Raw genomic sequence first — 122,500 nt, 5'->3', positions numbered from 1 at the left:
ATTATCCCTTTCTGTGTGTCCAGTCACCAGTGTGCTATTGACCCGGAGGGCCACCCAGCGAGTGTCCAGCGAGCCGTGAGATGGTCTGATATACATGCTGAGCACCACATTCCCCTACAATGTTCGGAGAGGGGGTCTGCGGGGGCGGGGGTTTGGACCCTGTGAGTTTGACGTAACTCTGGAGGCCATCTTTGACAAAAATGGACCCAGTGGACCTTAAGGGATTCTTCACTTGGAAAAGATAGTCAGCACATAATTGCCATCATTGCACATCTGTCTCTCTGACACTGCTGGGTTTACAAACATATCCGTGAAAATATCGAATTCACTAGCATCAAGTTGACACAGGCATGCGTGTAGTTTCATACTCCCAATCGCGTAACATGACAATGTAGATGCACTTTGTTTCTGTACTTAAGTGCCTTTTTAAAGCAGCTGTACTTGCTTGAGTCAGTTTCTGAGATGTTGAGATGCTGCTCCTGTACATTTCAAATGAAATATCTACTTTTGACCACATCTCTCAAACGTACATATGTTAACCTACAAGCTGAGAGACCTTTCAAAGAATGTGTTTGGTTTTGTTCTACGACAAAGTAAAAAAATAAAAGATCCAGCCCTGCCACTGCAGTGGGGTGCCAAGTGTGGATTCCAAGACCATTCATATCTAATTAACTTTGTCGTAGAACAAAACCAAACATATTTTTGAAAAGGTTATCTGGTAGGTAAATATACACCGATCAACCACCACTAATAACCACTAATATTGTAAAGCTCCCCCTCGTGCCGGACTTCATAAGACCTCTGAAGGTGTCCTGTGGTATCTGGCACTATCTGACCATAACCGCGGCCATCCACATGATGTAGAAGAAAATGTGATTCATCAGACAAGGTCACCTTCTTCCATTGCTCCATCGCCCAGTTCTGACACTTATGCTTTGTAGGCGCTTTCAGTGGTGGACAGGGGTCAGCATGGGCACTCTGACTGGTCTGCGGCTACACCGCCCCATACACAACAAGCTGCGATGCACTGTGTTCCGACACTTTTCTTTCATAGCAGCATTAACTTTTTCAGCAATTTTAACTTCAGTAGCTCTTCTGTGGGATCAGACCAGATAGGCTAGACCTCGCTCCCCATGTGCATCAATGAGCCTTGGGCACCTATGACCCTGTCAGTTGCATTTCCTTGGACCACTTTTGGTAGGTACAAACGACCTCATACCAGGAACACCCCACAAGACCTGTTGTTTTGGAGATGCTCTGACCCAGTCCTCTAGCCATCACAATTCGGACCTTTTCAAAGTCTCTCAGATCCTTATGCTTACACTCCATTTTTCCTGATTCCAACACATCATCTTCAAGAACTGACTGTTCACTTGTTGCCTATTATATCCCACCCCTTGAAAGGTGCCATTGGAACGAGATGAGCAATGTTTTTCACTTCACCTGTCAGTGGTTTTAATGTTGTGGCTGATCTGTGTATGTAAGTTTAAAGCATTTCAGTGTACCCTAAACTGAGATACTGACCTTTGAATCCTGACCAGAGGTCACCTTTGAAGCCCTACATGTATATCTCAGTAATTGAAAGAGCTACCAAAATAAGGTCAACTGTTTTGGACAGCTCTGGACATTAACTTTTAGAGGGATGGTAGTGTCAATAGGGGGCGCCACTTACAATAACTTGAGTAACATACTGTATAATTCAGGGTTTTGCAAATTGCATATGAAAATTCTGGCAACGCAAGTATATTCCCCAAACAAATGAACCTCTAGTAACACATGTATATCGTTTTCCCCCCATACCTTCTTTTCTCTTTTAGGTTTATAACAATATAACCACCTTACCAATGAGGCCATTGCATTAAGATGTATAACAAAATGGCATAGAATTTAGGTTTTGTTTTTTCTTATGGTTAGGGTTGAGCATTAGGGTTTCAAATGTTCATAAATAATTGCGTAAATATAACGCAATGTATATAATAACCTGTAGAAGCTACAAGTCCATATGATATCCACCTTGTTTTCAGAAAAATATGTTTTAGTCGCGATTTCATGGCGAAGTGCTACACTACCCATAATCCTATAAGTGTAACAGCGATATTTCTGATCAATGCTGTTACCATGGAAATGTTCACTGCACTGGCTGATCTGTACACAGGCGTGCAAACACTGATATTTATATCCAGTTAAATTGTATCTATGAAAGAAATTCATACTGAGGGTATGACTCTATATCCATATTCTCGCCCAACCTTGAATTTAATAGACCTTTTCATTAGAGAAAAAGCAAAACCAGTATCACACTTTTATTTTGTGATAGTCAGAACGAAATATAAACCCATAAACCCCCACCATATGAACCCATAAACTCCTCCCACACACACACACACACACACACCTCCTTGCGGTGGTGTACTTTCGTCAGGTTAGTTTTAGTTTTAGTGTAGGTATCTGCGCCCCCATCCTTCCCCATGCACCAACCCCTTCTAAAGTTGAAGGGGTTTCAAATGAATTGGTTTAAATTTTGTCATGTGTAGCACAAAAAAAGTTGGGACACGATCCAACAGATACATTTTCGTGACTATGAGCACAAAAAAGCAGTAGACCAGGTTGCAACTACTATGAAACCACCTTTACCATTCTTTTTGTAAAGTATAATCAGGTCCAGTCACACTTTGTGTCATAATATAGACAAATATGCACGACATATCAGGGCACAAGTACTTTTACTTCAAGTATTTTAAGTACATTTAAGAGCAAGTGCTTATATATTTTTACTGAGTACTACTACTACGTACTACTTTATTAAGTAGAAATGGCAATGTCATACTTTCACTTTTACTGGAGTCATTTTGTGTCTGGAAGTTTGTGCTTTTTGCTTCAGTAAGTACATCCACAACTGAATACTCCAAATCATGCAAACTTCCAACACTGCATCTTCAACCCAAACCTGTGACCCCAGCCGTGTCGAGCTCTTGTTGCTGTGTAATTCAACGTATTTCAGTTCAGTAATTCAGTTTCATTGTAAGGTATTTTGGCTTATTGGGGACTTTGAGGAAAAGTACAAACTGCTGCACGTCTGTCCAGGTTGAGGAGCGAAGAACCAATCTCAGTGCTCACTCAGTAGTGACGCTGACACACACACACACACACACACACACACACACACACACACACACACATACAGACATACAATGAGACACACACACACACACACACACAGAAACACACACGGAAACACAGAAGCACAATAACACACGCACAATGAAACACCAAATCATATATACAGATAGAGATGCACACACACACACACACACACACACACACACACACACACACACACACACACACACACACACACACACACACACACACACACACACACACACACACACACCTCTATTATTTTTGCGCTCTGGACAATTTGGGCTGGACAATGGACATTGGCTGGATAATCCTGTTTGGACTGTAAAACCATATTATGCATTATATTTATGCAATGTCAGCTATGATTACTATTACTACCTGTATCATTATTATTTTATTACTATTGCTATTATTACTTTTTATGGATCTTTGTCTATTTAATGCACATTTTTCCACAGAAGTTTCCTCTCTGGAGAAAAAAAAGTTGTATCTTATTTTATATTAATCATGAGGCATTAAACCACTAGGTGTTGCAGCATGATTACAAATATACAATGGAGTTTTGTAAAATATATATTAAAAAAAGCTACAAATAAAAACAATTAAAATGCTAATGGTGACTTGCAAAATGATGACATCACTCAAAAAAAGAAGAAGAACTAAATATCAGTGCAGAGAACAGACAACAGATCCCCCCGTTCACACTGAGAAATACAGCAGTTGGTCCCTAAAAACAATGCAGAGTATTAGATACACACATGTACAGTTTAAAGAGGGAGCAACCCAACTTAGATTGGCAAGGTCTGAGGTACATACACATGCACTCACATGGTACTTCCAATTCAATTCAATTCAATTCAATTCAATTCAATTCAATTCAATTCAATTCAATTCAATTCAATTAAAGATTAAAAAAAAGAAATCAATGTAAAAAAGAAATCCAGAAGGTCCAAATGATAAGAATAGGATTTAAATCAGAGAAGTCCAGACATTAAAGCAAGAACCAATCAATTTCCCAAAAACATGAACTGTAGAGCTTTTTCCAACCTCTCTCTCTCTCTCTCCCTCTCTCTCTCCCTCTCTCTCTCTCTCTCTCAATGCACAGATCTATCCATGCTCAGCCGACATTAGCATGCTCACACAGAGATGTGTACAAACGTGGTTGAACCCCCGTGGCTAGATGCCTCTGAATGAAACACACACAAAAACACCATAAGACACGCGCACACACACACACACACACACAATGAAAAATAAAAGCTTGCATGCACAGGTAGACACACACACATTACCACACACACACACACACACACACACACACACACACACACATACACACACATACATACAGTATAAGACGCATACACACAGAAACCCCATAACTTAAACACACAATAAAACACACAAAATCACATATGCACACAGATAGCCTCCCACACACACACACACACACACACACACACACACACACATACAATGAGGCAGACAAAAACACAGAAGCACAATAATACATGGACAATGAAACACCAAATCACATAGACAGATAGAGATGCACACAGACACAACACACACACACACACACACACACACACACACACATACAATGAGACACACACACACGGAAACACAGAAGCACAATTACACACGCACAATGAAACACCAAATCACATACACAAATAGAGATGCACACATAGAGATGCACACAGACACAACACACACACACACACACACACACACACAGACACACACAGACACACACAGACACACACAGACACACACACACACACACACACATAGACACACACATACGCTGTGCACCCTCCGTACAGTAGGAAAACACTCCCATCAGGGTGATTGTCTGTGTTCTGTGGCGCGCGGCGGGGGTCACTGGACTCGGACCAGACGTCCTTGGAGTGATCTGCTCAGATGGGGAGAAAAAAAGCTCTTTAATGGAGGGAACGACAGCATAACACCTATAGATGGAGTTACGGATCATGTCACACACCAAGCCATCCTCCCTTTATGGTATGATTAAAAAGTAGACATGTGGAAGAAATGTAACTTGTGTTGAAAGACGGGACAAGATTGCCATTTGCGCTCTGTCCATGTAGGATTTTATCTTTCTTTCTTTTTTTTTCAAAGAATTGCATTTTTTGTTCACCCTTTCCTCGTGGTTTCTTCTCAGGATGTATGTGTTCTGCTTAGATACACTGTTAAACTAGTGCCAAGACATGATTAGACATGATTAGGCTGCTTTCCCCCTGAAACCTCCATTACCCCTGCACCTTGAGGCTGAGTTGCCCCTCGCCCTGTCCCCTGGTTTGTTTGGTGGTGGGACAACACTGTGTTAACGCGGCTCCTTTGTTGCTCCACACAAAGCCCTGGGGTTAGGGTCAGGGCTAATTGTCCTTTAATTGGTGGCCATGTTGGTCAGTTGTTTATTTGTTCAAGCAGAGTCTCTAACATCCTGATGTGCTCCTGACAAAAAAAAAAAAAAAAAAAAACCTTTTAGCAAAACAAAGCTTCTAAAGCTGGGTGGAGGTTTCCCAGGGGACAATGTACTGAAGTGGAAATACATTACAAATACATACATCAATAATGTTATTTGGGTTTGGTTTAAATAAATCATGATTTGCTGTTGTTGTTGTAATGAACCATTTAATGAAAGCCTGAATGTAAACATCACATTTTACAAAAATAAAGAATCAATTTGAATACATTATTGTGAACTATTTAAATGTTTTGCGAGATTTGTTTTTTTACCTAATAATATAATGTATATTATGATTATGTATAAGATATATTTTTCTATTTGGACTACACATTGTGAAATGAAGGAAAAATATTGTTATATGATAGTATATAAACCCTTTCTTAGTATTGTATCTTGTACATAATTCATTAGTTTCACAGACATTTCTGTCTCTTGTTTCTTAAAATGGATCAATCACAATACTCAAACTCACAAACTCACTTTAAAAATCCATCGGGGGGAAATTAGTTCATTTACTACAATCAAGGCTTTAATCATGGGCCAATTATTTGCATTGTTTTACACCCTCTTCTCTGATTCGATGAAAAGGGATGGATTGTAATAGATTTCTTGTCAGTGCAGACACAGTATGAATAAATAACTACTAAAATACAAATGTAAAGAATCATATTATAAAATCATCAAAATAATATTAATGACAGCTTCTCTTGGATAGGATACGTTTGAAAAGCAATTCAGGAAAAAAAGTAAGCTGGCATTGTAAATACATATTTTCTTAATTTTAAGAACCATTCAATGTTATCCTATCTCATGGAATTTCGATATTTTATATTCTTTGGCCATGTTGTTTATAAAAAAACTTTTTCTTGTTCTCTATTTTCAATCTAGCCCCCATTTGTGAAATATATACTGTATTTTATACACATCACTTTAGTCATCTCAAAATATACTTATTTTCACCTAACCATTTCACCATTTTAACAATTTCCCTTAATTTGAGAAGTGAAATTGAGACCTGTCTTTGTTTCATTAAATGGAATCCTTTAGTTTTAGGAGGCAGGACAATGCCCGATGTACAGTAAATACTGGCATCTCTTTTGCCACCCCCAAATAAATATAGGAGGAAAAAAATTGGTACTCTAATGCTAATTGAAGACATATTTTCACTAACTTATTGAAATTAGACGATTGAGAAGCCCTTTTGGCTTTAGTATTATTTAGAATCCAGTGTCCTACACCAAAACGTGCTGTGTATAAACTAGAGAGTTCATAAAACCACAAAAAGCTCCAAGCTTTGGCTTTGTGCTCTCAGATTTCCTGCTATATTTCGATGGATAAAGATCAGGCTTTGGATTCTGCTGAATGTAACATGTGCATCAATGAAGATAAATTTCCTAAATCAAGAAGTTCAAATCCCCCATGGTGGCGATTTTGGTGATGCTGGAATTTCTAATTTCATGCGTGTGTGTCTTCCATTTACAGTGCGTGTGTGTGTGTGCGTGCGTGTGTGCGCGTGTGTGGGTGTGTGTGTTGTGTGTGTGCTAAAGAACTTCCGAGAACTTGGAGTTCAGTTTGTCATGCTAACGGAGGCGACCTATTGAGTGTGGACACAGGGAGCAGAAGGTTCACAGGACCTCGGCCTTTCTCATGCAAAGTCTGTCAGAGCTCTCTCTCCTCCATCCTCCTCCTCTCTTCCTCTCCTCCTTCACCCCCCCACCCCAGCACCACCGCCAGCCTCACTGTTCTGACTAAAATACATGCATCTAAATAAATGGGCACAGACTGAAGCCATGTGAGAGGCATGAGGCTTTCCACACGGCAGGTCTGCAAATAGAAATAACAGATTTGTTTCCTGTATATCTATATATTACGGTTGTAGATACAGTGTAGATAATGCACTGGGAACATTGACAATAAAATGTCAATTTTAAACAATGATTTGAGGTGCGGCCAAACACATCACACAATTGTAAAACGTGTCAAATGAATTATTGTAAAACACTACGTCTTTACAAAAATATGTAAACAAAAACATTTGTTAATATTTCCTTTTTTTAATCCAAAATAGTTAACATTGAAATCCGGTAAGCATGTCTTGGTAAGCTTCCTGAAATAAAGCCTATTTATAACAGCAGCCTTCCACATGTGGACCAGCAATTGTGACATCATGACAGATCATTTGCAAGTTCTAATAGATGCCCCCCAGCTCTAGCTCTATTGGATTAAGACCCTAAGAAAAACTCAGTGACATTGACTCTACCTTGACAAAATGATGCATAAAATATACCTCATATCCAAAATGATTGCAAAATGCATTTCAAGAAAATATTTCTCTGCATTCTAGATGGCATGTTCCACCAAACTCTAATTCTATTTAAAATGATATTTCGGGACTGGTGGGGGTTTGGCGGGGCGTGGGGGGGGGGGGGGGGTCTATTAAATTCCTCTCACTTCCTGATGCTTATTTATACCTGTGCTGGTCTCCTCCACTCACCTCTAATCTGTTTCACCTGATGTGAAGATTGGAAAAGCCGCAATTAATTTAGTGTGGAATCTGTTAAAATGTGGTGAAAGTGGTGAAAATGTCATCCGTGGCACAAGCAGATGCACACATGCATTTACTGCGGTTTAATGCATTCACTTTATGTAGATGAAGTGGCTGAAAACACTGAAAGTAAGGCTAACAAGTGAGGACTGTGTGTATGTGTGTGCGCGCGTGCACGTGTGTGTGTATGTGTATGTGCACACGCATGGCTATGTGCAGACAGTGTATACATCCAGATTTATGTGCTCAAATTTATGAGCACTATAGTTTCACAACCAGGGAGTGATGGCTACCATTTGTGTGTGTGTGTGTGTGTGTGTGTGTGTCCCCTCATCTGCAGTAGGAGCAGCCACTTGGATCTGGTATTTGATTGAGTGAAGCCCAGCGCAGCCTGAACACTCCCTCTAATGGAAGAGTCGGGCCCAGCAGCTCTGTAATGCACTGACCCCAGAGCTTTTACTGCGCTGCCAGCCGATAAGTGGCAATATGCTGGATCTTATAAAATTAACAAGACTGAGCTATGAGAGAGGCAGCTCAGAGGGGTGTGAATAGGAGAGAGGATGACGTCCCTGGCACTTGTAAATATCAGAATCCATGCATATGGGGGATTAGTGCTATTCTTGACTGACAATTCTATCATGGAGGGTGTGTGTGTGTGTGTGTGTGTGTGTGTGTGGGTGTGCGTGTGTGTGTGCGTGCGTGTGTGTGTGTGCGATTTGATATTTCTTTTGCCCGTTTCTGTCTTTTTTAAGGGGAAGTTTACAGGGTAGCATTTACGGGGCTATTTATGTTGGCCATAATGTCTCTCCAGGCATTTTAATGCTGCTGAATTTATGAAAGCTGCTGCGGAAGCGGGTGCTTGTGAAGGCTAAGGCTCAGGCTGGGGCTGGGGCTGGGTGGTGGTCCAAGGGTCTTGCAGCAGGTATATGCCTTTGCTGCTGCCAAGAGGTCTTTTAAATGCGCAGTGCCTTGCCGTATATTCCTTCCTAAGCAGTCAAGGTTATGCGGGAGATTCATTCTTTTTAAAGTCAAACAAGACCAACGGACCAAAACCCTACGCCTTGCCATGGAGGATGATTGGGGAAAAAACAGACTTTCATCCCATCTGAACACAGGAGAAAATCCAGATGCAAATAAATATCACACACGCCATGTATTGTTTGTGGGTAACGTAAGATTAATTCCTGAGACGACCGTTATTCCAGTGCCTGCCCAGTGTAACCTCCCCACCTTTCCCACACAGCCTCCAACTAAGATAGTGCATGTGCATGTGTGCCTGCACATAATGCCATCCATACACATCTGTGTGTGTGTGTGTGTGTGTGTGTGTGTGTGTGTGTGTGTAGCAGTATTGTCTGCCAGTGTTCCAGTGGGGGCTCCAGAGTGAATTATTCATGCAAAATTTGAATACATGCAAATGTATCCCTCTTCTCTCTTGGCATGCATCCAGGTTACCTATGGCAACCATGCCTTCAAGTAGCATCTTTTAAAACCAACACCCCCTCCGCCCCCCCGTACCCGCCTCTCTACCCTCCTCCCTCCTCACCGCTGGGGCCCCACCACCTCTCTGTCCACGCCGGCGCCTGCCTGTGGTATTGCTTTGGATGCCGCAGCACCAGGCCTGCTGGACGGCTGCATGGCGTAGGGTGGCCCGGTATCCCACAATTCATAGCCAAGGTCAAGGGCAGAGAAGGAGAGGAGAGGGAGAGACGGGCGAGCAGTGAAGGAGGGAGGAGAGCGGGGACAGAGGGGAACGGAAGGATAGAATCTGTGCTGCGTGGGGCGTCGGAGAACCAGCACCCAGGCCTCAGCGCTCAACGGCCGCTGGATGGGAGAGTGAAATGAAAAGGAGGAGAGCGGGGGGGGGGGGGGTGGAGGTGGAGGGATGGAGCGGTGGAGGGATAGAGGGGTAAGGTGGTTCTGTCTCCACCGCTTCAGATCGAAACACTGCCGCCTGCCCTTCTGTCACACAGCTCATGCGCAGAGGACGACACCGACGCAGAAACCAAAATACACAGCTCTTGGCATCTGGAAGATTTTAACGTTAGCAGAAGAGAATATGTTTATAATATTACGTATCGCAAACCAACGTACCCAGAGATTTTGACGTGTTAAATTAAAAATGTAGTATTCTTTTGGATTTTAGCTATTTTGTTCTTATGCCACATTGACATGAAGAAACAACGTGATAATAAAAACAAAAACTGGTTCAAATCAGTATGTGACATTTTTTCTTGTCTGTTTAATTTTGACAGCAGACATGGACATACACAGCATTTACGCGTAAAGACCAATAAAGTCCTACACGATGCTATCTGTTTTTTTCCCCAGAAGAGACTATTTCAAAGTAATTTGGAATCAAAGGAACAAAGAATCTTGAAACACAGTATTCAAATTGTAAGAAACAAACACTCCAGCTTGATCCAGATTGGTGTGTGAAGAGATAAAGGTCAAGTCCAGGTCAGTAACCTTACACACGGATCCAGAGCGACGTTCTGTTGATCGCTGCCACCTACTGAACCTCAGGGAGGAAGGACCTCCCATCGACAACGACCCAGATAAATGTCATTGCTCCATGCTCCAAGCATTAAGATCTGAACCCATCAATATTAGTTCCTAAGTCTTATATATACACAATCTGAGTTTGCTATTTATGTAGACCCATGGTATTATTTCTGCTTTGTTTTCAGTTGAACATAATACGATGGAACATCTACAACCGCGTCCAAAACAATTTGAACTTTTTCCACTAATTGTGCCGTCTTATCGCAAAGGAATCTTCAGTGATCCATGAGTGGGCTGTATGTGTAGCAAATAAGTATTTTTTATTGTTATTATCAAAATAAATTGTTATAAATGTATTTTATAATGGGCCTTCAGTCATATTTATAGTATCAGATTTATTTACAATATTTTTGTAAATTAAAACATTTAATATATTGAGGCTTCCCAAAAGGTTGACAGAAGCCAAACGCAATTCGTTTTTGTTTGTGTGACGTTGCCATAATACAGACAACAAGAACAAGGTAAAAGGTAGTCACTGTTTAGTAAGAGATTGTTTAGCTTTTAATCCTAAAAAGCCCTCACGTCTCAGTAACGCTCTTGTCGAGGCCATTTCAAACTTACTTATCACGTGGCGCCATCTAGTGGACAAATGGGCTCACTGTTGGAAAGAGTGATAAAACATCTTTATTAGTGCAAAGTGTCGTTTTTGCTCGAAACCACAGCGAGCCTGCAGATCTTCTGAAATTCTGCATTTCGACATTTCATTAGGATTACTGATTATCCAAAATACAGAATCACAGAGATGAAGGCTTTGGCAAATAAAACAGTTCTAAACCCAACAATGCCTTACAATACACAAAAAAGATTTTAGGGAAAATAACAGTTTTTAAGAACACTCAGGGCACAGTAAAAATTTTAAATATTGCAGATATTTCACACATTTTATAATATATAGTATATCTTAGTTCATATTTGCTCATTTTCATGTTGATTTCCCTTTACCTGTAAAACATCAATTATTGCGACACCAGATTAGTTCTTTAAAATGGACAGTGAAAGCCTACAGTCCTGCTGTCATGATCACTGACCCACAAGTTCAACATGGATCGTGGCAACTCCATTAAATGGGTGACAATGTTCAAATCCTGCTACAAGCTCTGGAAGTATTCAAAGAGAAATCAAACAAGTGCATGATCAATACAGCACGAAAGGCGCATCAGGTGACTCATTAAACGTGAATGCATAAAAATTATCTTGAAGATGAAGGAGTTTGTTACACCAACAGACTCCTAAATTCTTCAAATACCCAAACTCAATCAAAGCAGCAAATACAATTTGATCTAATATTATAATCTAATATGATCAAGCGATTTAAATAAAGTCATGGTTTGTCTTTAATTTTAAAAACTTCTCTTAAACTTCTCTGATAAAATTTTTTAAAACAAATATAAATTTTTCCATGTACGCTTGCATTATTAAAGCATAAATATGTTTCTATATGGATCATATAGCCACATCATTTCCTCTGTTGTTGTTGTTGTTCGCTACTGTAACGGTATATAGTGACTTCAAACTAGGCTGTAAAACAGCCTAGGAAGAGATAACAGTGATTGTCACGAGTTCTTTGTTTCCGCAAACAACTGGCACCGCCTCCGATGGCCAACAAGTGAGCTGGACTCTAACTGTCTGGCTGTAGCTGGACTGTGTAATAGTGTAATTACACACAAGTTGCGGAGGTTGAGTGTGTGTGCACATATCTTACTCCACTGATAGCCCCGTATCTATTCTTCTTAGTCCCTGTTTGAAATGAGAGTGTGCAGCACAACCCCGCCCCCCTCCCGTGGCAGGTTCAAAAGAGCCTTTCCAGGTCTCTGGTGCCCCCTGCTGGCTCAGTGGGTGTAGTGTCCGGTCTGGTGCAGTTTGTGCAGGAGGCTGTGAGTGAGGTCGAACGTGGTGAAGCTGACCCCAACAGCGATGGGTCCTTTCACCCAGTTCATACTCAGGCCTTTGTAGAGTCCCCGTACAACTCCTTCGTGCGTCACGATCTCACGCATGGTTCCCAGGATGGTGTTGTAGGATGAGCCGGTGACGCCGGCCGCTTGCATGCGCCGGCGAACCACGTCCAGCGGGTACGAAGCAGACTGTCCGAGCATGCCTGCGCACGCTCCGAAAGCCAGGCGTTCATAGGGGTACGGCTGGGGTCTCTTTGTCCTTTCTAGAGAAAAAGGTGGAGGTTGGGGGAAAAAAAAGGAGAAATTACAAAACTTTAAAGAAATAATTAAAAGACATTACAACTTCTGTACTTGCAGTGCATCATTTAACACACACTTCAGTTCAAAGCACCTTACAGTACGTACATTTTGATACAAAACCAACCACTGTACATCACAACCACAGCTAAACCTTATAAGAAGGATCAATAGAGTTACAAAATTAAGAAAATATATATTTTTCCTTTTTAAACTTGAATCCCCATTGAGCCAGATTATATTTCTGTTGCCAGTGGAAAAAGTATTTTAAAATCTTCACAGTAGATAATGTGTACATATGTGTTGATTTCAGACCAATTTTCCTGCACTTTGAACTAAATACAACTAAGTAAACATGCTTAGTAAACATGCTCAGTACCCATGTGCAGTTTCTTGAGTGTCTCGTAGGTGAAGAAGGTGATCCCCGCGTATGGAATGACCCCCAGGATGGTCGGCGTGAAGCCTCTGTACAGGGTCCTCACACCCTCGTCCTGTGAGATCCGTGCAAACACGTGCATGATATTGCTGTACCTGTGGAGCACAAGGGCCTCCAGTCATATTTATAGTATCAGAAGCTGCTGGCGTGTTGTGCATACTGAGCTCAGCATACTGGTCATTCCTGTCATTTGATGGAACGACATGAGTGGGAAAACAGCTTCAAGTATATTACTAATTCTAAAAAAATACTAAGAAGAAGAATAAGAGTAAAGATTGCAATGCAGCAAATGCTACATTAAACGTTAAAACTTAAAAGAGCACTCAATCGATAAATGAAAACAATAATCAAAGCAGAGAATGAAACATGGATAAACGTAATTTCACTTAATCAAACTTAATTTAACAATTTTTTAGTTAATGTTCGTATAAGCACACACACACACACACACACACATACACACATACACACATACATATTTATAGCCTCACAGCAAAAAGGTCCTGGGTTCGATTCCCGCCTGGGGCGCTGTGCTCTAGCGGGTTATCTCCCAAATAGGAGCCTTTATGTGTGGAGTTTGCATGTTCTCCCCATGCTCACATGGGGTTTCCTCCACCTAGCGTCAGTAAGGACCCCCACCAAAAACATGCACACATAACCACCGTCCGACCAACGATGGACACTTGGTACCAGGTCCCTGGGTGCGTCGAGGAATGCTGCCCACTGCTCCCCCGGAGGAAGGACAAGCCAGAATGGGAAAAATGCAGAGGCCACATTTCACCGGCCACCATCCAAAAAAGCGTGTGCATGTGTGTGGTGTGACCAATAAAGATTACACACGCACGCGCACACGCACACACACACACACACACACACACACACACACACACACACACACACGCGCACACGCGCACACGCGCACACGCGCACACACGCACACACGCACACACGCACGGCAGCAACTCATTGCATGAAGGCATGTAGACATGATGAGGATGACTTGCTGAAGTTCAAACCGAGCATCAGAATGGAGAAGAAAGGGGATTTAAGTGACTTTGAACGTGGCATAGTTGTTGGTGCCAGACGGGCTGGTCTGAGTATATCAGAAACTGCTGACCTACTGGGATTTTCATGCACACCTATCTCTAGGGTTTACAGAGAATGGTCCAAAAAAGAGAAAATATCCACTGTGCGGCAGTTGTCTGGACGAAAATGACTTGTTGATGTCAGAGGTCAGAGGAGAATGGGCAGACTGATTTGAGACAATAGAAAGGCAACAGTAACTCAAATAACCACTCGTTACAACCAAGGTATGCAGAATACCATCTCTGAACGCACAGCACGTCAAACCTTGAAGCAGATGGGCTACAGCAGCAGAAGACCACACCGGATGCCACTCCTGTCAGCTAAGAACAGGAAACTGAGGCTACAATTTGCACAGGCTCACCAAAAATGGACAATAGAAGATTGGAAAAACGTTGCCTGGTCTGATGAGTCTCGATTTCAGCTGCGACATTCAGATGGTAGGGTCAGAATTTGGTGTAAACAACGTGAAAGCATGGATCCATCCTGCCTTGTATCAAGGGTTCAGGCTGGTGGTGGTGGTGTAATGGTGTGGGGGGGATATTGTCTTGGCAGACTTTGGGCCCCTTAGTACCAATTGAGCATGGTTTAAACACCACAGCATACCTGAGTATTGTTGCTGACCATGTCCATCCCTTTATGAGCACAGTGTACCCATCTTCTGATGGCTACTTCCAGCAGGATAATGCACCACGTCACAAAGCTTAAATTATCTCAAACTGGTATCTTGAACATGACAATGAGGTCACTGTACTCCAATGGCCTAAACAGTCACCAGATCTCAATCCAATAGAGCACCTTTGGGATGTGGTGGAACGGGAGATTGCATCATGGATGTGCAGCCGAAAAATCTGCAGCAACTGTGTGATGCTATTATGTCAATATGGACCAAAATCTCTGAGGAATTTTTCCAAAACCTTGTTGAATCTATGCCACGAAGAATTAAGGCAGTTCAGAAGGCAAAAGGGGGTCCAACCGGGTACTAGAAAGGTGTACCTAATAAAGTGGCCGGTGAGTGTGTGAGGTGTTTTTGTTTTTTTCACACACACACACACACACACACACACACACACACACACACACACACACACACACACACACACACACACACACACACACACACACACACACACACACACACACACACACACACACACACACACACACACACACCCTTTTCCCCTGTAAGAAATCCTCCCTGCCTTGAAACGAAAGTAAAAATAAAAAAGCAAAAGAAAAAAAAAAATCATTAAAAGCCAACCCCAATAAACCCTCAACCACATGTAAAGGAAATAAACTTGAATAAAGTGCAAAAGTTCTTAGAAGTGATTTAAAAGATAATAGATAGATGATAGGTGGACAGTTAACTGATGAAATGCACAAACTTTCCATTCTATTCTTTGCAACATTTCTCACATTGTGGCTTGAAATTGCACTCAAATATGGATGGGGACATGAATCTAATTGATGAAAACTCACGTTTCTCTGGCGGTGACGGCCATCCTGGCTCGAACCAAGTCCAGGGGATAGGTGAGCATAGCGGCTGTGGTGCCAGCGAGCGAGCCGGCAAGAAGGCGGGGAAGAGGAGGCAGAGATCTGGGGGGGGAGCATTGTATCATAAAAGAAAGTCGTAAATCAAGCATAATGTAGACTAAATAAAAGTGCTTTAATGCTGAAATACTGAAAACTTAAAAAGGGACAAAACCAAAAAGTCAAACTTTTTGCTGGAAAGAATAAAGCTGAAAAAGATAACATAACTGACATAACTGTACAAGCCGCAAAGCTCCATCAATGCAACTATAAGCAAGTCTCACACAGTTAAGCCTTTCTAGTTATAATCTTATCTCCACAAACGCCCCATTCTGGACAGAAATGTTAGGTAAATATTACAACGGCTGCACACGCTTAAGTATTGAGCTTCTACTTACTTTCCCTGGAAGCCGTAATAGCCGCCCAGTAACCTCTTGTACTGTTCGTGGGAGCAGAACTGGATGGCGGCGTAGGGGATGACACGCACCATGGTGGCCGAGTTCCCCCTCCACAGGCTGAGGACCCCGTCCTTTACATAGGAGCAGTACAGTAGACGGAGCGCCTCCTGCAGGGGGAGGGGGTAAATGAATTGTCTTGGGTTGATCTCATTAGAGATATAATCACCCGTCTCCCACAAAGCACAAAGCAACGTGTACAGAAGAGAAGACGGACAAGGGTGAATGAGTGACTAAGCAAGTGAATTAACGATTGACTTAGATCTTGCAATTGCTCGAAAGGAATATTGGTTGCCTGCATTTCTCATAGAAAAACAGAAGTAATCGACATTCTAGCTGCAAAAGCATCTGTGTTTTCATCTTATCTTAACAGCACCACATCTGAAAGATCTGTATATGAGATGATTTAACTGAGCTCACCTTAGCAGAGAAGCGGTTTGAGGACACTGCGAGAGGCCGAGAGAGAAGGAAAATCTGAGAGTTAGATAACATACATCCTCATGTAGGCTAAACATCTACTAAGAGGATTAACATTTAGGAACCGGTGCCTCGGTCTATGGAATCTCACACTGTCACAAACAGGCCGAGTCTTATTACACACACACAAACAACCACAAAACAATTTATATTGGGACAAAAGAGTTTGGTTGTTTCTTTATATTTCCATCTTTAAAGGTTTTTATAGCTGCTTGCCTTGGAAGATGATCTTGGTTCGATCCAAGGGAGCGATGACCGTTTTGGCTACAGCGCCCGCGAATGCACCGCACAGCAGGGAGTCAAGCATGGTCCAACTCTGCCTCAGCTCCTGTGCATAGGCACATAACACCACAAACACATATGTAGAGGTTTCATAATACAACATCCTTAACGCTGACCACTAAGAGCCCAATCCTAAAATTTTTGCTAACGCTAACCTAATTCTCACCCTAAGTATGCCCAAACGAGGGCATTAAATTAACCGTGTGGGAGTCTCTTCCCAAAGGTATGGGTTCAAGGAGAGACTGAGTCTTTCCGGCAGGGGGGGGGGCACCGACATGGCGGGAGATTTATTAATAATTATAAACAAAAAGGCTTGCTGGCCAAACACGGAAAATAAAATAAAAGGAATAATCGGTGTCAGTGTTTCTCCTCGGTTGCGGTCTGGTCAGCAGGCATTGCAGAGACTTGCACTACGCGATCCCCAGTGCAAGACAAAACAACCCGTGAGAAAACTCTCCCAGCCAGGTTCGACCAATCAAGCACTAATAAGGCGGACCCAGTACAGCTGCACTGTGGCAAAAAGCCAGCACAGTTAGCCGCATATTGTGGGTTAACCACGCACCCTCGTCTGCCACATACGGCCGACAGCTATAACCATCGGCTACCACCATCTGCGCCCCCAGCTAATGGATCACCTTGAACTTAAAGGGCTTGAAGGGCAAGGTACCAATGGAGGATCCGCGCTTTGTTACCCTTCATGCAGTGGAGCCACTGCAGCGGTGCGTGGTCCAAACAGAGGGTGAAGGGACGCCCAGGAGGTAGTAGCCCAAGGCGCCACCTTCCCACTGGGTGTCGAGGCACTCCATCTCGATGGTGCTGTACCTGGACTCCCGCTCGGGGAGCTTCCGGCCCCGATGAGCCCGGTGGAGCCCTGGCCATTCTCCTCCAGGCCATCAGAAGGGGCCCAGGTCCCGGCGCTTACACAGCAAGCGGATCGGCTCCCGGGATTCTTTCATGGGACGTCCTGCCCCCCCCCCGGGTCCCTGTTCAGGTGCCCCTTGTGGGCAGTTCCGCCTGCCACACACCAACCCGAGTTATGTTTTCAGGGACACCGAGGCCAAATGTTGCAAATAAACCTGTTTATTGTAGAGAGTGGCAAGATGGAACCAACCGGGAGCAGATGGACACATGTCATGACAGAGGCTCTCCCTGTGTGTGTGGGGGTGGGTGATTTCCCTGCTGCTGGTTCATTGCTCTGACGAGCAACAGGCATACAGCCACCCTGATCCCGGGCCCAATTACCTAGACCCAAGACAGGTGGGGCTGCTTAAACCACACCACCCCCACACTACAAACTGTTTTATGTCAAGTGCTTATGAAGATCTAAAAGTAGGCACAAGCACACGGACAATCCCACAACTTCCAAGAAAAAGTCAACAAAAAAAAACAAAACACTGTAATTAATCATAATTTAAGATAAGTATTTAGTCAGAGCGTTTTGCTTAGCAAACATGGAATCCAGGCATAGATTTATTGCTCAGTTGTTTGTGTGCCAATTCAGTCCGACCTTTTATCTTTCGGGCAGATAAACGGGTGTTGCCATTTACATCCTTCAATAAAGTCGAGTCACAGTTACTGATTTCCACATGTGACGCATCGACAGGGGATAACATAACAACAACGTGTGGCTGCTTTCAGAGTTTGTTGGATCCAGTCAAAAATCACACTACTGACCAGAGGGCTTTGAATTTCCTGCATAACAGAAACAAACGTTTTACAAGTAGTGTAATTTTCCACAGCTACTGTACATAAAACTATAGCAATACTTCCTTTTATTTACTGTATTATGTTACTGTACATATAAAATTTCCCCTTCCTGCCACAAACTGTCTTGAATGTCCTGGGATCCATCCAGCTTCATTTTTCTCAGAAGCATACTTTATTTTAACTCAAACAACTGCAGTGGCACCTGAACTACAGGAAATTAAATTCACCTTTGGAGACATTGTTTGAGCCAAACCGAATCAAATCTCCTTCATACAGGTCAACTCCTGCCAAAGAGAAACCACCCGTCACAATGTTCCGAAAGGCAGCGGTTACTTGATAGCCTTCGCTGGCAGTGGCTGACTTCTATTTAGAATGCTGGCATGGAGGTAAGCCGAAGCTTGCGTGTACCAGCAAAGCAGCACACGTCTTAACACCAGCACAGTTCTTAAGCGACCAGAGGGAGTTGTTGTTGTAATGTTTGGTAGGAAAACACCCCGCAAGTCTGGATATGGAATATTTAGACATTTCTCTGTATTGATTCCAATTGGGGCTATTCTCAACAAATACAACTGATAGGTTTTCAAACACTATTATCAGCCATGCAAATACCTTAAGGAAAAAAAATGTCAAAAGCACAACTGTCACATTTGGCAAAATTAGCTACTAGAGGGTGGATCTGGAGAAAAATACACAGAAATAGCACTCACATTAGCCTGGGTGGAGGGAGGCAGGGACAGCACTGTGGCCTGGGCTACAGGGAGTGATCTCTGGTGGTCATGGACACGGTGGGCCATGGGTGCCCTTGAAAACAAAAGCAGACACTCAAACGACAAGATAAGACAGGACGTAACGTCAAGCCTATCCGACAATTCTACTACGACAAGATTGGCACAACGTATCTTGCAGACGTGCACGCCACTCCGCCGGTGTCTGGGAAAAATGGGTTACGCTGATTTATCTGTCTTGCAATCGGTTACTTTTGTTGCTGGCCATCCACAACGTTGTTGGCAATAATTGTATACAATAGAGCAAAATGCAACTATATTGAGAACAATAAACAGCATCGGGAATAACAAACCGCGCACAGTGGTGAAAACAAACAAGGCCCGTGACAAATGTTACTTTTGAGTAAAGGTTGACAGGACGCGTCCCGTTACCTTTGCGGTGCTTGACGAACAACAATCCGTATTTGCAATCTCCAAAAATAGCTTATTTATCGTTCACCATTCAGCCCCCGCGTGCTGTGGCTTGTTTTCTCGTTTGTTGTTGTTGTTGTTGTTGTTGTTGTTTGGTGCGGCTCAGTCGCTGCCCTGCGACATGCTGCTGGCCCTGGCGGAGCTTCTTTTTTTTTTCTCTTCTCAAGGTGAAAACCAAAACGTTGAGGCGGCAACGAAACTAGACTGAGTTCAAATGTCTGCGAGACGCTTCTTCGCGGGGTTGCAGATTGGTGTTGCGGGCGAGACCGCTCGGGCTTCCAGAGGCTTATCAACCCGAGGGCAAGTGCTCTGGTGTTTTGGACTATACACACACACACACACACACACACACACACACACACACACACACACACACACACACACACACACACACGCGCGCCGAAGACGACTCGCAGCGCTTTGACCAAGTATCGCGATGATAGATGGAGAGTCGGGTTGCCAGGTTGAAATGTATTAAGTATTAACTGCAGCTGTTTCGATACGTCCTGTCGACCGATGGGTTCACATCGTGGGATCCGCAGCAAAATGATGAGACACGATCCGCTGCCAGCAATTGCGTCATATACGAGAGTGGTCACGGTTTCAATTTTATTCCGTAACTATAGTATATACACATGTCTGTATATACACAATCATACTCCCTCCATCTGTTCCATTTTATTCCATTTTATTTTTATTGTATTTTATTTTATTGTATATATTTTTATTTTATTCTACAAGTATTCAACTACTGTATTACGTGTTAGGAGTCAGTTAGTCGGTCCATTAGAAAGATTTTTTTTTCCTATGACATATTGTGTGTTATCACCGGGTGCGTTGCATTACATTTCACTGCATACATGTATGAAAGTATGTGTATGTATGTGACGAATAAAAATCTTGAATCTTGAATCTTGAATCTTGAATCTTGAATCTTGAATGCAGCTATGGAAGTTTCGACAAAATCGTATCGAACAATACAAATCGTATTAGAAGTCTCCCAGAGTCTTTAATCGCATCAATGGCTATACAGGCAATCTCTACTTAGAAAGTAAACCAAAAAAAAACAAAAAACAAACAATAATAAATACATCTATTTAATAAAATGTAACTATATCGATGTCAATTGCACCTTTTGTGAAGGAACAGTATCACATGTGTTCTGCTTTTGCCCACATGTGAAGTTTGTTTTTTTTGGGGGGGGGGTTTCTAAGATTTTTGTGTTTATAGTAATTTTGCTTTATTTTGTAAACATGCAATTTTTAATTGTAACTCATGCCAAGAAAAATGTATTTAAGAAAAAACGTTATTAGTTAGGTATATTGCTTATGGATAAATTACTTTTACATACATATTATTTTAACTAGGTATTACTGCCTTTGTACAAACTATTTTGAACTCTACTACCAAAGAGAGTATGGGAGTAGTAATTGTAAAACGTATTTTTGTGTAATATGTTGTACCCTGAGCTGTTCTGTTTGTGTCTTGTTCAAAAACTAATATTAAAAAAAAAAAAAGTGATACGTTTCAGATAATAATTCTAAATAAAAGGGAGTCGTCACATAAGCAGTCCCTCCAAATAAAAGCATCACATTTACTATTCATATGTTTTCAAATTATACGCTGACTTCTCAAATGCAATCTAATCAAACATCGACCCAAATAATATAAAAAAACATAACAATTCCAATTGACCATGTATGCCACATCGGATAGAATCAATAAAAAAAAAAAAAAAATGAACGCTCGAAGCTTTTCGGAGTCTTCTGCGCGCCGCACCTGGCAACCCTGGAGGCTAGCCAGCCAGAGAGCTGAAAACTTGTTGTTGTTGTCGGGGGAAAATGGCGTCCAATGTCGAGGCCCCGGAGCCCTGGTACCTCGCCCTGCTCGGCTTCGCGGAGCATTTCCGCACCTCGAGTCCACCCAAAATCCGGCTATGTGTACATTGTTTGCAGGCCGTGTTCCAGTTCAAACCTCCCCAGAGGATCGAGGCCCGGACGCATCTCCAGCTCGGCTCAGTTCTCTACCACCACACGAAGAACAGCGAGCTAGCGCGGAGTCACCTGGAGAAGGCGGTGAGGCGGGCGGCGGGGAGCGGGGGGCCGCTCTAGGAAAGAGCGGGGATGACGCCGAGCGGGCCCGGGCACAGGCCGCACTCCGCTAAACCCAATTTAGATCCAACATATTCAAATACGTTTTTCGCTATTCGCCAAAAAGTTCAGTTAGCACACGCAAGGTTTCGTTTGTGAAATGTAGTAACTATGTGCAATGTGCTTATTGTTTTAGACTCATTAACCATAAGCTAAATTGTCGCTGATTGGAAGTAGTCGTTCATTCATAATGAATGTTAATGTGTTTTGTAACTTCACCGCACTCATTTTGTTTTTGTCTGCTTTTCTTTTGCAGTGGTATATATCTCAACAAGTTCCTCAGTTTGAAGATGTCAAATTTGAAGCTGCGAGTATTTTGTCAGAACTATTTTGCCAACAGGTAAACTGGTCTGCCTTGTTATTCTGTTAAAACAGCCTTTTGTCATAAGTTGAATGTATATTTACTGCAGGTATTCTCACTATCTGAATGCTAATTGCAACAGATGATGAGAAGAGAATGGTGTTAACATGAGTGTTCATACTTACATTTCTACGATATCTATTCACCCCTGAATAGTGGTTATTATACCAATATTGTGGTTTTATTCTGTGTGTTTTTCAGAATATGGTAGATTCTGCAAAGCCCTTACTACGTAAGGCCATCCAGATTTCACAGCAGACACCTTACTGGCACTGCAGGCTTCTCTTCCAGTTGGCAGTAAGTACTAATACAACTATAAAACACGTCTCACTGAATGATAAACAAGGCTTCATTCAATCAATGTTCTTTTTAAAGATCTGTATGTTTTAGACTCTGAGATGTGTATTCATGTTGTGCTTTCAGCAACTTCATACACTGGAGAAGGACTTGGTTTCGGCATGTGACCTGTTGGGTGTTGGAGCTGAGTACGCCAGAGTGGTGGGCTCGGAATACACCAGGTAAGTGCAATAATATCACATAATATTTAAATTTAAAGTGCATAATACTTATTCAATGGTTGTCTTTTATTTTTGTGTTGAAGAGCTAACTTTGTTGTTTGTTCTTTGTTTGTTTCTCTTTCAACAGAGCATTGTTTCTCTTAAGCAAAGGAATGGTAAGTCTTACCTGGATGGTCATATTTTATTGTATTGACATGCCAAATTAATTCCACACTTCGGGCACAACTATTTGCTTGCGTCTGTATCTGTAATGCACCAACATCATATTCTGCTAAATGGCATGGGTGTTTTTATTGGTGTATGTGTGTTTTAGTTGCTGCTGATGGAGAGGAAACTTGGGGAAGTTCACCCTCTGCTGACACAGTGTGGGACCATTGTGGAGAACTGGCAGGGAAACCCCATCCAGAAGGAATCTCTCAGAGTCTTCTTCCTTGTCCTTCAGGTTACACACTACCTGGATGCCGGACAGGTAAGAGATTTACTACGGCTGGGCAGGTTGTTTCATAATCGGGCGATTGACGGTCACTGACACATGCAAAAAAAAAAAAGAAAATGTCATAATTGGAAGTTGATAATGTTTTTCTAAAATGTGTAAAATAATCTAGATTTACTATAAATATACCTAAATAATTGAATATAGGCTTAAACACCACACGATCCCTCTAAAACAAAGCCAGCAATACTTCTTCTTGCAACAATCGCGCTGTCTCTGAAGCGAGCCGTCTTTGACACTACAACAGCATCGGTCTTTAGTGTGACGCTTAACATACAGTTGAGAAGAATCACCCTGATTTAATAAACGTATTTAAAATGATAAAAAATATTTTAAATTACTTAATTTAATAAATGCCGTAGCCTCAGGTGAGGACAGTGCTGACTTGCTGTGAGCGGCCGGTGGTGTACCGGCTGCACCGGCAACGGAGCGCACCGTAACAGTCATCTGATGCCCATTACGCCCATTGTAAATTAAAGCGTTAAAAAATTATTTGAATATTAAATATGTTAAAACATACAAATTTGATTGGGATTATAGAGGAATATCTGCAGTGCTAATAGCTTTTAAGGTTCATTTTGACGAGGCACGTCTCCCGAGTGGAGTTGTGCAGTTGTAGTAATAATTGCAGCCTAATAATAATAGCCTAATAATAATTAAAACTACTACTACTACTACTACTACGCATAAAAATAATGCATCCGAATGCGGTTTTAACACCACTGGAAACGTAGTCACACGCTCATGCCTCAAACAGGAGAAGGTGAACGTGCTCATCTTCTTGGCACAGAACCTTGTATAAAGTCAACTGAAAATCTTAACAGGCCAGACATTTTATTGTATTGTTTGCTTGTTTGGGACAATCACAATAAACAGGGACAGCACATTTTGGCATTACATTTATTTTTATTTATTTAACCCTACTATACTTCAACGTTATATTGTTTGACATGTAATTAATATCCAAGAATGTTAAGGAAGGCTATTTAATTTATTAATTCAGCCTGAAAGACGGCTGACGAAATACCCCCCCCAGATCAGACAACAATGCTTATCGATTCGATTATTAACAAACATTTCGACAGGCCCAGCCCTACGATTTACATGTCTGTGTTCTGTATGAAATTCTGAAATGTGATTTAAGTTCTCAAATTGTTTGCTTCAACTAAAAGACTACTCATTCACAGTTGTAAAAAAAAAAAAAAAAAAAAAAAGTTACATTTGCATCCCTGAGTATGGTTGAATTAGCGACTTCAAAATAATAAATAAATTCAATAATTGCCAGTTGTTCTTAGATTTCACTAGTAGTAGTATAGATAAGCCATTCAATCACATTTGTTGATACTCTGTAATAAACTTTATGTTCCTGTTCACTTCTTCCCAGGTGAAGAGTGTGAAGCCATGCCTGAAGCAACTGCAGCAGTGCATCCAGACCATCTCGACACTCCATGACGACGAGATCCTGCCCAGCAACCCAGCAGACCTCTTCCACTGGCTACCCAAGGAGCACATGTGTGTTCTTGTTTACTTGGTAATGGCATAATTCCTTCCTATGCTTTTTCTCAAATTTCATACATTTTCACTTGGGAGCTTTCCAGTAGATTCAAGATTCAAGAGGTTTATTTGTCACATACATATACATATGTTCATACATATATGCAGTGAAATGTCTTTGCAATGCACCCAGAGGTTATGCACAATAGTTTGTAACCGGACATAATAGCTAACCTAATTTCTACCTAGCTAACTAACTGAAAATAACTGATTCCTAAAACGTAATGCAGTTAGTGAATAAAATAATATAAATAAAATAAAATTAGAATAAAATAAGACTCAAAAAGGTAATACAGAGTTGGGGTACAAAATAGAGGTAAAGGGAATAGAGTTATGTATATGAGAGAGGCTATTTGTATATACAGATATGTACAGTACAGTATACAACAGTACGACACAGCAATACTGTAACACCGAACAGAACAGCAATACAGCGCAGTATTCAGTAACCCACAACAGTGATACAGTAACTTACAGTACAGAATGCTACATACAGTACAGTAAGGCAGTGGAGCCTATGTGAGTGTCTCAGTGAGGACCCCTAGTGAGTTCAGCATTGACAGTCCTTAAGGCTTGTGGGAAGAAACTCTGTCTCAGTCTCCCCCGTCCTCGCTGTGCGGCTTCGGAGGTGCTTGCCCAACTGCAGCAGCTGAAACAGTCCAGTAGTATTACAGCCTTAGACCCTGAGCTTTATTTTATTTTTTTATCAATCAGGATGAGAGTTGCTAAAGGAAACTAACTCTTAGTGTGTGTGTGTGTGTGTGTGTGTGTGTGTGTGTGTGTGTGTGTGTGTGTGTGTGAAGAAGGCGTCCCTGTACATAAACAACTTGGGCATCGTCATGTGGTTACGCCCCCAGTCACATGTCTTGTTCCTCATACAATAATTAGCAGTCCGAGAGCTTTCAGGCGTCCACAGTCCACAATCCCCATTGTGCAAGTGCAAGATAAGTACAGAGCTCAACAGTGAGTTTCTGGAAGTGAAAATCCCATTCGTATTCTGAGTTGAGGATTTTGATTATTGGCCATAATACCATTCAAGGTAGACAGGGTAGTCCACAAGCTATTCGATTGTGAAACGATGGTATATGCTCCTGTAGAAGCCACAAGTCTGTATGATGGGTGTCATGACATGTCACTGCATATATGTATATGTATGTGACAAAAAATCTCTTGAACTTGATATTAACCTTGTTTAAAGAAAAACATTTTGTATTTGCGATATCATGGAGAAGGACTACACTACCCACAATCGTAAAGTGTAACAGCAACAATCTCTGATTGGTGGAGCTTGCTGTTACTATGGAAATGTTTACCACACCCGTAGTGACATTTTACGTTGTTTTACATCACTGTCGTCAAGGGAGTTACTGCTACCACTTGATTGTTTACATTGCGTTGACCACAGAGCATGATTTCAAAACTATTATTAACAATGTAAACACTATAATAATGAGGGGTTTAAAAAGAAATGAGGCCAAATATTAATTTATTATCCGGTACCAAGATTCAATTACCTCCAGTACTTGCCTCACAGAGTAGAAGTCCTGGTATGTCACAAAGCTTCTACTTGACGTCCATTAAAGCTTCATCCTAAACCACGAGCTGTGCTCGGCGCGCTGTCTCTACTCTCCGACAGCAGGTTGAGACACATACGCTCACTCACACACACCACTGCAGCACCCACATAGCCCCGCCTCCTCTCACTCACTCACAGTGCAGTGCTTCTCATCACTTGCTCAGGTTGTTTGTTATGGTGGGGGTCCTGGGAACGGGGCATGCTCTCCCGTTTCTCCGTGTCGGGGGACAGCATGCAGTGCCGCATGCAGGGCTTTGGTTGCAAAGTGTGGGTTTGTGGCACAGCAAAAAAAAATTCCCAGCTCCGTTACTTTAGACCTGCCAACCTGCACGCTTGTTGTGTACCAACTACTTATCCACCGAGGTGTAACGCTGCATTGCTGAGGTAAAATGGGAAGTAGGGGAATAATAATAAAGCACAAAATCGTGACAGTATTGTTAACATATAAAACATGAGATGCACCGATCGATCGGCTGGTGACCGGTATTGGTTGGTTTTCACCGGCTGATCAGTGTCAGATAGATCCGATTCTGTGCTGGTCAAATTTACATGCCGCTACTGTTCTCATGTACTGTACTCGTAAAAATGCTCCGATACTCAAACCCGATACCAAAGTAATGTAACGTGGTAGCATAGTTGACGATCAAAAAATAGAATAAAATAAATAAAATGTCGGCTGTCTGGAGGTACTTCAAGGTAAACAAAGTAGATTAGATCAATTATTTATTCATCGCCTAACAATATTCTAACATAGTGCAGACTGTGTATCTATCACTTTCAGCAAACCGCGCTTATGATGAAAGGTTTTTGACGAGTCACTCAGTAAAACGAGTCGTTTGATTTGATTCACTTGGTTTAACGCACGGTGAGCGAAGGAGGACTTCCAGTGAGGCAGAGTGAGAAGAGTCGGCCATTTATTTTATTTGTTTATTATTTGCAATGATTGCAATTTATTTGCAAAGTACCATATACATATAATATACATGTATTTGCACTGCAAACTTTCATTTGAAGTTAGAACTGGACATTTCCATGTTAGTTCTATGTTGGGTCCTTCTCAAACTCTGACAGGTTGAATTATACTAAACTAGGTGACAGTCCCATATTCTATTTTATTGGAATTCCGTGACAGTTTCATTTTCTAATATTGTTACATAGTGAATAATGAACAATAATCAAAATCATCAAACTCACATTTATTGTAACTGAAAATTGCAATGGTAGTACGTATGTGCAGCTGTCCAATCATGTCAGTGTGATCAGATCATGCAATGTATTTGTCATAGACGTACAGCAGATCGGAAATCTGAATCTGCTGGTCAGACAAAAAAAAATCTGAAATACAAATCGGCCAAAAAATTGCAATCTGTCCATCTCTAGCTGGTTAACCTGTTCGGTAACTTTACAAGATCATTTTAAGGGGTATATCCGAATGAAATTAATGTGTATATATACTTAACCGTAATAGTTTGCGTACGATGTGATGAGCCTCATTACGAGACGGCTACAGTGTGAATAACTGATGGAGTCATTAATCTGCAGTAACTCAAACATCATGGACACTCTGTTACACTATTTGTGTACTCAAAATATTTTCCCAGGGTTGGCAGGTCTAACTTGTTCTCCGGTTCCATCGCTAGCTCTGTTAGCTGTCCAGCCCATAGGAAGCAATAGGGAACCCATGCCGAAACTTATTTAAGCTCGTTAGCCCTCTAGTTTAACTGAAACATTCACATGGAATTGATTTTATTTACTTGTTTTTTATATTCAAATGCATTTATTTATTTATTTTTATTTTTTAATCAGGTGGCATTTATCACACTTCCCTCTCTGACGGCTGCGCCGATGCGCGCGCCAGAGATGAGGTGCCCGCGATCGGTGCGCCAATACAGTGTGTTTTTATATTATAAGTCTTCTTATGGAACGGAGAAGTGTGTATGGAACGATATTGTGCGTAATGGGGACACTTTCTCCGTGACCCGCTCCCCGATTGCCCCTCTCTATGCGAAATGCGTAGAAAATAAGGCAGTGTTAAAGGTGTTAATTCTGCTCTTAACTTGTTTTAGTTTTTCTCTTAAAAATAAAAAAGCCGATAAAAGTAACGTTAAAATACCAGATCGATAAGGAGTATCGGCAAGAGTAGTGGCACCATTAAAATATTAACAATACCCGTTCCTCTGTGCTCCGTCCCGACACTGTTTTTAGTTGTTTTATTTGGAGGAACGGGGCACCACGATTGGGGCATACGGAGAGCCGTTTTCATGTCCTGTCTGTATGGGACAATTCACACATATAAAAATATATTAATAATTCCCTTTATTTATAATTCCTCATTGAAATTTTATCCCTGTGCATTTTGTAAGCTTATATCTGTTTTATCCTGTTATTTGCAACTGCACCGAAATCCTGGTAACACCCGCTAACATTTGGCATTTGTCATCAGTGGGAAAGGTAAAAGCGGAGTCTCAGTCCCGGGTCAAATGACCCAGCAATAGACACAGGTTTTAATCTGCTTTAACCTTCGATTGGGTCTGATGTAAACACGACACCCGGGTCGACCCACTAATTTTGGCCCCTTTAACAGCTTGCGACACACGTTGGAATGTTAATAGACAGGAATATCCCTGTATCTTTCGATCACTACATATCCCATTAAATATCGAAAATCAGAAGATATTGACTTTTTTACCGCATGGGGGACTTTGTGGGACTTAAATGTTGTGATTCGTGGTGGGGTCGCTCCATAGGGAGCACAGCGAGAGAACCCCCACATTCCCTGCCGGGCTTGGAGTCACCCTAGCACCGCCTCAAGCCGGTCTCCGAACCGGAGGAGCGTCTCCGCTCCCCGCCACTGAAGGACCAGTGCACGACAGCATCATTACTCTATGTTGCTTCTACTGCAGTGTCGGGTCGTCCACGAACGATCCAATTCTTTTGAGCGGCAGAGAATACTTCTTTTTCCAAGTTTTACAGTATTATGTCGTTGTTTGTTTTAGTTGCCATCTCCTTTGCTGTTGATTCCCAATCACACTGGCACTATGACACGCCCCTTTTCCAGCGAGTTTGTGACGTAGAATGTGAAAAAACTGCATTTGTCGTGGCAATGGGAAAGGTGCCAATGTCTAAAATTTGACATTTCAGTGATAATTTTGGTGTAAAAACAGTATTATTGTCATGCACACTGACTGAAAAACTGCTCAGCTTGAAGAATCTCCGTGGACTGACAGGTTTCCACTGATCATTCAACTCGTCAACTTTCATGAGTCAGGGGGCAGCCCTATGTTTGCTACAGTAATTCTGTTGTTCTCTGCTACTAGCCAAGAAAAACATCATACCTCATACATTGTTATATTTATCTTTTAAATATCCAAAACTGTTCTAAACCTATTTCTTTGAATGGAGCAAAATAAATATCATTATTTATTTCCTCAAAATTTAATTGGTGTTTTAATGCCACTAACAACTATGAGTAAAGAAACAACATTTTGATTTTGGGACAGTTTACATTCACTTCAGGGCGGTTCCGGGACGGTGGTGGGGGGAAAAAAATAAGTCTGGAGCCCTGTGTCAAACTTGAGCTCCTGGCTTTTACTTCAGCACTTATTAGTGTGTCCGAACACCATATTGTCTTATCTCTTCACACAGATGTAGAACAAATGAATGTGGTTCGGCCTTCACGAGCTGGAAAACACCAAGATCAGTAACTCAAAGGATAGCGTGACCCTCCTTTGTTATGTGAGCAAAGCTTATATGAAGAAAACATGTGAAAATGTACCTGAACAACTTGCACAAACAACTTCCAGAGGCAATGACATTATGTGGAAATATAAAGAGGAAAGTTTTGATTCATCGGTTATATAAGTGAGAATTCATAAAAAGATCATTTGTAGAGTTCATGGAAATTTCAATTGAGGATATCTTCTTCAGTATCTCATTAACTTGTTAGGATTAGGGTTTTTTTTTTAGTTAGAGTAATTCTGAGGCATTGTATAACACTATCAATTTGTTTCTAAATGTATTTTCCATCATTGTACAGGTGACGGTCATGCACTCCATGCAGGCAGGCTATCTGGAAAAAGCCCAGAAGTATACAGACAAGGCCCTCATGCAGCTTGAGAAACTAAAAAGTGAGTTCCTTTCACTGATTTTCTGTTTGCTTTCTGTTCTCCTGGAGGTCATTTTAAGCAAATTAAGTTATAATGTAGAGCTTCACTTTTCAGTAGTGACGCATCAAAATGAAAATTCTCAGCCGAAGATTTACGATTATCTATGATCAGCGTGATTAGGCAACATTACACCAATAGAAGCAGCTATTTAACATACTGCAGCCTTTAAAGACATATCCCATAGTAACTATGGGATAAAGAGCATGGTTTGCCGGTGTTTTATTGTATCATTACCACCACAGGAGGGCAACAAAAATAATTTCTCATAGATTGACTCAAAATATTCATCGGTTTTTGTCAAAACTTGCTTTTTCTGAATACTGAAAATGTTATTCTTAATGTTTTCGGTGACATTTCAGAATGTAATTCAGTTCAGTGCAGCCCTAGTCTTCAGCAGCGTATTTGTTTCACTGACTTGCTCCCTGTTATTCCAGTGTTGGACTGCAGCCCCATACTCTCTACTTTCCAAGTTATTCTACTGGAGCACATCATAATGTGCCGACTCGTCACTGGTCACAAGGCTACTGCATTACAAGAAGTATGCTATTATTTTTTTGCAAAGTATCTTATCTTATCGAATTTCATACCAGAATTTAAGTAACGTCCAGGAACCTTGAACCTGGTTTCTTCTAACATTGTGTCAAAAAAAGTATTTCACCAAGAAGCAGTATTACCGTGTTGACCTTGAATATCTGGTCACTGCCACTCTAGATCTCTCAAGTGTGTCAGCTGTGCCAGCAGTCGCCAAGGTTATTCACCAACCACGCGGCTCAGCTCCACACGCTACTAGTAAGTATTCTCATCCAGCATTATCTCTGCACGTGCAGAAAAGCCATCAAGAAAAATAAAACGGCCATTATTAAAATGTAATGTAAAATCCCTAGTATTCACATTTAGAATTTATCAAATCGAATTTAAGTCTTTATAGGCTTTCTTAAAAAATTATTATATATAGTGTGTGCCCGTGTGTGCGTGCCCAGATTCGACTCTGGCACAAGGCCGCCATCCTCACTCTCCCTCCCTTGCCTTTCCTGTCTATCTATACTGTCACATAAGAATGAACATTGCAAAATAAAAAAATAGATTTAGATAGACGGATATTAGTCTAGACTGGCGACCTGTCCAGGGTGTCCCCCGTCTCTCGCCCAATGACAGCTGGGATTGACTCCAGCCCGCCCGCGACCCCACAAGGTTAAGCGGTATAGATAATGGATGGATATTAGTTTGCATAAATATGATTATATAGTATACTGCTGTAGTAAATAGCATAGAACACACATCCTTATCCTGGTACCTGATCTTTCTTCCAAGGGTTTGTATTGCATCTCGGTGAACTGTATGGATAACGCAGAGGCTCAGTTTACCACTGCTCTACGGGTAAGTGTTGGAAACCCTGTTTCTCCCTCTAATATACAATAATTGAGTAAACAGTTTGTTTGACCGCATGTGCGTTTGTGTTTGTACTTCAGCTCACCACACACCAGGAACTATGGACGTTTATTGTAACTAATTTGGCCAGTGTGTACATCAGGGAAGGAAACCGACACCAGGAGGTTAGTCTTTCTGCTTTCATATTTTGTGAAAGACATAGAATAATAGAACTATCTAATTATAATGATGAATTGCATACTGCAAAAAGTAAAAAAATAAGAAGAAGAAAAAAAGGTAGACTACATAGTCACTTGTGGTGGAATTAGATTAAGATTGGAACTATTCTCCCATTGGCAAAAACTAAATCTGAATGTTCTACAGCAACAGACATTGTAAACAGATAGAGATGATTATACAAGCAAGCTAACTGAGCAAGGGAAGCATGTTCAATATACAGGAAGTCACATATAGAACTTTTTCTATTTATTTTTTTAAGCTTGCTCACTACTTGAAAATAAATAATGACATTGTCTTAAGATGAAAACTAGTTTTACCCATTTGTTCCCCGCTTCAGCTGTACAGTCTCCTCGAGAGAATAAACCCAGACCACAACTTCCCTGTCAGGTAAATTATACATAACAAAAACAAGGTCCTTTCTTTGCACTTTCACATTATTTCTGGAGGTATAGGTATCTTTCAATTTAAATAATGTTTTTGTTGTTGTCAAACTATACAGAAACATGGAAATTAGTGATGCCACGGTGAGGAATCTTTCTCACCGGTTAATAAACTACAACACCGGTGTTACCGGTAACAATGAGCAAATATACAATACCTTGCCCCTCTTGTTTTTCTGGTGCTCTTTCCCATCCAGCTCCCATTGTCTCCGTGCTGCTGCTTTCTACATCAGGGGACTCCTGTCTTTCTTCCAAGGACGCTACAATGAGGCCAAGTACGGACCCCCCAAACCCCCTTTTTGTTGTCGTGCCCACAGAATTCAAACTTATTCATGTTAAAACGCCATTGAAACCCTCTCAACAAATAGTGAAGAGGTCTGGGACCTTGTGTTCAGATTTTTTGCGCTTTGTTCTGTGGCAGACGTTTCCTGAGGGAAACGCTGAAGATGTCTAATGCCGAGGACCTGAACAGACTGACGGCCTGCTCCCTGGTGCTGCTGGGTCACATCTTCTATGTACTGGGGAACCACAGGGTGAGACTGCGTCCATAACCGTCCACCCGGCTGCCACCTTATTATTATTATTATTTTTATTTTTTTTTGTGACCACTGTGAATGCCTCCACTTAACCACTGAGGACAACAAATGACTTGTGTTCTCTTTTCCATAGGAGAGCAACAACATGGTTGTACCTGCCATGCAACTCGCCAGCAAAATACCTGACATGTCTGTCCAGCTGTGGTCTTCAGCGCTGCTAAAAGGTTTTGGTTTGTTTTCATTGTTTTTATTTTAGTTTGAGTAGTCGAGGAGTTCGCACGCAGTATAAATAACAAGGGTTGGCAGTATACAAAAAAAATGTATACAAGCTTAGTTAGACTTCAGAGGAAACATAACTTCAAAATGTTTTGACGTTGATTCACAGTCCAAAATTGCACATTTAAAAATGTTCCAGTTACTTTTTAGACGACCTCCAGTATGAGACCAGATGTCTGCTTAGTTGTTTCAGGTCAGAATTGTTTCACAAATTAAAAGTTAGAACAGTACAAAAAAATCGAATGGGCAAATGATAACTTTTAGAAAAGAAAAGTGAAGTTGTCAAATAATAGATTTGTTTTTAATGTTTACATTCATTTCAACAATTCTCATTCGGGACCAATGGCTACATTTCTTGTTCATGGACTTGATCTTATCGTATTTGAGTATAAATGTTATTACATGTTTTATTTTATTATGTTTTTGTTGCACCAACCATTCGGTCAAATGTTTACCCTACATCAATTTAGTTTTGCTAATATAACTTGATTCATAGTCCAAACTTGCAGATTGGAGTTTTGATTACATCAAGGGAAATTCTTTCCACCACAAGGCCACAAAGTATTGTTTTCCACCTGTGTTGTGTTTTTAGATTTGAACAAGGCCCTGGGAAACACCATGGATGCCCATGAAGCGGCCCAGATGCACCAGAACTTCTCCCAGCAGCTGCTGCAAGACCACATTGCTGCCTGCAGCCTCCCAGAGCATAATCTCATCAGTGTATGTAGAAAATCGTATATTGTTCCCTGTCTCACTCGACAGAATAACCTGCTACAAAACCTGGTAAATCATGAAGTTGATGCAGGAACTCTGGACTACATTGTATTACTTTGGTATCTTGTAGTGGTGTCATGAGCACATGAGCATCTACTTCTGCATTGGTTCCCGTGCACCCCTGCTGTTATTCAATGTTTATCCGTTTTGTGTTTTTCTTCCTGTTACAGTGGACGGATGGCCCTCCTCCTGTCCAGATCCAGGCCCAGAATGGCCCCACTACAAGCCTGGCAAGCCTGCTATAAGAAACTGTTCAATCTTTTACATATCCCCAGCAGGCAAACTATATTGAATGCTAAAAACTGATGCCTCGAGACCTACTGCCAGGATTTGTGAGGATTTAATAGGGGTAGGCTTGCAGCGAGAGCCTCTGCTTTATTAGCTTCTCAAGGTGGCTTCCTAGTAGTCTAGTTATCATTTTAAATAACCGTTCACTACTGTTCTATATGTAATCTGCCAGAGGTGTATCCTGGCCTATATGCATTGGCAGTGACATTTTGTTGGAAGGGTGAGGGGGAACTTTTAACACATTAGAACAATGGATCCTTTACCTCAGCTATTGAGAACCCTGTGTTAAGACAGGATTTGTTCACTTCGTTGGAAATTGAACAGGAGGTAAGTAGAGATGCAGTAGAAGAAATTAATTTATTTATGTTGATATTTTTGTAACTGTTAAATATTTAACAGCTTGACTCTTCTTTGTATGAATGCTATTTTTCCTTATGCATGGAAGTTACTGATGTTGACTCCCTGTACAATTGTTGCAAAAGAATGAACCTTGGTAGACGAATGTTGCACAGTATTCATTTTAGAAGTGACAAAAATATTTTGTATGTTCAAGAGTTTGAAGAGTTTAATACAAATACAATAGCCTTTTTCTGACTTTGACGCTCGTCCATTTGTGCAGTTCTCCAATGGACCAAAAGGTGTCTCTAGTGAGTCATCCAATGAGCAAAATGAGGAAAAAAAAAAAAATACAATTGCTTGCTGTGAGAGAAATGCAATTGTGTGTGTGCCCATTATTTTTTTTTTTTTTAACACACTGAACTTTAAATACACTTAAATAATATATGATTCCAGTTCATACGTTCAGTTTTACAAATAATGTTCAACTCAAAATTTCTGTAATTTCAGATATTCAAAAAGTTAGTTTATTTTGTAATACTTTCATTTGTCTTAATAGTTGTAGTTGACTGATTTTCTTTACACTTTGTTTGTATAGATTTACCACTTGTTGAACATTTATTGTACAGTGACATTTTATAAAGTCAAGTTAGTAAAGTGTGATATGTATTTTTAGCAATCCTATGTAGAAATCAAACTCAATGCTTGGTATTTAAAGCGCTCTGTAAGGACACATTTAATTTTTGAGTACTGGCCATATTATACCCAATGCCTGTTTTTATTGCTCACATTGTTTTAAACAATTTTCCAATAAAAAATATTGAAAAGAAATGGTTGTTTTTGGTGTTGAGTGTGCATGTACATGGAGCATTTTACAGACACTCCTAATGCAGGTACATGGTGCATTATTATTTATTTTTACAAACAAATTTCTCAAGTTGTCAAGTATATTTCGTAGGTAAACCTTGATTACAAAACTAAGAAGTCAAAACCTCAAATGAAATCTAAGTGTGTGATTAAATCAAGACCCGAACGAGATCAAATTGTAGCTTAAGTACACTGACACTAATTCACTTTTGGGGAAATAACTGTAAAATAAAGTAACGTCCATGATGCAGATTATTCCGAGCATCGGTTCATATTGTCTTGAGTGGGGGAAAAAACTCGTCCTTCTACCGATTTTTGTTTTTAAAGTTGCTTAGATGTACGAGTCACATCGCAGTTGACAATACGTTTACTGTATTTATGAGGCGTGACTGTTTGTCGTTCGGAGGGATTTGAACGCACCATTTCCTTTCGCCGAGTTCGGGATGTCCGAAACGTCGAAAATTCCCATTGTACACGAACGCAGCATGACGCCGCATGCGAGTCGGGCTCATTATCTGGCAGCGGACAGAGCAGAGGGGATCCCCGGGATTCTTACACCGAATCGCCGCTGTGGAGAGAGAAATACTACACCGAAAACAACTGGAAAACTCGGGCGAGGCGGTCAGGCTGCTCCACTACACCGTAAGTCAGCGTACTTAGGCGGCAGAAAGACACAACATCACCGCTAATCATGAATTTAATTAAGGCGACGACGGGAAGTTTTTTTTTTTTTTTTTTTTTTTTCCTCTCCCCTCTTATGTCGACGTTAGCTAGGTCGGCTAGCCTAGCATTTTGATAGCATTGGTAGCATTCTGCTAGCGGCTAACGATCAAGGTAACGTATTGAGAGTGCAGACTTCCAAGAAAAAAAAAAAAAGTCAAACTATTACAGTACTTTTCCTCTTATTGTCAAGACTTTGCCACAGAGAAGCGGAATTATTTCCTTCCATTCGTTGAGCGATCGAAATGGAAACTTTTTGTTTCGCTTTGAGTACATGGTTAAGTTTCTATATTTTATCTTGGGTATGTGGTCCGTTGATCAGTGTTCTGGCAGCTAGCCGTTAGCTCAATGTTTGCAGGCTAGCCCGGCTAGCTCGTTAACACTCACTGGATTGATCGCATTGTTGTGTATCGCTATTTGATAGATGCGGCAGGAAGAAGAAGAAAAAAAGCTCCGTCGTTTCGTATTTCGCGGTGCGTATGTCACGACACAGGCATCCGTAATAACTTCATATGTGCCTGTTAACTGTTACTTTCCCTAAATGCTTAATGTAAAATGTTAATGAGATTTTTGGCTTTTAAAACTGGACAGCTGGGCAGGTTCATGTGAGACAGCCAGGATAGCACAAGATAGATGGATAGGTAGTCAATAGGTAATTATAATAAGTCATAAGAATAAAAAACAGACTAAATACGCAATTACATAATGTGTGTGTGTGTATACTCATATTTGTATGTATATATGTGTGTGTGTGTGTGTGTGTGTGTGTGTGTGTGTTTATAATTGGCAATATAAAAATAAACCTAAAATTAACTACGAAATGTAAACATTGGCAATATACAATACACCTAAAAAACGACAACTTAGAACAATCTCAAAAAGAACAATAAACCTCTGTACCTACAATTCGCAGTTAGCCAAAAATAAGAGATTGCTAGTGTCGTACATATGTAAAAGAACATGTACATATATTGGTATACTGTGTATTCATGATGGTAATAACAATGTAACGTGGGTGTTAAGGGTGTCCTAAATGTAAAGCTACATCACCTAATCTAAACGTATGTGGTTCTGTGTTTCTTATTCTCGTTATTCATTTTTGGCTTTGGACCGATACGCACGTAGCTTGACCAGACCTGGGTGTCTGAACTTTGGCAGTCTAGGTCCACCATGAAAGGCCTTTTAAGGAGGTGTCATGGTGGACGCTGTGGCCTGCGCAGGCGTCGCCCCCGCACAACAACTTCACACTCACCTTGTCTCCTTTTCGTAAGTGAAAAGCTCAGATTTTTATTTCTGTCTTGAAGGTTCTGCTGTCATGGTGCCAGCTTGACAGCATGGCGTCACTCTACATCTGCAATTGTCTCTTAAAAAAACAAAAAAACAAAGGATCCCATCTCCTTTTCAGTCACTCTTATTTCAGATGGTTGGATGTGATTCTTTAATGCATGAAAGTGCGTCTGAACAGTGTTCCCATTCCTTCCCAAGCCAACAAAAGCGCCCCTTTCAGACCACGCATACATTCATTGGGCATCATGGGTTATTGATGAGCTTCTTGCATCTTATGATGGCTCGAGGATTTGTGCCACTACGAAACCCTCCTGATGTTGATGTGCGATGGCGATGCTGCGACTCTTTGTGATTTGAAAAGGTTAACAGGAAATGCAGGAGAAGGAGGTTGAGCGTAACCTAACCAGTTAAAAAGTTATTTTCAGCCAGAATGGGCACTGAAACCAAAGCCTCTTTCACGCTTAGTTCCCGGTAAATTACAGGGATAACCTTTCCGGCACCACTAGTGAGTTTCACTATTCACACATGCAGCTACATTCCAGAATATTTCCATCTTGTGCCTTTTCACACATGCCACGATAATGCTAGAAAAGATGGCGCAAGGGACAGTCCAGTCCGTTCCAGTGTAGATGCGATCATTTAGACAATCTTTGTCAGCAACAGACGTTCCGAATCAGTGTTGTTCTTTTTCCTGGCTCAGAGACCAGCGCTTTGGTTTCCACCAACCTGTCTCCCCGCCCCTCTCGGACAGACTCTGTTCCCCCCCACTGACAGAGTCGGGACAGAGCCCACGTTGTTGGACACAATAACCCTAACCCAAAGATATGAAATCAGTGTGATCATTTTCAAGCTGTCCTACACTCTCTGCCTCCAGAGAAGGAACGTTCTCCACCAGTTATACATCTCCCTGTCCACTCGCTCCCTCCAGCTCCGCACTCTGGTGCAGCCGGCCAGCAAGCGAAACGATTGTGCCCGATGTCCCCGCACCGCATGCCTAACTGTGAAAGACACGCCTAGGGTCCGAGTGGCTTTTTTAGAAGAAAAATAATTAAATTTTAGAATAAAAAGACCTGTCTCTGTAGAAACTGGACTTTTTTCAGTTTGCAACTCTCCATTTTTCCAAATGTTTTCTTCTTCCCAAAAGCAAATAATTTTGCTTGGAACGTGCTTGTTCCGGCAATGTTACTGCTTCCAGTCACAATGCAGCCATAACGTGTGTGTGTGTGTGTGTGTGTGTGTGTGTGTGTGTGTGTGTGTGTGTGTGTGTGTGTGTGTGTGTGTGTGTGTGTGTGTGTGTGTGTGTGTGTGTGTGTGTGTGTGTGTGTGTGTGTGTGTGTGTGCGCGCGGGTGATCGGTGTTGTGCACTCATGGACACCTAGTTGTAATCATCCACTTTATACGTTGGATATTAAAATTGAGTGCAAAAAAAGTTTATTCACTCAAACACGGGTTCCAAATTAACCCTCAATTACAATATTAGTTCATTGAATTTCCTGGAAATGTTATTATGTTGGTTCATCTTTGTTATTCTATTATTTGATGTATTGTCAGCGTCTTAATTAAGGTGTCGTGCATTCCATTATGTAGCTTTTTGTTATTTTTCTAAGGAATTGCTGTTGAACAGCAAATACTAGTTGCTTCACAAATGGTGTATATTATACTGATTTTCACTTTTTAGGGCATTCATAAATTTTGGAAGCATTGGAGATATTGGGACGTCTTGTCCATTGGATTGACAGATGGAACAAGTGATCGGTTTGGTTTTTCAGGCTGTGCAATTATTTTCTTGGCTTGTCCCAGTCAGCCTTCTTTGCAGCACATTGAATTCCAGAGGACAGTAGTTAAACTACCCACAGGTCCCACCCTCAGGGCCTTGGGCTTCTTAGTGGAGGTGAGGATTCCTTCAATGTTTGACTGACTGAAACATTTCTTGTTTACCCTGTTGGACTTCTTATTGACTTACCAAATTGTAGCCAGCACCGTAGTTGGTCTAACCTGTGTTGGATAGCAAATGTAAGTTATATATACTTTATACATATACTTTCAGGTAATGAAGCTAAACTCCTTAAAATCCGCCACTCTACCGCAAAAGAATGGACACTTTCATACGTGTTAATGCCTGCACTTCACAGCGGTGTGCACAGTTAAGTCTTAGGGCTACATCGAGGTTTCCTTGTTTAACCTATTTTGTGTGTTGTGACATTGTTTTCTTTCAAAATGGGCTGAGACTCGACCAATAAATTGTATCCTCTGATATTCCAGATTTAGATGACCACCTGTCACAGAGTAGGTCATATGTCTAAAGTGTTTTTTCTATTTTTTTGTTTCTTTTCATTTTTTTAATTTTTTTAAATATATTTTTTTATTTTTTATTTTTTTTTACGTCAATGCACAAGAAGTGGGGATGGGAGGGGGGAAAAATAAACTCTAGTATTAATTGATATTTGTAGTGATGTTTTAACGTGAGTTATCCAAGTTGTAATTATTATTTTGGATAACTTGATACATCAGCACTCAGCTTCTGTAATGTGGTGCCCAAAATAAATTCTCAAAGACTGACTTCACTCAAGAATATTGTCTTTGGAAAAATGATTCTTTTGTTTTTCATGGTCTAGAGTTAAAAAGTCAAAAGGCAGAAATTGCGCTAAATCTTTATATTGACTTGAAAGAGTTAGCTGTCTGGATTAAGAAGTGGTGGTATTGGTAGTGAAGAAAGGTTCATGAATATTTGTTTTGAGATGTTTGTTGTTTGTTTGAGATGAATCCCTGTAATGATGGGACGAGCACATGGGATGATTATTTTTATTGACAATTTCTCTATTTCTTTTAATCCGCCAGGAAAAATTTGCATTGAAACGGTGTACCTTGTAAGTGCAGTACACCGCGTTCTGAAACTGATCACAGAGAGGGTGGGTGGAGGGAGATTTATGTTGCAAAATTGAAGATGTAAACTTGAATTCACCCTCCCCTCATGTTGCCGATGCGTGGTAGCAGGCGGGCACATTTTTTTAATAATCCATCCAATGAGTTATTTTGTCAAGGGCCGCCATGGAGTGCCTACACACACACACACACACACACACACACACACACACACCCACACCCACCTGCGTTCGCAAATCAGGGGCAGAACTGCTTTTACGGCAATATTTTATGACAAGGTGCTTTACGTTACACACGCATGGGAACAGGTGTAAAGCAAGGTAGCAGAGCTCCGACAAGCGCCTAAACGTGCTGCGCCATGTCAGGCTTTACTATGTGTTTTTGTTTTTTAATATGGACTATTTATTAATTGAATATACAGAAGACCGGGGGGGGGGGTTGATACCGTGAAATACTGTTTTATTTTGGTAGACAGTATCGTACTGTGAAATTTGGTATTGTTACATCCCTAACCACTAGTGAGTTTCACTATTCACACATGCAGCTACTTTCGGGAATATTTCCTCCCTTCACACATCCCATGATAATGCCAGAATAGATAGGGCAAGGGACAGTCCCACAGAAGTCACCCGGTGTGGTCCCAGTTCACACCCCCTGCGCCAGAGAGAGCGACAGATCATGTATGTGGAAGTAGCATGCATAAAAAAGATAAATGCCTATGGAATAAATCCCGAACTAAATAAACTAGGCAATAATTATGAATATATAAATGAGTAATTATACGCCCGACGGACCGGGCGGAGGCAGGGGTGCGCCTGAGCCCCCATGCGTGCTGGCCGAGTTGGGGGTATCTTTCATCACTTTCATAGCACCCGGGTTTTTTTTGAGACCCTCCTGTCTATTTACGTGCCAATGTCCGCAGTTGAAAAGAGGTAACAGAATGCAGTGTGCCATGTGCGCGTACTGGTTCCTGAATCTGTGCCAGTTTTCCTGTGTTTTTATTTTAGATCTATTTATTTTCATTTGTTTTCTACTTGTTTGACACAAAATGTGTAAACACAATAAGAAACAACTGAGTTAAGGGACTGTTCCGTCCCGGTACAAAATTAAACCCTGTCCCGTGCTGCGTCACGCACGTCTCCCCGCTGCTTTACATTGCTATGGGACTTAATTAAGTAAACACTGGATATTATGTATAAATACTTTACTTGTAATTAATAAATCCTTCACTTCTGTAACGAGGAGACTGCATTTGCCACCTAACATTCTATTCACCCCTTCCCGATAGAATCGTAAACCAGCAATTGCTGTGACTGACAATGCACTGACAGTCCATTAGTCTGAAATTTGATTGTTAATACAAATGCAAACTCTTCATTGTCTAGGTTAAAACATGGTTCATTGTATCATCCTGATTGTTCAGAGCTGTTTTATTGGTCAGACTTGGTTTTCTCACTTGGCCAGCACAATTGAACATAGTATTGAACATAGTTTGCTACACAATTGCCACATTTAGGACTAGCATATACCAGATACCATCAAAAGTAAGGGATGTATGTATTTCAGGGTAAGAACACTTTGAGATAATAACATGAATTGAAACTTACTCTCACCTGAACTCTAAAATGGTAGTTGCTGCACTTTCAGGTGCTGGACTAGTTATAATGTGCCTCTCCTTTAGTGGAAGCGTTTGCAGACTGGTTTTTGAGCAGTCTGCAAACAGCAAAATCTATCCACACATGGCTCTTGCTGCTTTTCGTTACGGACAGTCTTCCATTTAGCTGTAGCAGCATTTAACTGCACTCATTTTACAGTATGATCTGTTCATTTGTTAGTTTCTTGTGTTGGTAACGTAGCCTCTTGTTGTTTTCATGTTAGCTAGTACTGCAGCTTTTTTAGGCGTCATTGCTTGTGGTCAGTCATACAGCAGAAATGTACCAACTCAAATCCACCGATACTGCACAAACACTAGTACTGAGTTTTTTTTCTATATCTTTGCACAGGGCGTCATACCAAATTATCGGTGACCTTCATAACCAATGCTAGTTAGTAATCTGTGGTCAAATCCAGTACCTGCCCCATATCCGGACAAGGGATCATATCATACCCCCACCATTATTATTATTTCTGTCTGTTCACCACTGTCCTTTTTGGATGACCTTGTTTTTGCATCTTATTTTGTCTGGATTGATTTGCTCTATTTAAACATTGTTTTAAAAATGGCAGCGTGCTAAAGGGTTGTTGTTAAAACGTAATTTAAACCATCATCCATAAGTTATGAAGTCATAGGCAAAATTTATATTGTGGTGACGAAACTATACATATGGTTCTGTATGGATTTCCCACGGACATGGATGGTTGCCTGACCTATTTCACCCTGTTGTGTTCTTCAGCATTGCTCAGCTGCTCCTTAGCTGCTCTGTTAAACTGTACTCCTTTGTCTCTTCTCTGGGCTTTTGCTTTTACTGTCCATTTCCAAGAAATGGAATCTGATAGGACTCTGCGTGTGTTGTGGCCTCCAAGTCAATATGCGGTTTTGGGCTACTGGTTTAAAACAATTTATGTGAACGGAAGCAATCTGAAATAATTTGGCCATTATCCTTGTCAAATATACAATAAATGTTTATGGTTGAAAGCATGTATACTGATTGTGGTATTAAAGGCTGAAGAAGACAACGACTGACGCTTGATTTTACTGGGCTCAACATCTGGGTCCTTTTTTATAAAGGCTGTGAATACTAAGATGTGATGGGTTAGGATGAGTCAGGCTTTCAGCAATGTGTCATTTGGGAAATCTATGTTGTCTATGAGCTATACGGTTGGTAGTGCTGGTCAGTGAATTGTTGCTAATTTTATTCCAACTTGTTTCCTCTGAAATGTGCTCATAAAACGTTATGATCGTTGCAATCAGATTACAGATTGAGAAAAGATTGAATGTGCCATTAGTCTTAAGACGTGTGTCTGTTGCAGAATACTTGATTACTTGTTGGGCTGAGAGGCTCCCCTGCTTACTTATCTGCATATTGGTTTGATATAGCTTTGGACAAGCATGCAGCGGTGAGAATGTGTCGGCTTCCGTTTGAGCTTTTTAAATTATTATCTTTTATGTGGTCGTCTGGCCGTGTGTGTATGCATTCCTATGTGTTCACGTGCACAAGTCTTGCTTGCATTTCCTGGGCTTGCTTGTGTTGTCCTCACACAGTTAGCAGAGAATAGGTGCGTGCGCACACAAAAACAGGTCGTCTGGCAGAGTCAGGGTTAAAGGCTTCCATTTTGTTAGGTAACACCCTAATGGTCTGATCTGTCAGTGGCGTTAAAATGGCAGGGGCTTAACCCTTGGCATTCAGGACACAGCCAGTAGGGGCACACTCTCCAGGTCGGCCCAGACAACAGCAGAAGAAGGAAAGGCAAGAGGTGGGGGCAGATGAGCAAGTAAGAGAGGAAGGAGTAGAGGGAACAAGATGGCTAATGAGCCAAGGAGGGAGGTGTAGAGGGGAAGGGAAGAAGTAAGTCGATTGAAAGAGTGAGAGGAAAAAGACGAGAATATTTCTTTCAGTTGGGTACAGTTTAATTATGGCTCAGCTTGCCCCACACACCCCTCCCCCAACTATGGCACCTCGTCAGCTGGGTCCCCTCCCCCACCCTTGGCCTGGTGAGCACAGATCTGGATAGGTAGAAGATTTTTTTTCCTCTCCCCACTAAATTACGTCACTCCTACGAGAAACAAAGACACAGAAGTCTGTCATGCTAATAATTAAGTAAAACATTAGGTATTCATTTATATTTTAATGATTCAGTATATCAATGGTCCGTGCTCAATATAGACGTGTGTGTGTGTGTGTGTGTGTGTGTGTGTGTGTGTGTGTGTGTGTGTGTGTGTGTGTGTGTGTGTGTGTGTGTGTGTGTGTGTGTGTGTGTGTGTGTGTGTGTGTGTGTGTGTGTGTTTGTTTATAGCTGTTTCCTACTTCATTGAACCCAAAGTGTGTATGTTGAAAAGCTTCTGCCTGTTTTAAAATGGCTGTTAATGCGTTGGCTGGCTGAGTCCGGTCCCCGTAGGGAGATCATTACAGTGCAGCAGAGGAGAGGCTTGCATGCTACCTGAGGGAACGAGCCTTTGCCATTGATCTGCTTCTTTTCTATAAACTGGTGGCCGCTGTGGGAGACTCACAGAGAATAAAATCTGTAGTGCCAATTCAGGTGGAGGGATTTTCGTCTGTTTTCAGGCAAGATCACCTTGTCACACAACTCTAATTAATGTTAATGAAATAAAAAATAATTTTACATTTTTGCCTTCTTTTTGTGTTCAGACATGACTGGTCTATGGCTGAAATTTGTAACTGTTTTTATTCTTCCATCCTCTTTCACTGGAAGATGTGCTCTGCCCTAGGCGTTATTATTCCAGAGGAAATTAGGGGATCTAGTCTTCCATAATATTCTTTTAAGAGATTATGCACGGATTGCGAATCACAAGATCTATCTCCTCTCTGTGCTTGTAATTCTGATTCTGATTCATTCTGCTCTTAGTTTTCCGAGGAATAATTAAGAGCCATGTAAAAAATAATAAAGATAGAGCCAACGTGTTAAGGGTAAGAGTTGGGGAGGTTCGCGACCGACTGCAATTTTGGACTACCTACATGCTCAGTATATCAACGGCATTAAACCAATTGATTGTTATAAATGTCTGTTAGCTCTGTATCTTGGCATTGATGTAATGTTTCTGGTAAGTTCAGCGCTGTTGAAAGAAGAAGAAGAAGAAACAGTCTTTATTTGTCACACGACACTCCACAACACATGCTTGCACACACACACACATGCACATGCTTAATGGTGGCCGGTGAAATGGCTCCTCTGCTTTTAACCCATCCTGGCTTGTCCTTCCTCTGGGGGCACAGCCAGGAGCAGTGGGCAGCATACGTGGACGCGCCCGGGGACCAGATGATAAGTGTCCATCGCTGGTCAGACGATGATGGGTGCATGTTTTTGGTGGGGGTCCTTACTGACGTGAGGTGGAGGAAACCCCATGTGAACACGGGGAGAACATGCAAACTCCACACAGAAAGGCTCCTGTTTTTTTGGAAGATAACCCGCCGGAGCACGGTGCTATAATTCTAGCTATTTAACAGGCTCGGTCAAATAGCTTTTGGGTTCACTGTAGAGATGAAAATGTTATTCTAAATAAATTCATCATTTTCCGTTTGTCGCCTTTTTGCAAAAACCCTGACACTGGTCAATGCCACCCTCTTCCTGTGAAATGGAGCTGATTGTCAGCTCGGATTTGAAGCATTTCACAGAGTGGAATGGATGCGTCACTAGTGCTACTCTAGTATGAAGCCTTGCTCAGCATAGGGTGCTGATCCAGCAACATGAAGCAGGTCCACTTAATTGTCTTTGTTCATAGGTGAAAGAGCATACTTTTTCTAGAACAGCACTACCTCTCCATGTTTTCTGGAGCTCATTCACAGCTCATTTGTAGCAGTTCCCACTGGAGCATCAATGAACAAGCTAGACTTAGTGGAGAGATTGGTGTGTCAGTTGCATTTTCCAGACTTGATGGAAGGAGCTGGTGCAGCACTGGAACTGTCAGGAATGCCACTAGCACTGATTGATTCAGGAACTATTCTTGGTTGACTGCCTGCCTGTATTGACAAGACTTTATGTTCTTTTAAATCTGGTTTATTCCTATCTAGTCAAGAGGGGGTTTTTACTTGTGTTGTGAGACATGTTACTTTTGGTCAAGACTAATTGTCCAACAATGATAGAATATAAGCTTCCTTAAGCCTGGTTAGTGCAAATTATGTAATCGGCTATTGGTACGATGGCGCTTTATCACGCACCTGCTACATTTTGTGACTTCATTTATTTTTTGAAGATCTTGCAATGAGGGAGAATAATAACACATTGTGACTCTGTTCCATAGTTCAGTAAGTAGTCCTCTGTAATAGAATGCTGAGCAGGACAGTGGTTCAGACATCGGGCCTCTCCCTCTCCCTCTGCATGGAACAGGCGGACATACCATCTACTTTTGTGACTCTTGTTGGTTTAACCACCATGAACAGCAATTCCTCCTTCTCGGCATAAACAAGCTCCAATACCCTGCATGCAGCTATGTTTGCTGTTAAGCGTTCTTCTTCACGCAGTACTTTCTCTCTACTGCCACCAATGGTTTCTGAGAATACTGCAATGGACAATGCGGCAACTGTAAACGCTTAGTGCTCTTCGCGGGAGGATGCACGCAGTCCGTGAAGGACCCTACACAAACGTGTAACCAGCCCCAAAGTTCCGTGAGCTGGTAATTGCCGGTTTTTGACCAGGACAATCTGTTGAAGTCCGACACATTTAAATCTTTCCGGTCATAATGTCTGGTGAAAATAATTCCCTCCAAGCACCATTTGAATTAGTGCTGGGTGGATCATTCCGATAAAACAAAGTGCAGATTTGTTCATTTCTACACTCGGCAAGTTGCAACAGGAAGCCAATCAGTTTGGACGATCTAAAGCTGATCTGAAAGCTTCACCTCTGACCAATCACGTTTGTTGATATAGAATTAAGCCCTGCCCCCTCCCTCGTGGACAGGTTCAAGATTCAAGAGGTTTATTTGTCATATACATACGTTCATACATATATGCAGTGCAATGTCATTGCAACACACCTGGAGATTATGCACAATAAGTTCTAAAAATACTAAAATGTGTGTAATTGACACGGAGGCTGCGCTTGTACACACAATACACACGGAGCCGCAGCACCTAGAACTCTGAGGAGAAGCAGAAAGATGATGTATCGTTGGGACACATCCATCTATAATTTGGCGATTTTTTTTTTTTTTATATTTAAGATCCGACCCAAAGCTGACGGTAAATATTCATTGTGTAAAATATGTCGACGGGACATCCCAACGAAGACGGACACCACAAACTTTATTATGTACTTGCCATATTTATTTTGTTTTTGATTTGATCAAAATGTTATTTTAGTGAAATGTTAAATAAAGCGGCTGCACTTGTTACTTATTGTTCACAAACAGAAATGATTTGATTTCAAGTAATATTTGTAAAAAAAGAAAAAAATTAAATGGCATTTACTGAAGGGGCATATTTTATTTTTAATATTCAATAAAAATATTATTTTTCTACATGCCTTGATGCTATCATTCTCTATATAGACTGCTTAAACACAGATAATATTTGAGCGGAATCTCTCTTATATCTCCGGGACATTGAAATCTTCCAAGACACGTTGACTGGCACCAATTTTTTCTAATTGAAACTGACCAGAGAAAGAATAGAACATCTTCACATGGTGGATTCTCTTTACCTGTTATTTCCGCCTGTCTCTTCAGTCTCCTGCCATTACAAATATTCAGAGCTGTCTCTCAGTGTTACGCTATCTCTGCTCCTGACAGCTTTATGTGTTGATGCCATGTTTTTCTTGCATCTGTCCCGCTCATGTCATTTTCAATGGCAAGGTATGGGTAGCCAACTCTGTTTCAATGGCATGACATGGAGAGATGCCCATGTTATGCAATATTAGGATTTATTTAAATTTTAATGATTCAATATAGTGTGTGTGTGTGTGTGTGTGTGTGTGTGTGTGTGTGTGTGTGTGTGTGTGTGTGTGTGTGTGTGTGTGTGTGTGTGTGTGTGTGTGTGTGTGTGTGTGTGTGTGTGTGTCCAACCGCAATATTACAACCAATAATATTGTGTAGGTCCCCACGTGCGGCCAAAACAGCTGTGACCCATTGAGGCATGGACTCCACAAGACCTCTGAAGGTGTCCTGTGGTATCTGGCTCCAAGACTTTAGCAGCAGATCCTTTAGGTCCTGTAAGTTGCGAGGTGCAGCCCCCCATGGATTGGGGTTGTTGTTCCAGCACAGGCCATATCCCCCTTTTCCACCGACGCATACCTAGTGCTGTTTCTGGGCTGGTTCTAGTGCTGGTTTGCTTTTCCAGTGGAAAAACGGGTCCGAGAGCCACATCATCATGTCACTGTAGATGTCTGCATATGTCTTTTCATCAATATGGGGGACTTTTATAAATATTATTATTATTATTATCATCATCATCGCTTATCTTTCATGGTGCATTGTTTTTATTATCTTTATTGGGTTAGGTAATGGTGAGAGTGGGACAGAACATGATAGACATATATGTAAGTGCTGAAAACAAGTATAATATTATTATTTTAATTGTGAAAACCGGGACAATTTGGTAGTGAATGTTAAAAACTGGGGTGGGGTCAAACTCCGATAGTCCGCAGAGCATGGAGCTCCGGCAGAACGAGCTGTTGGAGCGCTGGGCTTTGGTGACTGCCGGAGTTCGAGCCTGTGTGCTCTCAGCTTGAGCGTTCTAATAATTTTAAGAAAAAGCGTGCTCTGACACAATATTCACTCATATGTTACACATATTTTGTACACTTGATTTGTCCACTTCAGAGCTTCCACGGAATTAATCTTACATCTATGAATCCCACACTGCTGAAGCGGTAAAATAAATGGCAGTCACAATGTTTTGGTCAGGCTTGTTTGTCCCTGCCCCCAGCCCCTGAGGTAAGTGGTTCTTGGTTCTTTTCCAGGGGCACTCTGTGAAGTGGTGAAGTGGTGGCGCTCTGGAACCAGTTTTCAGGTTCCAGTGCTGGTTCTTTTGCTGTTGAAACGTAAAGAAATGGTTCCAAATTAGGCACCGGCTCCGAACCAGCCCGAACCTCGGTTGAAAAGGGGTAACAGATGCTCGATCGGACCCTAACCCCAGCCATCCACATGATGTAGAAGAAAATGTAGTTCATTAGACCAGCTTCCAGCATCAGGCCACCTTCTTCCATTGCTCCATCTTCCAGTTCTGATGCTCACTTGCCCATTGTAGGCACTTTCAGCGGTGGACAGGGGTCAGCATGGGCACACTGACCGGTCTGTGGTTACGCAGCCCCATACACAGCAAGCTGCGATGAATCGTGTGTTCTGACACTTCTAGCATAGCAGCATTAACTTGTGCTACAGTAGCTCTTCTGTGGGATCGGAGCAGACGGGTTAGACCTCGCTCCCCACGTGCATCAAGGAGCCTATGGCCGCCTATGACCCTGTCGCCTTCACAATTTTTCCCTCGTTAAAGTCGCTCAGATCCTTACATTTGCCCTTTTTTCCTGCTTCCAACACATTAACTTCAAGAACTGATTGTTCACTTGCTGCCTAATATAGCTCACCCCTTGACAAGTGCCATTGTAACAAGATGTGCAATGTTATTTACTTCACCTGTCAGTGGTTTTAATGTTGTGGCTGAATGGTGTGTGTATATATATATATATATATATATATATATACATACAAATAGTATATGGCTACTTAATTTTAAAGTTACCAGCTACTGAGAATTTATACTCAGTCTTGAGTATCCAATAATTTCTATAACTTTTAATTTTCTGTGATGGAATGATTGAAGCACATACTTCTTTGTGTGGAAAAAAATAATAATTCATGAATTGACTATTGGTCTTCTGAAAATGTGACCAAATCTGCTGTGTCAAAAATATACATACAGCAACTTGAATGATCAATTTTGGTGATGTAGTAACTTTTATTATTATTATTATTATTATTATTATTATTATTATGAATCTTCTGAAAATGTGACAATCTGGGTCAAAAATATACATACAGCAATGCTAATATTTAGTTCCACTTTTGGTAGCCATCCACAAGTTTCTGGTAATCTTTGACCACGTCTTGACAGAATCGGTCCAGTTCAACTAAATTTGTTGGCTTTCTGATGCCGACTTGTTTCTTCAGCACAGTCCACATGTTCTTAATGGGGTTTAAGTTAGGATCTTGGGAAGGCCATTCTAAAACCTTAATACTAGCCTGATTTGGCCATTCCTTTACCACTTTTGATATGTGTTTAGGGTCATTGTCTTGCTGGAACACTCAACTGCATTCAAGACCCAATCATCTGGCTGATGATTTTAGGTTTTCCTGGAGAACTTGGAGGTAGTCCTCCTTTGTTATTCCATTTACTTTAAAGCACCAGTTCTATTGGCAGCAAAAAAGGCCCAGAGCAGAATACTACCCCCATCACCATGCTTGATGATAGGTATGGTGTTTTGGGGGGTTCAAGGCCTCACCTTGTCTCCTCCAAACATTTCTGGTCATTTTGGCGAAATAGCAAAATTTTTGTTTCATCTGACCAAAGAAAGCAGCAAACTTCAGTCAAGCCGTAAGGTGACGCTTTTGGGAGCAAGGGCTTCCTTCTTGCACTGTAGTCTCTCAGCCCATGGGGGTATAAAACATGCTGACACCTGTGTTCCATCAGCTTCTATTTCATCGCAGACCTGCTTTTTGGTGGTTCCTGGTTGACTCTTGACCATCCTGACCAATTTTCTCTGAGCAGGTGATAGCTTGCCTTTTCCTCTTGATCGTGGCAGTGCCACAACTATGTCATGCACTTTGTACAATAAACAATACAATAACAATAAACAATTGCTTGGACAGCTGGTCTTGGTCTCTGGTGATTTTCGTGACTTTTTCAAATCAATGATGAGCATTTTCAGATCCGTGCTAAGCTCCTTAGACTTTCCCATTGCAGTGTTTATTGCTGAGTCTAATGAGCGTATCAAACAAACCCTATTTAAATGGAATCATAGAGTTAAGAGGCCATACCACAAAGCAAATTTGACACAACTTTCTACATCACCAAAATTGATAATTCAAGTTACTGTATGTATATTTTTGATCCAGCAGATTTGGTCACATTTTCAGAAGACTCATAATAAATTCATAAAAGAATCAACATCCATGAATGTTTTATTGTGACAAAGAGGTATGTGCTCCAATCATTCCATCACACAACATAAGAGTTGTAGGAATGTTTGGAAATTCAAGACTGACATGGCATACATGTCCTTACAAGTGTCTGTAAACTTTTGACCACAACTGTATATATTGCCACATAATTAGTAATGAATCTAAAATGTTTTGGTCGTTAACAAAACTTCATACTCCTGTCCCTCATCGCGCCGGAGAGAATTTTCTTGCGAGCGCACACACACACAGTCACCGCCAATGGTTGTATTACACCTCATAACACAGAGTTTGTGAGTGTCAGGGATATGAGAATTGCAGCTTCATCTCGCTTCAAAACAACGGTACCCACCACAGCTCATCGTTGTTTTTAAGGATTGCAGGTTTGGAATTTGGAAACAATAGATGTGTATTGTCAACATGTGGCGTATTGCAGGTTAGCCTGGCAAAAACAATTTGTGTGAATCCCTTACATTTAGCTTGGTGGTTGTGATTGACCCAATATCATGTAACACGGCTTTGCTTACATGGAGACCTCTGCACTGATTAGAAAATTAGTTCCAATCAGGGCTGATGCTTCACAGAATGCTGAGTGAGATGGTGTGTGATGTAACTATTGAGGCCGGTCACAGACGTCCCTCGCAGTCCCGAGCGTGCACAGAACAAACACACATGCACACACAGCAACTCTATTTGGTCTCTTCCCCACGGTTGCTTAGCAGCGGGGCACAAGCACAATGAACATTGCATCTTCGTGATGCTACACATCTCTTCTGGGACAACACTAGCCGTGAGCCAAGGGATCTGCAAAACAAACAAACACACACACACACACACACATGTATCTCCTATGCCCACAGAAAGATCTAATTTAGATGACTTGTCCATCATCACTCTGCAGAGAAAGTATAAGCCCTAGTGACATGCAGATCAAGTCTACCGCAACACCTTTGAGCACCGCTGGCTTGCAGTCATTGTAAACCATTGCAGACCCCCCCTAACCCTAACCCCCCCCCAGTCTCATCAGCAAAACTAAGGCGTAGAAGTGTAGTCAGTGTAGGGGAACGCAAACCTACACGCAAGCAAGCTGTCATCCTTTGCAGATAGATGGCCTTTGTGAGTAGGGATGGTACGATGGGGCACGTCTGTCCTTGTTATGTACAAGGGCTGACTGTCTCTGAGGCCCCACAACTCATTGGGCTTTGTAGAGCCAGCGCCAGTGAATACACATGCACGCAGGCGTCTGCAGAGCTCCAGACTTACTTTTTCCCTCTAGTACCACCAGTGTTACCCACTGAAAATTTTAGAAGCGCCATCACAAAATTTAGGAGCACCACTGAAATTGACATGCAACGCAACACATCCATATTTTTTCTGTCTTAACTGTATTACTGATAAATGATTTGGTAATAAATTGAGAATTGACAGAAATGACAATATGCTGTTAAGCCAAGCCTCAGCTCTCCACCTCTAATACATCCACATACATCCTATTTTTGCACGTGAATTTGTGAATTTTGCAGGTGAATGAGCTTTGCCCTCATTAAAAAAAAAATAAAGGTTAAAAGCAAACAGATTCAGTGTTCTGCGGCTCAGTCCGTCTGGACTCTACACGTGTTCCGGGCTCTGTTGGCAGCACACGGCAAGTACAGAGCAATGCGGCCCGGGACGAAGCACCGGGTCTCAACGGGTGCTAGCGTGGAGGTTCGGTTAAAACAATCGCTTAAGAAGGCTTTTTTCTTTTCATTTTCTTGGCCACTTTCTAAAATCTCATGATATAAAGCAGAGGAGCAAAATAAAAGGAACAAGTCATGTAATTATCCCGGAGAAAGGAGCCGTCCCACCCCCTGGTCTGGGTCTCTGCTCCCCGGAGGAGCAGAGATTTGAAATTTTGCGCACAGTGTGTGTGTGTGTGTGTGTGTGTGTGTGTGTGTGTGTGTGTGTGTGTGTGTGTGTGTGTGTGTGTGTGTGTGTGTGTGTGTGTGTGTGTGTGTGTGTGTGTGTGTGTGTGTGTGTGTTAAAAATGGTCTGCATATTTGGTGCACCTAGTTATAAAATTAAGTAGCGCGGTCTCCAAAAATGGCGCTAAATGGTAGCAGTCTGGTGCCCTGGTCTGGATGTTTTGACTGTTGACTTTCATTTTGGATCAGCCATACAGCCATTGCTGTACTCCATGTCTTTAAGGCTCAGTGATGTGTCTTGCAAACTTTGGCAAAATATTAACTTAGCTGTATCTGACTGCACAAATATGTATATTCAGAAATATAAATATAGAAGTGTTATTGATGCCTCACTGCAGGTCCTAGACTTTGTTTCAGCTCAGAAAATGCTGATAGTTTCACCTGCGCTTCATTTTGATCACTGCTGCATATGAGTTTTAGGTTTACACACTACTACAAGAATTGTCCGGCATATTTTAAAGCGAAATGGATGTTAGGAAAGGTGATCAAATGGATATCTCCAGTAAGATTTTGAATTATCTCTGATTAAGGGTGCAGTAGCTCAGGAGGTAGGAACCTTCTGCTTCTAATAAGCAGAAGGTTGCAAGTTCGATCACAGGCGCCTCCTCGTAGCGTGCTGATGTGTCCTTGAGCAAGACACTTTAACCCCCTAACTGCTCCCCGGGTGCCTCTACATGGCAGCCCACTGCTCCTAGATACATCAGATACTAGGATGGGTAAATGCAGAGAAATTGCGAATTTCCCCATTGTGGGACTGATAAGGGTATAAAAATAAAATAAATTTAGAATCCTAAATGTCACAGTGGGTGGGTTTTGGATCATTTGCTTTTTGACTCGGTCGGTGGTCTTATAGAAATGTCCTGTCAGTGAAGAGCATGTGTGCGCTAAAGCAAAAAAATAGAGAATGCACCTCTATTTTCCTGTTTTATTTTCAAGTGCGTGCGTGTGCGCAAACCCACACCCTTTTCCCTTGCTCCCTTATGGGGGGGTGCCCTTTTCCCCTCGCTCCCTTATGGGGAGTTTGAGGCAGGGTTGGCCTCCCCCTCTTTTCCTGCCAGTCTGTCTCCAGGGGTTAACCGGCTCCTGCCTTCTCTTAACTGCAGACCAGTTCAAACCGGTTTTCAGGGAAGTGCTTTGTGGAACCCATGAAATCTTGGGAAGGGTCATGTGATCATCAGCTATGATGATGTCATAGCCGAGTAGAAAGACCCTGAGTCAGCTCTTTGAATCAGACATGTAGGTAGGGCAAAAATCATAATCACCGTTATTTTGGTCAATAATGAGATCACAATTATTTAACAAGATTACTCATTGGAAACATCATACATTTATTGAGCTATTAAAAAAAAAAAAAAAAAAAAAAAAAAAAAAGTGGGTTGGTTTTAACAGTTGATTTTCTTGAAATTTAAATATAATTAAACTGAAAAAAAAATTCTGAAAATGTATAAAAAATAAATGATTGAGAGATCAACCCACTGTCATTCTGGTAAAGGGGGTAAAAAATGCTCTCTTGTTTGTCTTTTTTTAAACCAATCACAATCGTCTTGGGAGGCGCTAAGCCCAGGATGCAGTGTTAGTGACTGTGCTCTTGCAAAAATAGTGTCGGGTGGGAACTTGTTTTGGTGGAACCTTTGCACGTGGGGAGGCCAGCCCTGGCATTAAAATGGCCAAATCCCTAAACACCACATAAAACAGTAAAAGAAGAATGTAGGCTATGTGACCTTTACTGGTAAAAAAGACAAACATAACTTGATCATTGGTGACCTAGTCTCGCATATCCAGACCTATCTCCACACTTGGTTTTAGCACTGTGCCAGCGCTGGAGTTGTTTCAACGTAGCGACAGCGACTTTGAGAAGATAGCAGAAGGGGAGGAGAATGGCAACTTAAATAGTCGCCAAATGGCAGGCTTTATACCAACAAGAGGTGGGATATGTTAGGCAGCAAGTGAACAGTCAGTCGTTGAAGTTAATTTGTTGGAAGCGGGAAAAATGGGCAAGCGTAAGGTTCTGGGTGACTTTAACAATGGCCACATTGTCATGGCTAGATGACTGGGTGAACCGGCAACAGGCCATGGGCTCATTTATGCGCGTGGGGAGGGAAGTCTGGTCCGATCACACAGAACTTGTTTTCTTTTACATCATGTGGATGGCGTGTGCGTCATTTACCTGGGGAAGAGATGGCACCAGGATGCACTATGAGAAGAAGGCAAGCCTGTGCAGGCAGTCTGATGCTCTGGGCAATGTCCTGCTGGGAAACCTTGGGTCCTGGCATTCATGTGGATCTTACTTTGACATGTACCACCTCCCTAAAGATTGTTGCAGACCAAGTACACCCCTTCAGGGCAACGGTATTCCCTGATGGCAGTGGCCTCTTTCAGCAGCATAATGTGCCTTGCCATACTGCAAAAAATGTTCAGGAATGGTTTGAGGAACACCACAACGAGTTCAAGGTGTTGACTTGGCCTCCAAATTCCCCAGATCTCAATCTGATCGAGCATCTGTGGGATGTGCTGGAACAACAAGCCCAATCCATGGGGGCTGCACCTCGCAACTTACAGGACTTAAAGGATCTGCTGATAATGTCTTGGTGCCAGATACCACAGGACACCTTCAGAGGTCTCTTGGAGTCCATGCCTCGATGGTCAGAGCTGTTTTAATGACTCGAGGCGGGGCTATACAATATTAGGAAGGTGAATTTAATGTTATAGCTGAGTGGTGTATATATGAACTCCGACCTATTTGAAAAATTGAAGATGTAAACTTGAATTCACTGAAACATTGAACTGAAGCACGATCGGCAAACAAAAAGCTTCTTGGGTTCTGCTTGGTCGTCAACCTCACCCTATGTTGTGGCTTTGCTTGTTTACACACGCTTCCACGTGCATATATCATAAAGCACTGTAACATACAATATTGCAGTAAAGCAGATCTGCTACTGATTTGAGACGTAGCGCTAGAAACTATCAAAGTTAAACAGCTACAAACTTTTAGTGGACGGACTAACCCGTTACAGAGGAAATTGGAGACAAATACTTTAGTTAATAACGTATTTAATCTTGTACAAGAGGAGCAGTTTCAGTGTAACAACACAACAGAATGAAGGTCAGGAGATCTCGCAACGCCTCGCGTAGGTCATTGATGGGGAAGTTTCGTTGAGACAGACTATCTGTTGAGGTTTCCTTCCTCCTCTTTACGACAGAGAAAGTGACTAGTTTACGTCCTTTTTACTCTACTTAGCCTTGGGAAGGGCAAACTGAGTACACATACATCGTACAAGAGTTAACTTGAAAGGCACAGCAATATAAACGGTATAGGGGTGCGCTGGATTTATAAGACATAACGAGAGCATCTTTGCGAAACGGAATGCGGTAGGCTTGGGCTGATTAAATCATCTATCGGCGATCAACTGCGTCATAAATTGACATTGGCAGAGGGTTTTTTTGTTTTTTTGTTTTTTTAATCCGCCAGTAAAAATCTGAGAGTTGAAACAGTGTAAATGCAGTTTACCGTGTTCTGAAACTGGGGGGGGGGGGTGGTATCTGCTCAGATCTGTCCAATAACCACTGATGATCAGGTCTCACTTTCCCTATATGGTCCCGTACAGAGACTTTGCGAGGGTCAGATGCTCAAAAAAAAAAAAGCTTGCTCTGGGCAAACAGAGCAGCACAGCGGAGTACATGTCACTGGGAGGAGACGCCCTATCGGGGCGGCCGTGATCTGCACTCGGCTGTGCACACATCGCAGGTGCGCCAAGGTTCGAGGTTCATGAGGAATTCCTCATGAATATATCTTGCCCAGACAATCCACTACCTTGATACCCATTAATATAAGATAAAAAGCACGCATGACAAGAAGGGCACCGTGGGGTCCGGGGGGCAGGTGCTCGGACCCCCCCGCGCATGTACCTGCTACTCAATATGCAAATGTTGTGATGATAATATAATCTCATACATATATAATTCTTTTTTTTCTTTATTTTATTTTTTCCTCCTCCAGACAGCGGTGCTGTCCTGTGCCTGTCCTTTTATTTTAGATGATTTCTTTTCTTTTCTTTCCTACATATTTGAAACAACATTTTTAAACACAACTGAGTTAAGGGACTGTCCAAGTGCTTATTCCGTCCTGTTCCAAAAAAAGCCTGTGCATCCCGTTATTATGCGCATGCAAACCCCGCCGTGCATATGCAAACCCAACCACATGCACGCTGCCCCCCAGTGATTGGAATTTTGCACGATTGCCCAAGCCCAGAATGTGCAACAATTGTTTTATCTCGATCATCTTGTTTTCATAATCATTGGAAGCAAAGTCATTGAAAATGAAATTTGATTTGACCCATTCTTACTATATGGTGTGTGTTTGTATGCACGTGACCCAGCACATCCTATCCCGGAGCATTTTGCTGTGCTGTACTGTTGACTAGACGTGAAGAACCTCGGAAATTCTTTTCTCAGTCCAAAATAAGATTATAGCAGATTTATGTTCCTCAAGATGTTTTCTATCTCAACTTATTTTCAAAACTGAGTGTGATTTCTAAATATAAGATAAATATTAAAAGGCAGGGGGTACCTAATCCACCAGCATTTCACAGAGGAAAAAAAAGTCACTCACCAAATTGTTGAACAGCGCAAATGGCGATATTACGGTTCCTTTTGATGCAAACATGCAGATCAAGATAATCCTTTGGTATTCTGTGTGATGTCAAGTGAGAAACCGTGTGATAAAATAAGGTTTTAATTAACCCGGACTACACCGGGTCACAAAATGTTGCACTGCAATGCCTCAGAGCACCCGAAGAAGACGAGCTGACATCACTTTATTAAACAATGTTTAAAAGAAACGACAACAAATAAACACCAGAAGCAAGAAATTAAGCTTCTCCATGAAAACACATCATCTCTGTGTTGTGACCCCATCATTTGCATACTGGGAATTGTTGTCCGGTGATAGGTTTCCATGTGTGTGATTTGAAACTTATCATTGTAAAACAAATGTAGGAAATGGGAATGGTTATAAGTTACTGAATATTAGAGGGGTCATGCTTGTATAGTGAGCATGAACTTAGAATGAAAAACAATTTTTACTTTGAAATGAAACGATTAACTTCAATTATGCATTTTACAATATTTTTTTAACATTTCAGTAAAACACATTCAACATTTTCTCATTAAAGGAGTACAGCAATATCCAAATGTAACAATTTCAAGCAGTAATTGTGTTTTGTAAATAGGTGTTTTGAGCTGGAAAAGTCTGGAAATCCTTTCTAAAACTTTTAAGGACTGATTTCTCAGAAAGACCTTTTCAAAACCTTGAATTAGCCTTTTATTAACCATAGTCATAGCTTCCAAAATATATGCTTGATTCCCACAAGTGATGCCTTGTTTTGAAGCTCTGATTCTACATGGTCATATTATGTGAAGAAACAAAAATGTCAAATTTCGAAATGTGACCCTTAAGTATAGAGTGGGTCACATATGTACCCGCATAGGTTCCTCCTTCACACTGCAGGCCAAAGTGGCCCAAATCCAAATTTTTATTTTTAATTTTTTTTGGTAAATGTGACTCTGCTTTTTTTTCATGACAGTGTGAACAGCACAATTGGGCCACTTTCACATGTGGTCCTAAATCGGATACAGGTCTGATTTTTTGCAATGCGACCCCGGTCTGAACAGTGAGGTCGGAATTCATGCAAATTTTACGTAACACAAGAGCAGGAATTCCAAACCTTTTTATGTTCAGACCGGGGACACAACAAAAAAAAAGTACCCCTGTGTTTCCAGAACAAACTCTGAATTCCGCCCCCGACTTCAGGACTGGCGAGCAGAGCGACCTGCACTGCAGCCCCCCACCACTGTTAAATAGCTCGCCACGTTTTATGAATGTGTGTCGGTGTGTGTGTGCGCGCTGTCCTCTGAGGGAGGGATTGGACACATTCGTTTATTTTATTTTACAAAATGTCCTTATTGAACAAAACAAAAAATGCACCGTGCCCCTGTCTGGATTTACAGATTTCATCCACGAGCTTGAGCCGAGGGACACGGTCATATGTTGCTTGACAACCGCCGTTCATTTGCATGCCATGTTTATTTTCCATTTGACAGCGTGCTGCATGTGACGTCTTCTTTTCTACTGGGTGTGCAGGTCAGTTCAGGACTGTGACCCGGTCACTGGAATCTGATATTGGCCACGTTTAAAAAAATAATAAGAACAGCCAGCAAAAAAAAAATGCATCTGAGCAATAAATCCAAATTGAGCACGAAGCCTAATGACCTGATTGTACTTTAACATGCATTGGGAATAGACTGATTGTGAAGTGCATCTGTTTTTGCGGGAAGGGTGATGCTTGATTAAAATAATTTTAGGACAAGGCTGGTTAATTTGCATCGGAAAACTAGCTTTAATCTAATTTAAATATGCAAAGTGACAATCAATATAAAGGCAAGTTTATTATTATTATTTTGTCTATTATGAGTCTCTTGGTAATAACTTTAGTTTGTCCCCTTTGCTTATAGCATCAGGAAATTGGAAACTGACAATTTAATTGGGAAAGCCATCTGATGTCACCCTCACCAGACTAACCATAAACTAACTAACTAACTAACCATAACCTCGCCCACCTAAGGACAGTTTTCAGCTCTGATTGAAGTTATTTTTGCCCCCTAACTGGTTTTTGTTTTTTTACGTATTCAAACCAATTTACAATTAAGCATTTTCTTTCTAGATTAAACCATTATGTGTAGTCTGGCATAGCATGTATGTTTGCGTAGGCAATTCCCCTGTGTATTTGAGCGAGTGTTAAATGCAGGTGTTTTATTTTTTTTTTATCTTTTCTTCTTTATAAACCAAGCTTTATAAACCTTTTCTTTTTTGTGGCAAGAACGTTTTGTACATTTTGACCATCTTCTTTCACCACTTAGATATAGAGTGCTCTTATTATTTGAGGGTCTGCATCATGCAGCTGTCCAGTGGTGCAGCTGCTGTCCTTCATATTTGTCAACTAGTAGTTCCAGGTCCACTTTTGGCTGACATAACCACATAGTTTTGCTACATGGTTTTTCGCAATTTGTGATGTCACAAACAAATTAAAGTGGACCAGTTATGCTCCTTTTCACCAAGTTAATATATGGTCTCTCAGGTCCTCATGACTTGTTTTTAGAATTTTCTTAATGAAAATGCCACTCAGATTATGCATTCAAGCCATTCTGCGTCCAATCCACCCTGTCTGAAAGTTATGTTTCAGCGGGAGTTGCCACCCTCCCGAGGCCCCAAGTTCTGTGAGCTAATGGGGTTTGAGCACAAGTTCTGGGTTCTGTGAGTCAATGGCGTTTGAGCATGGCTTCCGGGTTCCGTTGTATTTACTCTGCAAGTGTCACTGATTTCACTTTTTCACTCCACCAAAATCTGTTTCTGAACAAATTTGAGGTGAGAAATCCAGTTGCTGAATTTTTACGTTGGAGTTACTCAGATGGAGGGCGGTTCTAATTAGAATGACTCCCTTGGTGACGTTTTGGAGGGCTGCAAAGCTGAATGGCTCAATTTAGAATAAGTTTTCTAAATCCGACAGCTCACAATAAACTGACTGGGTTGTCTTAATATCAGTTTGTGTGTTAGTAGAGTCATCAGGCCAAAATTCGAGCTGTCGATGCAGAGCCACAGGAGCCTGAGCTGGCAGCTTGTGCGCTCTAATAGTTTAAAGAAAAGGTGTGCGCCAATTCAATAAAATAGGATATATTTTACAATATGTCCACTTGATTTGTCGACTTGAGATGTCAGAACAGAGAACAGCGTACGCATCGGTACGCGCTCCATAACAGTAGTTAATGTTATGGATTTGATTGTGATATCAAAGATAACAATGTTAAATGGAACATGATGCCGTGATTTGATGAGTAGAATAGGGGGGGGAAAAGTCTTAGAGAAGAACACACAGAGTGGGCATGGAGGGGGGAGGAGAAGAGACGCACGTTTCTCTTTTTCTCCCAAGCATTTATTTTATCCATCAATTTGTATGAAATGTTTTGTTTATTTGTATTTCACTACAAAAAAAATAGATCCAGATCCGCCTGTCACACACCTTCTGAGTGGCATTTTCAGGGCCCTCCAGCACAGAAACACAGACGTTGGGGTTGTAGACACCCCAGTTTATTGTCGTTGGTGGGCTAGATCGAACAAGCCCTGAGCAGATTGACAATATGTCATGACAAGGTGTGTGTGTGTGTGTGTGTGTGTGTGTGTGTGTGTGTGTGTGTGTGTGTGTGTGTGTGTGTGTGTGTGTGTGTGTGTGTGTGTGTGTGTGTGTGAGTGAGTGAGTGAGTGAGTGAGTGAGTGAGTGAGTGAGTGAGTGAGTGTGTGTGTGAGTGACCCAGGGCAGGTGTGGCTGCTCAAACCACACCATAATATTATTTATAATGTGACTGTATTCAGTCAACATCCTCTATAACATATAACACAATTATAATGAAAGGAATGCATTTAATGGAAAAAATCCTATTGTTTTAAATGGTGTTATATTCCCAATACTTTTCTTGCTTCATTGGCTGAGCATTTGAATGGTTCAGTCATAATTCTCATTTAGCTTTGTTAAATGGAGAGCTCTATCCCTCTACAGTTCTCTCACATGCATTTTTCCTTGCCAAAAAAACTGTTTTCCTTCACATAAATAATGACATTTCTACAATAGATTGATGCATAAAAGGCACAAATTGGTGCATAAAAATTCACCATAATGCCGGAAATGAACTATTTGACGCTCAAAATTTGACCTTATTTATTACCTTGTTTATTGTAATTGTTACCTGTTGTTACCAATGGTATTTGTTTGTTTTTTGTGTGTTATTTGTTTTGTTTGTTAATCAGTTATAATACAGGTACTCACTTAACGACCTAACTGTTTGACGACCGTTCACACTCACGACCAGCTCTCCGACCAATCGGTATTGTGTGCTGTGTACAATACCACGGCGTCCCACCGTCAAGCATCTCATCGCGCATCACCGTTCGTGCATTCGCAATTGCCACACCCCCCTTACTGTGAAATGACACGGGTCCTCGCTTATCGACCAATTCGCTTAACGACCTTGTCCACGGAATGGAACTCAGTCGTTAAGTGAGGAGTACCTGTAATTGTCCAAATCACGCAAAGCATTTCTTCACACTGTATTACAACTGCTGCCTTTTGAATATTCAGCAGACGCTATCCGTGGGACATAAGGCTTTGTTTTAGTTCTTGGTGTTTTCACTGCGGCCGCTCTTGGTGTATCCTTACCCTTCTCTCTTGCCATCTTTTCACAGGGCGAGAGCAGCCATGTCGGAGGAGGCAGTGCGCCAGACGCGCAGCCAAAAGAGGGCTCTGGAAAGGGACGGCACGGCCCCTGCTGGGCCCTTGGTGGACATGGACAATAAGCGTGTGAAGCTGGAGAGGGGTGACCCTGCGGCGGGACCCTTGGTGTTGGGTCCTGGAGCCGACGGGGTGAAGGTCAAGAGTGAGCAAGCTGCAAAAGTGGCAGCCAGCATCATAAAGACTGGGGAGGTTAAGGCCACCATCAAGGTGGAGGTGCAGACTGGAGATGAGCCTGTTGACATGAGTACATCAAAAAGGTAAGATTAGAGAAAAAAAATCACATGGTTCTTTTCTATCTGTAAAATGAATTGTTTTACCCCATAAAGTCCAAACAAAATCAAGGACAGAGATGAGCTCAGAGGAAAGTTGGCCTTGACTGTGTGAGTTCATGACTACATTCCCAGATCTATATAACACATTATCTAGCCATTAGGATTGCTATGATAAACAGTTGCGACCCATCAAGAATGTAAATGTATTCTTCAAAACATTTACAGAGAGTTCTGTAGGAGAGCTAAACTTAAAATGGGTACAAGGTTAAAAAACAGGGCATTTTTTCTGTTATGATCTTCAGGAATAACTGGTGATTTAAATTGGAAAAGACGGACAGCAAATACAGAAATATTAAATCTCCCATAATTGCTTTAGTTGTTAACGTAGACTTAATTAAACCATTTGTCATTTTCTTTAATGCAATACAAATATATATTTTTCCTACAGTAGAAAATTAATCAACTTGGACCTTTTTACTCGATCACTTGATATTGAAGCTTTGTCCTCTCTGCTATTCAAGCATTCAACTTTTGTCTTGCCTCACTCAGATATAAGAGACGTTGTTTCCCCCCTTCATCCAATGTCTGGGCTTTTTGCCTGTTTTTCACTTGTGTTGTGAATTTCACATGCTATTGTTTTGAACGAAAGAAGATGTGTGACGTGTCTACGTTATAGTGACATCTCCACACAAATTCCGTGTCTTGAAAAGATGTACCTACTCCAGTAAATCCAAGGTTTTATACCGACCAGAATGTGCCCAAAATTGCTGACATGCCTAGTAAAAATCGCATTATTGAACTTGTCCTGTAATACAGATACCATGCGGAAAGTGCTTGAGATGACAATGCATTATCCATATTTGCTCTGGTGTAGTGTTCTTGGTGGAAGTTACCTTCAAAACGTTGATTTATAGGGTAATCACAGGCTGGGACAGGGGTCACAGGGCTATGGCTGGTAGTCAGAACAAACTTACCACTGAACCACATCTTAAAAGTACTTGTTTATTTACTGTTTACAACCTACTTATGGTAGGTGGGAAATTTGCCTCTTTTTCAGCTCTTTTCATATCTTTCAAACCATCAACTTGGTCCAGCTTTTGAACACTTGAAACATTTTGTTGCTGTAAAGATAATAAGTGCCAACAAAAGTATACTAGAACAATGACGTTTTTGAGGCAAGTAGGAGGTCGGAGTGGTGGTAGCGGAGACGCAGGGTTCTAGATGGTAGTCAGAACAAGCTGCCAAACTGACCTCTGAACCACAGCTTCTAAGTCCTTAAATATGTACGCACTGTGTATGGTGTGCAAATCGAATAACGCCTTTGGAAATGTTCACCTTGGTTAGTGGTTTAGTTAGTGGTCTGACTGTCATACAGGAAGTCAATGTTTGCTTGTTACCCAATGTTACCCTCATTTTGAAAAGTTTGAGCCTCGGAGGCCCAGGCTCCATTTTATCCCTTGGCAGCACCTGAACTCTGCTTCACACTTCACACAAAATGAAGGCTATGTGTCACAAACTGGTTCCAACTGGCTGTTGCCATGGTTTCCGCATTGGAAGGAGCAGTTGGAAGAAGGAGGGGCCGGCATTGATGGTGGGTGTGTCACATGATCGCACGAGAAATGTCTGATGTCATGTGATGAGTTTGGTAAGGTGATTAATACACACACACACACACACACACACACACACACACACACACACAGACTGAAGCGATGGCAGCAAGGAGGAATGAGCGATGTAACTGAAATGAGTATTCTCTTTCATCTGTCTTGATATATCATGAGTTCACTCCAGTTTGGCCCCTGGTTAACCCTCAGCATTGGCTGTAGTTACTCACTCAGAGTGTGTTTTTATTTACCCTTTTCTCTTGGCCCTTGTAGATCAACTCTGTCAAAATGTTAATTTGTTTTGAAAACATACCTGGCTACAGACATCACATTGCATTTAACTGAACTGTGGTGAACTCAACCCTCTCTTGGATAAGAAGTGGCAGTCGGACTGCCACTGTAATAATTCATAGTTTTTCCTGAAGCATACAAGTATTGTCAACAACTTTTGAGTTTATTTAAGATGGCATTCAACAATACATTAGTAGTCCCATCTAATGGCTTAGCCGCAGAATGTTGAGAATTTGTCTTGGGAATGGATAAACCTTGGTAAACCTTTTATAGGAACTGATTCATCATTACTTAGTGCAGTAGCTGTTAAGTCATGAACACGGAGGCTTAAACATGCAGAGCACACTGGACCTTACATAACCAGGCTGGTGTGTGTGTTGTGATGCTTGTGTAAGCTGTTCTCGGTAGTAAAGCAGCAAACCCCACATCTTGATAAAAAGCCTTTCTCGGTTTGACAGCCAAACCAGCATTATCGGTTACTATTGTAAGGAAGTATGCTGGGGTCCACCAAGACAGATGTGTTCTTTGGGGAAATTATGAATTTAAATCATTACATAACTACCGATGTCTTTGTGCTACTGTGTGTTGAGGCAGTTTGCAGTGCAATGGGCTGGATGTACCAGCTTATGGTTCTGTAGAAACACTTCCCTTATTTAGGATAAAGAAAAGAAAGAGGTTTTATTGCCACATTTGAATGATTTGTCTAAATGGAAATGCCATCCAGGAAGTAGCAGCAACTTGTAGCATTGTCCAACAGTGTGTGACACTGACATGGCAGTGATCCCAGTGAAATACACACACGTATGGTGGAATTATTGAATACAGAGTTACATTTCTGAAGAATGTAAATATCATAGTTAAGTGGTAATTTTCTTCCATTTAGCACTTAATTCCTGGTCTATTAGTAGACAGTGCTTGGCGCTTGACGCTTACTTATTTCTCAAGAAACACATGTGCTCCAAAGTTGAAAAATTTAGGAGCACATAAAGAACTTTAGGGGTGCAATGAAAATTTGTTAAATAATGGGTTTTTCCTTAATAAGGTGATACGAGGAGACATTTACAAGCAATAGGATTTAGTTTATTTGAATACAAGAAGTTAACTAGGTTTTTAGTTATTTCTGCTTCAAACTTTTTTATAATTATGTTATATTTCTACATCAAACTGCTTTAAACTGTATACCGTATAATAGTGTAAACGGTATGAACACCTCTATAATAAAGTAGTTCTTCTTGGTTCTAAACGCCAAAAAAGTCTGCTCAGTCCATTTAGACACAAAGGATATAACAAAAATAGTCTTGTTTATTTTCATTCATGAATTGATTTGGTCATTAATACAAAAACAAGCAAACAGGTTGCTTTATAACAACATAATAGATCTACATTTATGGAAAAACTCACAAAAGCTGAAATTCTAAATAAATCACACTTGATGTTGGCTTTTCACAGATCCGAGCCTACATGTCCCAGAGGAGGTTGTGGCTATTCTGAAGGTTAATGTTTTGGTCTAGAGCTGATTTGACCGCTCCCGGGAATTGAATTTATTTCCAATAAGTAACCACTATCATGTTGAATTTCTCACATTTATAACAATTCAGATTTCATGAAAATCGGTTCAGAATTAAGCAAGTTAAAGGGATGTGTGACATGGCCAAAATCTGCTACCCCCATATAGGTCTTTTCATCTCCCTAACGATATATATCGCAATATAGCATGTTTTCTGTATCTTCAAATAGTTTATATTATATAAAGAAATACACATGGTAAAATCTCTTTGTGATTTGGCACAGCCCAGGAAGACGCTTGTCGCTGCCCTCAAATTCACAGGATAGGCAAAATAAGCAACATATATATCAATCTGAGTTAATTGCAAAATTGAAGATGTAAACTTTAATTCACCCTCATCTTATGTTGTCAGGGCACGGAAGCAGACGGGCAAATGTTGTAATCCTGCGATTTCAGTCCATATTATATCGTCATGTCACAATGCCCTAGCGAGTTACAGTCAATTTTGGAGAGAAGTCTGCATCTCTCAATAGACATTGTATTGGCTTATGAGCGGACCTTGACCGCTCCAATATGGCAGACATGCAGACGCATAGTGACGAAATACAGCAGTGGCCAGTCAGGTATCCATGATTGCTGCTACTTTAAGACATGTCGTGAATGGCTGTCATTACAGTGCAGTGAATACAAGCGCAACAAGAATGTTTCACCGTGGCGTTTCAGGGGGATATTCATCAGCTGATATATATCAGATCGGTACAGCTCTACAGTTGTTATCACCTTTTTTTGTTTAAAGAAGTAAATATGGGCTGCTTGGGCTGAATTTTGTAATACTTTTTATTCGCACACATGCTCCTAAAAACATTTTCCAGTTCACACACATCTAATTTTAGTTGCATATGCGAGTGAAACCTTCGCACTGTTGAACCCTGGTGTGTGTGTGTGTGTGTGTGTGTGTGTGTGTGTGTGTGTGTGTGTGTGTGTGTGTGTGTGTGTGTGTGTGTGTGTGTGTGTGTGTGTGTGTGTGTGTGTGTGTGTGTGTGTAAAAGGGATAATGAGTGTGAAGAATTGGATGAGCGGGTGAATAAGGTTGGGGGAGGGTTGAGCAAAGTAACGAGTGCATGAGTGAGTGAGGCAGAGTGTACACAATAGATTGGCTCCTGGCCATGTTCACCCCTCCCCCACACCTTCACCCTCTCCAGTGTCTCCAGCGGACATCGGCTCCGCTCCGCTCGGTGACTCTGGTGTCAGCAGCTGGGAGGGAGGGCCGAGCCGAGGCCCAGGCTGCGCTGATCCGACTAGGCCTCAGGCCTTATCGGAGAAGGGGTGAGGCCCTCACTGGAGGGTAGACTAGATTAGTCCATAAGCCGTCTAAACACGGCCAGGACAATTCACCATCCCTACCTTACATAAATGTATGCATAAACAACTTTTTTGCACTGGATGAGTGATGAGCTCATTGATTCCACCCGGAATCATAAGAAGTATTTCCCCGGACTTGTAAAACGTATTTCCCTGGTGTATCGTCAAATGTCTACTTCTCTCATACCATCACATGCAGCGACCCACTGCTCCATCTTGACTCCTCTCTCACCCCCCCCAGCCCCCTCACCATTCCCTGTTTCATTCTTGTCGACGCTCCTCCTTTCTGTTGTCCCAACCCTTAGGACTTGACTGGTGCCGGCTATGATATAATAGGATTTATTCATTCACCTTGATTTAATTGATTTCAGCATCAAGTCCATATGTTATCTTGGACTTAAAGCTGTCTCTTTTTCTATATGAGAGCATATACAAAAAAACTGTTTTCAATTTGGCCTTTGTTTGCATTTTTTAATTCTCCCTCCCACTCTTCCCTCTAGTTTAAGGGAGGGAGAGCCAGTCGTGTGTGTGTGTGTGTGTGTGTGTGTGTGTGTGTGTGTGTGTGTGTGTGTGTGTGTGTGTGTGTGTGTGTGTGTGTGTGTGTGTGTGTGTGTGTGTGTGTGTGTGTGTGTGTGTGTGTTGCCCTTAACTAGAGATAAGGAAGTAAAGCCAGCTTGTCTTTACACTCACTCCTCCTTCCGCCATTACAGCGCTATTTATTTATTGGATCTAACCTCCTTGTGCTGGTCATGAGGGTTCAGGTGCTACAGAAGATATAATCATAATTATTTAACGCCATCTACTGGATCAAAGTTAAAACTGCAAGTTTTTGTGTTGGTGTCGCACTAAATTCAACCTAGGATGAAGTGTAATTTGTTTAAGAGAAATGTATATAGACGTTATTTTATTTCGATCATTCTCTTTCCCCTTTCAGTGACATAAAGCGAGAGCGCCAGCCCCCATCGCCAGACGATGTGATAGTGCTCTCGGACAATGAGCCATCAAGTCCGCTTATGAATGGCCACTGCTTCATGAAAACTGACACAGATAAACTCATGGTAATACCATTAGATTTGAACACATTTCATATTTATTTTCCTTTCTTCTAGGTTTTTTTTTTACATGTTGAAAGATTGGCTGTCTGAACATGGTCCAAAGAAATCCAGTCAATCCTAATGCCATGCAGACTTTTGACCGGTTCAGTTAATTCAAGATATGCACTAACTAAGGCATGCATGTTGCCTGAGGTTTAGTAATGGGCTTGAACCAGTTCGGTCCTGACAGGGCTAGAAGTTTTATCTATTTTATTTATTTGTTTGTTTTCGTATTCGCCCTCCTATCAAGGTCTTGATTCCAACAAGGTCCGATTAGTCGCTGTGGATCAATGTCCACTAAACACTCCTTATTGAAAGTAATTGAACATTGATGGAGTCGTCCTCTCAGCATTCCCTGTGTGTGTCGTGGTGTGTTTAGAAGAGCACCCCCGAGGAGAGGGAGCGCATCATCAAACAGCTGAAGGAGGAGCTGAGACTCCAGGAGGCCAAGCTGGTGCTGTTGAAGAAGCTACGACAGAGTCAGATCCAGAAGGAGACCACTGTACAGAAGGTACACACATACACACCTGTGTGTTCAACAAGTTCTGGGTTTAACAGGTTCTGGGTTGACACCATTTCAAATTCATTTTCCAGGCGCGTGGCCGTGTGCATCTAGGTTTTCTGTTGCCGTGATTGCGTCCTTATTTTTTTTCATTTTCAACACATGCCCTTACTAACCATCTATTCATGCACGGACGGCTAATTAGTGAAGTTAGAGGAAGCACAGATGCCTTTATTTCATTACCTTTATTCAGGCAAAGTACACTCACCTTTGGGTGCTTGCCAATTCTTACATACCAATACAAAGTATTTCAGTTATAAAAATGGCGAGAAGACAGATTTTTGAAGCCTGAATTTTATTCAGTTCTTTGCAGAATCAAATGTATCAAATGTCACCACATAAAAAAAAAAAAATGAAATAGAATAAATAAAAATAAAAAAATGATCCCGGTTTACTTAGGAATGAGTTCAGGAGCACAGTTGTGGATCCCTATTTAAATTGAAGCATGTTTACCCTTGATAAACAAATACATTCTGAAACAAAATACTAACGCATACCCACTCTCCCACCAGTTGACGGGCTCTGTGGCCACTCCCCCGCCGCTGGTGAGAGGAAGCATAACGTCGGGCAAAGGCCCCCTCCAGGTAATAACTGCCTTTCATTTAAGCTGCCTATCAACTCTGTTAACCCCCCTGTGCTGTGCTGTACTGCTCCGCTCAGATTGTCACACTAAGGTTGATTCACAGCAAGTACTTCCAAAATGGAGTAGATCATCGTGATCATCTCCTCTCAAAGTCTGCTGCACTGCTTTTCTTTTTTGCAGCGTGATGACATTCCACTACTAAATATTTGACGTTGATGTTGCTGTGTGTGCAGGTATCAGGCCGCATCTCAGGTACAGTGATCCCTCCTCCGTTGGTGAGGGGTGGACAGCACGTCCCATCCAAGCAGAACTCCCAGATTGTCATGCCGCCACTGGTTAGAGGGGCACAGGTTGGTGTCTACGCTTCTGGAGGAATATATATCTCAATGAATATGAAAAAAATATATCTCATCTGGTGTGTGTGTGTGTGTGTGTGTGTGTGTGTGTGTGTGTGTGTGTGTGTGTGTGTGTGTGTGTGTGTGTGTGTGTGTGTGTGTGTGTGTGTGTGTGTGTGTGTGTGTGTGTGACACCAGCCTATTGCTGTTACTCCACAGCAGATTGCCAGCCTGCGCCAGCAGCAGCAGCACAGCGGCTCCGGCCCCCCACCCTTGCTTCTGGCTCCTAGGGCCTCAGTGCCCAACGTCCAGGTTCAGGGCCAGAGGATCATCCAGCAGGGGCTCATCAGGGTGGCCAATGTGGCCAACAACAATATCATGGTCAACATTCCTCAGGTGAGAGAACTCCTATGTATGAAGGGCATTTTTAGTGTTATTCTGTATCACAATAGATCTTTCTGGCCTGCAGTATATAGTTCATATAGGAGACACCTTATATTGTCCTTGGAGCTGGTACTCACCATACACTCTACTATTATTGTTATTGCAAAATAATATTAACTGGGCTGTGTTTTTGTCCAGGCCTCTCCAACTCATCTGAAGGGTTCGTCTGGATCAGTCAACTCAAGCGCCAATGAGTCTCCAGCAAGTCGGCAGGCGGCCGCCAAGCTGGCCCTGCGCAAGCAGCTGGAGAAGACCCTCCTGGAGATCCCTCCACCCAAACCGCCAGCCCCGGAGTTTAACTTCCTGCCCTCTGCTGCCAATAATGAGTTCATATATTTGTTGGGGCTGGAGGAGGTGGTGCAGAAACTGCTTGAGATGCACGGCAGGGGTGGGTGGATCTATATGTGCGTTTTGTTGGGATTTGTGGACTGTTCAGGTGTTTTGCATTTATAGAAGGCATTAAGGTTCTAATAATCAAAAAGCAGATCAGCAGAATGCATTTAATAATAAGCAAATGATTTTCAATCATAATTTCTGTTTAATTAAGTCTTACTCTAAGCAATTCTCCAATAATTCTCAATAATTTTTTGGAGGCCTTGCCATAAAAAAGTTTGAGAAACCCTGGTGTAGCATGGCAATTGATATTGATATTATCCTTGTCTCATCAAACAGGTAATCTCGGCCCGGCTGCAGCGATGGCAAACTCCATCCCTAAGGAGCCGCACACCTGCGGCCAGTGCAAGACAGACTTCACCTCCCGCTGGCGACAGGAGAAGGCCGGGACCATTCTCTGTGACCAGTGCATGTCATCCAATCAGAAGAAGGCTTTGAAAGCCGAACACACCAATCGGCTGAAGGCGGCCTTCGTCAAAGCACTCCAGCAGGAACAGGAGATTGAGCAGCGTATCCTCCAGCAGGCCGCCTCGTCTTCATCCTCTTCGCCCTCCTCTGTCTCCAAAACCACCTCCTCTTCCTCACTGTCTAAGAGTGAGCAACAGGTGCTGGTGGCCCAGCAGTACAAGCAGGTCCGTGCGGCCATGCAGCAGCAGCAGCAGCACCACCAGCAGCACCAGCACCAGCAGCAGCTGCAGCATAGGGGCACGCCTATGGTTCGCCACCACTCCACCATCAAGGTAAGTGCCGAACGCACTACTCCATGTCTCCAAACCAAACAATTACAATGTTGCCGTGTAAACACTTGGCTGTTATCAGACCCCTGATTTTCACTGGAAGTGGCAATGATTTGCAATTGTATCATGTTATCTTTTGACATCACTCATCTAATGGGATTCTGTTCTTTATTCACACAAAGTTTGGTCCGATATTTTGTTAAAATGTGCTGCTTCCCCCATCTCGCCAGACTCCTGGTCAGCTGTCCCGCAGCGTCCAGTCGGCAGTGAGCTCTCGTGGCATGGCCCATTCCTTCTCCTCCTCCTCCCAGCTGCAAAATGCCGTGACGGCGGCCACACTGGTCAGCAGGCCAGGTAAGCACGCCGCAGCACGCCCGCTGCAGCAGGGGGCAAAGGTCAGCACCACCGGCAGCAGCAGTAACCAGGGCAACATGGCCGCCTGGAGGAAACAGAGTGGTGGCAACACAGGTAGATAAATGGGAGTCGAGGCCAGTCTGAGAACATTGACCGCTGATTCTGTCCCTTCCGTTCCCCTTAGCGCAGTCTATCACTTTTTCCATTTGTTTCTTAAGGTGGATTTTCCTCTCAGAATGTCTTTCGCTTCTCCTTCCTCAGTCTCATTTCCTCAACCTCTGCATTTTTTCCATTAGCTCTAGTTCTTATTCTATCTTTCCCTTTGTTAATGTCCTGAATAAAAGGCATACCATCTGCTTTATGTCATATGTTGAATATGTTTAGATTTAGTATACCAGACACTGCTAGGGCTGGGCAATAAATCATTATACAGTATCATGATTTTAATTATTGTAATATTGTGATGTAGTTAAATGTTGTCTTTAAAGCTGCATTGAAGTAATGCAATTATCCAAACTTAATAGACTGCTCTATCTGTTCTAATCAACGCCTCTACCTGCTTGGTCATAACCACATTATGAATGATTGTTTCTCAAATAGTCCTTGTGTGTAAATTGCTTATGAAAACACCAAAATATCATCAAATTATAAATGTTGAGGTATTCATCAAAAGAATACGGATATTTGATTTTGTCAATATTGCACAGCCCTCCACTCTACACCCCTTTCTATCCGCCACCCTTTTCTTTATTCTTCCTATAGCTTGTGATGGGATAAAATAGTGTTTATTTGATCAAAGTAAAGTTTTATTTCCAGAGCTGTGCATTAGATGACACATGTACTGACCCGCTGATGTGTTTTCCTGATAGGTGTCACTATGGCCTACGTCAACCCCAGTCTGACCGCCCATAAGACCACCTCCGCTGTGGAGCGCCAGCGAGAGTACCTGCTAGACATGATTCCCTCCCGCTCCATCTCCCAGACAGCCAACACATGGAAATAATACAGCTCCTTACCGTAACAACTCCCCCCTTTCCCATATTAATTATATCAACAATAGTCATCCTAATTATCAACCTAACTACAGACGTTGCTGGGATGGAATGACATTTTGACCAATGTTTAAAAAGAGAAAAAAAAAAGTCCTGTTCCGTTGCTCCTTCTGCCGCCATCTGTCCTTCCTCCCCTCTGCCCATTGTCCCAGTTTGGAGGATAGCTGGGGCAGCACGGGGTCCTGGGCGACAAGGGAATATCCTTTGGATTGTGGATTTCCCCAAATGACGGACATCAACATATACAATCTCAGTTGTATATCTTGTTGACATTCCCGCTCCCGTCAGTTTGAACTTCACATTTGCACCGAGGGGGTGTTTTGTCGGAGCGGCCGGGCTCAGTAAATGGCTCTTTTGCGCCTTACCCCCTCCACCCCGCCTCCCCCTCCAGTTTTGAGACAGAGCCAGGGCCGTGCTCTGGCCGGAACTGAACTTACCTGAAGACCTCATGGCAGGGATTGTGGTTGAGATTTGAGGACCATCCACAAAATACTAAAAACTGCTACAGCTTTGCAAAAATGAATATTAAAATTCAAAAAGAAGAAGAAAGGAGGCGAGAAAAAAAAAAAAAAAAAAAAAGACAATTGTCTCTATCCACACATAGACTGCCTCTTCTCTCTGACCCATAGTGTGTATAGTGGAGAAGTGGCGTGTCGGGTAATTTTGTATGGCTGAATGTTAGAATTTTGTCTTCTATAAGTCATATACTGTGTTTGAGATATTGTGCTCCCAGATACTTTGGAATGGCCTCTTGTCGAGGCCTTGAGTTTAGAGGCTAATGTTACTGTTGAGGTGGTTTTACATCTGCTGGGTTCTGTGTTTTAGCCTACTTTTAAATACTTTTTTCTAAGATGAAAATGAATAAAACAGATGGAGATTTCACTGTCTAATGTAAAGAAAAATGAGAACAGACCATATGTTTGGAAGATTATTCTTCTTAAATATTGTAAAAACCTTCCAAAGAACTAGTGGAGCCCAAATGGAATCCCTTCTACTAGAAGGTTTCTTGTTTATTTGAACCCTCTTTGGATCCAACATTATGCTATAAGATGAGGGGATGTATGGAATGTCATATTTTATGACTTTTTTTTGCTTTTAGTCATAGGTTGTGGCACGTTCTTTTTCTTCTATAGACAGACTGCAGGTTTATTTATAGGGTCACGTTAGCTAAGATTTACACTTATGCCGTAAGTTTGAATGGATCTCCATTTTAGATTGTTTATTTTTTCCTCTGTCCAGTGGTGCTTGTCTACACCCTTTAATTGGTCTAAAAGCTGGACACATTTCAGAATGTAGTTATGCAAAAACATACAAACAAACCTATAGCAACACATTAAATGATTTCCTTTTTTTTTCCCTTCTACGTTGATGTGCGTATGATTCATGTCTGACCCTTGAATTGAGCTATTTACACCTTTCATGTGAGCTGTGGTGCGTTTCTTTGAGGATGGCAGCACAGGATAAGCTGGAGGTAAAACGCTTTGTCCTTCATATAAGAAGCGGTGATGCCATCTTGTTTAGGACCCCGTCGCTGTTTTCTGAAATCTGATGTCAAAGAGGATGTCAGTTTGCTGTAATCTCACCAGTTTTACTTTGCAGTGATTGCCGATGTGCTATTTTTGGTGGCCTAATAATAGAAATATAAATAAAATTGGAAATTATAAAAATGCAATCTATTGAACTTCCGTGTTTATCGGTTCCATAAATTTCTTTCACATTTTTTCTTTCCCACACTTACGCCCGACATTATGACAGCAGTGGGTGTTCTCGTCTAAAACTCATCACACAGATGAACAAGATGCCAACAAGCACTCTTACAAAGCCTGGAGGTGTATGAGTGAGGCACCTTCCCTCCATCAATTTATTTTCTAATCACAACAATAGATTTAACGGATTCCTTAATCTCTATACATTCAGGCAGTATTTCTGTTAAAAAAAAAAAATAATAATAACCAAAAAGTTTAGGCCTTATTTCTGTAATGTAATGTGCACCTCTGTATTGTCCTAGTTCATTTGTGGTCAGTGAAACATTGATGGTTCATTTATTTTGTTTATTTATTTGTTGTTTTGTTTTTTGTTTTTGTCTTTGAAGGCTCACCGGGTTCCATCAGGTTCTGTGCTGAAGGCAGATAGTTGTAGTGTGTATTAGCGTGTACTTTAGCCTCTGTTCCACCATCTTCAATTATTTCCGTGGTGCCGAGCAGTTTTGTGAGATAGAGGCAACCTGGGTGGAGCTTGTGCCGTGGTTCCCAATGTCTGTCCTGTCTGTTGCTCAGACCGTTGGACGCCATCAATTCGGTTCCTCTGGCACCGCGCCGTACAACCCCAGTGAAAAATACAGATATGTGAAAGATTCGTTTGGATTTTTTTATTTTTTCCTTCTCTGTCAAATAATAATAAAAACTAATTTTAACCCCTACGTCATGTCTGGGCCATGTAGTTATTTAATAGGCCCTCAATTTTGGGGATGTACGCCACTATTTCACAACCGCAGCCTTTAATTATCATCAATACCTTGTTTCTCCATAGGGATTTTGATTATTTTAATTTTAGTTTCTCATGTTTGGGTATTTATACCTAAATTGATACTTATTCAAGCAGTGTCTCATTGTGGATTTAAGTGAGTTGTCTATGATTTGTCACTTACATTGATGCAAACGTTTTACATAACGTCTTGATATATTTTACCCAAGGTCATTTAAAAATTATTTAAAGTAACATGAACATGTTGCAATAAAGTTCAGAATTCGATTTTTGTGGTTTTCTTCGGAAAAATGCTTTGATTTGTATTTTCGCTATACTTTGATATTCTACACCTATTAACTGGGCCCCTATTTGAAAGCAGCCATCTGCCCTCTTTCCTTTCCCTAACATATTGGATGTGGCCTTGGAGGATATTTTCTGATACAAATGTATATTTAGCCTGATATCAGACCAATATGTGACTACTATGACCACTATCAGTGTTTGTGCATTTATACTTTACTTGATCTATTATGTATATGTGTGCATTTACACACATACACTTGAGTAAAATTTATTTGGTCCGAAAAAATCTATAAAATCCTATACAGTGCAGTGACCAGAACACAATAACTACTGCCCCGCCACTAATCAGCCAAAACATTACATACAGTGGGGCAAAAAAGTATTTAGTCAGCCACCAATTGTGCAAGCTCTCCCACTTAAAAAGATGAGAGAGGCCTGTAATTTTCATCATAGGTACACTATGACTATGAGACAGAATGGGGGGAAAGAATCCAGGAAATCACATTGTAGGATTTTTAATGAATTAATTGGTAAATTCCTCGGTAAAATAAGTATTTGGTCACCTACAAACAAGCAAGATTTCTGGCTTTCACAGACCTGTAACTTTTTCTTTAAGAGGCTCCTCTGTCCTCCACTCCTTACCTGTATTAATGGCACCTGTTTGAACTCGTTATCAGTATAAAAGACACCTGTCCACAACCTCAAACAGTCACACTCCAAACTCCACTATGGCCAAGACCAAAGAGCTGTCAAAGGACACCAGAAACAAAATTGTAGACCTGCACCAGGCTGGGAAGACTGAATCTGCAACAGGTAAGCAGCTTGTTGTGAAGAAATCAACTGGGGGAGCAATTACTAGAAAATGGAAGACATACAAGACCACTGATAATCTCCCTCCATCTGGGGCTCCACGCAAGATCTCACCCTGTGGGGTCAAAATGATCACAAGAACGATGAGCAAACATCCCAGAACCACACGGGGGGACCTAGTGAATGACCTGCAGAGAGCTGGGACCAAAGTAACAAAGGCTACCATCAGTAACACACTACGCCGCCAGGGACTCAAATCCTGCAGTGCCAGACGTGTCCCCCTGCTTAAGCCAGTACATGTCCAGGCCCGTCTGAAGTTTGCTAGAGAGCATCTGGATGATTTAGAAGAGGATTGGGAGAATGTCATATGGTCAGATGAAACCAAAATATAACTTTTTGGTAAAAACTCAACTTGTCGTGTTTGGAGGAGAAAGAAAGCTGAGTTGCATCCAAAGAACACCATACCTACTGTGAAGCATGGGGGTGGAAACATCACGCTTTGGGGCTGTTTTTCTGAAAAGGGATCAGGACGACTGATCCGTGTAAAGGAAAGAATGAATGGAGCCATGTATCGTGAGATTTTGAGTGAAACGCTCCTTCCATCAGCAAGGGCATTGAAGATGAAACGTGGCTGGGTCTTTCAGAATGACAATGATCCCAAACACACCGCCCGGGCAACGAAGGAGTGGCTTCGTAAGAAGCATTTCAAGGTCCTGGAGTGGCCTAGCCAGTCTCCAGATCTCAACCCCATAGAAAATCTTTGGAGGGAGTTGAAAGTCCGTGTTGCCCAGCGACAGCCCCAAAACATCACTGCTCTAGAGTAGATCTGCATGGAGGAATGGGCCAAATACCAGCAACAGTGTGAAAACCTTGTGAAGACTTAAAGAAAACATTTGACCTCTGTCATTGCAAACAAAGGGTATATACAAAGTATTGAGATGAACTTTTATTTTCCACCATAATTTGCAAATAAATTCTTTAAAAATCAGACAATGTGATTTTCTGGATTTCTTTTTCTCATTTTGTCTCTCATAGTCGAAGTGTACCTATGATGAAAATAACAGGCCTCTCTCATCTTTTTAAGTGGGAGAACTTGCACAATTGGTGGCTGACTAAATACTTTTTTGCCCCACTGTAAGTAGAGACAGTGTTCCAACACAACAAACAAATTGTCATGAAAGTATTTTCTTAGCAAAGTGAACTTTCTCCCTTGGCTGGACTGGAGGAGCACTGTAATTTAGCATTTAACAGACTATGAAATGAAGTTATGTAATAAATACATGGATCACACAGTGCTGATACCACTTCAACATGTATTCTTTTTTACAAGTCTCCCACAGCTGCCATGCTTACCCGTTTTCTTTGTTAAAACAACTAGACATAGGATATGCTTTGAGCCAAGAATCAAACCTAACCTTGTTTTGATCTCTTAACAACCTCTTTAAAGAGGAAAACTTGGTTTCCTGTTTTTGTTTTGTTATGGGTTTTTTTGTGGGGGGTTTTCAGTGTGAAAACGAATGCGAACAGGAACAAGTGTGTAAAAAGTACAGACAACACTTAATCAGATGAAGATGAAGACACTAGATGGACACTTTAAGATTGATCAAAATGCATTTGGGAGTAGAACTACAGTCTACATGAGGGTGTTCTGCTGCAGTGAGCGCACATCTCATATTAAACTGAAAGTTAACCTGAAGTAGAAAACATCCAACATAATACTTTTTTATTAATATTCACTTTCATGGTTTGTTTACACATCTATTTCATCCATCCAATACATACCTACATGATACATGTATCTAATGTGTTTATATGTATATATATACTGTGTATGTATATATATATATATATGTGTGTGTGTATATGTATATATATGTGTATATGTATATATATGTGTATATGTGTATATATATATATATATATATATATATATATATATATATATATATATATATATATATGTATGTATATATATATATATATGTGTGTGTGTGTATATATGTGTGTGTGTGTGTGTATATATATATATATATATACACACACACACTGCTCAAAAAAATAAATGGAACAATCATTTCAATGTAACTCTAAGTCAATCACACTTCTGGGATATCAACCTGTCCAGTTAAGAAGCAACACTGATTGTGAATCCATTTAACCTGCTGTTCTGCAAATGGAACAGACAACAGGTGGAAATGAGAGGCAATGAGCAAGACAACTCTTGCAACTTACCTCCAGCAGGCCACTAACTTGCCTCCAGCAGGCCACTAACTTGCCTCCAGCAGGCCACTAACTTGCCTCCAGCAGGCCACTAATGTGCAGGTTTCTGCTCAGACTGTCAGAAACAGACTCCATGAGGGTGATATGAGAGCCCGACGTCCACAAGTGGGGCCTGTGCTCACAGCCCAACACGTGCAACCCGATTGGCATTTGCCAGAGAACACCAGGATTGGCAGATTCGCCATTGGTGCCCTGTGCTCTTCACGGATGAAAGCAGGTTCACACTGAGCACATGTGACAGACGTGACAGAGTCTGGAGAAGCTGTGGAGAACGTTCTGCTGCCTACAACATCCTCCAGCATGACCGGTTTGGCGGTGGGTCAGTGATGGTCTGGGGAGGCATATCCTTGGAGCGCCGCACAGACCTCCATATGCTAGCTAGGGGTACCCTGATTGCCATTAGGTACCGGGATGAGATCCTCAGACCCTATGCGGGTGCAGTGGGCCCTGGGTTCCTTCTGATGCATGACAATGCTCGCCTCATGTGGTTGGAGTGTGTCAGCAGTTCCTGCATGACGAAGGCGTTGATGCTACGGACTGGCCTGCCCGTTCCCCAGACCTGAATCCAATCGAGCACCTCTAGGACATCATGTCTCGTTCTATCCAGCGACGCCATGTCGCACCACAGACTGTCCAGTAGTTGAGTGGTGCCCTGATCCAGGTCTGGGAGGAGATCCCTCAGGAGAACATCCGTCGTCTCATCAGGAGCATGCCCAGACGTTGTAGGGAGTGCCTAAAGGCACGTGGAGGCCACACACACTACTGAGCCTCATTTTGAATTGTCTTGAGGAATTTCCACAGACAGTGGATCAGCCTGTGTGTATATATTCATTCATACACTTTTTGGAAATGTTCTCTTTTTTTGATAACTTTCTGCAGAGTATCTATTTGTCGAATCTCATGGTAGACTATACAGTCAATTATCTGAGTGATTTCTGTTTTAAAAAACAAAAGTTTTAAACACTTGTATTATCTGGTTATTAAACTTTTTTTTTTTAACTGGACATTTTTAAACTGGATTTATAAATGCTGGCTGTTCTTATACATTTTTTTTTTGGTGTCAAATGAAAGTTCGATACCAGATGGAAAACAAATAGCCAGTTGTGTAATAAATGACTTGATTAGAAAGGCCTCAATCTAAGCTTGCAGAGGTATTACATTAGATTCAAGAGGTTATTTGTCACATACATATACATACGGTCATACATATATGCAGTGAAATGTCATGACATCCGGTGATAATGCATAATAAGCTCTAAAAATACTAAAAACACTAAATTGTGCGTAACCAACACGAGGTGCTCGCGCAGGCTGCCGCAAGGGGCGACACCACAATCGCGATTCTGGGTTCTATAATAATATAATAGTTTTAATTGTCTGTGTTGTATTAAATATATATTTTAATCCTCCTCAATGAAACTTACCTTAAACTTGCCTCCAGTACTTATTTTAGTGTGAGGTGCAGACACGCAGGGGTGTGTTTTTAACCACAAGGAAGCCATATCACACGTTTTAAAATGAAATAAACAAATAGCAATATCCCATCCCACTATTTCATTTGAAATAATGAAAGGACATTCAGCAAATAAAAGACAATAAATTCAGACTCATTGAATTCATATCAACCATTATTCACGCAACAGATTTCGCTCTTTGCTCTTGTTCTTGTTCTCGAGCATAAAGAATTGCTTGAGTCAATATGATCTAAAATTTCCAACGCTGACAAAACGTTGAAGTGTAACTGTTGAATCGTACACATGCAGGAGACCTCAGGTGCCGGGAAATCACGCTGCGGGGATGAGGGGAAAACCACGTAACAACATGCAGTAGTTTCAATGCAGGGCTCACCACACAAAAAAACGGTATAGAATTCCCTTCCATGCATGTCACTATTGTTTTTCAACATCATAATTATTATCATTATTATTATCTCCTTTTGATATTGTTCAGGAAATATTCTCTACATTTTTAAATGTGAAACTATTTGAAACAGAAGAACGGCAAAACTTGTTCGAACCGGTATGTCACAAAGACCTTGCGGTGGAAGTTTCAGGATTGATATACTACCTCCGTGGTCCTCATTACTTACTGGATTCATGAAAAATACGAAAAAAAAAATAAAAGAAAACTTGTGACCACGTTGATTTGAATCCACTAAAATGTGGTTCCAGCGAGACATCAGAAAAATAGAAGCCGTGAAATGGTAGTTACCAACAGAAGTACCACAACATTTTTCATATTTCATGGAAAACCAAACTTATTGAAAATGTAATTTTAAATGTAGTTCACAAAGAAAGTCACCAATAAGAGTTATCTCAATTCCACTACTATCGTAAATCTCCGTAAAAGACGTCATAATTGACGGACACCAGACACGTCACCTACCGTCACGGAGACTGCGCTTGGTTTAAAATAAAAACAATATTGTTTTTAAGAAACGTCATGTACATACCGTTTCCTACAGCTAAACTTAGCAGATTTAAATGAAAAGACAATTATTGACGAGTTGTTCCATAATAATTCTAATGACAAATTAATGTTAAAGTTCCATAAAGCTTGTCTGCATTTCAATATAGACAAGTGATCTAATAAACTGAATTTTCCAATTGTAGATTATTAACAAGAAATAAAATGAAGTAGTAATTAAAACGAACATTTATTTATTATGTTTATAAAATTGCATTTATTATTATGCATTACAATTCTTATTCATTACATATTTGCTTTTTTTATTGATCCACATGCCGAAAAATAGCCAAAAGTCTAAGACAATAAAGAAGCAAAAATCCAGTCCTCGAGGTCCACGAGGTCTGTAACTTTTGTAACTTGTGAAACCAAAAAAAATGTACCTCAAACAAATAAACTGGACCCCGTGTAATGCTGCCTTGTGGTTTAAGTTTCATCCAAATTATTATAATTATTGTTGATTTATTTATTTTGCATTTAGAATTTGTGAAATATAAAAAACAGGCCACATATTACAGAAACATACCCTATCCTACTGGACTAAAAGGCTGCACTACCGCTTCATACTGTACACATACTCAGAATTCTGGTTGCATTTACAAAATTATCTTACAAGATAATTGCATTTTAATTGAACTTTTGAGGAATAATTATTTAGGTAATAAATTGTAAAAACAAATTTGAGCACACCAATTTGCACTGATCTTAAGAAATGGTTTAAGCTGGAACAACATTTATAAAATCACTATGTCATGTGATCATGATGAGACCAGAATCTGATAAAATGAGCCTAACAGAGGATTTGTAACGCAAAATCTTATAATTTAGATATTCATATTCATGACAAAACTCAATTTATCACCGGTGTATATACACACTTGAGTGAGTTGGGCAAAGGGCCTGTGAGCTCAAATATGAAAACCCCCAAGGTAGCAGAAGTTTGCTCTGCAGGCTAGAATAGCTCTGATGCGGCAGCAGCCAACTGTCTGGGTGTTGTGAGGTTGACGGGAAGATGAACCCAGGGTGGAGTGAGTCGGGGGTTTCAGGGGAAGAGGCAGAAGTGGAGGGCACATGTTTGTTTCCCAGGATGTTTGCGCTGAAGGAGAGCTGTTGGGGAGCAGCCGCCACTGCAGAAGTTGGCCTGGAGATCGTTGGTTTCTTTTGAGGTGAGACGGAGGAGAGGCGCTGATAGAGGACACCCGGCTCAAAGCTTTGAGGACCTGAGAGGGAGGTGCTCTGAGGCCTCCTGGGGTCAAAGTCCCAGCTAAAAACTCTCGCTGGCCTTAAAGAAGAGGGAAGCCCGGGTCCCAAATGGCGGCTTGCCATGTCCTGTTGTTTCGTTCCCAGGATGAAAGCTGGGTTGCTCCTGCTGTGGCCCCAGAGTCCTGCCTGGAGGGCACGACCGGGCGCTGGGTAGAGGTTGTCGGCCGAGCCCTGAGGCGAGGGCACAGGACAAGTATGAGGAGCAGAGGGCACTGAAGATGGAGCCTTGTGACCTTCTCTGCCCAAACCGAGGTGATACCGCAGGGTGAGCACCTCGGCCCTCAGCTGTGCGTTTTCCTCGCTCAGGGCCAGCAACTGGCCCTCCAGGATCAGGTCGCTCAGCCTCCTCTTCTCCCTGGAACGCTTGGCGGCCTCGTTGTTCTTACGTCGCTTGTCCCAGTAGCTGGAATCCTTCATCTCCATGGGGGTCATCTCCCGCATGCGTCTCACGCTGGGGCTCTTGCGGCTGTGGCAGCCTCGTAGACGCAGGAGACGCTGGGCCATCATGGAGGACGGAGCCGCCGGGAAGAGGAGGCCTGGATCCGGGGCCATCTCCTCCCTGCCGCTGTGCTCTACTGAGGAGGAGGACTGGCATGGACCTTCAGTGGGCCCAGAGGTCAACAGGCTGGAGTCTGGAGGGGAGGCAAGGACACCGGTTCCAAAATGAGGCGGTTTCATCATGCTGGGGGAAAAAAAAAACAGAACAGAGTTCTAGAGACTTTTGTAAAGGACACAAGAATCTAATCTAAACTCAAATCTTATTTTTGGATAATCCAATATTTTGCATCCAATCATTTTGAACTGTTCAACAAATGAAAAAGTTGTAAAGAATCTCTCCCGTTTCATTGATGTAAAATATTTTATGGAACTGTAATTAAGAGTGGATTAGAATGGTTCTGCTGTTTCTTCCTGTAAGAACGTTTTATTTTGAAGAATTTTGTTTTACCTACAGGTCAAATATGGGTTTATTTTTATGACGAAAACTGCCTGAAACTGCCATATATTTTAAGGTATTGATAATAATATCCAGATCTTATTTTGTTGTGTTTTAGAATGAAATAGACACTTTTCCATGTGAAAAGATGTCTTCAAACTCCACAAAGTTCTCAAAGAAATTAAGTAAATCTCGTTGTACAATTGTTTGCAGAAGCACAATTATATGTATATATATATATATATATGGCACACTCTTTGTGAAGTATTTCAAAGCAAATAAAATGAAAAGGTTGTTATCATTTAGATCTAAAGTGTTTTGGTGCACCTACCTTTTCCTGGGCACCTCTACGAGCTCTTGCGCGCACGGAGACTACATGGCCGCGGGAGCGCGCGTGGAGGCTGTGCACGCTCATCGAACCAATGGCAGCGCAGGGCGGGAGGCGCAGCGCTGGCGGAAACAACGCGACTATGTGGTCAAGACAAAACCAACAGGTGATTCAGAAATGACTCATGTTGGAATAACTGTCCTACTTTGCACAGTTTACACGACGATCATGCTTTACTGTGATTCCTACTCGGACCCTGCGCCTCTGATTAAAAGTGCAGATGCGCCGAGACAAAATCGGTAGTCTAGTAAAAGGGAAAGTAACACACTGACGTTTCGACTTAAGTGGAAGTACTTAATTTTAAATCCAAATAATGTACAGACTGTAATATGACAAAGTACATATATTGTAATATGACAAAGTACAAAGACTGCAATATTACATCAAGTTCAGAGGCTGTAATATGTCATAATGTATAGAGACCGTAATGTGGTATAATGTACTATAATGTAATAATGTACAGAGACTGTTATATGACACAATGTACTGAGACTTTGATATGACTGTGGCACTTTCACCCACCACACACCATCCAAGTGGAATTTTCAGGGTCCTCCAGCACAGAGACCCAGAAGACGAGGTTGTAGACTCACCAGTTTGTTGTAGAGAGTGGGCCAGTGGGAATAAGGCAGGAGCAGATAGAACATGTCATGACAGGGCTCCTATCCTGAGTGTGTGGGGATGGCAGTTTTACCTGCTGCTCGTTAGACCAACCAATGAGCAATAGGTATTTACATTTACATTTAGTCATTAAGCAGACGCTTTTATCCAAAGCGACTTACAAGGGAGAATAACATTCAAGCTACATTGCGACAGAGACATTAGTGTTACAATAAATAAATACTGCTAAGTAGTGCTAAGTAATTGTAGGTTGGGAGAGGAGGTGCTCTCTGAAGAGCTGGGTCTTCAAGTGCTTCTTAAAGACAGAGAGGGAGGTCCCTGCTCTGGTGGTCTTTGGCAGCTCGTTCCACCAACGTGGAACTACAAATGAGAATAGCCTGGATTGCCGTGGCTGTACGGCCGGCAGAGCCAGGCGACACTCATTTGATGAGCGCAGCACCCGGGGGGCAACATGTGCTCTTACAAGAGCATTTAAGTAGGCGGGAGCATTCCCAACAATCACTCTGTAGGCCAGCATCAGAGACCTGAACTTGATGCGTATGCAGCCACTCCGACCCAATCACCTAGATCCAGGTCAGGTGTAGCTGCTCAACCAAACTGTACACTGTAATATGACATAATGTACACAGACTATAATATGACTGTGGGAGTCTCTGGACACAGGTAAGGGTTTAGGGAGGGAGACGGAGTTCATTTGTCCATGCTGCGACAACATGGCGAGAGTTTTTATTATAAAGTCCGACAGAACGGCTCGCTGGCCACAATTATAAATAATAATTAATAATGCTGATAATGATGACGGTTTCACGCGCAGGAGGAATGGCGTTCTGCCCTGGCTCCTGGTTGGCTGACAAGCCCGTGCGCCGATCCACTTTGCAAGACAGACAAACATTAAGAAATCTCCCTGACTCGAGTCGGACCAATCAGCGCAGATTTGAGGCAGCTTGGCAGTCGCGGGACAGGGAACCTTGCTGTTGTCCGCAGCCGGTGCTTGACCACGCCCCTTTGTCCAGCACATACCCTTACCACCCGACCAGCAGCTGACCCCCCCCCAGAGCGGGAGAGAAAGTCAGCCACGACCATCTGCACCACTAGCCTATGGACCACCTGGAAGTTAAAGGGCCGGAGAGCCAGGTACCACTGGGTGAGCCAGGTACCACTGGGTGATCCAGGCTTTATGTCCTTGATGCGGTGGAGCCACTGCAGCGAGGTGTGGTCCGAACAGAGGCTGAAAGCTTGTCCCAGGAGGTAGTAGCAGAGGGAACCGACCGCCCACTTGATGGCTAAACACTCCTTCTCCACACTGCTGTACCTCGACTCATGCTCTGAGAGCTTGTGGCTGAGGTACAGCACCGGTTGCTCGGTCCCCTCCACCTCCTGGGACAAGACTGCGCCCAGCACTCTGTTTGAGGCGTCGGTCTGCAGACAGAAAGGGAGAGAGAAGTTAGGGTTTAACAGCACTGGCTTCCCACAGAGAGCTGACATTACTCTCCCAAATGCCTGCTGGCACTTCTCTGACCACTGAACTGGATCTGGAGCACCCTTTCGAATGAAGTCCGACAAGGGGCTGGTTAGCTCAGAAAAAAGTCGGGGACAAACCTCTTATAGTAGCCGGCCAGCCCCAAGAACTGCTTCACCTCCTTCTTGGTCTTGGTTTCGGCGTGTTTGTGACTGCAGCGGTTTTGTCAAGGTGGGCCTTCACCCAAGTGGTACCCCAGATACCGTACCTCCTGCCGTCCCACAGCACACTTTTTTGGGTTGGTGGTGAGCCAAGGCCGCCTCAGGGACTCAAGCACAGCGCCCACAGGCTGCATATGCCGCTCACAGGCATCGCTGGGAATGATAACGTCATCTAGGTTGGCCGGGGCTTATGCTACATGCGGACGCAGGACGCGGTCCATGAATCTCTGAAAGGTGGCTGGGGCACCGAACAACCCAAACTGAAGTGTGCGAAAGTGGTATTAGCCAATCGGCGTGAAGAACACTGATTTTTCCTTGGACTCCTGAGACAAGGGAATCTGCCAGTAGCCCATGGTTAAATCCAGTTTCGTGAAACGAGCCGTACATAATCGGTCGAGAAGCTCATCGACCCGGGGCATCAGGTAGGCGTCAAACTTGGACACCACGTTCACCCTTCGGTGCTCTACGCAACACCAGCAAGATGGGACTAGACCAGTCACTCGTCGACTCCTCTATTACGCCCATGTCCAGCATGGCCTCTAATTCCACCTGCAGGATCTTGCATTTGTGTTCGGGCAAGCGAAACACTCCAACTCATCCCGCTCAATGACCAGCGTGACCAGAGCCACGGACGCCTCCTCCCTCCATTCTTTTAGGAGGTTTAGGTGATAAATCTGTATCGCCCCCTGCCTGTCAGACCGCTGGACCTCATAATTGACCTTGTCAACCCGCCGTGTGACCACAAAAGGCCCTTGCCACTTCGCGAGCAATTTAGAGCTGGATGTAGGGAGCAACACTAACACCTTGTCCCCCGGTGCAAAATGTCTGAGTCAAGCCCCCCGATCGTATAAGAGGCACTGACGTTCCTGAGCCTGGAGCAAATTCTCCCGTGACAACGACCAAATCAGCGCATGTAAATTTGCTCCCAGGTCCATAAACATACTGTATTGCATTCTTACTGCTGGTAGGACCTTCCTCACAGTTTTCTTTTATTAGGTCTAGCACGCCCAGCAGCAGCTTGGCAGCCGCGGGAGAGGAAATTGTGCTGTCGTCCACAGCCGGTTATTGACCACGCCCCTTTGCCCGCCACAATGACATAATGTACAGAGAATGCAATATGACATAAAGTAAAGAGACTGTAATATGACATAAAGTAAAGAGACTGTAATATGACATAATGTACAGAGACTGTAATATGACAATGTACAGAGACTGTAATTTGGCATAATGTTCAGGGACTGTAATATGACATAAAGTAATATGGCTGTGGTGTTGGGGTGGTGTCGTTTGAGCAGCCACACCTGTCTTGGGTCTAGGTAATGCACACATCATCGTCTGATCGGTGATGGACAGTTGGTACCAGGTCCCCGGGCGCGTCGACGAATGCTGCCCACTTTGCATTGCACTGCTGCCTCACAGCAAGAAGGTCCTGGGTTCGATTCCCGCCTGGGGCGCTGTTGGCAACGTGCTCCGGCGGGTTATCTCCCAAATAGGAGCCTTTCTGTGTGGAGTTTGCATGTTCTCCCCGTGCTCACATGGGGTTTCCTCCACCTACCATCAGTAAGGACCCCCAACAAAAACATGCACACATCATCGTCTGACCAGCGATGGACACTCGTTACCAGGTCCCCGGGTGCGTTGACGAATGCTGCCCACTGCTCCTGGCTGCCCCCCCCGGAGGAAGTACAAGCCAAGGATGGGAGAAATGCAGAGGCCACATTTCACTGGCCACCATCCAAAGCATGTGCATGTGTGTGTGTGTGTATGCATGTGTTGTGGTGTTTTGCGTGACAATTAAAGATTCTTCTTACCTGTTGCCCGTTACATTAATCAATGAGCAACAGGTAAGACCCCCATCCCCACACGGACACAGGAGAGGGGCCCTTGTCATAACATGCTATCCATCTGCTTCAGATCTTGTTCCATCTTGCCCACTCTCGACAATAAACTGGTGTGTTCTGCAATAAACTGGTGTGTTCTACCCCATCTGTGTCTCTGTGTCGCAGGGCCCCAAAACAACACTCGGGAGGTGTGTGGCAGACGAATCTGCCACAGTGGCGCCTGAATAGGGACTCAGGGAAGGGATACAGAAGAGCCGCCCGAAGACACCCTGGATCAATGGACGTCCCCTGCACCAACCCTCTCCAGACTGGCAGCAGCCGCACCCAAGGTGTCCGGCGGAAGGGGGAGAAGCAGCCGTGGCACCCACCATGGGTAACCGCCTGCAGCTAGCTGCTCCACCAAGCAGCCACCACTGAGACCATCCAGTAGCCCAGGAACCAGGCCTTCCCCCCATGCAGCCCCTGCAACAGCAAAGCCCGGTTACACCTACACCAGCCAGCAGAGCAGCTCGAGGCCTCACGCTCCGGAAGGGAACAGCGGTGGTCTGCTTCGTCACCCTGGGGAAGGGTCACCGGTGGACCATGCTGCTACGGGGAACCAGGCCCCCTGGAATTGAACCAGTTCTTTTTTGTGGGATATTTCTGTTTGTTTGAGGTAGGGGAACCCTGTTTCAGAGTGCAGTCATTTTTGCCTGGACTCTGGAATTTTGCCTGGAATTTGCCTGGATTTTTGCCTATAATTTCCTGGAATGTTTTTCTTTTTTTGTCTGCTTCAGTTGCGTCAGATAAGCTGCGTCCTGATTACAATTATAAATTGTCATTATTTGAAGTTACTATATTAACATGTATAATATAGGTTGTGTCATAGTAACCTAAAAATATAAGGTTCTTATGAATCATTGAGAGATCCAGTCCTTGTTTATTTAATTTGTTTGTTTTGGCTTGCTTTTCATAATCAAAATAATTACAAAAAACAAAAAAAAGCTAGTATTGAGTAAAACAGTCTAGATGAATGGATTGATTATATTCTAATTTTATTTGACAACTGTATGCGTTATCATGCTCTGATTTGGAAAGCTGCGTGATCTAACTGCTCCGTGTTTCTGAGGCCACCTTGAAACTGAAAACATGCTCAGACACTGTGGAGTCTGATGCTGGGCCTTGTTCTTTACTGGCAAATTCTCAATATGTGGCAACACCACATCCTGAGTGTTACAGACAGAGGACCGACTCTACTTTATACACCGCCAAACTCAAACACACAGATAGATAGATAGATAGACAGATAGATAGGTAGATACTTTTATCAAATTGTGGTGGTCGGCAGCACACATCGCAACAAAAAAATAAAGTGATGGAAAAACAGAAAAAAATATATACTGTACAACAAATAGAAAACAAAAGTCAATATACAATAAAAGTAGTATTACATAACAATACCTTGTTATGTGCCTGTCTAGCCAAACCATATTTGATTGATTTGAGTTTGGAACTAGCTCAAAGTTAATATACACATCTCTCTGTAATTAAAGGACAACTAAAGCCAGTGTATTTTAAGACAATCTATGAAAAAGTTAATGTGCAATAAGCTGATTATGCTACTTCCATTGTTTTCATTCATTACAAATTATACGTTCTCAAGCAAAAGGGGGTATTTTTAAGGTTAGATAGAGGACTAGCCGTATGTTTCTTAGGTATAGATAGATGCAGCAGTTACCTTGTTCAATACATAATACATTATGTACACGGGACAACACATAGATGTTGTAGCACTGGCGCTCCCAGGACCGGTCGGTGTTAAACCCACGAATGTTTGCTAACTGTTCACACACCCTAATTTTGATAAATGAGAATATGATCTCACCATGTGACCGACGGATTATTTTTAAAACTGTTGCCAGTTTGCAGCGCGCACACACACACACACACACACACACACACACAGACCCACCGCTGACCACAGCTACACATTAACATGGCAGCGCTGCGACGGCCATGGCAGGCTGCTTTTCATGACACACACACACACACACACACACACGCACGCACACACTCTGACCCACAACTCTTCTTTGCTCTGATGTGGTTTTTGATGGATGGTGACATGGAAACAAATTTGCTCTTTTCTTATTCTGTTCCTCTGTTGGATTGAGTCCTGCCCCTTGGGCTCGGGGGCCGACATGTGAACAATTTTCCACAGGAAGCTAAAGAGTGTCATGTCCTCAGATAGTGTGACCCTGCAGAGGCCGAGCCGCTTTCCCACGACGCACTGGGCTCTCTCACACTTCCACATTGAAGAGACTGAGATGGTCTGAGGTCGAGGGGGTGGCCAGAGATCTGCCAGATAAAAGACGAGAGGTGATACACCCGAAACGAGGCTTGTTTTCTATTGGTGAATTAGGGGGGTAAAAGAAAAGCAGAATCAGTTTTTGGTTTTTATGGTGGAGGTGTAGCTGGAAACCACACGTGAGCTGTTTCTACGGTGTTTGTCCTGCTTTTGTACTCTATCTACTTTTGTACTTTATCTAAGACAAGGCATGGTTATTTATACAGCACATTTAATTCACCTATTAAACTACAGTTTGTTGTCTATCACACAGAAAATCTGTCTTCACACCATAACCTTATATAGTAGATGTTTTTATAGTCATTTTTATTTTCTTTCCCTAATCCAATTGTCCAATGAGCCCAACTGTGTTTTTGTAAAAACTATTTAGGCAACAGGGCCAGTCCAAACATTACTACTACTACTGCTACGGCTATTAATATTAATATGAATATTAATATTAAGAAGAACAAGAACAATATTTAATGCTGTTAAGGAAAACAAAGACAATAATTTTCCTGATTGATCAAGGTTTTTATCTCAGTATAATTACTAAAGATGAAGACAATGGAAGATTACACCTGGTGTAAATTACATTATATAAACTACTATATATATATATAAACTTAGTATGTACATACAGTATATTATACATACATACATACAGTATATAACTTTATACTATATATAAACCATATATTATTTAACTACAAATATACAGTATATAATTAAAGACTATACAAACACACAGTAACAGGTTTAGGAAGCTGTCCCTTCTTCTACAGTTTTTCTTATTCCGCTCATTTCTTCTGTGATGACCTTGTTTTCTGTTGAACTCCGTGGTTTTAACGCTTAACATGTACTCATTCATTCTAACCATCAACACAATGTAAAATTACATTTCTTTCAGGTTGCATCTTAGATTTACATGTATATGTTTATATGTCAGTGTACTTGTTGGGTTTGAGTCTAGCAGTTAAATGTGGATGCTTTTTATGGAGGTGATAAGTGTTCAAAAGTGTCCACTGTGAGTCAATCTCACCTCGAATATGTGACTTTGGCTGTCAACTGGACTGGTAACACACGTTTAAATTCTGCAGTTGACTTTAATGACAAACGTATGGTGAAATAATAGAAAGTAACTATCCATACAGAAATGCGCTCTAGTATTACTATAAGATTTAAGTGAAAATAGCACAGAAAATACTGTACAGTATTATTGTGTTATATATTATATATTTTGGTTATATTATTGTGATATAATAATTCTTTAGAATAATAAGATCTAGAGAAAATATAGAGAATATTTTATTGATATAATATCACAATAACAATATATAGGGCAAATATAGAGAATATTTAGTTTTTAATATATTATATTATATATATATATTATATTAACCAGTTCTAGCGATATAGTGTGGGGTACCTCGATTTACGACCGTGGAAATTTGCAGTTGGTGCGTCCGCGGCCAGTCAGCAGTCAGTCAGCAGTCAGTCAGCAGTCAGTCAGCAGTCAGTCAGCAGTCAGTCAGCAGTCAGTCAGCGGGCGACCAACATCGTGTGTGCACGTAGTTCGTGGCTTATCGATATTTTTTTCATATTTACTGTGTTTGTGCTGTGTATTTTGTTTATTTTCACCCTTCATGATTTCATAATTCATATGGGAAAAATTGCTTTGACATACGACTGTTTTAACATGCGACCGTTCTTATAGAACGAATTACAGTCGTAAGTCGAGGTACCACTGTTATATAGGTAAAATATAGTATTACAATGATATTATATTGATATATTGTAATCTCATTAGAATAATAAATATAGGGAAAATATAGGGAATATTCTAGTGATGTTATAGCAATATACAAAATTTCATGACAATAATAATATAATATATATATTATTATATAGTATATTAGTATATTATTATTATATATATAATTATTGATATAAAATTTCTAGAATAATGATACATGGGGAAATTCAGAAAATATTCCAGTGATATTGTAGTGATATAATACCCTAGATTAAGGACATATAGGGAAAATATAGAGAAATTATAGAGAAATATAGAAGAAGTAGAGCCCACCTATGGGCTGCGGCCCACTGGTGGGCCGTGAGAGTACTGCAACTGGGCCGCCAAATCACAGGCAAAACACATCGATTTTATTGAAAAAATAAATAAAAAATTATTAATTACAAAAATGTTTTTGAACATAAAAAAAAAGTTATAATGTCATGGTATTTTTTTTTCCTGTCTATCATCCCTGATAGATAGGAACTTATGTTAGGCCATAGTACGTCCGAGTCGGACCACGATCGACATGCACCTGTACATTTTTGAACTTGGGGTGATAATCAAAATGGATCAGACAGGCAGGACAGCGCCGCCTGTAAAAAAAAATAAAGGTTCGGAGAAAGTATAGCGTTGAAATTTATTAATGGGATTTTTTTGGACAGGCTTGGAACACAAACCATTACTGCTGTGCGTGGTGTGTTCCGAGAGTTTATAAAACGAAGCTCTGAAGCCATGTAAACTGTGCCGTCACCCCGAGACAAAACACCAACAGTACATGTCCAAGTCACTTGAATTTTTCGATAATAAACTCAAGGAGTAACAGGGCAAGAAGAAAGTCATCTATACGTCATGTATGGGCCCCGAGAACGCAAATCCCGATCTGTCCAACAGAGCTGTGCCATTTCTGATGCCACTTTCCCGACGACGTATCTCTGTGAGACTGGCTTTTTGGCGCTTGTGGTATTGAAGACGAAATACAGGAATAAACTGAATGTTGATCCAGATCTTCGCCTGAGACTGTCATCCCTTAGGCCAGACATCAAGCATTTGGTGTCTGCCATTAAACATCAGCCTTCTCATTAGGTGAGTCAATATTAATGTGCTCCTGTTTTTGTTGGTTTTATCAGCGCTGGCGTGAGTGGTTAGGCTATATTCAAAACACTCCGCCCTTCAGACAGTGCTTACTAGATACCATTACTAACGTTACGCAAAAGTTCCATAGATATTGGTTTTAACCCACCTCTTTTGTTTTACCACTACTGCACTGTATGTATGAGAATGCATATGATTGTTAAAGTATACGTCCTCCGAGAACGCACTGTTTGGCTCCCGTATTACTTCTGGTCGGATGTGGGCCACGAACACTTTTTCAAGTGGGCCACAAGTCTGAAAAAGTTTTATATAGATGGAGAGAATATAGAGGATACTCCAGTATATACTGTATATATATATATATATATATATATATATAACTTTCATATTCTCAAAATGTCTCTATGGTAAGACTGAAAATATAGAAACCTTTGAAATGCTGAAATAGCATTCTCCCCAGCGGCCCCAGCACCTGTAGCGCTTCACTGTGACGCTGGTTGTGAGGTTTGGCTGTTGCTTGAGTGGGCAACAGTCACACTGCGGTAGAGGAGCCTGATCTTTTGCCCCCCCCCCCCCCCACACACACACACACGCTCACGTGTTGGGGCCTTTGTGGGGATGGACTCACATACATTGGAAAGAAAAAAGTCAGACATATGAAACCACACACAGTGAACCTTGAATTCACACTCACAGCACATGTTTATTCACAGAACCTCCTTTGTCAGAAGTTGCCACTATGGCGAAAACAACCCAACAAACTTTTGACCTGTAACGTGTGTGCTGATCAGACTGCAGTGGGTGATTGTCTCCAGCAGGCGGTGCTAGATCAATAAGAAATGTGCAAATCAAGTCGAGGCCCGACACTTCATTTCATTTTTGTTCTCTCTGGATAAAGAAAAGAAAAAAACAAGGGTAAGTAATAAACACTGCTGGTTGGACATGACATCTTAACTCAGTTCAGGGTTTACTAGTATCACATGATCTTCTTTTTCCTAACTGAATTCAGGAAAACAAAATGAATTTTATCACAAGAGAAAAGTTAAAGAATTGAATAACATCCTGTACTGTAAGTCATGAATAATAAGTAATTCTTTAAGATAGCACTGAACCAGTCCTAAAGTAAAAAGAAGTATCCTGTCAAAATAGCATGCCATGCAGACATCAATTAATGCTATAAGTATTAATAAAAGGATGATCTTCCTAAATCTGCTGAAAATGTGTTGCTAGGGATTTATAGAAGTATAGTTTATGGATTTATTTATTGTTGTCGTGCCACATAGTTCCTGTGGAGACAGTTCTGCCGGTTGTGATTAAGAATTAGTGAGGATTTACTAAATTGAGATAAGATGTCAGGTCAAAGATAGGATAAGGAATTGGTGGAGTTTTGGATTTGCTCCTGTGATAGTGAAATATGGTGCAAATTATTTTGCATACTATACTGTATTTAACTTTTGACAAATCCTATTGGGGGGGGGGGTCTGTGAAATAAATATATAATAATAAAATATAATCATAATAATAATAATAATAAGTATAATAATAACAATAATACTGCTACTACTACTACTACTACTACTACTTCTACTACTACTATTACTACTACTACTACGCCTACTACTACTACTACTACTACTACTACTACTACTTTCTGTGGAGTTTGCATGTTCTCCCCGTGTTCACATGGGGTTTCCTCCACCTCACGTCAGTCAGGACCCCCACCAAAAACATGCACCCATCATCGTCTGACCGGCGATGGACACTCATCACCTGGTCTCCGGGCACGTCAACGAATGCTGCCCACTGCTCCTGGCTGTGCCCCCGGAGGAAGGACAAGCCAGGATGGGTCAAAAGCAGAGGATCCATTTCACTGGCCACCATCAAAGCATGTGTGTGTGTGCAAGCATGTGTTGTAGTGTGGTGTGTTGCGTGACGAATAAAGACTGTTTCTTCTTCTTTCTTTCTTGTTTCACACTCAATGGAAGAGTTCCTAAATACACAGCAATGACCAAAATCCTATTTGTGGCATCTGATAAACAAACTCAAAACAACAACAACAACAACAACAACAACAACAAATGGAGAATCCCTGCGGATTAATAACGTTCTCTCTTGTCTTTGTGTTGTGCTTTATTTCATTTTATGTGAAATGAGAGCTTTCATTGTCAGTCTAGGGGGCTTAAAACCAGTAGAACAGGATGAAGATAATATCTCAGGCAAAGTAGTTCCAAAAGTCTACATATTATGTAGACTTTTGGAACTGCCTTCCTCTCACCCCTCCCCCTTTCTCATTGTATCTATCTCCCTCACCACTTCTCCCCATTTTCGTTCTCTCTCTCTCTTCTCTCAGGTAGGTTATCTGGGGAATATGGTGAAACTGGAGCTCCTCACCTGGGAGTTGGTGGGGAGGGAAGAAGAAGCTGCGTCAGAAATAAAGCATAAACATGTGTGTGTGTGTGTGTGTGTGTGTGTGTGTGTGTGTGTGTGTGTGTGTGTGTGTGTGTGTGTGTGTGTGTGTGTGTGTGTGTGTGTGTCTGTCATGAAAAGCAGCCTGCCAATGCCGTCGCAGCGCTGCCATGTTAATATGTAGCTGTGGTCAGAGGTGCAGTGCCATGGAAAGCTCAGGTTTAGTCACAGGTGTTAAGCAGCGCTTGAAGAATTCATTTTGGGATTTTCCTCCTCCTTTTGGTTGTGAATGCAACAGAGTCTTCAAAGTCTTCAAGTCCTTTGCGCTCTCAGCTCTACTCCACCCACGGTGCCATGGCCAAGGGAGGTGCCACCGACGCTGAAGCTGGTATGTCGCCTCTGAAATCCTACGAATGACCTTCATTCACTTTCTGTCTATTTCAGGGGCTCTCAAACCTTTTTTAACCAAAGACCCTTCATATGAGAGAAAATAATGTCCCAAAAAATGATTTGATATTAGACTTATTTTTCACACTTTTACTTAGGTAAACAACAAACACAACAATTATATAAGTATATACAGGAAGCTACTCTTAAAGCATAGCTTTGCAAGCTACCAAATACTTCACAATGGAAGAAGTGAAACAATGTCAAGCTTCCCTAGGAAGAAATCTGGTTTGGTTACTAAAGCTACTTAGAAAAAGTCATCCAAACTACTTGTAAATAAATGATCTAATTGACAATGTACATGTGATATGAAACTATAACAAAATGTAATACAAAAAAGACAGCAAAACTGCCACTCAATTGAGTTCATTGCAAAACGTTCCCACTTGTTCACAGGTCAAACAAAAACCACAAATATAAAATACCTCACTATTCATGGGAAAGTGCGAGGAATGTCAACTTTGGTTTTGTATAAAATGTCCGTCAGTCAGACATCTGCCTTCCAGAAACTAGGGTCCAGGTGGAGGTGTTGCACCGCACAGGATTACTCAGTTAGCCAGGTAACTTCTAAAATAGCATGCAACAACTTTTCTGAACATTTGTTTTAGAAATAGCAAAGAAAAAGGGGCGGGGCTGGTCAAAGGAGGTTCAACTACAGCAGAGAAGCAATGGTAAAATAAAATCAAAAATCATTCCTTTCCTTTTATGGCCCAAAATTGATTTTAGTTTCAGTAGCTAACTACATAAAAACACACAAAAGAATAAAAAAGAATAAAACATTTGAAATGTATTATAAGTGTTTTCTTTTTCACAGAAAAACAATTCCAAATGAAACCCACCACGCCACTCAAATCCCTTTCGGCAGAATAAAAATCAGTCTCAAATTCAGCAGGCAAGCAGGCAACCTTTGACCTTGAAAATGATGATCAGAGGATAAGGTTTCCTCAGCAGCTGCTATCAGTCGCCGCCGTCATCATCATCATCATCATCATCATCAGGGAACGTTTTGACTTCCTGACAGCCAGGGCCATGGCGTTGATGCATCCAAAACTCCCCTATGACACACAGACACACACAGACACACACAGACACACATACATACACACACACACACACACACACACACACACACACACACACACACACACACACACACACACCATCAGTGTTACTATGTGTGAGAGTTGTGCTTACATGTGTGTGGTCGACAGGCCTCATGTGGGAGGTGCGAGCGAACAGCCACCACTTCCACAAACAGCGGCAGAGAAGGTCCTTTCTGTTCTTCCACTGGGGACAATATGCGGTGAGCAAGATATCCCCCAAGACCCTGTTCTTCCACCTCCCACTCAAAAACAATATCTGTCCCATCTCTCTCTCTCTCTCTCTCTCTCTCTCTCTCTCTCTCTCTCTCTCTCTCTCAATCCTATGTCATCCTTTCTTCCTCCAGGACAATGTGGTGCGCAGTCAAAAGTACACCGTCCTCACCTTCCTCCCCCTCATGCTGTTCGAACAGTTCCGGCGTGTCGCCAACTTCTACTTCCTGTTTATGGTGATGTTGCAGGTCAGACACGTCTCTCCTTCCTTCCTCCTTCTCGTTCCGTCTCCTTTCTTCTTCGTCCTCCTTCCTTCTCCTTCTCCTTTCATCTCCTTCCTTCTCCATCCTCCTTCCTTCTCCTTTCTCCTCCTCCTCTTTCCTTTTCCTTCTTCTCATGCCTTCTCCTTCATCCCCCTTCCTCCTTCTCCATCCCTGGCCTGCCTTCTCTTCCCTTTTCCTTCCTTCTCCTTCCTCCTCCTTCCTTCTTTCTCCATCCATCTCCTTCCTTCTCCTTCCTTCTCCTTGCTTCTCCTTCCTCCTCTCCCCTTCCATCTCGTTTATTGCTCCCCTTCTTCAAAAGCCATACATGAGAGATATGTACTGCCACTCACCTGTGCTGGACATATAAAATATAGACGATAAAGGAAAGTATAGCACTGCAGGACACAAACTTTTAGTAGTGGTTGCCAAGTTGGCATCTATACATCATGATGCTTTTGGTTTCCGAGACTGACAAAATGGTATCCAAATTTTAACTATTCTCATAATCCTATATAATTATAACCCATATTTCAACTTTAAGAGAGTGACCTCAAGAAACCTGAAACATAGTGTGGGGCCACATGAGAAACCTGAGCTGTGTTGGAGGGCCGAGCTACCAATAACCTGATTCTGCTCAATATAAATTTTCTCCCATTGTAAAAAGTAGAAAATGATATATTTTGATTAGCTGCTACTGGTAATCAGAAGAATAAGGATATTCTGTAAATATTTATATAAATATATGAAATAGTGGTATAGGTCAAATAGGAAAATACACCTACAGAAGTAATAAACAGTAAAAACAAAAACAATCATTACATCAGTGTTTCATTTTATTTTTAACATGTTAATCTTCACAAATACTGAAAAAGTGTTTTGCAGTATGTTAAAGATAAGCAATTGGTCAACTTGATACAAAAAGCAATAAGTGCTTTTAATGTTTTTCAGTTCATTTTACTTGTTCAGTAAAATCCAGTCTGTCTTGGGATTGAACAAGTGCATTGAAATCTGGCTCAATGTCTGAGGTGCATATGGGAAGGACAGCTGAGAGGTGATCATCAGTGATAGAGGATCTGTATCTGGATTTGTTGAACTTCCTCACTGAGAATGTCTGTTCACATACGTAGGTAGATCCAAAGAGGACTAGAATCTTCTGAGCATGCCTCCTCATGTGTGGAAAGTTCTCCTCTTTGAGGGAAGAGTAAAAACCAAGCAGTGAGACTGATCTAAAGTGCTCTGCCAGAAATGTGTCAGACTGCAGGTCAATGACTTCCATCTGAACATCACTGGGTGCATTATCCACACTGCAGGTGAAGGGAGAAGAAACCCTGTGCATTTCACTCTCGACTGTTTTAAAGTTTTGAAATCGCCTTGAAAGCTCACCATGCAGTGCTTCTAACATGGATGAGTACCTGTGGAGGTGATCAGCTGATGGTGTGGCTTCCTTCAGTGTTGGCAAGTGGGTGCGAATGTTGTCCTCCATTTGGCTTGAGAGAAGCTGCAACTTCCTCATGAAAGCCTTCACTGCGCTGTACATTTCATGCACAAAAAGGCCCTTGCATTGCATTCTGACATTTAGTTCATTCATTAGTGCAGTCACATCTACAGCAAAACCAAGGTCTGCCATCCAGTCTGCATCTGAAAGCTGTGGGATGCTTTCTTTTCACAGAACTCGTGAATCTCTTCTCTCAGGTCCCAGACACTTTTCAGCACTTTGCCCAGGCTGAGCCACCTGATAGCTGTGTGGTAGCTTATGTCACGATCTTCAGTCTCATATTCCTCCAAAAGTGCAACAAACTGTCTGTAATTCAATGCTCTTGCCCTGATGAAGTTAACTATTTTAGTTACAACATCAACAACATGGTTCATTTTTAACACTGACTTACACAACACTTCCTGATGTATAATACAATGCAAAAATGTCAATATCTGCTCAGGGTTCATTTCTGTCACTTTATCCTGCATTCTCTTCAAAAGTCCAACATTTTTCCCCGTGGGGTTTGAACAACCATCCGTTGTCACACCTGCTGGCTTGTCCCATTTCAGTCCCAACTTGTCCAAACATGCATTTACCTCCGTGAACAAATCACTCCCAGTTGTTGTCCCTTTCATTGACTGCATGGCTGCCAGCTCCTCCGTGATTTTAAAGTCTGTAAGTTATCCCACGTAAGAACATGAGTAGCTGGGCAGTGTCACGTACATCGCAGCGCTCATCCAAAGCCAGGGAAAAATAGTCAAAGTTGACGGCTCTATTCTTCAGCTGAAGCCCCAGATTTCGTCGGGATAGGGTCACGTTCTCAAACGACTCCCTTGCGTGCTCCTGATCAGACAAGTTCTTGTATTTATCCTCGTGTTTGGTCTCGTAGTGGCGACTCAAATTGTAATCCTCGAACACAGCGACCTGTCTACCACAAACTCTGCACACGGCTTTACCTTTGACCTTGAATAAATTTTTTGCAGTTTATGTCTTGTTCAAAATGCGGCATTCGGCATCAATTTTTCTTTTTTTGGCGTGAGCTGACATTTTGAGGGATAGCTGGCCAGCATCACTTGTAGCTGTTAACCCACGCATGCGCGCCCTTACGCAAATAAAAAAAAGGCACGCTGTTCAAAATAAAATTGTGTGCACAGCATAATTACTTTCATTTATGTTCTAATTTAGGATTGACCTCATGCGGGCCGGACAGGGATGCCCAAAGGGCCGTAAAATGCCCAGGTCTGGTCTAGATAATTGGGGACCCAGGATCAGAGTGGTTGCTTACCTGTTGCTCGTTGGTTGGTCAAACGAGCAACAGGTTAAACCCCCCATCCCCACACACACTCAGGAGAGGAGCCCTGTCATGACACGTGTCTATCTGCTCCTGGGCACCTAGCCCACTCTCTACAACAAACTGTATGTGTGTCTGAAATCCCGTAGTCTCTGTCTCCGTGCCGGCGAAACTGCCACACAGAGAAATTAACAGAAATGCCTATTTTGATAATCCTAATAGCTAAAAACTGTCATTATTTTAAGCAGTTTGTTTAGTTTGAAGGTAAACAATGCGATCATCAGTATCTTGAAGTCTAACTTGTTTTTCTACAATTTGAACCATGCTATGCTATGTCAAAAAGTTTTGCTTGGATACCTGATGATTTATTATTATTATTATTGACGATTATTATTATCATTGTTATTATATTTAACATATACAAAGTGGTTTACAGTGGGGCACCCAGACCATCTAAAATGGATGACAATGGCCCAAATCTGGTTACCCGGGGGCAAATGGGCAACCGTTAATGTCACGCCCCTCTTTCACTCAATACAAACTTAAGAGCTTGCTGTTCTGTTACACTGTGAGTTGTATTGTTTTTGTAACACATACAGTGTGTGTGTGTGTGTGTGTGTGTGTGTGTGTGTGTGTGTGTGTGTGTGTGTGTGTGTGTGTGTGTGTGTGTGTGTGTGTGTGTGTGTGTGATGTGTCTGTGTCTGTGTCTGTGTTCATATTTTCTATGTGTTTTTTGTTTTGTTTCATTTCCTTAGCATTTGCCACATATCTCAAGTCACAAACTAAGTACTTTCATGCTCTGCCCTCTACTCTGCTGATACCAGTGCATTCCTGCAATTTCATCTATGCCCTGGTTCACCAACGCCATCCCTCTGCTCATGGTTCTGGCTGTGGGGGGATTCAAGGACTTGGCCAACGACCTGGTGAGACCGCCCATCCCTTCACTCCCTCTCCTCCATCTCCCTTACCTGGGGTGAGGTCGGGGGGAGGGTGCCAGTATTGTTAGAGATAGCCGAATACTTTACATGGCCAAACACATAAGGCTGAATGACAAATTAATATTATCATTTAGCTTACAGATGGTACAGTCGTTATCTTTCAGTGGCATCGTCGTGCGATGCATAATTTTTGGTGGTCTGTGTTTTTGAGTATGATCTCAGCTGAATGTTTCATATTTGCGGTTTTGAATTCAACACCCAGTCACACCTATGCATGTACATACATATGCATCTATGTACACGCCTCTGCGTGCACTCTTTTTCCTCTATCCCCCCCTTTTCTCTCCTTCATTGTCCTCATTGACTCCCTGTCCTCTCCTCATTGACAAACCAGTCATCCCAGTAGCATTAATTCTCTCCCCCATCATTAAAGCTTTTCCTTTTAAATGCGGGCGTGATGTTTTGCATGGAGGATTCTCTGGTTAAGTGCATCACTGAGTTACGGTCGTTAACAGCTCTGGGTGAAATGCTTGCTTGACCCCTCTCTATTGACTAATCATTTAGTGGAGGGCATAAATTTCCCCGCTGGTGTCACCAGCGAGCGCCATAATGGCGCTTTCCCTGTTCTTCTTTCTCCTGTTCAACCTTTCACGGCCGTCCTCACCCCCGTGTGCACCATGCTCCCTCTATCACTCTCTGCCTTGCCAGTTCTTCTTGTCATATACTTTCACTCTGTCTCTCTGTCTCTCTGTCTCTCTCTATCTATCTATCTATCTATCTATCTATCTATCTATCTATCTATCTATCTATCTATCTATCTATCTATCTATCTATCATCACAATTTTCCTGTTTTTACACTTCAAATTGTGTTTTAGTAGATTATTGTTAATTTTGGGGTTTTTTTTGTATTATTATTACAAAACATATAAATAAATGTTATTAAATGTTTTGTTTATTGACAATTATTTTCTATTTTTTATTGTTCATTTTTTATTGCCTATTTGTTCTGATGTGTGCTGCTGAACACTATCATTTGAATAAAGTATCTACCCTTTCTCTCTGTCTATCTCCTTTTTTACCAACTGTATCTAGGGTATCCATCTATCCATCTATCCGTCATACAGTATATACCAATCAATCACCCTGTCTCTCGAAGACCTCGATAGATGTATTGTACAGATGTATTTCTTGTATTTATATGTTTCCATCTCTCTCGCAGGCGCGGAGACGCAGTGACTCCCAGATTAACTCTCGACCCTGTGATGTTCTCGACTCCCAGAGGTGAGAGCAAACAGTGTGTCCTCACCCAACTCTGCAGCACAGCGACTCCCTGATGAAGCTCTAATGAAGGGTGAATGAGTGAATCCCCGGATGCCCTGATTAGTCCATGGCAAAAACACTGTCAAACGCACTGTGTTAAAAAGCACTGTGGGTAATTCCTTACTCACTACGGTGGTTCGGTGCATAATCAAAAAGTGTTTTCTTTGTACTTTCTGAAGTTGGATTATATTATCTCAACGAATAAAAATTATATGATAAGAGTTTTTCTGAGGAATTAAATAAAACAGAACTATAACTTAATAAATGACATGCTTGCCTCTGTCTTGTATTTACATTAAATGTAATGCTCACAAATGGCAAAGATACTGCATAGTTAAACAGTGAGTTAATTATTCAGACGCTTCTGCATGAAAATTCACAAAGAATGGATTGCGGCCGCTTATAGCACCATGAATTGCGTATCAATTGCACCCGCTATCTGCGCCGTCTCAACGTCCGATTCTAAAAAAGAGATTCTTCATCTTCTTCTCCTTTCGGCTGCTCCCGTTAGGGTTTGTCGCAGCGGATCATCTGCCTCCAGTACCTTCTGTTCTGCGTATCTTCCTCCCTTACACCAACCGCCTGCATGTCCTCCCTCACCACATCCATAAGCCTTCTCTTTGGCCTTCCTCTTTTCCTCTTGCCTGGCAGCTCCATCCTCAGCATCCTTCTCCCAATGTAACTCTCATCTCTCCTACACACCATGTCCAAACCATCTCAATCTCACCTCTCTCACTTTCACCAAGCTGTCTAACCTGAGCTGTCCCAATTATGTAAATTAAATGAAATGAAAATCTTAACATCCTCAACTCTGCCACCTCTAGTTCAGCCACCTGCCTTTTTGTCAGTGCCACCGCCTCTAAACATAGCTGGTCTCACTACTGTCCTGTAGACCTTCCCCTTCACTCTTGCTGGAACCCTTCTGTCACAGATCACTCCGGACATTATTTTCCACCCACTCCACCCTGCCTGTACTCTCTTCTTCACCTCTCTCCCGCACTCTCCACTGCTTTGGATGGTCGACCCCAAATACTTGAACTCATCTGCCTCTCCATCTCCACTCCTTGCATTCTCAGCTTTTCTCCGCCTTCCCTCCCATTCAGGCACATGTATTCTGTCTTACTCCTGCTGACTTTCATTCCTCTTCTTTCTAATTTATGCCTCCACTTCTCCAGGCTCTCCTCAACCTGCTCCCTACTCACGCTACGATCACAATGTCATCTGCAAACATCATAGTCCATGAAGACTCCTGCCTGATTTCATCTGTTTACCTGTCCATCACCATTGCAAACAAGAAAGGGCTCAGAGCTGATCGTTGATGCAATCCCACCTCCACTTTGAATGCCTTTGTCACACCTACTGCACACTTACTACTGTCTGACTGCCCTCATACATATCCTGTACCCCTCTTACGTACTTCTCTGCCACCCCCGACTTCCTTATGCAATACCACATTTCCTCTCTCGGCACCCTATCATACGCTTTCTCTAAATCCAAGATGCAGTACAACTTCCTCTGGCCTTCCCTGTACTTTTCCATCAGCATTCTTAAATCAAACATTGCATCTGTAGTACTCTTTCCTGCCATGAAAACCATACTGCTGCTCGCTGATCCCCACCTTTCCTCTTAACCTAGCCTCCACTCCCACTTCCCATAGCTTCATGTTGTGGCTGATCAACTTTATTCCCCTGTAGTTACCACAGCTCTGTACGTCTCCCTTATTTTTGAAGGTGGGTACCAGTAAACTTCTTTTCCACTCCTCCGGCATCCTCTCCCTTTCCAGAATGGTGTTAAACGGTCTCGTTAGGAACGCCACTGCCATCTCACCTAAACATTTCCATGCTTCCACAGGTCTGTCATCTGGACTAACTGCCTTTCCACCCTTCATCTTCTTTAATGCTGTTCTCACATCCTCCTTGCTAATTGCTGCACTTCTTGATCCACTATCCCCACATCATCCACTCTTCTCTCCCTCTCATTTTCTTCATTCATCAACTCCTCAAGGTACTCCTTCCACCTTCTCAACACACTCTTCTAACTAGTCAGCACATTTCCATCATTATCCTTCAACACCCTAACCTGCTGTACGTCCTTCCCAGCTTGGTCCCTTTGTCTGGCCAAACGGTACAAGTCCTTTTCTCCTTCCTTACTGTCCAACCTCTCATACAACTCGTCGTATGCCTTTTCCTTTGCCTTTGCCATTTCTCTCTTCGCCTTGCACTGCATCAGCTTGTACTCCTGTCTACTTTCTTCATCTCTCTGGCAATTACATTTCTTTTTCGCCAACCTCTTCTGCTCTATGCTCTCCTGTACTTCCTCATTCCACCACCAAGAGTCCTTGTCTTCCTTTCTCTTCCTGCATTATACACCGAGTACTTTCTTGGCCGTCTTCCTCACCACTTCTGCAGTTGTTTCCCAGCCATCTGGTAACTGTTCATTCCCACTTATAGCCTGCCTTACCTCTTCCCTAAATTGCATGGAACACTCCTCATTTTTCAACTTCCACCATTTTATCTTTGGCTCTTCTTTCACTCTCTTCCTCTTCTTGGCCTCCAGAGTCATTCTACAGACCATCATCCGATGCTGCCTAGCAACACACTCCCCTACCACCAATTAGCAGTCACTAATCTCTTTCAGATTGCACCTCCTGCATAAGATGTAGTCCACCTGTGTGCACCTTCCGCCACTCTTGTATGTCACCCTGTGTTCCTTCCTCTTCTTGAAATACGTATTCACAACAGCCAATTCCATCCTTTTGGTGAAATCCACCACCCTCCTTCCACATTTCTCTCCTTGACACCATACCTGGGGATGGTAGCTCAGGAGGTAGAGCTGGTCGTCTAGTCTAATCTAAAGCTTGCTGGTTCAATCCCAGGCTCCTCCTGCTAGCATGCTGTAGTGTCCTTGAGCAAGACACTTAACCCCTAATTGCTCCTGATGGCTGCGTCCGTCAGTGTTTGAATAATTGTAAGTCGCTTTGGATAAAAGCGTCTGCTAAATGTAATCTAATCCAATACCTACCCATTACCTTCTCGTCACCTATGTCTCTGATACCTTCGCCAACATGCCCATTGAGATCTGCTCCAGATCTGATCTCTCTCTTCCTTGGGGACGCTCTCCACCACTACATCCAACTTACTAAAGAATTCTTCTTTCTCTTTCATCTCACACCCAACTTGCAAATGCATATGCACTGACCACATTCATTATCATCCCATCAATTTCCAGCTTCATGCTCATCACTCTGTCCGACACTCTCGTCACCTCCAAAACACTCTTGGCATATTCTTCCTTCAAGCCTTTCCCTACCCCATTTCTCTTACCATCCACTCCATGGTAGAACAGTTTGTACCCGGCTCTGATACTCCTGGCCTTACTCCACTTCCACTTGGTACATCTACCTTCCTTCTCTCCATCATGTCAGCCAGCTCTCTCTCTTTACACTTCATAGTGCCAATGTTCAGAGTTCCTACTCTCAACTCTACTCTCCTACCCTTCTTCCTCTCCTGCTGTCTCGAGACACGCCTGAGGTAGGGAAAGGTCCACTGGAAGGTCCGATGGGTCGACCAGCCTGACTTTGGACAAATATTTGATTTATTTCTGAGGTTCTAAATGTATGCATTTATATGTAACATCCTATACAGTTTTCTAAATTCTTCTTCTTTTTCTGTTAATTGATTTGGAGTACAATAGGTGGTCACCTGGGGTAGAGGGAATTTTCCTGTCTAGATTGTTTGATGGATGTATTAAGAAAGGAAGCTGCCAGATGGGTTTTTCGCTGTCACACACCACAAATGTATTGTATTGCTATGACTAAGCATGGTCAGAAGGGTATATTATAATCATTTTGTTTGTTAGTATGTGATTTGTAATAAGCCAATTAACATCATAAGTTCAATTACTCATCTCTTTGTCGAGACTTTGTGTAGTCTCGAAGGGGGGAAATATGAGGTGTCTGGGAATGTTTGGCATCCCAAGAAAGTCCCCATTGTATAATATAATTACTAACAGATGTTCCCAGGGGTCTCAAGAGAGAGAGCCCATTGCCAGGGTCCCCAGTGATAAGGGAGGTGGAATGTGCTTAGATGTATGTCAGTCAGCTGAACTGTGACCCATAGATTGGAATCAGATGGGCTACGTTGTCTCTAGTCGTCCTCAGACGAGCCTTCCATCGTTGTTTCCAGTCATCCCGGTTCTCCATACATCTGGCCAGCTCGTTGGTGCTTTGTGCTCCCGCATCATTCTTGAGTACATCAACATATGTTAAAGTGGGACGTCCTCGTGACCGGTGCCCATGTGTTGGCTCCCACAGTACCAGTTTCTCCTGCTGTAGTCAGAGGTTGATGTTCTGGTGGAACGTTATAGGTGATGACCTCAGTTTTCTTGGCGTATAGCTTCAGGCCTACTTTGGCGCACTCCAGCTCTACCCTTTTCAGTAGTTCTTGTGCTTGTTCCACATTATTGGAGAGCAGACTGATGTCATCCGCATAATCAAGGTCTGTGAGGACCACTGCGGGATGTCATCTTGACCTCCTTTGTGTTAGCGTGAAGCCAAGTTCCTGCTCTCGCCCACTGATTGCCTTCCTGAGTGCGTAATCGAGGACTATGATGAAGAGGAAGGGGGCTAGTGTGTCCCCTTGCATAACGCCAGCCAGGATGTCAAACTCCTCGCTGTTGCCATCTGGGGTCATCACCTTGGCCCTTGTTTCTGCGTACATGGTCTCTATTGCGCTGCCTTCACTCTCTGCACTTTCTCCATCAGCTCCTCCCCTTTGATGGTGTCTCTGTACAAGTATAAAGGACACTCCCTAGTTCCATTCGAGAGGGAACACATTTGACTACTGTTCTCTCTCAGACATTCAATGGAAAGTCTGGTTTGATGCTGTTCTTACTTGTAATAAACGTAATATTATAATCAAGTCAGCGTCAGCGGAGAGTCCTTCTTCATCAACACATCATTGACAACAAAAAAACTATACGCCTTCCTCTCTTCTTCTTCCTCTGCAACAGTAGCACAATTTCCAGTGGCGGTCATTGTTGACGCGGGCCTCGACTGATCCAGTATGGAAATCAGATTTGTTGTCATGGTATCAACGGCTCTGTGGAAGCGGCACAAGGCTTTTTTTGTTTCGTTCAATTAGGCAAATGGAGGAAAATAAATATTTTTTTATGTATTTTGTTTGGAAAACAGGGAATGGGGAAAGCCCAAATGTGTAATGGAGATGGAGCAGGGGTTCTGTCGTGCCCCCTCACCCGCATTTGGGTACGGGTCAACACGATAGGGCTCTATTGGGGACGGGGGACTTCAATTACGACCAGGTCTCAAATGGTAATAATTTCACTCTTACTGTGTGTGGCTATTAGCGCCAGTGTTTGGGAATTGGACTCTTTTTGCACGGGGGCTAATTTGCACAGAAATGGGCCAATTTTGCCCCAAATGTATGACTAATACCTCATTTAAATACACGCAAATAGCACCGGCACACCGAGATGCTATTTACGTGGCAACGCAGTTAGGGGTGCATTTCACCTTTTGTGGGTTTGAGAATTACACAGTTGCTTTTTGTGTTCTTTGCACAGGTTTAGCAGCCGCAAAAGCCATGCAATCCTTTAAAATAATTTTCCCCCTAAGTGTAACTTAAAGAGTAATTTCACCTCCCGGTTTGAAACTCATTTCACCTGCTGCACAATTTAGGAAAATGGGTGAGGAGTGGGAGTGACTCTTCTGAAAAGTTTTAAAAAGGACATAGTTCCACAGTCTCAGCTTAGGTGGTTGGTGGGGATTGGACAAACCTTTTTCTTTATTCTTGACATTTTTGAAATCTGTGACATGGAGAGCAACTGAAAGTACTAATCTACATCATTGCACGCTTTGTGCTGCATTCAACCAGTAGGTTGCTGGTTGAATGGTTGAATGGAGATGGTCGCTGACCATCTGTAATGCTGATTTGATCACATTTGTAATGAAACGTCTTACATTGGAAAAGAAATTCCAATCTCCAAATTGTTCATGCACAGAAGCAAATTTTCTACTTCCATACATGTGAGATGCATTTTTTATCTGCTTATGCCAGGACTAGGAACACAGAACAAAAAACTCCTAGATCTCTTCTTAGATCGCCACCCTGGGTCCAGATCTGCATTAGAATTTAATTCAAAATCATGCAGCGTTTAAATAAAGACACAGTGGTTCCTTCTCTACACATCCCTTTTAATTCAGCTCTCTGCTTTCAGGTTTAGAACCGCACAATGGAAAGAGCTATGCGTTGGAGATGTTCTTCGGATCAACAGAGACCAAATCATTCCTGTGAGCTCTCACTGTCGTACTGTTGCTTAGTGTGGTGGTAGTTGTAGTAGTCGTCGTCGTAGTACTAGTAGTAGTAATTCACTGGTGCTTATTACACAGACACACCTGACATGTAGGCCGTTTAAAGGATAGGAAAGCTTTTTTTTATGGTTTTATTAAAATGTTGGAATCATCATTTATTAATAAACTGTATACAGCACAAGCTCACTGAACGCTTTGCTACTGAGAATCTTGCTCTGCTGCAGTTTCTCAGTGAGTTTAAATGGAGTCCAATGGGGCAAATGTTTAAATCTCAATAGTAAAGCGCTCAGTGAAGTTGTGTGGGGTAAGGAACAGTTATAAATAATGAGAAACAAAATTTAAATAAAGCCTCAGTTGAAAAATGCCATATCTATCCTTTAATGGAACTGATAGCAGACAACACACTATAGGCGCAGGTGCAAATTTTGATGCCGGACTTGAAGCTCTCTTCATATTTTAACAATCCCTTATCTTTTTTTTATTATATTTTTCCCACCCTATGTGGTCTGTATTTACCAGGCGGACGTCCTGCTTCTCTGCAGTTCGGACCCTCACAGCCTGTGCTATGTGGAGACGGCCGACATCGACGGGTAAGCGACATTATCCAACATCCATCATCAACACAGCACATTTATATGATATAGTTTTACTGTATGTTGCTTTAAATGTCCATGTATTATGATGGAAATACCTCTGCCTGCAGAGAGACCAACCTGAAGTTTCATCAAGCTCTCGCTGCGACACACAATGCTCTGAGCACAGAGCCCTCAGAGGAGGCTCTTGCTGCTTTTGATGGTATATACAGCACATTTTACTGTTGAAATGAGTAATTTATCTCAAATTTATATGCTAATCATTGTTCAAACACTTCTAAAAATTAAATTTGACATACTATCAGTTAATGTTGTGTAAGGGAACCGGTAATTTCAGTTGTAGCTGAGTGGTTCATTAGTAATGACATCAGAGTTGATGCATGAAGTCTGAAGGAAGAAGCCCTATCCCTAGACTGAATACACCACAATAAAGACAAGGTTATGATACAGAAATCTAACCCTCCCCAGGGGTGGTGTGGTGTGAGGAGCCCAACAATCGCCTGTACACTTTCCGGGGACAGCTCCACTGGCGTGGAGAAACCCTGTGGCTAGACAACGAGCACATTCTGCTGAGAGGGACCGTGCTGCGCAACACAGAGGCAGCCTACGGCGTCACCATTTACACAGGTAGAGAGACAGGAAGTCACTTATTAACATTCACATCTTTACCTTTTTATAGATATTGGTAATTGTGCAACTAGTGCATAACACATTTATTACAATGTTACATATTTTCGAGTAATCTTTAGAAGAAAATGGACACATCTGAATCGACTTTGGAAACTGAAATTTTCCCTTTCATTTAGAAGTAATGTAAGTAATGTAATACAGTATTTGGTCTGTTACGTTTGTCTTTCCTTATATATTTTTAAAGTTATTCAAAAATGTCATTTTATTGAAATTGCCTCTTCAACATATTTTACTGTGCAAAAAAAATCATCTTCAAGTCAAAGATATGGCGGTCCTCTTGAAAAGACATCAAAGCAGCGTTGTGTAACTTTTTGTCTTTGTGCCCCTACAGTTTCTGAGTGCAATTGGGCTTTTACACCAGTGTCATAAAACTTAGTCCGGTATCCGTAAAAACGTATTTTAGCGGACAAATTTGAACCTTATCGGTCACGTTTTAACAACAGTCGATGTTACAAATGGAAATATAATGTACACCTAGGTTACAGCGGCCCTTGCATGGACCTCGCCGCTTCCCGGAACCTTGGGCTTAATGCTCGCTGCGCGCTCTCTCCCCGCAGGGAGGGATGGGGCGCCCTGCTACCAGCGCGACTTTCTACGGGGGCAGTACGTGCGAGTAACAAAACCCGTGGCGCAGTTAATGTGAGGGTTGGCGTGTGCTGGCTGAGGTGAGGTGATTTTGCATCCCGGCCCTGCGGGAGCACACCTCAACAAGCATGGCATCAATAATAATCAACTGCAAATAATCTTTTTGTTAATTTTTTTGAATTCTTGCTTGCTTGTACTGTAGCACATAGGAACCAGCCGTGAAAACCGGGTTAAAGTGCGGATGCTAAACTTGTCAAACAAAAAAACACATTCTGGCTGATGTGGGAATGTTATCATGTGAATTTATCAAACACAAGACAAGGCATTAACATATTTTATACATTTGGCCATAACTCTATCAGTAAAAAGCTGTCGAAAGTGCAGACTCTAAGGTTTTGTATGATTTTTGGCTGCGGAAGCTATAGGGTTACGTGAATTGAGAATTTTCTTTATCTCAAGGTTGAGATGAGGTTTTCTCCAAAGCCAAAACTCTCCCCTTTCAGCTCCGGGGCTGTGTTTGGATCACCTTGTGCAACCTTCACCTTATGCAATCCTTTATCCTCTAGTAATTTCGAGGACAAATATTTTTCGACAACTCATTGTACATCTTATACATAACACTTATTCCTGCTCTCTAAATGTAGGAATCACAGTCATAATATTCATAATATTGATAGCATTTATAACATTCACAACAGCGCTCCCCCTCTTGCCTCCTAAGTGATCATTGATCCCATATTAGTGGATTGGTGAGAAGTGTCATGAATTCCATGGCTTTGACCCTTTGAGTTCTGGTAAAGCAGATCAATAGATCAAATGCTCCCAGAGATGAGTTTTATACCGTTCATTAGCAGCTTTCTATTGGTGTGACCTCTAGTTCAGTGCTACCACTCGAACCCTTCTCTCTCACTCTCACTCGGCTGGTTCCAACCTACAACGTCCAAGGTTACCCAGACAATTAACAACTGAGGATGATTATTGTCCTGGTTGATATATCGATATTTGTGATACCATTTCCTTTTACTCATACAGGGTTGGTTTAGAGGCTTATTGCCTATATTTGCTTACTGTTTAATGTAAGATCACAATTTCTGTCTTCTTAAGTTAATCTTTCTGCTCAGGGTTAGGGTTAGGGTTACTGTGCAACGGACCTGTGAAGTAATGTGGTCATTGCACAAGTCTGTATTTTTTATTTTTAGGACATGACCTTTTATTTTTTATCTATCTATCTATCTATCTATCTATCTATCTATCTGTCTGTCTGTCTGTCTGTCTGTCTGTCTGTCTGTCTGTCTGTAGTACCAGCTTAAGCATAGTGCATGATAAAATTAGATAAAAGACACAATCAAAATATAAATGAAATACACAATTAAAAGAGATAAAAGTAAAAGTGGAAGAGCTGAAAAAAAAATAAATAAAAAAATATATATTTTATATACTGTATATTTTCATTAAAAAATTGTAAGTGTTGTTCCAGCTTAATAACTCTCGGACAAGATTTAATGAGATTTATACCAAACTACTAGATCATGTGATACACTATTGATTTCCTTAGGGAAATGCTCTTTCCCCATCAAAGGAAGGTCAGAGGCCATGGTCAGCTGCCGAACAAAACTCTCCCCTTGCCACACACGCACACACACACACACACACACACACACACACACACACACACACACACACACACACACACACACACACATGCACACACGCACAAGCACACAAGAGGAAAGAGAACACTACAAATATCTTTTTGTAGTGTCCTTCAAATCCAAATGGCTAAACTATTCTTACCAAATAACTTTCTTTTTCAAGCAAGCTTTAACCGCTACCATGGAAAATACATCCCAAAATATCTAGAAAAATGTTTGAAAATTCAACTGGACTGCTTTTTAAGATTTGAAAGCTACACTGGAGATATTATTGTCTACGATTATAGTTATTTTGCATAACGTTGAGTGTAACGTACGGCTGACTTGAATTGCATTATTTTTACTTATGTTTAATTGTCCCTGGAGTCTCATTTCATATGTTTCCATGTATATTCAGCACAAAAGGATATTGTTTATTGATTATTTTGAAATCTATCATGTATTTATTATCATCTAATTGTCTCCTCTGTCCAATGATCTGTGTTGCTGATTCTCCTTAGTTTCCTTTCAGGGTTAATGACATGCCAATCTACTTTAATGTCTAATATAATGTTTTTGTTCCCAGAATAAATTAAGATTAAATAAATGTATCTATTCTATTCTACACCAGGAGCAGACAGTAAGATCCTGAGGAACTGTGGCAAACTAATGGTGAAGTCAACACAAACAGAGAAGCTGCTGAACAAAGTGGTTATAGGGGTGAGTGGAACAATTCCGGTCATTCAATTCTGTGTGTGTGTGTGTGTGTGTGTGTGTGTGTGTGTGTGTGTGTGTGTGTGTGTGTGTGTGTGTGTGTGTGTTTGTAAACAGTATGTCACCTGTCAATCCCATCCCTCCGGGTGGAGTTTTATAAAAATAATGTCTTTATTATACTGTGTATACTGTAATTTTTTTGTAAAAATAATTGTAGGTGTATACAGTATATATATGATAAAATATATGTACAGTAAATTAATATATATGCTGTATATACGTATAATGCAGTGGGTTTTTTATAAATCACAATTTGCTATGACTGAGAAACAATCAAATCATTGCCTAAACCTATGTTTGTGTATGTGTGTGTGTGTGTGTGTGTGTGTGTGTGTGTGTGTGTGCTTCTGTGCTTTGTGCATATGTGTGTGTCTCTAGATCATTGTGTTCCTACTGCTGAGTGCCTTGATCATGGCCGTTGGCAGTGGGGTGTTCCAGAGTGGCTTGTCCCAGCGCATGGAAGTGCTCTCTGCCCTGATGGTGGACGGGGACCCACTCTTCTCGGCCTTTCTCACCTTCTGGAGCTACATCATCCTGCTCAGCCCTGCTATGCCCATGGCGCTCTACATCTCGTATGTTGGAGAAATTAAATAAAATTGAATTGAAATTGTATAATATATACGTGTGTGTATAACTGTCAATGTCTTTCTTTAGAGATCGGTCCGATCCAATATCAGTATCGGTGTTGATACTGACCTCATTCAATCATCGGATATCCGACCAACTAATTCAACTCGGCAAATAATTAGCCTGTGAAGCACAATTCAAAGCGTGCGCACATAGGAACGGGCAGTTGGAGTTTGGGCAAACCATCACTGATTGAAGCAGCTATTCAGCTGTGTTGGTCCTAAAAATAAAACATCATTGTTCCGACGTATATAATAGGTGCCGCCATAGAACTGGGAGTTTTAGTTCTATTCGTGCACCACCTCTGCAAGAAATCACTGGATGACGATTAAAAACTACACAGATACGTGATTCAGCTTGCCAGTTGTGTCCGGTTTAAAACCAAACTACAGATACCACAGGTCTTCCATGATTGCATTCACTGAAAATCGTTGTTCCACCCGAGCGGCCCCGGCCCCGCCCGTGGGGCCCGTTGCTGCGATACGTCAAGACCGGCCTGTAAACAAATGCAAGTAATCGGGGAAGCGGCATTTTTTCTGGATAAAAAAATATATAACCAACCGAGGTCATGAGTCATTTTTTATATTCAAGGGTTTATGATTTACGTGGAGTAAAATAAAGTTTTGAAAAAAAAAAACCTTTGTTTTTTCTCCTAAGGTCCAAAGATCCAAAGATCCAGATCCATTTCTTGATCGTTTTTATTTTCAAATATTCAATTTGAAAACACCTGTTAGTATGTGAAGGGAAAATGCGAAGTATATAACCCTAATTAACAGTTCAAATACATTGCTTTGCAATACATTTAAATTTAATGGATATTTGTATTTTCTTTTAATAAGTGGGATGTGGTTTACTACAGCCTCATCTAACCTCACACATAATACCAACAACAACAACAACAACAACAATAATAATAACAAAAAAGAGCTCTGGTATCGGAATCAGTGTCAGTATCAGCACATCTACTATTTTCACATTTAAAATGGTTGCATTTTAAATAATTTTCTATCTATCTGCCCATCTATCAGTCTATCTATCTATCTGCTATCTATCCATCTATATAACTCTGTCTGTCTGCCTGCCTGTCTGTCTGCATAAATTCTGAACAAAGTACAGTGGTACCTCGACTTACGACTGTAATTCGTTCTATAAGAATGGTCGTATGTTAAAACAGTCGTATGTCGAAGCAATTTTTCCCATATACACCACGCTCATATTTTTCTATGATTTCCTTCTTAGTTTCAATGGGAATCATTGCCCTTTCCTTTTTTTCCATCATCCTTCTTCTTAGGACAGAATACACAGCACAAACACAGTAAATACTGTATGAAAAAGATATCGATAAGCCACGAACTACATGCACACACCATGTAGGTCGCTCGCTGACTGACTGCTGACTGGCCGCCGACGCGCCAACTGCAAATTTCCACGGTCGTATCTTGGAGCAGTCGGTCGCAAGTCGATACAAATTTTTGCAACTATTGCTACTCGTATCTTGGATTAGTCGTAAGTAGATGCAGTCGTAAGTCGAGGTACCACTGTATCCATATTACAATTTGCTACAATCAATTCAGAAATGTAAACGATAGGAATTAATCTAATTAGAATATAATTTTTTATTGAATCCAGCCCCTCTGATACTGATGTGCACACAGGCTAGCAATTTAATGTGTCCATCCAAATTGTAAGGTAAGCTAATGTAATGTAAAGTAATATGATGTTTATGTGTGTGCAGGTTCGAGGTGATCCACATGGTGCACAGCCTGTTCATCGGCTGGGACACTGAAATGCGCTGGGAGGAGAAGCAGTGCTCGGCCCGGGCCCGGAACATCTCCCTGAGCGAGGAGCTGGGCCAGGTGGGACACCTCCTTACCGACAAAACCGGAACGCTCACTCAGAACCGGCTGCTGTTCAGACAGTGCTGCATCGCTGGCCACATCTACGGTAAAGAATCCGACACTGGATTTGGAATCTGAGAATATCCCTTTGTGGTGTGGGGTTGGTGTGGTTTGAGCAGCTACACCTGACCTGGATCTAGGTGATTGGGTCAGAGTGGCTGCATACCTGTTGCTCGTTGGTTGGTCTAGCTCAAGCTGAGGAGGGAGAGATGAAAGGCAGATGAAAGGTTTCTCCAGAAGTCCATGAATATAGGATGGAAGACGATCTATGATGATTGTATTTTATTTCATTTCCTACTGTAATTTTCACCAGCAAAAAAATTATTTGCGGTGATAATGAGCTCAAGCCCGGGGTGACATCACATAACCATGGTATTGCGGTTATCATTCACAGCCCAACATTAGTTTACTCCATTGGGGGCTGGTGCTGATGAGGACCTTGCCTTCTCTATGGCATGCCTGACTTCACTGAGCTTACGGGGCATGACATTGAATTTGGATGTCGGTGGGGCAGGACGTGGCACATAGCTTGGCGTTCCTAGTAGGACGTTCCATGTTGGATCGCTGAATTGTCTCCTGACTTGAGGATCCAGCTGCTCCCTGGTGACTTCGGCTTCCCACTCTTTTTCTCCTCCAGCAGGCTGGCTCGCTTTTGTCTGACCTCCTTCCACAGTGCTTTCAGGCCCTCTTTCTCTGCCCGAGTTACATTACATTTAGTCATTTAGCAGACGCTTTTATCCAAAGCGACTTACAATTGTTCAAACACCGACGGACGCAGCCATCAGGAGCAATTAGGGGTTAAGTGTCTTGCTCAAGCACACTACAGCATGCTAGCAGGAGGAGCCTGGGATCGAACCAGCAACCTTTAGATCACTAGACCACCAGCTCTACCTCCTGAGCTACCATCCCCTAGTTGAAACCAAACTACAGATACCACAGTTGCCAACCCCGAGTTGCCTTGCTCCAGTTGTTGTAGAGTTGTCCTGACCTTTCCTTTCCTTCCCTTCTCTCAGAGCAGTCCTCTGTTTGGTGGTGACTTCGCCAAACCTGTCTTTGCACTTCTGGTGTAGGATGTCCCCAAACAGGTTACACTTGGACTCCGCTCCTCGCAACGACCTGTCACATAATGGTCAGGTCCGCGTCCAATTTGTGCCTAGCTGGTTCCTTGCGCTCCGCTTGACTTGGTTATGTTCTGTGGGGACTGGAGGGAACCTTTTCTTAGTGCACATGTTAGGGCTCGCTCTCCGCCAGTGGACCTTCTTCCTATACTACTTCTCTGCCTTCTGTGGCTTTCTACCCGGGTTTCGTTCCCTCGTCTGACCTGACAAGCTCACTGTTGGCCTTTCTCACCACACCTCGCTTCTCCCTGGTGATTCGCAACCCACTGGATGTGGTGTGCTGATTTTCTCCGATCCATCCACATCTCCGCAGGGTCTTCTTCCCGTTATCTGTTTCTATTTCAGTCGTTAACATGTGATCTGTCCTGTTGGCCCACCTTTCATCCTTCCTCTCTGAGGGCGTGCGGGTTGTCTTCTCTTTGTAGTCTTCGTAGTTAGAGTCGGGTGTCACTCTTCGAGACACTAGTGGTTTGGTAGCTAGCCATTCACTACCAGTGCTGTCTTCCTGTCGCCATCCAGTCTTTCCTGGCTGTCCTCCAGTCTTCCCAAGATTCCAACTGCCCTGCCTTTCACTGGGTTACCATAAATTGAGTTAATGTACAGGTAGTTGGTATAACCTGCTGGGCATTACTCCCTGTCGCACCTTCTCTGGTGCCCATAGGTCAGCTGCAGGGCCATTAGCCTGGAGCCACCAATCCTTAACGTTTCGCTCTTTTAATCCTACTCTATCTCCTGGTGGCGGAGCAGTGATAGGGACGTCTGTCTGTTGAAGTCTGTTCAACTTTTCTTGTCACCGTGAAGCCGTGAGCTCATTGCCAAACGTAACTCCACTGACTGTAGCTGGATAGAGCCGAGCTCCGTTTGAAATGCATTGCAGCCTGTCGCCTTCCAGGGCATGTGCGCTGGTGGTGTGACCGTACCTTTAGGTGTTCTTTCCCCAACACTTGGCCTTCCTCCTCAGCCACAGCCAAAAGCTGCCCCTCTTCAACTCCTCTGACATTTCTTTTATCGCCTTCTTCAGCTTTGCTCCTCAGCAGGTGTGTGGTTGACAGCCCCACAACGCCTTGGCACCCGACCTCAACTGGGTAGACGGTGGTCCTCCAGCCAGCCTCCCTGCACTCAGTAGCCAGTTCTGAGTAATTGGTCTTCTTTGGCTCGAAGGCAGCTTTAATCCCCTCCTCCCATGGTACTATGAGCTCAATGAGGAGTACAGCTTTTGCCTTGGTGGACCACACTACTGTAACAGGACGCAGAAATGTGGTGGTAATCTCGCCGGGGAACTGTAGCTGCCTGCCAAGATCGACTCTCATATTCCGCTCCTGGTCGGAGGAAAAGAGCTTGGTTTCTCTTGGCCTGCTGCTTCTTCTTCCCTCACCCTCCCTGACAAAATGGATGTGGTGTTCCACTGGTTGTGAACATCTCCTGCATGCAAATGGTGCATGGTTGAAATTAAAAATATATATATATTGTGGCAGTTCTGCCTGCCACACCCCACCTAAGTAGCATTTTCAGGGCCCTCTGACACAGAGACACAGACAATGGGGTAGATCAACACCAGTTTATTTTAGAGAGTAGCAAGATGGACAAGCCCCAGTACAGATGGACAACATGTTTGTGGAAGCTCCTTTACAAATGAGTTTGAAATGAAAATTTCTGCAATTTCTTTTTTCCCATGAGCGGAACACAATATGACATTTACTAATGACACTTTTGGATGTGAAATGTCTGTAATTGACAACAACCATATTATGGGAGATGAAATATGAAATATGGCCGATTCGAGCGACCTTTTAAAAAGACAGAGATAACATAGGCCACCGGTATGTAGAAGCAGAAGGGAAGACGGGGAATGAAGGTGCCTAGGTAGCGTGTAGTGTGGTGGTGAAGCGGCAGCAGGCAGGCAGGAGGAATGACCCTGGGACATGGATCTCCACTGTAGCAGAGATGAGGTGCTGGTTACCTGCAGGTGTGCCAGTGGAGTAGGGAGCCAGGAGAGTGGGGACAGGAAGCCACACCCACACCAACATAGACACATCAAGAGACAAGGTAAGACAGGAGACACAAGGGAAGAGGGAAACACATAAAAACACAAGGGAAACCAATTACTGGAGTTATTTTTTCTGAAACCTCAGTTTTGTTTGACAAATAATAATGTTGTTATTGTTATTTTGTGTAGCCAATACATTTGTCCCTTTTTGTTCACCCCTGATTTCGTGCGGCAGCGTTTGTCTGACACTGGACATAACACATGCCTCCTTAAATATATATGAAACCAGACCTTAAACAGAGGCAAGACAGAAAACAAGTGAGACAAAGATCACAGGCATCTCAGTGATCACGTAAGACTGAGATATCTTTTGGGGAAACCATCCAAGATAAATCCAAACCCCCAGGGAGATGATGCTCAGTTTCAACATCCATGAGTCCGCTGAATAATTAATGGAGGACCAGGCCGCTGAAGACAAGGTGTACGAACAAATGTTGTCTCTACCAGTGTTTCTCAACCGCTGTGCTGCGGTTCAAATTTTTGTGGCAAGAACCGACAATACCAGGCTGCACTAGTTCATCTAATTCATCGGTTCCGGACAGAATAGCAGCTCCATCAGAACAAGTTTCACTCAGAACAAGTGAGGACTATTCATAGTGATGAAAGGTTAGACTCTTTTGAGACTCGGTTCTCGACCAGTCACTCGGTATCAAGAGTTGTTTGATATTCCGACTCTTGGTTAAATTTGAGTCATATGGTGTAACGCACAGTGAGCGAGGGAGGACTTCCCGAACGACGAATGAGAGTCAGAAGGGTCGGTTCGGCTCTGAGCTGTGAATGGAATTCTCACAAGAAGAATTTCATTCTGTCAAAATGATTTATCATGGTGGAATGCCGAGTAAATCCGTCACATTCAATATGCTCCTGACTCGTTTGCTCGTTTCAAAGACTTGTTTGCTTCGAGCGAATTGTTCGCATCGAGTCTTGCATCGCTATTAGCGGGCCATGATAATAAGCACAGCTCTACATGTTTCTGACGTTCACTTTTAAACTTTCATTCCTTCTTCTATCCTCTTCTCTTCCTCTTTCCTTCCCTGAAAATCTGCCACTGTTTGGACGCTGGAGATGTAATGTCTTTATTATCTTTTTTCAGGCAATGCATCGATCCCTGCGAAGGAATCAGAGGTAACGATTTACATTATAGCACTTGAATAAACAGAGAATGTGTCATATATGAAGGCACATTTAAGTCCACCTCCTTGCATTGTTTGTCACCACATTTTTGGTCTTTAAGTTTGTCGCCTTCTTGTTCATGTCCTCCCTATTTTCATCTCTTCCTCACATTAGAATGAGTTGAGCACTGGGTTGGGTTGAACACTTTTGGCCTCTTCCATTTGCCATATTTCCTTTATTTAATTAACCTGGTGAAGTCCCATTGAAATTCATGATCTCATTCACTGTATCCTGACCTTAAAAGGAAGAGTACACATGCAATGCAGGTCGTGAAATGTGTTTTCTGCATTTTTCCCATTGAGCCTTCCTCCGGGGGACAGGCCAGGAGCAGTGGGCAGCTTACAGCTCCTGGGGACCAACTTCAGTATCCATCGCTCGTCAAACGATGTTCTTGTGCATGTTTAAGCGGGGGATCTTAAGATAATATATGTAGGAAACAGTTTCCTCCACATACACATTTCTTGGAGAGAGACCTCCTAGAAACCCCATGTGAGCACGGGGGAGAACATGCAAACTCCACACAGAAAGGCCCCTAATCGGGAGATAACCCACCAGAGCGCGGGGCCAAAAGCACCCCGGGCAGGAATCTAACCCAGGACCTTCTTGCTCTGAGGCAGCACTGCAGAAAAGATCCTCTTTCCTCTGCTCTTCCCTGTGCGTTTGTAGCCGATGGATCTGAGCTGGAATCCATTTTCATGCGGCCGGCTCTTCCTCTCCGCTCCCCGGCTAATGGAGAGGCTGCGGGCTGACCAGTGTCCGACCAGCCGGCAGTTCTTCACTGCGCTGGCTCTGTGTCACACCGTCGTGGCGGACCATCATAAAGGTTGTTGGGCATGTGTTGTGCCTGTGTTTTTGTGTTTGATGCGTGTATGTGTACCCACATGTGTGTGTACTGTATATGAGGGAGGAAGTGCCCTATATACGGTAAATGGCACACTTTATATATATATATGTATAAACTGTATATACATAATGTCCCTGCCACATACCTGTACATTGATCATTCACCCACTCTAAATATTTAAATATTAATTCAATTTATTTATCATAACTGTTTGCACACTCTGCCTATAGTGGATGTGCTGCTTGTCTGTTGTACTCATTTTAAACACTGTTTCATCATAAATCCCACTTAAATGATATATTTTTCTAATTTATATATATGCAGAGGCACTGGTGTACCAGGCCACTTCCCCGGACGAGGAGGCACTGGTGGGGACAGCCAGGGAGCTGGGCTGGGTCTTCCTCTCCAGGAGAAGGGACAATGTGACGCTCAGCGAGCTGGGCGTCACCAGGGAGTACCAGCTGCTGGCGCTGCTGCATTTCACCAGCAAGAGACGCCGCATGTCCGTCCTCGGTGCGTGGATCCTTCACCCATATGTATATATGGTACACAGTACTGTACACTGTATATATGCACTAAAACGGTAGATTCTCTGTTGATGGTCTGTTAATTATTTCTCTGTGTACTACTGATTTTGTGAAGTCCCATGAGAGAATAGGAGCTCGTAACCTCTTGACCCCGGTGCGAGGCTAGTGCGACCCTTTCCTTGCATTCATCAATCTCTTCGCAGACATCTTTCCATTTGTGTTTGGTTCCTTACTTTTGTGGCCAGGACTAAGGGATGAATTATGATTTTTTTTTCTGGAACTAGTCCATTGTCTGTTGAGGAGTACTAAAATATTCTGTTTAAGTAG

At 42.1% G+C, this 122,500-nt stretch overlaps 4 protein-coding genes across 5 annotated transcripts in view; 3 read left to right on the top strand and 1 right to left on the bottom strand.

Annotated features, from left to right (window-relative positions):
• Positions 1–11,349: 11,349 nt before the first annotated feature.
• On the bottom strand, positions 11,350–20,460 carry LOC307235918 (mitochondrial coenzyme A transporter SLC25A42-like). Its single transcript, XM_080008177.1, has 8 exons — positions 20,065–20,460; positions 19,615–19,708; positions 17,135–17,246; positions 16,862–16,887; positions 16,385–16,551; positions 15,936–16,052; positions 13,317–13,468; positions 11,350–12,903 (listed from the first exon to the last, which is right to left on the bottom strand). Exons 2-8 carry the CDS (start codon positions 19,699–19,701, stop codon positions 12,578–12,580), a joined length of 987 nt encoding a protein of 328 aa, XP_079864303.1. The 5' UTR covers positions 19,702–19,708; positions 20,065–20,460; the 3' UTR covers positions 11,350–12,577.
• A 1,475-nt stretch (positions 20,461–21,935) lies between these two features.
• Positions 21,936–35,609, top strand: mau2 (MAU2 sister chromatid cohesion factor). Its single transcript, XM_080000688.1, has 18 exons — positions 21,936–22,178; positions 22,510–22,593; positions 22,816–22,911; positions 23,038–23,132; positions 23,260–23,287; positions 23,446–23,601; positions 25,010–25,156; positions 30,792–30,882; positions 31,356–31,459; positions 31,633–31,710; positions 32,233–32,298; positions 32,391–32,474; positions 32,867–32,916; positions 33,167–33,244; positions 33,391–33,502; positions 33,639–33,729; positions 34,374–34,501; positions 34,726–35,609. The coding sequence occupies exons 1-18, from the start codon at positions 21,945–21,947 to the stop codon at positions 34,798–34,800; spliced, it is 1,797 nt and encodes a 598-aa protein (XP_079856814.1). The 5' UTR covers positions 21,936–21,944; the 3' UTR covers positions 34,801–35,609.
• A 966-nt stretch (positions 35,610–36,575) lies between these two features.
• On the top strand, positions 36,576–76,296 carry gatad2ab (GATA zinc finger domain containing 2Ab). 2 transcript variants are annotated; one of them, XM_080012686.1, is made up of 11 exons: positions 36,576–36,688; positions 62,973–63,278; positions 68,995–69,118; positions 69,534–69,665; positions 70,229–70,300; positions 70,533–70,649; positions 70,854–71,030; positions 71,217–71,466; positions 71,751–72,211; positions 72,439–72,676; positions 73,432–76,296. In XM_080012686.1, exons 2-11 carry the CDS (start codon positions 62,986–62,988, stop codon positions 73,563–73,565), a joined length of 1,998 nt encoding a protein of 665 aa, XP_079868812.1. In that variant the 5' UTR covers positions 36,576–36,688; positions 62,973–62,985; the 3' UTR covers positions 73,566–76,296. The 2 variants fall into 2 exon arrangements, with proteins under 2 accessions (XP_079868812.1, XP_079868811.1); XM_080012685.1 differs by having other exon boundaries at positions 70,833–71,030.
• Positions 76,297–108,532: 32,236 nt separating this feature from the next.
• The window catches only part of atp8b3 (ATPase phospholipid transporting 8B3), a gene marked incomplete at both ends in the record, with an annotated part of 17,295 nt that continues 3,327 nt past the window's right edge, over positions 108,533–122,500 (top strand). The window contains 11 exons of the mRNA XM_079996516.1: positions 108,533–108,601; positions 110,186–110,256; positions 110,370–110,461; positions 110,728–110,886; positions 111,507–111,562; positions 114,318–114,511; positions 116,302–116,510; positions 118,008–118,015; positions 118,509–118,619; positions 121,469–121,625; positions 121,971–122,159. Of these exons, the coding sequence (XP_079852642.1) occupies positions 108,533–108,601; positions 110,186–110,256; positions 110,370–110,461; positions 110,728–110,886; positions 111,507–111,562; positions 114,318–114,511; positions 116,302–116,510; positions 118,008–118,015; positions 118,509–118,619; positions 121,469–121,625; positions 121,971–122,159 (1,315 nt within the window). The remainder of the gene's footprint in view (positions 108,602–110,185; positions 110,257–110,369; positions 110,462–110,727; positions 110,887–111,506; positions 111,563–114,317; positions 114,512–116,301; positions 116,511–118,007; positions 118,016–118,508; positions 118,620–121,468; positions 121,626–121,970; positions 122,160–122,500) is intronic.

The sequence above is a fragment of the Zeus faber genome (genome assembly GCF_960531495.2).
Source record: "Zeus faber genome assembly, chromosome: 1".
Classification (NCBI taxonomy): domain Eukaryota; kingdom Metazoa; phylum Chordata; class Actinopteri; order Zeiformes; family Zeidae; genus Zeus; species Zeus faber.
This window is presented reverse-complemented; position numbering and strand designations above follow the sequence as displayed.

What these genes read in the sequence shown, in the direction of transcription:
- LOC307235918 (XM_080008177.1), bottom strand. Translation starts at nt 19,701, where the DNA reads ATGGCCCACCGTGTCCATGACCACCAGAGATCACTCCCTGTAGCCCAG. An exon ending in TATTACGGCTTCCAGGGAAA is followed by an intron (nt 16,053 to 16,384) that starts GTAAGTAGAAGC and finishes CTCCCCCCCCAG; the next exon opens with ATCTCTGCCTCCTCTTCCCC. An exon ending in GCCGTCACCGCCAGAGAAAC is followed by an intron (nt 13,469 to 15,935) that starts GTGAGTTTTCAT and finishes TGTGCTCCACAG; the next exon opens with GTACAGCAATATCATGCACG.
- mau2 (XM_080000688.1), top strand. Translation starts at nt 21,945, where the DNA reads ATGGCGTCCAATGTCGAGGCCCCGGAGCCCTGGTACCTCGCCCTGCTC. An exon ending in GCAGCTTGAGAAACTAAAAA is followed by an intron (nt 30,883 to 31,355) that starts GTGAGTTCCTTT and finishes CTGTTATTCCAG; the next exon opens with TGTTGGACTGCAGCCCCATA. An exon ending in GACCACAACTTCCCTGTCAG is followed by an intron (nt 32,917 to 33,166) that starts GTAAATTATACA and finishes TTTCCCATCCAG; the next exon opens with CTCCCATTGTCTCCGTGCTG.
- gatad2ab (XM_080012685.1), top strand. Translation starts at nt 62,986, where the DNA reads ATGTCGGAGGAGGCAGTGCGCCAGACGCGCAGCCAAAAGAGGGCTCTG. An exon ending in AGGAGACCACTGTACAGAAG is followed by an intron (nt 69,666 to 70,228) that starts GTACACACATAC and finishes CTCTCCCACCAG; the next exon opens with TTGACGGGCTCTGTGGCCAC. An exon ending in TCATGGTCAACATTCCTCAG is followed by an intron (nt 71,031 to 71,216) that starts GTGAGAGAACTC and finishes GTTTTTGTCCAG; the next exon opens with GCCTCTCCAACTCATCTGAA.